General features: G+C 38.9%; 6 protein-coding genes across 8 annotated transcripts; 2 read left to right on the top strand and 4 right to left on the bottom strand.

The window, feature by feature from the left end:
* Positions 1-6,362: 6,362 nt before the first annotated feature.
* znf1035 (zinc finger protein 1035) lies at positions 6,363-28,633 on the bottom strand. 2 transcript variants are annotated; one of them, XM_028013111.1, is made up of 5 exons: positions 28,085-28,633; positions 23,498-23,504; positions 17,846-17,900; positions 15,822-15,879; positions 6,363-15,737 (listed from the first exon to the last, which is right to left on the bottom strand). In XM_028013111.1, the coding sequence occupies exon 5, from the start codon at positions 15,694-15,696 to the stop codon at positions 6,919-6,921; it is 8,778 nt and encodes a 2,925-aa protein (XP_027868912.1). In that variant the 5' UTR covers positions 15,697-15,737; positions 15,822-15,879; positions 17,846-17,900; positions 23,498-23,504; positions 28,085-28,633; the 3' UTR covers positions 6,363-6,918. The 2 variants fall into 2 exon arrangements, with proteins under 2 accessions (XP_027868912.1, XP_027868911.1); XM_028013110.1 differs by lacking the exon at positions 23,498-23,504.
* An 8,839-nt stretch (positions 28,634-37,472) lies between these two features.
* Positions 37,473-44,026, bottom strand: LOC114142236 (zinc finger protein 2). The gene is made up of 2 exons (XM_028013386.1): positions 43,873-44,026; positions 37,473-39,787 (listed from the first exon to the last, which is right to left on the bottom strand). The coding sequence occupies exon 2, from the start codon at positions 39,653-39,655 to the stop codon at positions 37,757-37,759; it is 1,899 nt and encodes a 632-aa protein (XP_027869187.1). The 5' UTR covers positions 39,656-39,787; positions 43,873-44,026; the 3' UTR covers positions 37,473-37,756.
* Positions 44,027-44,494: 468 nt separating this feature from the next.
* fpr1 (formyl peptide receptor 1) lies at positions 44,495-61,387 on the bottom strand. 2 transcript variants are annotated; one of them, XM_028012718.1, is made up of 3 exons: positions 61,261-61,321; positions 47,784-47,835; positions 44,495-46,460 (listed from the first exon to the last, which is right to left on the bottom strand). In XM_028012718.1, exon 3 carries the CDS (start codon positions 46,444-46,446, stop codon positions 45,367-45,369), a length of 1,080 nt encoding a protein of 359 aa, XP_027868519.1. In that variant the 5' UTR covers positions 46,447-46,460; positions 47,784-47,835; positions 61,261-61,321; the 3' UTR covers positions 44,495-45,366. The 2 variants fall into 2 exon arrangements, with proteins under 2 accessions (XP_027868519.1, XP_027868518.1); XM_028012717.1 differs by lacking the exons at positions 44,495-46,460; positions 47,784-47,835 and adding an exon at positions 52,690-57,892 and having other exon boundaries at positions 61,261-61,387.
* An 11,711-nt stretch (positions 61,388-73,098) lies between these two features.
* LOC114139660 (trypsin-3-like) lies at positions 73,099-75,017 on the top strand. The gene is made up of 5 exons (XM_028009701.1): positions 73,099-73,165; positions 73,530-73,683; positions 74,223-74,485; positions 74,579-74,715; positions 74,799-75,017. Exons 1-5 carry the CDS (start codon positions 73,126-73,128, stop codon positions 74,946-74,948), a joined length of 744 nt encoding a protein of 247 aa, XP_027865502.1. The 5' UTR covers positions 73,099-73,125; the 3' UTR covers positions 74,949-75,017.
* Positions 75,018-81,706: 6,689 nt separating this feature from the next.
* has1 (hyaluronan synthase 1) lies at positions 81,707-85,181 on the top strand. The gene is made up of 5 exons (XM_028009370.1): positions 81,707-81,865; positions 82,561-83,250; positions 83,382-83,607; positions 83,707-83,839; positions 83,968-85,181. The coding sequence occupies exons 2-5, from the start codon at positions 82,567-82,569 to the stop codon at positions 84,641-84,643; spliced, it is 1,719 nt and encodes a 572-aa protein (XP_027865171.1). The 5' UTR covers positions 81,707-81,865; positions 82,561-82,566; the 3' UTR covers positions 84,644-85,181.
* A 16,048-nt stretch (positions 85,182-101,229) lies between these two features.
* Positions 101,230-111,599, bottom strand: spaca6 (sperm acrosome associated 6). Its single transcript, XM_028008977.1, has 9 exons — positions 108,588-111,599; positions 108,430-108,516; positions 108,211-108,282; positions 107,980-108,003; positions 106,114-106,191; positions 105,520-105,623; positions 104,564-104,720; positions 103,180-103,360; positions 101,230-103,068 (listed from the first exon to the last, which is right to left on the bottom strand). Exons 1-9 carry the CDS (start codon positions 108,859-108,861, stop codon positions 102,975-102,977), a joined length of 1,071 nt encoding a protein of 356 aa, XP_027864778.1. The 5' UTR covers positions 108,862-111,599; the 3' UTR covers positions 101,230-102,974.
* Positions 111,600-119,696: the final 8,097 nt, after the last annotated feature.

Raw genomic sequence — 119,696 nt, 5'->3', positions numbered from 1 at the left:
CTAGAATTTCATTGAACATCTCTGGAGAAATCAGAAAACAGTTGCACATAAATCTCCCATCCAACCTATTGGAGCTCGAGAAGAACTGCAAAGAAAAATGGGTGAAACTGCCTAAAGATAGTTGAGCTAAGCAGGTTGCATCATATTCAAAAAGACTGGAGTCTGTAATTGTTGTTTAATGTGATCAACAAAGTATTAAACAAAGGCTGTGAATATTTACGTATGTGATTTCTTGTTTTTCCATTTTTTATTAATTTTCAAAAATCTCAAAACCCTTTTTCCACATTGTCATAATGAGATGTCTGTGTGTATAACTTTGAGGAAGTAGATTATTAAATACAATCTGGAATAAGTCTGTAACATAAAATGAAATAGAAAATAAAGCGCTGTAATTACTCACTGCACAACAGTCAGTAAAGCAATGTTGTACAGTGCTTTTAATATTCATTGACACCGCTAATAGCAATAATAATAATAATTAAAAAAAAACAGTTGTACACAGAAATATCAAACAATAAACAAAAAAACAGAACTACAGAGTCTGCGTTGTGAGTGACGTTAGCTGGGTTGATTAATTCAAGGAGGAGCTTCAGCAGAAGCCATTGCAGCTGGTGGGACTCTTCAAAGTCCTCAGGAACCAATCTTTTTTCTGCAATCAAGACCTCTCACACAGATACACACACGCACAGACAGAGAAAGAGAGGCAGGAAGGGAGGATAAAACAACTACATCTTCCCAGTGAGTAATCAGTGCAATCAAGGCTGGATTCATTTCGGATGTGGGTGAAATAAAAATAGATACAAGATTGAGAACTCTGATGAAGGATAGACAGGTATAGTAGACAAATAATGGAACTTGGGTATAAGAAAACTAGGTAGGTAGATAGGCTACATCTGAGTGAGATGTGAAAGAGGCAATGCCAAAGAGACAAGTGGCACTTTGGTTTGCAGGTCTGTTGTGTGATGTGTGGAAGGTTGCATTTTGAGGTCTGCACAGTAGTCAGTGATGGTGAAATACTTAGCAGTACCTTTTGCATTCATAAACAATGAGCTGTGATGATGACTGAAGAGCAATAAGAGCAGTATAAGAAATAACCTTTTATGTATTTTATCGGGGTCTGATGTGACACAAAAACACAAATAATACAATTCTGAAATGAAAGAAAATGACACATCATTTTAAATGTTTTTTTCCCCTCAAAATATCTAAAAGTATGGCAAGGATCTGTGATAAATCCGCTTTCAGTGAATATATGGTAGAACCAGCAAAACGAAGACCACAATGGAGATTTATGGATGTGGTGAAAGAGGACATGGACTTGGTTGATGTGAGGGCAGGGGATGCAGAGGATAGGACTAAATGGAAACAGACTGTGGCAACTCCTGAAGGGAAAAGCCAAAAGAGAAGTAGAAGACAGCTGGAAGTATTTTGGGGTATGTTCCTACAGGCTTTGTACATGTGGAGAGCAAATATTTTTGCTCACTCAACTTTGCAAAATAACTATATTACTGAATGGAAAGCATCTTTGAGCAACAATTTTCAAATCTCGCAACAGATTCTCCATTGCATTTATAGTTTGTACTTCTGTACTTTGACTGAGCCACACTTAGTTTGACTTGATCTAAACCAGTGTTTTCCAACCCTGGTCCTCAAGGCACACTGTCCACTGTTTTAGAGGTTTCCCTGCTTTAATGTGCCTGATTCAACTGATTGCACTTCAACAAATGCCTGTTAATTAGTCATCAATTGAAATCAGCTGGACTGAAGCAAGAAAATACCTAAAACAGGGCAGTGTGTCTTGAGGACCAGGGTTGGGATCTAAACTGATCTAAACTATTCCACAGACTGTATGTTCATCCTCAATGTCCTCCTTGGATCCATACCTCAACCCTTTGCTCCAGTCGTTAGCAGCCTCGATTTGGTTTTTCTTCCAGGGATCCCCTATGCTCATCCATGCTCATCTGTCGATGTTGAGCAGTTTCTCTGCATTTCTCATAGGGAAATACCCACACAGCATTATACGGAAGAGGATTAGGGCCACCGAAAAAAAAAAAAAAAAGCCAAGGTTCAAGCCAAGCAGAGGTCCTCAGGGGAGTCTGTCAATGGTCCCCATTTAACTTGTTGATGACAGCCGTCTTCTCTGGACTAATGAGATTTTGCTCGTCTTGGATATGGGACCCCCAGGCCTCAGCTGATGGCAGAGGTCCAATTTAGAACGGCGGTCTTTCGGAATTCTTGGGGTTATTTCCTCATACACGAAACAGCCCTCTGCAGCTCATAGATCCTCTTCACCTTGTTCTAAGGCCTTTGGTCCCTCTAGACATGAGCAAAGTAAACTGCTTGGAAGGAAAGCCCAAAGTTTCTTGTCTAGATGGTAGACTTTATGGGCTCGTTCAGCTACTGACACCCATAACCTCGTCGATCACAGCTCCGTAAAAGAAGAGAGAAATAAACTTTATTTTTGCCCAACCTGAATTAGCCATCAGGCCTGCTTTAGATGGAGTTCTCTGTCCTGCTTAAGGACGTCTTGACCTGAGGTTGATTTCTTATTGCAGTTTGCTTCTTCCATCCTCTGAGCAACTTCACTTCCCTCTATCCTATCCACACAGACTTTGTGCTTTGCTTGCAGCCAAAGGTGCATCTACTACCGAGGTTATTTTCACTCATTCCCTACTAGTGATAGAACTACATCTCTTTTTTGCAAGACTTGAAACAAAAAAAACAAAAACACTGCCAGTCAGTCTTCCAGCCATTGCTCTTCAGGAACACTAAGTAAGTTGGGTACTGGAAAATATACACCCAAAAACGTCCCCTGGACCACGTGGAGTACTTGGGAAGGTTCTGAAAGTTTGCTGTGACTAGTTAGTTGGCATGTCTTGACTTCTGTCTAGTGTTATGTGTCTTGTTTGTTGGTAAAAGCCTTAAGCAGAGCTTGTAGTCTTAATCACAAAGTGACTTGAGAATCTAAGAAAGGATCTGGTGGGGGAATTTGAGGTATGTTCCAGAAAGGTTGTTTGAGCTCAAAAACGTACAGGAAAACACAAGGAGTCTTGATTGTTGTAACCACCTTGGACAATCAGGCACCACTGAGGACTCCTGTCAGTCCCGATGCGGTAATTGCAAACAGGTGAATCATCAACACAGCATGAGGAGGCCACACTCAGAGAGAATCAGCATCATGAAAGGGGGGAAATAGCACAAGAGCTACAACCATCCTAAAATCATAAAAGAGATGCTGGTGATCTGTTCAGGTCATGCTGAAATTTGTTCAGCATTTTTAAAAATTGTAGCAGGCAGACAATCACACTACCTTAAGGATCGGGATGGAGTAGGGAGTCTCTCTTCTAAGCAGCAATCAGAAGTGGTATTTTTTTATCATGAGTTTTATCTACAAGCTCAGTTAATATTCAGTCTGTTTAAAATGTCTGAGCTGCATCCAGTTTGTTGGGACAATGCGAACAGATTGGGATGATAGGATATTTGCCACATGTCAAATGTTTGCATGTCATCCTCTTGGGCGAGTATCCCTTGACAATTGGTTGAAAAAAATCACAGGCAGTCTGGGTCTTCTTCAATTACTGGTGGCAATGAATCATACTGGAGGGTGTTTTTAGGAAGCTTAGGTGGATCAGGTGAATCTAGTTTGGGCAGTGCCTTGACAACTTTCCATTTTGGTCATCTTTTTATGCCAACAGACACCATTCTATGCAGATCTCCAACGGTCACAAAACAAGAATCAAGGTTCACCCTGGACAGGTTGCCACTGATGGGACAACACGGAGACATAGGACAAACAGCCATGCACATACACACTCACAGGGAATTTAAATAGACCAATTAACCCACTAGGCATGCATTTGTAGTTGGTGTTTGACTTTAAAAGGTCTCATTTGACTCATTTCATAACAGCGAGGGTTACATTTTTAGTATTAAAAAATAATAGCAAAAAAAGTGGTATTTGTCTGAGAAATTCCATCATTTTATAAAAATTGTCTTTGATGAAAGCTGTTGTTACAGTAAGACAAAGGGGTGGGGAAAAAGTTGATTTTAAACATTCCTATGCTGAACAATATTGCATAATACTATAACAGGACTATTAAATTTAACTGTTACACTGAAAATAAATGGGCAGTAGTTCAGTAAAATAAAAATGTTAAAATTTTACTGTGGTAATTTTGACTCCAAGCATTTAGTGAAATACTGACATAAATAAAGTAAGCAGAAATTTAAAACTTAACGATGATTTACTACCATTATTAACCCAATGGTTTTGTTTAACTGCTTGAATGTATTTTCCCTCACAATATTAGTATTTTATAATTACAATACAGTTGGCTTTTTAAACCAACTCAAGCATTTTTGTTTAATATTTTTCAAGGCTTTAAGGAAGAAAAAGTCCTATTATTATGATATTGGTCTAACTTAACCCACATATCCAGACTGTAAAAAGAAAACAGTCTTTTTCTTAGATTGTAAGGGAAACACTGACAAATAGCTTAACACTTTTTGATTTACAGTTATGATCATAATAATAGCATTGTGTTTAAAAAGGTGAGTAAACTTCACAATTTTTCAAATTGTATTTTAATAAACACAAATACATTGGGGACACTGCACATTCTATTTCAAAGCAAGACAATTGGAAAAAGTAATTGAATATAATATTTTACAGAAAGTTAAAAAATATAATGGCCAAAAAACAGCAGTGTGTCGACATCTTTCTTTACAAATTCAAAAACGTTCCATAAAGACTAAGAAATTTATGAGAATCATAAATTAATATTTAGTTGCATAACCCGTTTCTGATAACTGCTTCACATCTGTGGTACATGGACTGGTGACGTCTGGCACCGGTCAACAGGTATTGCAGCCCAGGGCAACTGTACCACATTCCACAGTTCCTCTGCAGTTCTTGGTATTGCCTCATGAACAGCATATTTATGTCAGCTCACAAGTTTTCTGTGGGATTAAGGTCAGGGAATTGTGCAGGCCACATTACTTGAATTCTGTTTTTCTGTAACCATGACTTTGCTCGCTTGCTGGTGTGTATGGGGTCACTGTCTTATTGAAACACCCATTTCAAGGGCATTTCCTCCTCAGCATACAGCAGCATGACTTCTTCCCGTATTCTGGTGTACTCAAATTGATCCATGATCCCTGCTATGCAATAAATAGGACCAACGCCATAGTACAAGAAACATCCCCATAGCATAATGCTTGCACCATCATGCTTCACCGCCTTCACTGTGTGCTGTGGATTAAATCCAGTGTTTGCAGGACATCTGACAAACTGTCTGTGGCCCTGAGACCCGAAGATAATAATCTCACTCATCAGTCCACAAAATATTATGCCGCTACCTTTAAGACATCAAAATTTGCCACTGAACACATTAACTGCTTTAGCACGTGGATTTTTTTTAAACAATGAGACTTTACAAGGGCTTCTTGCTGGTAGCTTGGCTTCATGTAGATATGGTCTGATTGTTGCAGTACTCACAGGCAATCTTAGATATTCTTTGAGCCTTCTGGAGCTGATCATTGGCTGAGCCGTTGCCATTTTGGTTATTATCCAATCCATTCAAATAGTCGTTTTTCTTCTGCACCTTTCTAGTTTTGGCTGCCATTTCAAAGTGATATTTTCTACATTTCGTTATGAGTTTCCCCTCTTTTATTAATTTCTTAAAGAGCGCTCTTCTTCTGTACGGTGTCTTGAATTACCCATTTTACTCTTGTTTTTCAAGAACAAATGCAGTCAGGATATGCATGTCAGTTACCTTGATCCTTAAATAAGGTCCACCTGTTTAACACCTATTTTTCACATAATCAATGACCTCACTAATTGAACATGCCCCTTTAGGAAATGATTCAGTTTCACAGAACTGAATCATCAGTTAAGGTTTTCTATACCTAGTGATGTGGGACTCATTATTTTTTAACTATACATATAATAAATAGGTAACTAAAGTAAACCTTTTTATGATTTACTAAACTTTGCTAGTTGTTTGAAAGTTGTATTTGTTTATATAGAATTACATTTCAGCAGATTTAGATCCCTCAAATTCCCATTTTTCTGTATAATGACTAGTTCATACGAGCCTTTACATATTTAATGATATTTTTCTGATGAGGCACATATATCATATTAGTTACCTTTAAAAAAAAATCTTTGCAGATATCAAAATATACTTTTTATTTGACCCACATCTATGTAACAACTAATAAAAACAAACTACCCACATCAGTTGTATTTTTACTTTTTCTGCACTTCCAAATGCCTCTAAGCCCCATCAGAATCCTTCAGTTACATCAAATTATTATGCTTCTTAGTAAAAACGAGGACAGACACAAACCAGACCTACAAGTGGATTTTAGAATTGAATTTACTGCATTAACTAATTTTTTTAAGAAAAAAAAAGTATCAGGTGGTGAAAATAATATTCCATTAAAGCATCTTTTCAGTGTCTGTACAAGACTTTTTCACATGATCAAAAAAGAAACAACTGGTAAAAGGCATAAAAGAAATAAACTGAACATTACAAAATTAGATTGTACAGGAATAGTAATAGCATAGAAAGGGGGATCAAAGGAATAAAATTACCAGGCTAAATCCAAATTTACATACTGTGAATCAAATATGCTAAACCTTAAAAATTCAGGTTGTGAACCCATATTGGTCGATATTTATTCTCTTAAACAATAATTCAACAATTTTAACACACATTTACAAACACTGTCTCTGAAACTAAGATGGTTAACTAAAAAGATGTTCTGACATACTGACAAAAGTCAAGTGCTTTGTGAATACGCAACAAGTAAGGTCCAAAGAGTTGGAAGAACACACAAGTAAGGCATGAAGGGGACCATAAAATACCTGGAGTTAATTAGAGAAGATAAGATGTATGTGATGACCTGGAACCATTACTCAGAGGGTGCAGCGTGAGAATGCTGATGTTCTTCCAGCAGGTGAGGAAAAGCAAAAGCTTTGTCACATTCTGTGCATTCGTATACGACCTCACCAACATGGCTTTCCTGATGCTGTCTAAGGAGCGCCCGCTTGCTGAATGACTTGTAGCACATGTCACAACGGTACTCTCCAGCTTGTTTTTCAGCGTGCAGTCTCATGTGTTTAGATAAATCCTGGGCTGTGTAGAATCTGGCTCGACACTGGACACACTTGAAAATCTTGTCCAGCTCAGCTGTCGTGGTGGCATGCTCTTTAGGACCATGTTGTCTAAGCTGGTGCTTTCTGAGATATCGTTTCTTGGCGAAGGTCTTTCCACAGGTCTCACATTTGAACTCCTTCCCATTGTTGAGGTGTTGATTGTTTTGATGCTCCAGGAGGCTGCTTTTAGAAGAGAACTGCATTGTGCACTCATGGCACTTGTATAGGTCCTCTCCAGTAACATCCACTTCCTCTTCGTCCCATGGAGCCTGATGAGCTGAACTTGCATCAGCTGGATCAGAGGTTGTGTTCTCCACTTCTTTCTGGTCTTGCAAGGCACATAGATGGTTGCAAAGAGCCTCTTTTCCCAGAAAGATTCCACTGCACAGTGAACATTCATATTCAGCAGGTGTTGTAGGCTGAAGCAGTTCTTGTCCTTCAAGCTCACCTTCAGTGGCGTCGCATTCAGCCTTTTCCATTTCAGGTGCACAATCAGGGTGCATTGGAAAATGATGGATCAGTTCTGTGGCACTGGCAAAACATTGGTGGCAAACTGGACATATGAGCCCATCTGGCGAGTCTTGTTCCTGAACATCTTCGGTTGCTGTGCCAACATGGGTTTCAAGATGACAGAGAAAGTGTTGAGATGAGGAAAAACTACTGTTGCACTGATTGCACGGATATTCTCGATCAGACCATGACTGCTGATGGGTGTTCCTGTGCTTCTTCAGGTGAGATGCATGAAGAAAATGTTTATTGCACTCTGTACAAATGTAGGGTCGCTCTGCAGCTTCCAAGCAGCCATGCTCCGAGAGTTCTTCTGGATCTCTGAAGCGCTCATTACAGATGCCACAGCGGTACCTGAAATCTGTGCTATGTCCAAATACACTTTTAGACTGTTTATGCTCTCCCTTTGAAAATGAAGGTGAGGCAACGTCACCTAACACTGAGTGGGTCTTCCGATGCTCGGCTCTGCTGCTCTTGCACTGGAAAATCTTATTGCAGATATCGCATGGAAAGCTCTCTTCACGGTGGGTGGACATATGCTCCGCTAGTTGTGTGGGTCCAGCAAAACCGAGGTCACATTTGGAACAACGGAATGGACGAGTCCTCCCATGAGAGTGTTTATGGGTCCGTAACGCAAAGAGTGTAACAAATCCTCTACCGCATGTCTGACATTGAAACTCAGACTTATGCATACGCTGATGCTGCTGAAGCTGGGATGCCTGGAAGAAACATTTACCACATTCTGCACATTCATGTGGTTTTTTGCCCAGATGACACAACTGGTGATCCTCAAGACTTTCAGATGTTGGGAATGTCTTCCCGCACACATGGCATGGGAAATAAGGGGCAGAGTCAGAGTCGCTGTCACTGTCAAGGTTTTGATCTTCATCACTGTCATTGGTACTTACATGACTGCTAGATTGCTGGTCAGCACCTCCCCTTTGCAGATTTGCACTCCTAATGTCCCCAATTTCTTTTGGATGCCATTTTTTATAGTGTCTATACAGCGACCTTTTGGATGCGTACACTTTACTGCAGCACCGGCAATGAAATATCTCATCAACATGCTCTCCACTGTAATGTTCACATAAGGCTAGCCTTGTCAAAAACCGTTGCTCACACAATTTGCAGGAAAAGGGTTTATTACTCTGATGACTTGCGTTGTGATTTTCAAGCTCAGACCTGGTGCTAAAGATCTTGGTGCAAAGGGAACAGAAGTACCTTTGGTGGGCCATATGCAGTTTCATGTGTCTTCTCAGGTTTCCTTGATTAGAGAACCTTCGTCCACACTTGGAACATTTATTCGATCTTCTTTCTTGTTCCTCCCTTCCATGGTCTTCAAGGTGACTTATGAGCAATAGGCCATCAGTGAAGCTTTTTTCGCATTCTGAACATTGGTATTGTACAGTTTTCCTTTCTGCACTGGAGTTTGTACTGCTGTCCTGATTTCCATAAGAGCTTTGTGTTGATTCATCCTCTGGCTCTTCCTTGCAGAGGACATTAGTTGGTGAAACCTTTGCTCTTGTTGTTGTTGCTACTGTTCTGAAATTATCTTTGGACTTGGAGACAAACTCATCATCAATCTCTGCTTTAACAGGAATGTCCAGGCATTGGGTAACATTTCTACATTTTCTGTTGTGATTGCGTTGTTGAGTCTTGTTCCAGAAGCCCTTGTTGCAGTATTTACAGCTGTATGGTGTTTTTGTTGCATGTGCACGCTGATGACCAATTAGTCCTGCTCTATTACTGAAACACATGTTACACTTCTGGCAGACAAACTGATCTGAGGTGCCAGACATTAGAGCTACTCCTGGTTTGGACAATACACCAGCATGAATACTGGATGCTTTTCCATAACTTTCATCCACAGGCTCTTCTTTAATTTTTGGGATATTGGACAGAAGTTGTTGCAGTGAAGCAGCTGACATGGGCTGAGCATCCGTTTCCAGCTTGTGTGTACTTAAGAAATGCTCTTGGAGTTGCGAAAACAGTAAGAATCGTGAACTGCAGTATGCACATGAAAAGCCTTTTGGGGGGCCCTGAGGGGATGCCTGCTTGCTTTTAGAAATGTCTGGTGAACTTGAGATTAGAATGCAAGTTTGTTTGTGGTGTTCAAGTTGTTTTTCAGAGAAAAATCCACCACACCTGTCACAGAGAGCACCGCCCGGCCGAGTTGCGTCCTTGCACTTGGGATAATGACGTAAAAGATAATCACTTCTAATAAATTTCTCTCCACAATGCTCGCATGAATATGGTCTCTCCCCCGTGTGTAACCGTGTGTGCACATTTAATTGCCAGCTGTTTTTGAAAGCACGGGGGCAATAGCTGCATACAAACTTCAAGTCTTTGTTAAATAAAGGATGAATTTTCACCAAAATTTCTTTCCTTATGCCATCAAGTTGTTTGGCAATATTGTCAGTTGGTTGATTACTTTCCTGCCGTGAAGTATGTGATTCATTTCTTGATTTTTTGCATCTTTTCACCCTTTGGTGCTGGTTCAGAGTTTTTTCGTGAGAAAAGGCTGAACCGCAACATGAACACTTGAATTTCTTTACAGTGTGGAACATAGTGTTGTGTCTGGACAGTTTCCTCTCAGTTGGGAAGCTTTTCAAGCAAACCTTACATTCAAAACTCTCCTGCTCACCAAGAGGCCTCAGGTAGCATTTACTTTGCCAACCTTTTCCAATATCTTCCAGGCTGATTTTGGGGATTCTCACCTCTAGCCGTGTCTTTTTACCTTTGCACAGAGCCTGGTGCACTTTAAGATGATCATATCGTGAAAAGCAGCTGTCACAGGCTTTGCAACGATACGGCTTCACCTCATTATGCGTCAGAATGTGATGCCTCAGGCTTCGTGCTTTCGCAAAGGTCTTGGTGCAGAATTTGCATTTCAACTCACAATCACTCTCTGACGGAAATTCTTCTGATGCCATAGCTGCCTCAGCATTCATTTTGAGTTTTGGCTGAGATGTTTCTGACCCACCGCCACAAAAGGCTTCGTGATTTATACACAGCGTTTGATTCTTGAACCTTTGGTTACAGTGCATACATTTGAACGGTTGTACACCGGTATGTGTAACACTGTGTCGAAGTAAAAGTGATCTGTACCTGAATCGTTTTGGGCAGTAGGCGCACTTAAGCTTGAACAGGTTCTTTGCATTGGAGTTTGAAGGTGTTTGTTGGCTTTTCTGACTCACTTGGATTGACTTTGATTCAAAACTTCCATTAGTTGATTGATCTGCAGAGGAGCTCTCTTGGGTTATGAGGCAAAGCAACTTGTGACGAGAGATCATGTTTACACCATAGTACTGACTGCATTTTGTACACTGATGGAGTGACCTATTCTTGTGGGCAATTAGATGCAGTTGTAAACGGATATTTTTCCAAAACCTCCGGGGACAAATTGTACAACAATATCGTTTTTTCATCAGATTACTAGAGTCTGCTTCCTTAGGGGGACTGTTTCTTGGAGGTGCGCAGGTCTCTGAGTGAATTTTGAGGTATATCGATTTATAAAACTGTCTTCCACAGGTGACACAGGAAAAAGGCTTGTCCCCGGTGTGCCTAACCATGTGACGTATCAGAGAATGACGACTTGTAAACTTATTCTTGCAGTATGGACACTGGTTTAAAGAAGATTTGGAAATGTGTGTGAGGGAGTGTGTTCTTAGTATTTGTGCATCATCAAATGTTTGTTTGCACAACGAACATCGGAGCAACTTGTGGCTTTTCTTCTCTTTGACAGATTCCGAGGATTGTTGTGGTTTCATAAGAGTTTCCCCTTCAGATTTCTGTATGGATTTGTCTTTATTTTTGTGTGTCTGGAGATGCCTAAACAGATATACCGGATACTGAAACTTCGCTGGGCACTCTGGGCAAGGAAGCATTCCCTTTTTCTCTTTAGGGTGGGAGCTTCGGTGCTGGATCAAATCTCCAATTGTAGGTAGAATCTTTCTGCAAACTGTACATTGTATCCTCTTCTGGTGGACAACTCTGTGACTTATCAGATGAGTAAGTTTCTTAAATCCCTTTCTACACTCCAGACAGCGGTATGGTCTTTCGCCACGATGATTGCGTTCATGTTTCTTTAGTGTTGACAGAACATGAAAATATAGTCCACAAAAGCGACAGGTCAAAGTAGGTTTTGGGGAGTCTTTTGCGATGTCTGGCTGACTGGTGCTCTCTTCGGTTGAGTCATCTGGAGAGGATGGTTTGGGCATGACAGATTTCCTATACTTGATTATTTTGCCAGTGTGCTTAAGTAACTCGTGTTTTTTCATGTGTCTATACTTTCCAGAGGGATAGGAAAAAATTGCTGGACAGTGATTGCATTTATACTGACTGGGGGACATTGCTGAACCTTGGGGTACCTGTTGTTTTGCTTCTCCCCCCTTCTCTTGTGTTAAACGTACAGATTCTTTTGAGCTTGGTCTCTGCTCATTTTCCATCCCAGACGTTTGACGTAATCGCACCCTCTCCCTGGCGAGGCGATTAATGGTTTCTCGCAGGCAGGTTAGTTTAATATGTCTATATCTGTTGGACGTTGCTGTGAAAGCAGCCTTGCACAAGGGACAGACATATTTGTCACCAACTTTCTTCTTGCCTCCATATATTGCATTTCGGATGCAGAAGCGTAAATGTCGAGCTCTGTTGTAGGAATACTTGAAAAGTCGCGGACATAGAGGACATTTATATAACGAACTAGTCTTATCTGTGTAGGACAAGGAAGCCACATTTTTCCTTTTGTGCACGTTGTAGATGTGCCTTTTGATCTTTCTCTTAGTAGAAAAACCTTTGCCACAAAAATGACAGATATTTGTTTTGGAGATGTCAAGAAGCCTGACATAACATTGGGTCATACTTTTATATGGAGCGTTTTCAGCCTGGTTTTTCGGGGTTGGTTTGGGGGTTTTTACAACATCAGGGTCTGTCTTCTTAGCTGACAGAGATTGCTTGCACCTCCCAGGAACCTTTCTGTGATGATTCAAAGCACTAGACTGTGAAAAATACACACCACACCCAACGCACCTATAAGGTGTTCGACCAGTGTGATCACGCATATGCCTGACGTAGTTAACTTTTTGGGAAAATAAGAGTCCGCACCTTCTGCACTTGTGCCGACCACAGTTTTTCTTCTTCTGTGAAATGACCTCACCACACAAATGGTCTTTGTCTTGTTCATTTTTCAACATATAAACATTACATGTCTTGCAAAATTGATAACTTGGCATTGGATGACAACAGTAGTGGTGCTCAATTAGATTATCTACACTGTTGGCTGTGTGTAGGCATTCCGCACAGTTGTAGGTGTTATTTATATCTGTTGACTCCATGTTCATCAATACAACAACGGGGTGCATGAAGGGTCTCATACGTATGGAAGAAGTCAGTTGAGGTGCTGGCAGTTTCAACTGGTCCATTGGATCCTCATCAGGTCTCTTCCCTGGTGTTTCTTGAAGTTGATATGAGGAATTGTATGTTTCAACATCGCCACATGAAGACTCCTCTCCAGAGAGAGGCTCCCCATACAATAAACTTGGTTCTGACAAGAAGAGATCCAACTTTTCAAATGAGTCCTTTGCATCTTCAGGAAAATTTAAATCATGTTCAGCTTGTTCTTGGGTTGTAAAACTGTCATTTATTGAATTGTGGGGATCTGGGAAGAAGGCTGCATTTGAATTCTCCTCTTGACTTTTTGATTTCTCTTCTGACAGTGAATTGACATCAAGTCCCGCATCGGGTTGTAAACAAGACTTTAAATCACTGAAATCACGTGCGTTACTTTCAGTTTTCAAAGGTCTGGTTATACATTCTGGATCTGTATGGGAGGTAGTTTTTGTGCTCTCAACTGGACTTGTCCATTCCTCTAAATGACTGGGAAGCAGATATGTGTTCAAGACATTAGGGTGCAAGAGCTCTGAACGATTAATGATGTCATCATTATCATTAGATGCAGTGTCATACATGGGACTGGGACTAGATTCTGGATTTGAAGGCGAATTTGGAGCTTCCTTGTCTAGTGGGTTTCTCATTGCCTCATCAGAATACAAGTCTGTGTCTGAACTATTTTCTTTTAAAGGGAATTCTGAATTTCTGACAATATCAATAGTATCAGCAGAGATAGTGTCACTTGTGACAGTGGGACTAGAACCTTGACTTGGAGAATTTGGTGCAATCTTTAATGATGGCCTTTCATTTTCAGGAACTGCATACAACCTTGTGTCCAAATCACCTTGCTTTAGTGGGGATTCTGTATGACCTTCCACACAGTAAGAGTTTTTGTCACCAAGGTCATCAGAAATGTAGTCAGTTACATTAGGGGTACAACCATCTTGGGAGAAAAATGGGGTTGTTTTTTCTGATGGGCTCTTCTTTTCCATTTCTACAGTAGGATCAACGTCAGTACATGGAGATGAAAGTTGAATGGCGGAAGCTGCATGAATAAAAATCTGTTCAGAATTACTCTGACTAGAATTCTTTAAAATGCTGTCATTGATAGCAGTGGGGCCACAACAATCTGGAACTTGGGAATTCATGGTTGACTTTGCTGTTTTTGTAGCACCTTTGTGTGTTTGGAGATGTTCATCTGTACCTGAACTATGTGATGACATTACATCACTGGCTACATCTTTCTTTTTAAGGTCAATCATCTCTTCATTAGACTGGCCCTTCGTATCACCTGACCTGCAACAATCTACATGTGGAGAAATAGCTGACTTTTCCTCCACTGCTGAATTTGAAAATTGTTCATCTTTCTGTTTCGCTTGACAAATATTTGTATCTGCATTAGAGTCACTTGAATGACCATCACTCACCCCACCAAGACTTTCACAGGATAGTGATTCAGGTAACTGCAAAATGAACTCCAAGTCAGGGTGGTTGCTACTTGAGATGCTTTCACTTTGCTCATCATCATTGACATCTAAAGAACTTGCTTCATTCAGAGTCAGCGAGTAAGATGCATCCTTCTGGATTCCTCCTTCATGTTGGTCAGTTTCTATTAGTTCATCTTCGCCATTAGTGAAAACCGGACTTAATGTTTTTTCATTAAAAAGTTCCTCATTCAATGAGTCTGATTTTTCCCAAAGGCTTTCTAAGGCCTGACTTTTTTGCAGCATATTGTCATTTACAACTGTGTCTTGACCACCAGTTGAGACAGTTAAGCTTAGAGGATCATCCTCCTTGTCCACTAGATGCTGACGATTTCCATCTCCAGAACATTTCTCGGTCATTTGGAGGTCTGAATATGCAGCTTTTGCAAGATCTCGGTCCACGTCAATCTTTTGGTTTTGATGATGATAAACATTTCCATCGCATTCATTCCCTTTTGTTCTTGCTTCAGAAGAGGTAGCAGAAGAGTGATTGTGTTCCCGGTAACCTTTGACTGAAAATGAACTTGTCTCTGACATATTAGGACACAGTCTTGCATTCTGTGAATTTCGATTTCCAGTTGGAGGGTAAAGGTATTTTGTTGAGCTTTCATTTGAAACAATTTCCGTTTTTGGCCGAGGAAAAACATTTATTTGAGTGAATTTGCATGAAGGCCTTGCTTCCCTTGCATCAGTGTCAGAGTAGTTGTTTGTAGCAGAGGAGTTCCCACGATACGACATGTTCCACATGTCTCGGTCTTGCTTAGGATGATGAAAATCTGGTGCAAATGATGAATGATAGGATCCCGATGTTGAAAACTGGTTTGAAGAATAATTGGGAAAATCTCTGTTCCTACGTCTTTGTGGGTAATCCCTTCCCATTTGCTGTCTATCAGCTTGCCATTGTCTTTCATAGTACCTATTATAGGCACAGTCTGATCTTGGAGTTTCAAAACTGTTATTTCTGCAATAGTTTGCATTGAAGTTTGTGTGTGGTACAGGGACTTCTCGTGAGCCCCCTGTACCGGAGAAGTCATGATGTCCAGTGAAGTTCCCTACATGCTGGGACAGAGGTCTACCAGAGTCCGCCGTCCTCCTTCGAGGATCTGATGAACGAGGTGGAATGTTTGGGAAGTATGAATTCCAGCCATGAGCCATTCTCTAGCGGGACCAGGAGAAATCGTTTTTTGCATCCAATCCTGAAAGAGAGACAAGAGAAAAACAAATGTTTTAATAAAATCTATGACAACCAATCTCCTACAGCAGAAAGAATATTTGTTCACCTCTATTTCGACAAAGAAGCACCATCCCAGGTTATCGGAGCCTCATCTGGTAGGAAGCCTGCATTAAAACATGTGGGAATATTTGTCAATACTCCATGTCTCTTCAAAGTCATAGAGTATGGCTGTAAAGATAAGTATTTAACACATCACCAATTTTCTAAGTAACCGTGTACTTCACATGAAAATTTCACTGGTTTTTAGTGAACACTCTTTCCAGTGCCCAAATGCTTAGAAATCAAACCGGAGATGTCAATAAATTAAACACAATAAAGTGGAAAAACTACTCAAATTTACCAGTAGTTAAAAAGCAAACCTGCTTCTTGGTACAAAATAACATCAGTGTGCCCAGTTAAACCTAGGGTTTTTTTTAAAAAGGCGTCTCATTACAACACACAGTCAGTATCTCATGACTTGCATAACCAATGAGCTTTCTCAACAACATTGCGGTCTTATTTTCAAACATACTGAGGTTGTTGGTCACAGAGGAATTTCTAAACTTCCGAGGGTTCCAGTTAGCACTGTCGGGGTCCAAGATTTCCTGAAAGAGGACTGAAAAGAATTTTCAGATCTCCTAGAACCAAAGACCCATTGTGGAAAGCTTGAGAAAGCTGGAATTAACTAGTCAACTTGTTTCATAGAAAACTAACTCATACTACATGGTTTGTTTACCTGGTCACTTGCACATTTTTAAAGTTTGCCGAACAACATTTAAACAAGAGTGTGATATTTCAACAATGTACTTTGTCCAGATGAGACCAAAATTTACATTGAACTGACATTTTGGCAGTTTGTGTTTAAGACAAATTAAGTATCTGGTCTTTTTAAGGCAATTATAACACCCAGACAGAGGATGAAATGTAACATCAATTTAGGCTTCAACCTCAACTAACAATAATAATTATTATTATTATATGGATTACTACAGCAATCCATGCAATAAAAATATTTCATGAATTTCAGAGCTTTATTTAAATTATAGGCAGGACTAGTGCACAAAGTTGTGCAGCCTGAGATTCCTTTGCCTTAATTTGTCCAGACAAAGCACTGTGTGGCCCTTTACAACACTCAGTAGCCCTCCTCAGCTCTTGTTGTTGCTACACATGATGGGATGAATATATCTTGATTACAACTCAAAATCACAACCATTCATACACTGCAAATGGAAACACACTGAAATTGGATAGAGCCGAACGAGACATTAACCAACATGACAGAAATTTGATAATGCAGAAGGGGCTCAAGTTACACCATCTCACCCCCAAGGACCCTGCAGCTGTGTGGTACTGCATGTATTACACAGGAGTGGATGAATCCCCCATCTAGAACCAGCTAGCTCTCCAAAAGGGCTAAGCCCTTTCCAGCCACTCTGCAATAGCAAAGCTCATGGCTAAGGACCCTCAAGACTTCCTTGGAAGCAGCAGTGTTGTTTCATTTTCAAGCATTGGTGCTGCTGAAGAAACTACTCGTGGTTAAAGTCTAGTTCTATTCTGTCTCTGTGCAATTCACCACAACCTGTTTAAATATTAAAGGCATGAAATCAGGCATCCAGCAAATCAAGATGGTGTTCATGGTGTTGATGCCCTTGCTGCCAAGAAGTTGGTCACAAACAACAAAAAGCAAAAAAGAAGGCAGTGGTTTAGAGCTACATCCCAACACTCAACTTGCATAGGCACTCACAATGTTTTGGTTGGCTGTTACCATGTGCTGGCTGGTGAATGAAGGTTTTATTCCTCTAGTCCAGCTACAGATTGGACTAGAGTGTTTTCAAGGCTAAGGGCAGGTTGGGTCTGGGTGGAAACACAACGAACTGCTGCTCTGTGAACACTATGACTACTGAAACTGGTTCATTACTGAAACACAATTTTATTCTTAAATAGGCCAACTTCTGTCCTTAGTTCTGCTTCTTTTTGTCTGTTTACTCAAGAGGTAATGCGTTCATTTTAACTAAACTAAATTCAAGACAATTTATGCATTAAACAAAACATATCTAGAATACAAAGGAGCAAAATATTCAAAAGTGTTACCTGATAGTAAGGCGTCTCCTGGTATGTGAATCTTGAGGAAGCTGGTCCTGACCATCTGCAAGAATAATAAAAGGATTGTTATTAGCAGACTATGCATTCATAATATCAGTAAAACTACTGTTATTTGCTTGTTTTTTTTTTTGGGAAAGTCAGCAAATGCTGTTGCTTTTGGATGTCTGTGTACTATAGTGATTAGGGGCACATCGATTGCAGTTTTCTGGTCGATTGTGGATCATTAAAAAGCCTGACCTGCAAATTCCAATTTTGGCTGCCACTTTTCTTGTTTGAAATGTTATTAAATACAGCAAGAAGGTCGAAGGTTGACTTTTGTTAATTGCAAACATGCAGACGTGACCTGGTGAGTGGGTCTATCAGTCAATCCTCTCTCACGGGTAAAGCAAAAAACAGAGGACAGTGGTTGGTTTTTAGATCTTTGCTGAGATAAATGGGACTGGTGGATAAGCTCGGTGTCACATGCAAGTACCGCCCAATCACTGATCTTCCAAAATTATATTGGTGCACCCCTAGTGGGGTACTATAATAAAACTTCCCCTCTTGTTCTGACAGAAGAAGAGAACAAACAAGGAAATTAAAATTCAGATGAGCTATGATCCAGAGAACAGCTGGTTGCTTGTGAAAAAGCCGTTTCCACCATCACTAGTCGCTCATTCTTTCCAACAGCAGTCTCAGATATCCTGCAGCAATTGCCTGTGAGAGAATTTGCCACAGCACACCATGTTTAATGTTCCACAAATCCCTACTGCACCATAGTGCAAGGTTCACAGAGTCAAGCATAGGCACATGCAATTCAAATCAATAGGTTTAAAAGTACAGTGCTTCTGGTTCTACTTTCTGTCTGTAATCAATTTTATTATAGTCAGCAAAGTTCAATAACATGATATATTAGCAATATATTGTCCAGCACTTGTGGAAGTTTCGGCTGCACAGAACAAGGCTCTTTAAGTAGCAGAAATGCCACCTGCTTGATAGGCACCAGCTTCCAGAGGATAGCAGCCATATTTGATCTACTTCACAAGGCAACATGTTTGGAAACCACAGCTGTGGCTTTAGGGGTTTATCACCAACTTACTATTAACTTCTGTTTAGGTCAGCACAAAGAAGTGCAAAGCAGGACTTAAAAATATAGAAAAGGTTGGCAAATTTCTATGAGTAAATAATTACTTCAAAGACTTTACATTTCTGGGCATGCTGAAACAAAATTTCTAACCACATTCCTTTTTTGCAGTTAAAATGACAGTCTCTTTAATTAGTACTGTAGCAAGAATATCAAAAATAATGTTATAACTCCTTAAATACAGGTGGTTAGATGAGGCAAAAAACAAAACAAAACACACAAGGCACCCGCTGACCATTTTATATGAAATGCAGTCAAAATCCTACAAGGTCACATTAACTGAACACAACCAACATAAATAAAACTAGCTCGTGTAGTTCTGACTCTACTACAAAGGTGTTTGAAACTTTATGGTTCTGTTTATGTGCTGTTCCAAACTAAGCATCCTGGAGAATTTAGAGGGTGTGATGAAGAACTGGGGCAAAATAAATAAATAAATAAACTTTACCCGAAATAGTTTTTTTCCTAAACAGGAAGTTGAGCCTCAATCATTTCAAACTCCAAATACTTCCTTAAGAAAAGCAGATTCCTTAACCTGTTTCCATACAGAAGAAACACTGCTAACTATCTTGTCTAGCATACAGACAGAAACAGAGTAGCTACAAAGTTATGTACAGGTGAACAGGAGAGACCTGTTTGATTAGTCTGTTCTAAAGCTAATTCACTATCCACCCTATGGAGCTGTTCTTGTTTTCACTCTGATAACTTAGTCATGCATGAAGCATAAATAGTTCAAGTCTCAACAATGCTCTTCCCAATTTGAAGACTTTACCTGTTTACACTGGTTTGGTTTCAGCAGAAGCAAAGTTCTACGCTTTCATGAGTGTAAAAATCAAAGACTTAGGACAATGTATTCTTGAGATCCTTGAAAAATCAGATGATTGTGAAGTTGACCTGTGACTAGTTGACTCATTATTTTGACATATAGCAAAATTGACGATTCTACCTTGTAGCCAATTACTCTGGATCCATTATGCAAAGAAGGTTGAGTCTCAGAGTACATGGCAACTTTTTAGGATTTACAGTGTCCTGGATGGTAAATGGCCCACATTTGTAAAGCGATTTATCAAGTCAGAGGTCTCCAAAGCCCTTTACACCACAATGAGTCACTCCTCCATTCATGTACATGTTGACGGTGCTAAGTAACATTGTAGCCTCAACTGCCTTAAGGAAGATCAACAAACACACATTGTCATTCAATCAGCACCACATTGACCAGGTTCAGACTCAAAGTCTACAGACATTCCTCTCAAAAACTGCAAACTATAGGAGAGCATTATTATGAGACGTTGACACATCCCTAGAATCTCTGGAGGTACTGCAGAGATTCATAGCTCAGGTGAAAAAAATTGTAGAAAGGGCAACTGTTATTTTACACTATCAATCTGGAATTCATTAAAGAGTGAAAATAGGAAAGACATTGCTGGAAAATAGGCAAAAAAGTAAGTAAATAAGGGTCAGAGCAAACATGTGGAAGAAGCATCCCTCGATAGAAGAAAGCAATACCAAGCTGTTTGGCCTACATCCAAAACGCTGTGTGCGATAAAAAGACCAGAGCCCCTTCTCCAAGGGTGTGTGGCTTTCACCTGTTCAGTCAACCCTGAGCCGGATTTGTCTTCATTAGCAAATCCTGTCAATTTTCCTCGTTTATCATGACTTGATTTGATAAGCAGACTGCATTCCTTGAGTAGCTCATGATTTACGTCACTGCTGGAGTGAAGGCTGGACTTTGCAAGCTAAATAGTTTTCATTATGTTTGGTTAGGAATAAATTTCTATAAGACAAAATGAAATATCGATTATTTGACTCAGCCATGATAACATCCAGGTGGAGGACAAGTTATAACATAATTTTAGGCTGTAATCTTAACTCCTTGACACTTATCTGTTTGTCTTTAAGATCAAATGATTTAAGTCCATCATATGCACAACCTCAAAGTTCTCCAGCTGAGTGCTGCTGCAAATGACAATATCAATGGGTCAACCACAGCTACCGCACGTTCACGGTCCACCCATGTTTTTACGTTTCTGCCCATATTATACTCTTTGCGAGAATCAAATCAGACACAAAACGGCTAGAGTGAAACTTGCAGGGGCGAAGGGGCCAATTACTCAATACTACTCTGAATATACAATGGCCCAGTCAAAGCCTAAATCTAGTTAAGAATCTCAGGAAATACTTGAAAGTTCATTGTCATAGGAACTTCAAATCTTCCTGAGCTTGAATCTTTGAGAGAAAGACTAAGAAAATAGTTTAGACGTCATATAAAGGGCTGGTTGGTGACATTATTAGCCTAGTTGCATTGCAGCAAATTCTGCTTTTATATTTTATTCCAGGGTTTTTTGTATGAAATTTGTATGTTCATTCCCCACTTACCTGGATTTTCTCCAGGTACTCTAGATTCCTTCAACACTCAAAAGGATAACATGCATACTATGTAACTGGCTGCTATGAATTCCCCTCATGTGTGTGCTGTTGATCCTGTGTGTCCTGTGTAGGGTGTAGCCTGCCTTTTGGCCACTGAACACTGGAAAGAGCTTGCAGGTCCACCACAACCCTGCAAGAATTGCAGGGTTGTGCAATGTTTGCAGGGTGCAATTTTTGCACAACCCTGACGGTTTTTACCTTCCATCAGGTAAAAACAGATGGAAGTGCAAAGCTGGTGGAGACATACCCCACAGACTTGTAGCTTTAATGACAGTGAAACTATCTACAAAGTAATATCTCAGGAGAGTCTGAACACAAATGCGTGCAAACATTTCAGATATGTTAAAGATTTTAGCATTATCCCTTTCATTATCATACCGATAGTGTTGTTGATTTATTGAATTAAGTACATTGAAAAATATGATGATATGTGATTAAATGTGGAAGGGTTAGAGGTGTGAATACTTTTGGAAGACCTTCCCCTCAAACAAAAAGCCACAACGTTGCTTGAGAAAGTAATTCACACAGTATGCCTACCACTGTCTGCTGAAGGAGGCACTTTAGATACACTCAATGCCCCTGGCAGGATAAAAAAGGAAAATAGGAAGAAAAAGAATCATCTATAGAATGTTGTGTGACTAGTGGGAATATCACAAGAACAGGTCCAAATCAGGTGGAAACAGGTGAGCAGTGATGGTTAGAATGCTTGCAAGAGAAGGCAAGAGTGAGCACAAAATCACCATGCTTTGGACTTTGTAAGCCTCGATTATTCCCAGTGGAGCTGTAGTGCTGGCGTCAGCCACCATTTTGTTGTATCCTTTTTCTGGGTAAAGTGCAATGGACTCAACGTACAAATTTCTTGTCTATGTCATTCGAGTTACTGACCAACAGTTCTGGCAGCTTACTGCAAGTGCTTAAAAAGTTTGGCAAGGGACTGACAGCGTTTCTCCTCCCCTCCCCCATCTGGTGAAAGCACATGGCTTTGGAATGTGACTCCTCCATCACATGACAGAAAAATTGTACAAAGAATTATCCTTAGGAACTGATTTGACGGACCATTTGGATGTCAGTGCTACCAACAGACTGGGTAGAACTGATGTTAGAGAACATTTGCATTTGTCAAACTATGCCTGTCTCAAAGCATAGCACACTAATTGATGCCAAAAACCCTGAGTCAGGAAGAATGCAATCCCTACCTGCTTCTCAGTAGTCTTTTTTTTTTTTTAAAGATTTTATTGGCTCTAGTGACCTTTATTTGACAGTGAATTGACAGGAAAGAGGGTAATGAGAGAAGGGGGAAGACATGCGGCAAAGGTCGCCAGGCCGGGAATCGAACCTGCGACAGCCGTGTCGAGGACTAAGGCCTCTATATGTGGGTTGTGCTTAACCCCTGCGCCACCACAGCACACCCCGCTCAGTAGTCTTTTTAGTGATTAAACTGAGTGGTAGGTTTCAACACCATCACCTACATGGCTACCTACTTCAAAGTAATCTATTAGTAACATTGCAGTAGTACTTTGACCAATCAAAAAGAGAAAACATATAAACAAAAAGGCTGTAACAGCTGCAACCACTGTATGGCCCTGTAGGTGTAGGAAAGGACAGCAGTCAAGACTTCTTTACATCATATAAAGTAGAGGCAGAGGACAAAACCTACTTTCCGATGCATCGATTAATGAGACGCCGTTTTCCCATTAGGTTAATCACCTAATTTAGACAGAAACAAATCATGGAACTCTGGAGCTCACAAGTGCCACATGTTGCCTTGAACACCAACCAGAAACACCAGAGCACGGCCGAGCAAGAAAAAACGCCCAATACACTGCACACTAAAGGAAAAGAAAAAACTGCAAATACATCATTTGCAGGCTGTGTGTAAACTTGGCTGAAACGTTTGAGGAAAAATGACAAACAAAAAGCTCTTACACTCAGGTTTACAGTGCCTCCCACTATAAACCAAAGGACAGTCAAACAACTCAGAAAATCAAACCTAATGCTCTTATGTAGATCTTATCTTAAAGAATTTGAAAACGTCAACAGTCATTGAGAATCAGGAATTTAGTAATATAGGAATCCCTGACCAATGTCACAAGATCACTAAGCTGGCAGTACAACTCTAACCTGTGATACAAGGACAACCACTGCAATAAAATCCTAGGCAACTACAACTATGCATTTTCAGATTTGTGCCTACCAATATGTGGTGCTAAGAAGGATTGAGACACTGATAAGGTGAAAGATTTTGGACTCGTTTAACCATTAGTTCAATCAGTTGTCTACGAGTTTAGTGAAGATCCCCAAACATATATTTCGGAGGTTTGGGCACAGAATTTTTTTAAGCATGTGGTTTCATTTCGATTGTTAGATTTTTTTCCCCCATTGAGCTAAACATCTTTGGTTCTTCATTATTACAAATGCATAGAAGTTGGTAGTTAAATTACCAAGTGCCTAAAGATTACCACCCTTTAATACTACATGATCATGTGATTCAGTGATCAAAGTCAGACAGTATTTCAACAAAAATATTCTGGAAACGCTTGAACATGGGGAAGATGAACCACAGAGATGGGTATGTTAATCTTACTTATTTACAGCTCAAGTTTTGTTTGGCAATTTTCTAAAGTGTCTTGCCACATGAGGAGTGGAGAAGTTGTTGTACTGGAGGAATCTGCTTCATGTTTTAGGTACTGAAATACTTTTGTTCACACCTCTGGGTAATTATTCTTGCCAAAAATACTGTACTGTGCAGGTTTCCATAGGGTATAGTGGCTTGTATGGAAACTTTGTTTAGAGTTACAGAAATATAAATTTCAGTATCATTTGTGTCCTTGTACCTACAAAATAAAATATCAGACATCTGTTGCCTTGTTACAATCTCACATAAGGGCATTGTGGATATATATTGTTCAAACACAGGGCACTACATATCCCATAGCCCAACATGCTTAAAAAAAACCTTTTCTGAACTGCTCTCCATGCCCACAATTAACTCTGAGGGGAGCATCTGACTGCTCAACACATTGCGCCCTTGATATGTTGTTGCTATGCCACAGTTCCCGTGTGATTTGTCAGTCAGAGCTTCGGCAGTCTAGATTGATCCTGAATGCCCAGATAAAGACATGCGACAACAAATTTTCTGCTTCTGCAACTGTAAAGGTGCAACCTTTTCGATTAGAAAAAAACCTTCAATATTGTACAAGACTGGAGTAATCCTCAAAGGTTGAGTACAATGGTACTCCAAGCAAAGGCAGAATAAAGTTAGCCATGTCCATTCTCCCTGCAAAGAATGGACATGGCCATACTGTGTCTTGCAGTACACAGTACTTCCAAGATTTATAATCATCAGGGACACTTAAACCGCTTCGCCTGCTATATGTGGTCAGAGATTCCTGGTAGCACCAGTGCATGGCAGCCTTGCCTCTGTAATCCTGCCCCAGGGCAGTTTTGGCTACTATCCAGTAGCTTACCACCATTGGTGTGAATGGGTGAAGCACTCTGGACTTGATAAAGCATTATATGACCATAGACCATTTACCATAAACCTAAAAGACCATGAACCTGAAACCGTAAACCAGTAATATTGTAAATCTTTCCACTCCTAAACTTTAGTATACATACTCTGTACTTCAGTCTTGCATAAAGACCAAATATCTGATGCTACAAGACTCACTACCATTTTTCAGCAGATAGATAAAGCAATCATTATTTTACATTTATATTTGTGGCTGATAAAGACTATATTTGTCATGGCAAAGGAACATAGAAGATAAGCAAGATGGTGCCTCACTAAGGCACACATTGTTGCTATGGTTGTGTAGACAGCACAAGCTTCAAACACATGACATTAAAGCTTCCTGTAAAATGAACAGCTGCAGTCACACCTCGGAGGACAGTGAGCAGGGCTCCAGGCTTGGTGAACTGGATACATTAATGGCAAGCCTTCAATTTTATTCAGCTTAGGTAAACAATGAGTTCTGACCAGTAACAAGTCTCAGAAAAAACAGTTAATTTCCTTCTGATGCTGTGTGCAAGTCAGAGCAGATCCAAAATCAAAAAGTCTTGGGAGTCATGCCAAACCTCTCTACCAACGGTTTACCAAAGACAAAGAATTCAAAATAAAAATGCTTTTTGAGCTAGTCAGATGACAAAAAAAAAAGAAAACTGCTTTGCGTATGGATACATATCTACTTTCTTTTCATATTCAGACTAACTTCAGTCCATTTTGGAGGGCGTTTTATATGGAAGACCAACAAAAAGTAGTAAATAGCTGCTTAGGAAAAAGATTTATATTCTAGTTTTATTTTTTTTTACAAATAAAAGTCTGAATAGGAAGGCACACAGTCACATATGGACATTTATTGCCGTTATACAGACCTACACATTAATTACACCATGTGTTTAATACAAAGGATTTGATATGGTGTTGGGACCAACCTTTGCAGCTAAAACAGTTTCAACTGTTCTGAAAAGGTCTTCAACGTGGTTTAGAGGTGAGTGATTGAAGGAATATGTGACCATTCTTTTAGGAGGCAATTTTGTGAAGTGAGACACCAATGCTGAATGAAAGCTTTAGCTTGCTGTCCCTGGTCTAACTCATTCCAAAGGTTTGTCTTCAGCTTGAGGTCAAAATTCTGACCAATCAAGTGTCTCTACATATTACTTGCTCATGTCTTAATGGACTTTGCCTTGTGCACTAATGTGCAGTAACATTGGAACAGGTCATCTATAAACCACAGGTGTCACAAAAGGGGTGTCGAGTTCAGAATAACGTTATGTCTTACCTTTCTTCTGAATGTGGTCTTATAGATGTTTTGGCAGGCCTGCAGTTGAACTATAGTCTGATAAAGGATGTAAATGGTGCGGAGAGACAGTCAAAGCTTGGCATAGAGCTTTCCAATCTAATTATGCTTTAAACTTCTCCACAAATTGATCCCTTAACTGTCTCATTTGCTCCCTAGTCTACAAATGATGTTTGTTCTAAAGTGCTGTTTAACTATGTAGTCAGTCACCAATCCAAGTTCCCTAAACCAGCTTTATTCTGAATGTTTTTGAAGTTTCCATGTTGCCACCTACCAAATTCAAATGAATATTATCTGACTTTTGCAGAACACAAAATGACTCAAGTGTGCTGAAGCAGAGTCAAATATAAAATGTGCAAGACAGGGGGCCAAGCTTTGGGACCACTGCCTTTTAAACTATAGGAGCAAACAGTACAGCTGTATGTGAATGTACAAATACGGGTCCACACAGCTGGACCCCACTTAGAAATCTGGTCACAACTGAAAACAACTTGTTGCACTGAATCTCATTGAAGGTAACTAGAGTAAAATGGTCCATTTATGTTCAACATTTTACATGGTTATAATGGGTTAAGCAACCTAAAGAGGTGATTATTTTCCCAAGGAACTCTTCCAAATAAAATAAACCTCAGCCGAAATTTACATATTGCCATCATCCATGGGAAAACGTATAAATCTATACTGCACAAAAAAATATATATTTTTTTTCTTAGGAGAAACAAAACAACTTGTAAGAATGACACTATGATCAGACTGGGAGTGAAAATAAATATCAATAAAAATAAAAACACATGTGAAGCCATTACTATTGTCATGGAGAAGGGGTTTCTAAAACTCAGTTAGAACAACAATACTACACTATAGCTGCATGCCAAAGTATTAAGTCATCAGAAAGAATATGAAAAAGTATCAAAAAATATGGTGTCGATATATTTTAACCACCATATATATTTGGCAGTGTTTAACTTAAGTTATTCCTTTATTATTAGATTTACAGATGCTACAATCTTAGGCATTTACATACACCTGCTGAGTATTTATGCATCCAACAATATGCTCCAGATAAAAATAGAAACAGGACATGGATACATTAAGACTAATACCTCAAAAAAATATAAAAGTTTAATGTCAGTTTGTGTTTGTAGTGAGCAAGCACTGCGTTTATCCTTGTGGAAGTGGATTGGAGTTTAAAATACTTAATTTTCTGTTTTAAGACCTTGTTCTGCAGAACTTTGAAAATTACTTCATTTGTGGGACAAATGAAGTAATTTGTCCCACAAATTAATAGGCAAATAATAAATGCCTATTTATAATTTGTGGGACAAATAATAAATAGGCATGACTTTTTGCTCCGTTTCATTTATCTCCAACGTGTCCTTATTCTGTGGCACATACATTATATCACATAACTAATAGATTTAAACAAAAATGCAGCATTTGAGATGGAGATTATTTACCAGGTAAATGTGTGTATCAGATCTGTGTCTTTGAGCTGACAATCATCCACACCTTAGTGAATTTGAATTTAAAGTAAGGCTTAATTTGTGAGGGGGAAAAAATAGCACGTAATTTCAGCGATTGTGACCGTCTTGAAGAGCTGTGGTAGCTCCTAGCTTGAATGTTATGATCAACTACTGTAGCTTTAGTCAGTCTGGTCAGAGGGCAGGTGGTCAAAATGCCACCAGTGTACTTCGGCCCGATTAATAAAACGGACAGAACCACAGCAGCAGGGAGTTTTGTGACTCCGGCCACGTGTTTGACCATTTTTCAATGATGTTTGCAGCTGCTCAGATCGAAGCTAGCTGACTGACTAGCATGCTGCTAACTAGCTAGCTGTAACACAGAGCAGCTAATGGCTTGTTTTAAAGGAGCGCTTACCGGATCGCGGTGATCTTTATCCGTGCTGCCAGGTGTCCTTTGAGGTTTGTCGGCTACAGCGCTTTGTGGTGAAACGATCACGTAACACACGTTGCACTCTTTTCTCTTTATTTGTCAGAAATAAAAGAGAAACCACTTCACATACGCCTTTCTTCCTTCTTCCTCATTAAAACAGCCAGGAAACAATTTTCAACCTCTGTGGTCTCAGAACCGATGCTGGACCTCTCAATAGGAAACCCTGTTTTTCACCTCGACGAGAGGCAACTTAACATGTAATTAGCCGGTCTGCGGAGCTAGCTCTAAACCCGCCTCCATTATCTCGATTTGCGTATTTACGAACAATGAGCACGGACGTTTGCGTACGTTACACAACCGTCTTCCAACAGCCAATAACAAGGTGCGGGGATTCCAAGAAAGCCCGCCCCCTAACGGTCTCCCGGCTCTGGGCTGGCTGCTGGGGCCGTAGCACGACTCCCTGTGGACTGGTGCACTGTGGTTCCCTCCCTGCAGAGGCACAAAGCCGCCGAAGGTTGCAGTGACAGTGGCACCTCGGATGACTGTAGCCCTCCCCTGTGCTCGTTCATAACCCTTCTGTCTGTATTGCGCAAGCAACTGCTGCCACAGGAGCCCCCAAGAGCCTCTGGTCGAGTTGTGTAGGGGTTGGGATTGAAAGGGTTAAGTTGCTTACCCCATTTTGTGTGCAAGACTTTAAAATGGCGCCTCCCCTTCTGGTGCCGTCTATCTGAAAACCCCTCTGGTGGGGTAGGTATGTGCAAGAACTGGATCACAATAGAAAAAGAGTACCTTGAAGGAAAAAATGTTCTAAGCCCAGTCCTGACTCAGATGAGCAGGGATTTATTCAGAACCACACAGTTCACATTTTTTCCCTTGTTTTCACCCCACAAGAACCAGATGCAGGTATCACAGACTAGATCATCGGACGCCTTTAAATGTCTCCTGTTGGCTTGTGCTTTCGCCTCTCTCCCTCTTTTTCTGAGCTGGGTTAATAACAGTTGTACTTGTACCAAGCAATCCATATGTTACAACCTGGAAATACAAGACTGGATCAAAATGAGTTTATATCAGAAATTCATTTGTGCAAATCATCCACAGTCCACCCCTGATGCTCTGGTAGCGCAGCTCCCCTCTGTAAGCATGCATGATGGTTCCCTCCTTGCAGAGGCACATATGCTCTGCGGCTTGCAGTGGCACAGATTCCATTTGTCAGTGAAGTCCTCATCAGAGCCTCAGCACTCCCCTGTGCACTCCCAATAACCATCCTGTCTATGGTGGCTCCCTAACTGTAGTCACAGACCAAAAGGCTGATTTGTGATAAAAAAAAAATTGGCATTTAAAGGGTTAACTGCTCACAGCCATTTTGTGTGCTGGACTCGCCATGAAATGGTGGCTCCTTACCTAGTGCCGGTCTACTTGAAAACCCCTCCAGTGGAGTAGGGTTGTGCAAGGAACGGATCACAGAAAAATTACACACTGGAAGAAAAAAAAAATCCTAAAGCTTCCTTCTGACTCCGATGAACAGAACCACACAGCTGTAAATGTTCACCCATATTTGCACATAATTTAAGCCCACAAGGATAATTGAGGTATCAACTCGAGATCAGCTGATAAATATTAAAAATTCACTTTTAAATTGAACTTTTATCTATTTTTTCCTCTTTTCTGATCAAAGCAGGCCATTTAAGCCACAGCAATTGTTCACAAAGCGGGGCAAGAAAATGGTTCAGTGACGAAGCTGACAGCTGGGTTGCTAACTTTAACGTATATCATGACTGAAAACTAGAATTTAAAATAATTAAAAAGTTTGTGTCTGTGTTAGTATTGGGTCAGTGTTCCCTTTTCATCTATGCGACCCATTTTAGGGGTATTTTGTCAGGTCGAGAAAAAAAGGACATTGAATTCCACCCCACCCCATTGATCTATGATTCTCCTGGCTGGTTTGGAAGAGCCAGTCACGTGAGCCCCTCTCACCAGTTGCCCCATAGTTTCTTCCTTGCAGAAGGCATATAGGCACTTCAGACTCTGGTGAAAGGAGTCCTTGGTTCAACAAGGTCCTTTCAAGGACTCCAGTGCTGCCCTGTACCATTTCCCAGCCATTCAATCAATATTTCTCCAGTAAGTGCAGTCACTGGATACCTGGATTAATTTGTCTGGATGTCTGGTATTTAAAGGACTAAGTTGCACACAGTAATTTTGTGCATATGACCTTCCATAAAATGGAGTCTCCTTTTCTACTGTGGGTCTTTCAGAAAACCCCTACAGTGATATCGGCATGTGAAAAAATGTGGTCACAAAAAAAAGAGAAAAAAAAAGTACAGTGAAGGAACACAATCTTAAATCTCGACTTAGATGACTAGGAAATGATAGATATGCTTAAAGTTCTGTAACCACACAGTTATAACTTTTTACCAATGTCCACATCATTGTCTTTGACCCAACAAGGGTCAAATAAGTCACTTAAATTCCACATGATCTTCATCCACCATATGCGTACTATGCACTTATACTTTTTCCTGATGAAGTGGGACCACACCAGCCGCTGTAATGTAATGTAAAAGATTCATCCAGAGAAGGAAGAAAAAGGCTCACTGAATATGAAACAGGCTTGAATAACCACCCTTTATATGCAAACCAATCCATAAAGTATTAATTTGCATCATTACAAAGTTTCCGCAATGTTACTAAATTATCAGTTAGCTGAATTGCCAGTTCGACAAGGGCTGCACAGTGGCGCAGTTGGTAGCACCGTTGCCTTGCAGCAAGAAGGTCTTGGGTTTGATTCCTGGCTTGGGGTTTTTCTGCATGGAGTTAGCATGTTCTCCCTTTGCATGTGTGGGTTCTCTCTGGGTACTCCGGCTTCCTCTTACAGTCCACAAACATGACTGTCAGGTTAATTGGTCTTTCTAAATTCTCCTTAGGTGAGAGTGCGTGTGTTGTGGATGGTTGTTTGTCCCGTCTGTCTCTGTGTTGCCCTGCGATGGACTGGCGACCTGTCCACAGTGTACCCCACCTCTTGCCCAAAATGTCTCGCTGGAGATAGGCACCGTCACCCCTCCCAACCGCACTAGGGACAAAGGTGTAAGTGGATGGATGACAGATCAACTAGATCCATTTAGGGTTTCTGAATAGAAAAAGATATTGAGGTCCAACTGTAAAAAAAAGTTTCAGAAGATCTTGGAACAGACAAATTGATAGCATTTCTCTTTTTTTTTGTTTTAAACTAAACTGGGTTCGGAAAGAAGCCCCTCCCACATTTTTAAAGTTTTGGAAATGTCCTTTCCATTACATCACTGAAAAGACCAAAGCAACTCGTCATTTACTTTTTACTTTTATAACATGCAAAAATAATTTAAAACTTCAATCTTTAACCCTTCCTTGCAGCAAGAAGATCCTGGGTTTGAATCTCAGCCTGGGGTCTTTTGTTTCTCCCCATGCACGTATGGGTTCTCTCAAGGTACTTTGATTTTCTCCTACAGATCAAAACCAAGTGTGGCCTAAAAAACCCCAATGTATGTGTGCGTGCGCAGGGTTGTTTGTTGCCCTGTGATGGATTGGTGACCTGCAGGAGGCAGGGTACACCCTGCAAGAGGCAGGGTACATCATGCAAGAGGGATGGTGAGAGAGGGACCAGCCTGCTTACAACCTTGCAAAGACAAGCAGGCATAGGCAATTGATGGTTGATAGCCTTTGATGGAATTAAAATGTAAATGACCAGTATCTGTCCAAACCAATAAAACCAATAAAATATTTAAATTTAAAGGACTAAGGACTAAGTCATATGGCCTAATCCAGGGGTGCCCAAAGTCGGTCTTGCATCCTGCATGTTTTAGTTCTCTCCCTGGTTTAACGCACCTGGATCAAATGATGGCTCGTTAGAAGGCCTAAGAAGAACACTGACATGCTGAAAAGGTTGTTGGTACTACCAGAAAGAGAACTAAAACGTGCAGGATGCTGGCCCTCGAGGACCGACTTTGGGCACCCCTGGCCTAATCTTTCCATTAGCCCATATGGCCCAGCCTATCACACTCTGGAAACCTGAGAGCTGTGGTTCCATTTGGGGCAGCCTGGCCAGATCTCTTTCAAGTGACCTGTGGATTGCTTCATTGGCCCCGGGCCGATAATGGAGATGAGTCATCATTCAGCTCTCTCAATCAGAGGTTGTACTAGATCAGGGGTCTGCAACTCCAGGTCTCAAGGTCTGGTGTTCTGCAACTATTAGATGTGTCAATGGTCCAGCACAACTGAAACAAATAGCTGAATTGCCTCCTCAGTATAAAGTTACGCTTTCCAGAGTCCTGCTAATGATCTGATTATTTGACTCAGGTGTGTTGAAACAGAGATCCATCTAAAAGTTGCCGAACGTTTGCTCAACTAACAGTACACCAATACTGTTTTGAAAAGAATGCTATGGGGAGACTTACAACGAACATTTTACTAACAATCCTAGTTATTCTTTTCCTTTACAATCTTGCTTGTACAAGATAAGGCCACTTGACATTTCTGAATTGCCAGATCAAGTTCACTAAAGACAACTTTAAGCACAAGCAGAAAGTGACCTAGCCATATTAAAAACTCTACCCTACTGATTTTATTTGTACCAATCATCCCTTATGACTAGGTAATATCAAAATATAAGGGTTCCACTGTTAAGTGGGCTCTCATTCTAGTGCAAAACCAACATATTCCATGTTCAAGCCATTTTGTAAATTCTTTTTGACTCAAAATCTTAGATGAAAAGCTAGATGCACTCAAGTTTTAAACAGCATTTTAATTGTCGTATGTCTCTTGCAACCGAGCATAGTTTTAATACTTGAAGTGGTTTGGTAGAAATCAGTTTGGTTTTAAACTACATGCAGTCTTTTAATAGCTCATTGGTCTCCAAAAGTACAGACATGGTTTTTGACAAAAGTGGTTCTTTTGGGGCACAGCAGCAGCACAGGGGCAAAGCGCGACCCATGTATGTAGGCCTTAGTCCAGATGTCACAGATTCAAGTACCAGCCTTATGACCTTTGCCGCATATCTTCCCTCTCTCACAACCCACTTTTAAAGTGGTTCTATTCTCTGCCCCAGCCAAGACACTAGTCTTTTAGAGCTACAGCCAGGCTGGTGAAGATGGAAATGTAACTGGTTTGGTAAAACCTCCCATATGGACTGTTGCATAACTACTGCTATTGCACCTGCAGTAGGGTAATGACAATAAATCACCTTAACGCACAACGCTTAACGCTTTTTAGACCCGACAACAGCAGTAAGACATTTACTGGTGTAACCTCAATAATCGTGATAGCTCAGTTCAACTCAATTCTGCGTTGTGTGAATAAGGGCCAGGAGACAGGATGAGATGAAATGGTTTTTATCTGTATGGAACAGGATAACAACTGATCAGGAATCAGGTTCATCACAGCGGGTACAGCACCTTACGAGGAATAGTATTTCATGTTAGCATCAAGCTAACATAACATTTTACCAGAGCGTTAAACTCAGTGAACCTACCTCGCTTTCATCTCTCATGAACTGGCAACGAGATATCTGTGTTCAGTATATTTAACACTGCCAACCACCAGGAGGGGGTGCTGTTTCATCCATTACACATGAACCCAAACTTGGAAGTAATGACAAGTGGAATTCTATACAACATTAACTATGTTACACTGGGCCTGCTCCAAAAATGGCAAAATATTACATTATCAACCTAATGGCTGCTTTCAGAAATTTCCAAACAACACTCAAAACATTGATCTTAAGAGGATTCCTTATTGCCTCAGTGACATTTGTGATTGGTAGCTGGTTCACATTCATTACATCTCTTGGGCGTAAAGAGATGTAGTCACAAACCAGAGTTACATAGTCAGTGTGAAGTTATGGATAGTGGAACTTAGGCCACATTTTTCCAATTATGCTGCTGTCTGTACTTCATTCTGCAATGCCAGCTCCATTGTGGAAGCACGCATCATTAAAAGATACCGTCTGCTGCAGAGATTGATATGTGAATGGCCAGACGTGGTTTGAAGAGTAGCTGGTGTCTTTATCATGCCACAGTAATGCAGGAGACATTTTCCCTACTACTGATACAAACAAACCTGAAAGAAAGAATGATCATCTTTTGAAACTTTCTTCTACAAAGGCTGCAGCAGATCATTAGGCAAATGGTTTTATAATAGTAACACAGTACTTTGTTTGGTAAAGAAGTATACTAATAAAGACATTGATCAGAGCAATTCACAACATTACCTTGGGTTACGTTTGACAGTTCCAGGTTATAACTACAAAAACATCCAACTACAGAACAGAACCTTGACGCAGACTCAGGCAAACGGAAACATTAGCAAAATATCAAAACACTCAGTGGTTTATCACCACTGAAAGAAACAAATATTTACTTTAAATATTTAGCCTGAAGACCTATAATAACCTATAGGTAATAAAAGGAGCTACTTACCCTACTGTCTTGTGGTGTGCTGCTTCTGCTTTGGATCTTACTCCAAGGACTTTTATCAAATCTTACGGGAACAAAGGTCAAAAGTCCCAGCTCTCTAAAATGGACCAGCGTAAATTATTCTTGAGGCATCCTTCCATTACAACGGGTCTTCACAGCATTATTTCGAATTTTGATTGATCCAATTTGGACTTGCGTAGTGTTTCCCCTACAATTAACCAAAGCGGATTATTTGCCCCCAAAGAATTGATCACAATCACAGTGTAGTAATTGTGACATCATACCATGTTGTGAGCAATTACTGTCTGTATGTGGTTGCTCTTCTACTTTCAGCTCTCAAGCTAGGTTCATAGCTGACACATTGAACTGGGAAAGACGATGTGGCCCTAATCAGCTGTAATTGTAGGTGTTAACTCCGAATTTTTGTCACTCGCAGATTGCTCCAAACTGCATGGTTTGGAGCGGGTTCACCAGTACCCATATTTATATAATCCCTACGAGGGCTCCTTTTTGTATAACATAGGACCAACGTGTGCATCAAATATAACAGCCGTATTGCTTGCTCAGCTCACGCGAGCTCAAGGCAAACTTTTAAAAGCAAGACTAGACTTAGCTTTTACTCTCCTCCCCCTGATACATATCACAAAGGTGAAAGTATACAAAATAGCTCAAGTGCAGAAAAATCCAGTCATCACTGAATAAAATCTTTTTGACTTAAGCTTGGCTGTATGAGGTGTAATACTCCCCCTAGCTGTACAAGACTGAACTTGATTAGGAACAACATACTAGATAGTTTGGTAGAGACAGAAACATACAGTAGATAAAGATCGAGACGGAAAGATACAAATTTTAAAAAGAAATCACGATCTTAGGCCTGTCCCGATAAACGATAAATCAATTAATTGTACGATAAATTAAAACTATCAACGTCATTTCAATTATCGGCATTATCGTCTCTTCCGCCTTTTTCTCTTTCTGTTAATGACACCGAATGAAAAAAGGCTCAACTCCGGTGCTCTCCACTGACCCTCCTTCCTCATTTCCTTAGTTTAATGCCCAGCGCACACGACACGATCTTACAGCTGTCGGCCGATTGTCGGCCCATTTTCAAAACCTGACAGACACATTAGCCGACAGAAATCCTAGGTATAACGGTTCCATCGGTTCGTTCCTGCCGTGTGGTGTCCAACAATGGGCACAAAATAATGGCTACAAGTTCAGTTAACTAATTTTAAAACCAGACATTAATCAATGCTTTACTACAATCTACATGCAATGCATGTTGCTAGTGTCAGCGTAAAGTCCTGACTGAATGAAAATCATTAGAACCTGTTTATGTCACGTTAACGAAGAACAGCTGAAAAGTTACCGGGTTTATCAACTGCGGTAGCAATTTCGCTCCAACTCCTCCCCTTGTCATTTCTATATTCTTTGCATGTTGAATAAACATTAATGTTGTTTCCACACATCATATCCAATGTCCGCTGGACTTCGGGTTGCGCCGTGTCAGCTGTTTGGGATTCCCCTCCGTAATTTCCCCTCAGAAAACACTGAGGAGAATCCGCGCTTTCTGATTGGCTACCTGTCACATTCAACAGGCTGAGTTAATATCCCAGTGGGGAAAAACCCCTGATTTGGATCGGAGCGGCAACGACGATCTACCATAACACACCACACAATCTTAGAAAGACCAACGTTTTAAGATTGTTGTATGGGGAAAAATGGGAGCAAAAAATCATGTAGTGTGAACTATTGCATCAGGTAGTCGTTGTGCCCATCTTCTCTATTTAAATCTAATTATTACTGAAGGGCAACATAATATACAGACTTCATAATCTGCAGTCTTTAGGTTGAATGCAGTATTTATTTTCACTTTGGCTTTATGCTGTTTAGTTTTTATCAAGTACATTTTTTGTTAATGGAGACTGAGAATCCATTTTGTTTTTGGTTGTTTTGTTTATTTTGTTTATCAGTTCCAGTGTTAAATATTCTTTTGAAAATAAAGTGTATCTGTCTTTGGCAGGAAATCGCATGCATTATTACATCATTTCCATTACATCAGTGTAAAAAGGTCTTCAAACAATATTATCGTTTATCGCAATAATTTTTTGAGACAATTAATCGCTCAGCAAAATTTGCTATCGTGACAGGCCTACACGATCTTTAAAAAAAGAATGACCTGCTGATTTCAAATTTGTCCAACAAATTACATTGTGCTAAATAAAGCTGCTAAGTTTTTAACAGTTTGTTTGAAGTCTTTGCTACCTTTGTGTGTACGACGTTATATTTTGAATTCCTAAAAAGTAAACTAATTAAAACTATTTCCAACTAGACATAAAACGTTGACTACATAAACAGAAGCAAATCAATCTTATTGAAAACCGTGAGCATTTTTTATAAACTCATGGCAAAAAAATGCCTTCACCAACCACTAAATTCTGAACATAAAAAGTTTGAGTTTATGGCACAAGTTCTTCAGTTTCCAATATGTGAAATTACTTTAGAACATGTTTTAAGAAAACTGCTACCAACCAATAACAGCCAGTGCACTCTGCCATTTGTAAATGATATACCATTATCCACTACACGTAAAAACCCCTGACCAAATTTTGACAAACATAAAAAAGGCTGCTTTAGCATTTTACATATAGGCTTCCAATAGCATAATGCAATTCTACCTCTAGATCTGAGCTGATCCCATGTGGGGTAAGCAGTGGCTTCCCTAGGAAGTAGTGGACATTATGGTGAAGGAATTGAGAACTTAATTTACTAGCATCTAAATAAGAATGAGCAACCCAAACTAGAGTAGATGTGCCATGAATACCTTGATTGCATATGGAATGAAAGTGGTACACTAGAAACACATTTTGGTTTTAGTTTTAGTCTGTCACTACAGAAAATAGGGACTCAAAGCAAAACGTCAAGCACTAAAGCATGTTATCTTGATCATTTTAATGACAATCTAATGTTTGACAATGCTGTATTTTAAAAGGATGAATATACGCATACACTTAAAAATATTCCAATTCCATGATGCGAGTAAAACAATGAAAGAACTCTACTGTAATGTATATCACTAAAAAATACGAGAAGCCAGCTGACCTGCAATCCAAGTTGGAGGAAGAACACTAGCGAGTTAAAAATAGTCTGCCCAACTTCTCAATATCTATTTGAAACAAAAGTATTTTGTACACTCCCCACCCATACCTTTTGTTTCTTATACAATAGCTTTCACTTCCGAGTCATGAGAAGCCTGGTGCTCAAGAAATGTGTCCAAACATGAGAATGTCTGAGTGCACTCAGTGCATTCATAAAGGGCCTCAGAAGAACTGCCTTTCTCATTTTGTTTTTGGTCCATAGCATCCTCCTCTATGTCTTCTAGATTATCTTTTTTTAGCTCCTCGTGTACAGTGTTTCCTCTGCCAGGAGATTTCTGGCCATCATCTGGTTCTTCAGGGTCCAGGTGATCTTGAAGATGAACCTCAGGGGATGAATTCTTCTTAATATCAGCTAGACTCTTGAGAGACTTAGTGGGCTCTTTCTTGTGATAGCGCAAATGTCGTTGGTACACACACAAAAGTCCAAATTTCTTTCCACACTCCTGACATTTGTAGTTAACTCTGCCAGCTTTTCCAGTTTGCTCTGTGGAAGTCTGTTCATTGTCAGAAGATCCTTTGATGTTGTCCTCGGGATTGTTGGCCTGTTTCTCATCATCAGCAGAATTAGATAAAGGCCCACTTTGTGAATTTGAGTGCAACAATTTTAAACCTTCAGTTTTGTGGTACATGATCACATGTCTTCTTAAATCACAGCGCTGTGGAAAATGTCTGCCACAAAATACACAAGTGTGCATTGTGCCTTTATGATATCTCATGTGTCGAGACAAACTACTAGAGTGATTGAAAACTCGGTGGCAATGCTTGCAAGGATGAAGTTTTCCATTTGGATTAGATCCTCTCCGGCTGGTATTTGGTGGCATAACTCGTTTTATGGGCTTTTGATATTCCTTATTCATCTCATCTATTTCCTCCTGAGTTTGATGTGTGACATGATGCTCCTTTAGAGTTGCTAACCTCTCAAAACGATCCCCGCATAGACCACATCTATACGGCGTGAATGTGGGCTGCTTATTCTTTTCAAGACTGCCATCTCTTGAGATTTTTCGTCCTCCGTTCCTCGTATCATTGGATGGACCATTGGCGTGGCAGTTTACAAGCTCCCCATCATCAGAATGCTTTGAATTCTCTTCAGTTTCAAAATCAGAGTCCAACTCCACATCAAGCTCCTGTCCCTTGCAATGATACAACGAATGTATTTGGAGGTCTGACATCCAAAAGAAAATCAGCTTGCACTTGTTGCAGGGATATGCCTTTTCTGACTTTTTGTCTTCCTTACTTTCTGGTTTACCCAAAGCCTTGGGCATGGAGTGACTCTCTTTTTGATGAGCATTGAGCGCATCAATTTTAAGGAATCGTTTACCGCAGTGACCACAACATCTGGTTTTTTCATTGAAATGGTCCTGAAGGTGTTTCTTGAGGTTGCTTTTATCTTGAAAGATCTTGCAGCACAGAGTACACCGAAAGCCCCTTTCGGAATTCCCATATTGCTGGTGACGGTGCAGAGACTGTGTCGTACTAAAAGAACGATTACATATTTCACAACGACAACGGTTCTGCTGAAACACGTCCGAGCTCAAGCCTGGTGGCTTGGGTCTTAATGAGTCTTTGTTTGAGAAGGGCTGCGAGTTCTGAGTTGTAGTAGTTGGCTTAACAGGTGACGGCAAAGGTGATGAGAGTCTTTCGGGAGGAATAGGTGCGGAAGAAGAATTTGAAGAGCTTACAGAATTCAACTGAGGCAAGCCATTTACAACAATCAGTGTACCATTTTCTTGAAGCACATATTCCTGAGGAATATCAAATCCATTAGATGAGCCATCAAAGGAAAAAGACTCCAAAGGTCCATGATTAGACATGTGGGCCAATATACTGGCGTACTGACTAAACCCATCACCACATTCCGTGCAGATGAAAGCACTGGCTTCTCCTCCCAACTGCGCTGAAGCAACAGGTGACTGTTTTTCCATGATAAAACTATTCTGTCCGTGTACTGATGGCATCACTTTTGAACCTGAATATGCTGCTAAATCTCTATACACCGATGGGCAAAGATGTCCTTGGCAATCAGTGAAGGTTCTTTGTCCAACAAAATGATGAGATGTCAGCTCCTCAAGTCTTTGACTTTGTAGCACCTGGAGAAATAAAGCAAATGTATATGAAAACCATTGATATGATTTTGGTAGTTTCACACATTGTTTAAATCTAAGTGAAGATAGCTCCATTTAAAAATCAAAACCAAAACCATATGGCTGTACAGTATTTGCTAACACAAATCCCAGACTCTCAGTATAGATGACAGAAGCTGTGACGTGGAAGCATATAGCAAACCTTTTAGTAAAACAATTGAGAAACTACAAGTGTCAACGACAGCCACCCTTGACCTTCCACAAATCAACCACTCAAGATGACCTCACAATGATGCAATTCTTACACAAACATTAATTTTATGGTGTTACAGTCTGCAGACACCATAGCATTTATTTATTGAGAGGGTGAATAGTTTTGATCAGAGGCATTTCCAATTACTTGGGGGGCCATAGCTCTTCTAGCTGGCTGGATTTTGTATTTAAATCTGGTGACAGCCAGTATGAGATTTGGCCTAATATGAGAAGAGAAGGCAGTGAAGGAGGAGGATAAAGAAAAATAAAAATCTTATTTGTCCTCCTCCTGCTCTTCTTATTCTACACTTTTAATCAACAACATCCCCCACTCTTCTACATTTCCTTTTAGGCTAAGTTCTGTGCTGGTCTTCACTGCATTTTTAGCTGAAAGTCAAATAAATCAGAAGAGTTACCAACTCTGAACTGACAAATATGTCCACTAAACACAGACAACGCAATTTTCCACAGAGTTCGTAAAGGTGGAGTGAGCGTGTTCTACTAATCACTGTGCTGCTTTCATAGGCCCTCAGACAGACGGAAAGGCCCGTCAACAGGGCAATGCACTCTCTTAGGAAGTGAATTCGGTCACGATCTATAAGTCGCGACCGAACTATGCCTGGCATGGTAGGTATTTCACTACCTACCGTGCCACCTTGCTATTCGATCTATAAATGCAATCAATAAATGCAGTGTTGTGATTCCTTTGCCTGTTTTGTTTTTGCAGGAATGTGATGCCACACGTTTGAACCTGCAATAAATGCAATCAAATTGGCACAGAATAAGTTTCCCTTTTGACAAAACGGTTCCAACGAACAGCTACAAATAGAAAGTATTCAGAGCAGCTGGACTTCAACACCGCTTATTGTCTTAGTCTTTTCAGAAAAACAGAGATGACAAGAAGGTGTCCAAGTGCTGGCTTGAAAATGTTTTGTGAACTAGGCTAGCAGTGACAGAACTACCATCAGCTATAAAAAAGCCCAACATGTGCTGTCCTCTTCTTAACGCCCACTCACCTACCCAGTTTCATGGTTTCTTCCCTTGGGAGCTCTAGGTGCAACAGTGAGAGGTTACTTTTCACTACCTACCATGCCACCTTGCTATTTTTATAAATAACACAGAGATAGGGAAAGGACATATGTAGTCTGTGTAGAATTAGTTGTTGCAGACCATGCTAGGCACTGTGGTGAATGTTTGCAAAGTGAAATAAACATGGTTTTGCTTAGCTTACTGCAATCTATATTGTCATCACATTATCCCACAATGATACTGTGTGCTACATGGTTTCCAATATTACGCAACCATAAGCAATGATGGATTAACATTTGCAAGCTTCACTTTGATCGCTGAAGAATCGGATAAAAAAAAATCTTTGATGGAGAAATGGTGGTTGATCACTCCAATAAACTCAACACCTTTTGAGTTAGAACTGGTTCTCTACTGCCCACTGGCACTGCAACTATAACCAATGTTTTATCATTATCCTATTTTTCTGTATTGAGAACCTTAGCACCAGCATTACTTCCCATTCATTGTCAGACTGACTTCTCTAAAATGTTCTGACAGTTCTGCTCAGGAATGAAATTGCCCAGTTTGGGACCAATCAAAGCTTCTGTTGTACAGGATGACCAGGGTTTCATGATATCAAGCTGAATACTTTGTGATAAACAAAGAAGCAATATATGTTTTCCTACATATATTGTAGCAATTAAACATCTGCTAGCTAAATATTAAATCAGCATGTAAAATGCAAGTTCATAACACTATGAATATGTGGACAGGTCGCCAGTTCATTAAAGGACAACACAGTGAACATACACACTCATACATTACTCAAATTAATTGAGACTAATTAATTACCCTAACAGTCACATTTTTTATATTGTGGGAAAACGCTAGAGTACCCAGAAAAACCCATGCATGTACAGAGAGAACAAAAAGTCCATCCAGACACCAGGTGGGAAAAATCAACCCAGAACTTTCTTGCGGAAAGCTAACAAAGCTAACAACTGTGCAGCCCAGCTGTACAACCTTCAAGTGTTTTTTTTAATTGAAGACATATCAATTGAAGTAACAATATGTCAGAATCACAACACTAGAATTTGAAGCAATATAATGATGTGTGCTTTTGTTTCTGATACATGTATACACCACTGAGACCTGCATCAAAAATCCAAGTGTTTCAGCTGCTTTGCTGGATATCCCAAGTTATTGGCAACTTGGGACAAGCTGCTAGTAACTTTGCCCATAAATGTCAACTCAGCTGTCTGGCAAGCTTCCTTCCCATGTTTCAGGTGTAAAAGTGAACAAGAGACTTTAAAAATAAGTGTTAGTGAAGGCCCAGACCAGGGTCCCCCCAGAAAGTTTGTTAAGCCCAGTGGTATGGACACTATGGCAGTTTACTAGCAGTCCACCATGTTTTTGTGTTAAAAAATGCTAAAAGTTACAAAAATTTGGAGATGCACAAGTCTACATCATAATTTGGAAATAATAGCATGCGAGACCAACAGGCAGGTGCAGGGACAGAGGACTCAGTTCAATGCGTCAACTATAAACCTAGCTTAATCTGACTTTACTGTCAATGTTACTTGTAAAAAAATAATTATTTAAAATAAAACACTTAGACTAGTGGTGGGCCAAGTAAAACCTGGTGGCCTGCCAGGCTTATAATACACTGGGGGAAACCCTGCCAGACAGAGAAGAGTGGGGGCTTTTTATGAAAACAATATGCACAATTCAAATTCATTAGCAAATTTACAAAAAAAAAGAAGCAACTGTCTATAACTTCTCCAACATTCTAATGATTGAGAATATCTGCCTTCCAGTTTACCCGATAGCCTGCTATTTTAACAAAGTTTTACACATCCAAATCTTTATTGGAATAAAGTTGGGCATTTAATTCTTGGAGCACTATATCATTGTAAAACCATACTGAGTTAGGCAAGTGCATATTTCTAATTCTGCTCACAATTCTTCAAACTTTATCCAACTATTGCATACAGAATCTCTTGTTATGGTATGCTGTGTGTGTGTTTTTCTATCATCAGTCTACAGCAACGAAGAGAATTTCAGATTGTAAATGATCATTCTAACTTGATGCTTTACATGTACACAAAGGAAGACCTGGTGAGCAGAATTTATGTGAGCATTTAAGTGCTTGGGATGTATGACTAAACTATGTAATTATAATCTAGAGAGTCAATGATGTGGCTAAACGTAATCTTTCCTAAACATTGCTTAATTCCTTTAAAAATATAAGATCTCAAGGCAAACCAGATTTAAAATACATAACCTCGCACCTGGCAGATGCACAAATGCATGCAGGTTTCATTGTTTAGATTTCTAAACGTGACACACAGAAGGTGACGCATATACGGTGTAAAAAAAAAAAAAAGTTCCACTATTTTAAAGCCAACCAAGCATAGACATGATTTCCAAACAGTTATTAAAAGAGAAATCTTCTTGACATTAATGTTTTTACAGTAAAAGATTGGCGCTTTCGGCATTGCTGCAGCTATAATTAACAAGGACACATTGTGCACGGTAAAGCAATCAACGTTTACTTTATTTAAGCTGGACTTAACACACAGCACAAGACGACACAATTAGCAGGCAATAATCAGCGAATGAAAGTGTAAACCCAGAAAAGTTTACGTTGCTTTAAGCCTCCCATTGGAGTGATAACTCGTGAGCTTATTGTGATCGGAAAGGCTAACTTTAGCTCCTGCTAGCTAACGCTACACCTGGAATGTGGAGACGGTCGGTGATTTTATTTATTAAGAGTTAGACAGTTAAGTTACTGAAACCTAATTCCAACTATCGGCTAAGTTATGACTTACCGTGAAATCTCGTACATCACGGAAAACGGTGACTAACAATATATAACGCCCAGCTAAAAACCGATGTGCAACGATAGCCTGTTAGCAGAATCAGGCCCCGGTGGAGCTGCGCCTCCTTCTTCTTCTTCTGTTTCCATCTTCTCACAGTGTAACCGGTCATCAGAAGCATTACCGCCGCCTTGTGTTTCTTTGGGGGTTTAGACAAACATCAGAACTGTAATCTACAGTATTTTTCGATATGCTTTTACGAAACGGTATCACTAAAACTTCACTTCTTCCGTACATATATTTTACAATTGAGATATTTATTTGTAAAATTTAAAGTTGTTCAGTTTGATGATTTTTTTTTTCCCTTAGGAAATTTAATCTTGACTATTTGTCATTATTTAACTCACTTTGTTCTCATGTTTTACAGTCAGGGTCCTTACATTTATGCTATCATAGCATTTAAATTTTTCAAATATATTTCTAAAATATGTGCAAACATGACCATGGAAATCCTTTTTTGACCATGATGAATCCATCATCTGATAGCACATCTTGGAAAGAAAATACACAGTTTCAAAGCTCAAAGTTTGAAACATCTGAAGCCAACAAGATGAAGTGTATGCCGTAAGCGTATTAAAATGATCACATTTAATGATTTTATTCAAGAGTTAGTACATGACAATATATTAAACATACCATTGAAATAAAATAGCTCAGTTATTTTTACGGGATTAGCACATGTAAAAGGTTGAACAGTCTCCTCTGAAATCAAAGAAAAATAGCAAGCAAAATCATGCAAACAAAACAGCCTCAATGACAATAATAAAATTGACAAAGTTAAGGACCAAAATCTTGCTATTTCTGACAAACAGCTTTACAATGGGGGAATTTTTCTAAAATTTCCTTCATACTTAACTTTTACACCTAAAAATGAAGTGGCATCTTTAACCTTCAATTATCTGATGGAAAAATCTGAACATAGATAAGGCTTTTCCTATTAACAGTTTCAGAACCCTGGTGTTTTCAACATAACCTTCCAGCCATACACAACTTCTGAAAGATGCCGGTTATTACTGAGGAGTTACATCACACACGTCAGTAAATGAAAGATGTGTCCACACACAGTGTTTTTGTCACTTTAATAAGTCCATCATTCTTTCTTTCTTCTTCCTTTCTTACAGGAATAAACTGACTCTCAAATATTGTACAAAAAACATTCAATAAAATTTCTTTGGCATTTACAATGAATATATGAAAATACAATGAATATATACTGTACATAAAAAATATTTATTTGATTTAATTAAGAGTTTCGTCTATTGAATATAGCATAATGCAAGTGCACATATCAAACTTACAAAATATTTATTTAAATGTTTATTTGATTTCGTCCTTCTCTGAAATAGTCATTTGTATACATCACCTAAATTCTTTTGATAATCAGAGCCAATTATAATGTAATAAAATAGGGATTTTGTAATAGCTGTCCAGTTCTTTCAGCTGTTTCTACAATTCAGCATTGTAGTCAAGTCTCTTGTTTTCACTGGTGGTGGTAGATTTTGTGTAAGTGTTGGTCTCATCTTCCTGAAATACAGTCTCCAACACCTTCAGGATGGATTTGCAGATTTTATCCCTGAAATCCTGGCCAATGAATATGTATAGCACCGGGTTCAGGCAGCTGTTAACATAAGCCAGACACGTGGCAAGTGGTAACCCGACCATGATGACATGGGCCAGTGTTTCGCTTTGGCTGTTTGGATCAAATCTTTTCAACTCAACTATCGTCATGATGTGAAAGGGAGCCCAGCATAGGAAAAACGTGATGATGATGGCAGAAATGACCCTAAAAGGACGGCCTGATCGTTTGGCCAATGTGGGGCTATTCCTGAGGCGGTGGATTATGATGGAATAACAGGAAAGCATAACACTGAAGGGGATGATGAAGCCCAGGAGAACACGAGTAATGGTCATAGATCGATGGCGAAAATGTTGCAATTGAATCACAGCTGGATTGCTATAATTATTGGAGAAAGCATAATTATTGTAGCAGATGGTAATGCTACCGTAGCTTTCAGTATCTCTAAAGACAAAGGATGGAAGGCTGAGAGATAAAGCGAATGCCCAAACACACAGACTCAGATAGGAAGCCTTCCTCACGTTCCTATGACTCTGAGCCCAGACCGGCCACACTACAGACACCAACCTGTCCACACTGATCGCCACCAGGGTGTAGACGCTGGCGTACAAATTTAGAAAGTTTACTGTGCTGTTCAACTTGCACATTAACCTCCCAAACGGCCAATGGAAATTCAAAGCCTGGTATGTGATGCTCAGGGGTAGGAAGGCCGTAAAGAGGAAGTCAGCCACAGCCAGGTTGAGAAACCAAACTGTGTTAACAGTTTTTTTCATGCTGAAGCCGGCCACCCAGATAACCAGTCCGTTTCCAAACACTCCAAGCACAGAGGCCACGGCGAAAACACAGAGAGACAAGATGTGTAGAAAATTTCTGAGTTTTGCATCGTCGCCTGAGGAGGACATGGACTCCTCCGTGTTGTTGATTTGAAAGATGGACTCATTTGTATCCATGGCTGTCCTGATACCTGCAGGACAACATGAGGGCAGAATGAGCACTAATATATTCCAAGACAGATTAGTTACTCTTAGCAATTCTCTTATGTAATGTTTTAGGTGCAGAATCCTTAGTACTAGACCCTGGGTTTAACTAAAGTATTAAACCCGTATTAATAAATACTTATTATTATGAAGTATTTATTAATACTTAATAAAAGTATTAAGCTTTTAGAAATGCGCCAATCAGAGATTTGAGACTTACAGCCATATTGAAAAAAGATATGCATTCAGAAGAGGCCTTTTTTGTTAAATTGAAAGTATTTTTTGAAAATAACCTTTGAGCAGGTATTGAACATACTTTTCAGTAGGAACCATATTTCTGTATGTTTTTAATGGTCTGATGTAATACTATAATGTTTTCATTACCTGTAAGCGGAAAATCATCATCATTAACATAAATAAAGGCTTTCAAATGTCCATGTGCCTTAGTGATGAAGTTCCTGAAATAAATGGACTTTTCTTAATTTCTTAAATGGGTCTGTATTTCCAAAGTCTGGCTTTGGCTTTTATTTAATGATGGTAGCATTAAAATGCAAACATCAGTCAGTTCCCTGGAGATTCTAGATCCCAATTCTAACTATGAGATCTAGAAATTATGTAATTATTTGGGGTTTTTTTTGGATGAAATGGAGTCCAAAAATTGCTTATGCATTTTCTTACCTCCTTGGCCAAACAGCAGCTCCTGCAAATACCAGGAGCTGCTGGTATTTGGAGATTGGTATTCTCCAAATACCAATCTGGCATTTGGATTGGTATACCAGACTGGTATACCAAGACTTGACTGTGTTTTTAAAAAAATTTATATTGTGTTTAATCTTTTATCATTCCCATGTCATATTTTTTATGTTTTTTCTTTCAATTCATGTTTAGAGTTTGCAGTTATGCGAAGCACTGTGTTTTCACTCTAGCTGTTTTAAAACTCTTTATAAATAAATCTACAGGCAGAAATAAGTTCAATTTAAATCTTAACATTTTTTTTGTGTAGAACATAAAGCACACACTCATGTTCATGGGGAGAACATGAAAACTGCACAGAAAGACCCCAGCTATACGAGGAGATGGACAACCCCACCCTGCAGGTTAAAGTATAAATGTGATCTTAAAAAATAAGATCACACTTATTTTCTTATATCTCCTGAAAAAGCTCCTCTCCTATTAGCTCATTTTGGTTAATAGAGTCACTTTTTATTTTTTTAATTTGTCCTGTTGTCCAGTTTCTAGGAATAAAGAAACAAATTTTACCTCAAAAAGGACACAAATCAGGTTTAAAATGTATTAATTAACCAACATACCTTTTTGAAAGCCTCTCTTGTCTGATCTTGTTTAGCCCGTAGTCAGGTTTGACTGATAAAACACAAACCAGTGAATGTTAGTTTATCTCTGGTTGACAATGCCTCCGCCCACATCAAGTCGGACCCAGAGGCCATGCAAAGTACGCATTTACATACTCTTTAGCCATCCTTCAGAAATATTATTAATAAAAGGTTGGAACGTTGAATATTTTTGCTGTAATCTCATTAAAAGCTAATCTGAGTCTGGATACTGTTGTTAAAGTAGGAAATAAGTTTGGGTTAATTGCTGGAGATGTCTTAAAGCTTAAGATTATAACACAAAGTAAGACAGAAAAAGAAGGATTTATTTTTATATACATGTAGCATTTCAAAGGAAGCAATGGGACATCAATTTCTTAAAGGCATTCCTAAGATATTGACACCTTAATGCACATTAATTTCCAAAAAATATATTTCTTGATAGCAAACAACAATATTCCTAAACTGTCTGCCTCTGACTTGAAAAAATTATGACTATTGTGCCTTTCTCTGACATTAGAAGCAGATTCTTGCTTGGTTTATCACTTCTGTATTACATCTGTAACACAAGTTGCAGCATATTTTACATGTACAGTAATGTTCTTAAATTTGACCACTTCCTCTCACACAACATAAACAAAAAAATGTGTATTTTACCCACAGACACAAATTGACCCAAGTTTGGTCTTTGCAATAGGTTTGACCCTTTAAAAACTTCACCATACTGAACTCTCAAAGCACAGTTTCCACAAACCCCACTTTGAAACCAGACCCTGAGCATATCAATCGCCGGGGTTTTCACTCTAGCTGTGAAAACCCCCACAAAGATAAACCGTCTGGCCATTGCTTTTCTAAGATATTATTTTCCAAGAAAAATCTCACAGAAAAAGACATTTCTAAGAACTTTAGATGAGATCGCTGTGCTTCAGCAATTTGAACGTATGGTTAGCAGTGATGACTGTGCTCTAAAACAGGAGATAACATTTCACTCCTGTAACAGTTCGTCTCTTACAGGTGGATGAACTTTACCCCAATCTTCTTTGCAGAATTGTTTCAATTGTGCCACATTGGAAGGTTTTCTTGAAGGGCCATGCAAAGATATCCCAAGTAAATTTAAGTCTGAACTGGTGTGCTTTGGATAATTTTCTTGCTGCCTAAATACAGAGAGGATCCTATCTGGTGGTAAAGCTCTTAGTGGTCTGGAAAGTTCTATCAGTGATCACGTGAAAAACCTTGACAAAGCTTTACAATTTGACAAACAAATTGTGTCTGTTGTCCAATCTGGATTTTGTCATGTACACCTTCTAACGAAGGCATAAACTTTCTTTAATCATTGTGACTTTTAGAAGGCTGTTCATGCATGTATCACTTTAAAGGCATGACCTGATGCTTTTATCAGTTGTATCAATTTTGTGGAATTGCAACACACTTCTTATCGGTGTAAGTCAGTCATCTCTGAAATGCCTTCAGCCCGTGCAGAATGCAGCAGTTCGTCTTTTAGCGAACACTTTTAGATGAGACGACATTAGGCCCGTTTTATCCTCCCTACTTTGGCTTCCCACTTTTACTATTTGTTTTATAGCCCTCAATAGAATTTATCCTCCTTACTTAGAGTTGCTGAGTAAGGAGTGACTCACTCCTTACTCAGCAACTACAAACGCAAAACATCAGTTTTGCGTTTGTAGTTCGGGATGTCGGAAAAGATGGAAGATGGAGAGGAGGTGGAGGAAGACACAGTCCTCAGGCTTTGAGATCAGATAATCAGTTCCTTCTTAGAGTTTCCCATACTAAATGCAAACATTGGGGTGATTATGCTTTCTGGGTAGTAGCATCGCGATTTTGAAATCAGCTCCCTTAGATCTCCGATCTATAAGCAAACTTAGTTCTTTTAAATCAAAAGACTTTTATTCCAACTGGCTTTTACTGCTTTAATGTGTGGTGACACTTCTGGTTTTATTTTGTTTGTTTGTTTGTTCAGTTGTTGCTTTGTTGTTTATGTTCTTTTGACTCTGTAAAGCATGTGATTGATTGTTTGAGTTATCTAAAGAACAATTACTTTTTCCACAAAAGGCCAGGTTGATTTGGGCAACTTTTTTCTCTTGAAAAAAATTATTATTATAATTTTTTTGTATTTACTCACTCAGGTTATTACTGGCTAATTAAATTTGTTTGCTCATCTTAAGTATTTGAGAGTGATAAGAAAGCAAAGACAGAAGAAATTTCCAGAGTGGGAAAAGCTTTTTACACAACACTGAATCTCTGTAATTATTCAAAGTGTAACTACAACAAGTACATGGAAACAATATGGTTTGCTTACATGTTAAAAATAGAAGTAGATGTGAGATGCATACAAACTGGCAATTGCATAAGATGATTCAAAGCTGTTTTCGCCCAACAGATGGGCGAAAACAAAAGTCAAATAAAACAGGAAGGAAACCTTAAAGTGATGCCATGATATTACACAGTGTTACATTACCCAATCCTGATTGAAAAATTTGTTCAGTGTTGTGGTAAGGTTTAAAAGAAACAAGAAGGGAGAAGTAGCCAGATAACATTCTGTGCTACATTATTACTTTTATATTAACTTGATTCATTTACGAAATATTAAAATCATTTCAGGTTTTTGAATGATATTTGTATGCTTCCAGTCCATTTTCATCAGTAACATCAGTTCAACTTATTTACACAGAACCAAATCACAACAAAGATTATATCAAAGCATTCTTCATGACAACCAGGTAAGATTCTCTTCCAATATTACAGAACCCAAAAAAGCAATCCGATCTGACTGATTCCATCACAAACCAATCATAAGCATAGATTAAGTTCTATATACAGTCCAGTTCAATCCAAAATTATGACATGAAACAATGACATTGAGTTAATTATTCAACGGCAAACACCACAGCAGATTTTATTATGATTATTATTTTTTTTACCCCTCCAGGGGGTCTTTTTGTGGGCTCTAGTGTCCCTTATATGATAGTAAGCTGACAGGAAACTGGGAAGGAGATGGGGGAAGACATGTGGCAAATATCGTCGGGTCCGAGAGTCGAACACGCGACGGCCGCGTCGAGGACTCAAGGCCTCCAAATATGGGTCGCGCTATCCACTACGCCACCACGGCACGCCCGCCACAGCAGATTTTATCATTACTCTTCTCAGTCTGCACACTTTGAAGTATTGTTTTATCCTTACCAAAGTCCTGTAATTGCTCTAAATGGTGACCAATGAACTGTTAAGTGAGACAGCGAATGCTCAAAAGCAGGCTGTGTTCTTGGTATAATCAAAAGAGAAAATCTGGATAACTCTCACCTACTTCTAAACTCAGACTGCTGAACTTATTTTTCATCACCTGATAATTCATGGTGTGTCATGACACACCAGGCATTAAAAAAAAAAGAGGACATAACAGTGTAAAATATGTAAAGAATACATGCTTTAGGTAAAGGGAAGAAAGAATCTACCTCATCTCATTCCTCTGCACCTTGGGAATACTCTAAGAAAAGGGCTCAAATGCTACTGGTCATATGAATTCTGACAGTACCTTTTCTTTTCCCCACTTATCTTAGAGCCATGATGTGGACGCACAGGAAGAAATGATGAGGAATCTGAAACGAGAAATCTTTGCTAAAAAGATGGTAGTTTAGATACTGAAGATGACAACAGATTCAAGGAGGAAGTGAATAATAATTAAGGCCTGGTGGTGAAACAGTTGCAGAAGTATAATGTAACATGGAAGCCAAATTTTCTTAGTTGTTGAAGTTTCTATTCTCTATCCGATAAAACGGTTCTCAAAAATAGGACGAATAATAACAAGAATTTTGGATACATACTTAGACTTACCACCTTGCTGACACAGAAAGTAAACAACACAAGAGAAAACCTTTTTGATTTATTTATGCCTTCAAAATCAAGCAGAAACCGCCATGGGGTCGGACGTTCTCAAATCAGTGGCCGATAAAGAAACAAAGGTGTTGAAATCAAGTCAAGCACTGTAAAATAAAAATATTTAGTTTAACAAAAGATTTCAAGTGAACATAGCTGAATTCTCATCAACTTGTTGTATGTGCTGATCTTATACAAGTGGTGTGACCGTTTGGATTAAAAAAACAAGCTTGATAAGTTAATCTATTTAAGTTGAGTCCTTGCTAAAAAGGACTCAAAGTATTTGAAAGTGGTGAAGATTTTGGATTGTAAAGGGTTAACGCTCACGCAAACCTGCAAACCAAAGAAAAAGTTTCGAACATCTGTACAACTGATTTCAGTGTTTGAAAAATAATATACGCTCTGATGACACTATGTTTGTTTAAGGGATAGCACTACGTGCTTTTCAAGCACATCAGAGATTTTAACAATGCTCTGTAAAAAAAATATATAGCTTGGGATACTGCTTTATAATTTAACTTTGCATTTTTTTTCTCCACAACGTCTTGATGGTATTTGAACTGAGAATAAAGTTCCAATCCCTACGGGTCATGACTGACAGATCTATTTTTTTTGCTGGGGTGACAGCTCTATGCTTCCTTAGAATTTCCCCAATCTCATCGAATGTCCTGTCGCTTTATCAGTTGGTTGCTTGTGGTATCATGTTTTCTCTTACAATGACACGTCAGATAGGGTTTACCATGTAATGACTTGTTTTTTCAGCTCCTTGACGTCAGGTGGTGGTTGTCACAAACATAAAAAGGTCTTAATCCTATAAAAAAAGTCCAATCACCCATAAGCAATGAGATGTACTTTAAAAACTTCTACTACCTCAAAACTGAAGCTGCACCAACCGGAATAAACAGCTAACTGACTCTGGTTGACCATCTGATCTTTAAACTTTAATTAAAATCTATAAAAGTAAAGCATCAGAAACAAAAACTTTAACAGCACAAAAAAGCCCATATGTAGCACACTTTATTGGCAGTGATGCTGTTTGATTTCATTAATGTGGTAGGAGTGCTGGTTGACCTTTAAGCTTTTATTATTATCTTTGAAGTGATAGAGGTGCAAGCAACAGAAACCAGCACAAACATTTGATAACAAGTTTTTTGGGTTAATTTTGAGGAAGTTAGGAAATATAATAATGACACCATCTCAATCACAACGCCTTTCACAACTGTTTTGTGTATGTTCATATTTTGTTTTTATACAGTTTATTTACACATACACATCCAACTTTCAAAGGCACATTGAAATTTTAAAAGATACATCAATACTCTGATGTTAAAAAAAAACTAAACAATAACAACAACAAAAAAAACATGATAATTAACGCTTCTGTTTCCTTTTCTTACCCTGACTGTTTCATCATCCCCACCTGTCAAGCTATTGCATTATCTCCAGTGTATGATTGTGACAAAGTAGTTCCTGGATTGGTGCTGCAAGTATTTGGTTTCCCAAACAGTTTTCAAAAATAGCAAAGTCCTCCTCCCATATACAACCTTTTCTGCATTTCCATGTCAAATGGGGGTACTGAAAGATATTGTGGACTTTATCAGTCACTTCATAAAATTATGCGTTCAATGAAAGTTCACACAGTTCTGTGTTTTTATTTCATTATGCTCTGATACAGTCTCTACTGCATATTCTAACATTTTCTTCAAATAAAGGATTTCTTTCTACCATTTCTTAAGTCTTTGTTGGAAAAAAAAGTTAATTTGGCTTCTACTAATTACACCATGAAAATATATGTCTTAAAATTAAGTGTTTTCATAACAACCCTTCTCTGCCAAATAGTTTGAGGCCCATCATATTGGATAGAAATTATCTGTGACCATCAGAATTGCAGGTTCTAAATTGTATTTAGACCTCGACTTTGACTGAAGCATGAAAATTTAGATTAGAGGTATCAGATTTTTTATGACCTTTTTAGAAAAAAGGGGGATTTCCAAACAGTGTTGCTCCAAACAAAGGGGTGGCAACTAGAGGGGTTCCTCTAATGCCTCTTAAAATAAAGGCATACAGTTTCTTAAATTGTTTGACTTGATTGCTTACTGCTTTTCTCCAGAAAGCATTCTTGTGGTTGAACAACAATTGGATATGTTGTACAACTGGATATAGTACCACTTTATATTCTAAAGTGCTTGGTTTATTTAGCCAGGTTTAATGTCTGCTTTTGTGTAAAAGTCTGTGAATGTTTGTGGTTCTGTTTACTATTGATTTAAAGTGAAAGCAAAATGACTGTCTAATAAGAAAAAAATACATTGTATTGTACCTAAAATGTTCTTCCTTTTCAAGAAAATTTTAATTTTTCTGCAAAAATCTTGAAATTTAAAAAACATAAAATTAACAAAGTATCTATTTACATTAAACACCTGGGCTCACAAGACAAATTTGGATAATTGTTGAACTGTGGTGAGGGGCCACACAAAATTATTCCAATGACTGTTCACGGTTTGTGGTCTGCACCCACTGATCTTGTAGCTCCAGTTGTTTGTTAAGTTTCATTTTCATGGTCATTGGTCATCCTGTTTTGCAACCTCCAGAAGGTGATTTTTTTTCTTGTTTTGTCCTGCAATTAACTCCTCCCATCTTCTAATCAACTCAGACCAGCTTCCTTGCCAGTCTCTGTTAAGAAAAAATTATGCTACCACTGCTTTTGTGGTGGGTTTTATGAGTTTAAAGTAATTTGCAGAATTAGTTTTTTTCCCCTACTCATTTGCACCAAAGTAGATTCGTTTCAGTCCCAGCTAACATAAGCCCCTTCTTCCAAATGTGTACTGTGTCCCCTACCTGGCTTGTGACAAACAGGTCTTCTGATTTCTTTCTTTCTTTCAATAATGATTTTCTTTTTGCCACTCTTCCATGAACATCATAGTGAGTACATGACTTATCACTGTCCTGTCAAAACATTGCATCTTTCCTTCTCATTAAGCTAAGAGTTAATGTGAGCTACTTGTTTACCCATCTGTTAGCTGCCTTAGGTGGATAACCATGTCTTAGTAGGTTACCAGTTGTGTCTTTCTTTTTCTATGTTTGGATGATAAATTGAACAGTGTTCCGTAAAACATATGTAACTTGGGATGTAATTTTATGACTTAACCCTGCTTTTTTCTCCACAACATATGTCTTCATGACACTGTTTATTCTCCAACAAACCTCTGAGGCCTTCATAGAACAGTTGCACTTTGATTAGATTATGCACAGGTAGTCTATATCTACTAAATATGATACAACAGACAGCAGCTGTCTATTTTTTTGTTTAAGGGTAGCAATGATGCCTTCAAACAGAAATGTCCTTGGACATGTTTTACTGTTTTCCCTGTAAATGTGTTCTCTCATACTCCAGCTTCCTCCCACAGTTAAAACCATGACTATTAGGTTGTTGTTAACTTGTGTGTGCATGGTTGCTCTGTGATGAACTGTCAAAATGTCCAGGGTGTATCGCACCTCTTGCCCAATGCCTGCTGGAGATAGGCACCGGGTCCCCTGGTACTCTGCACAGACAAGAGGATCTAGACAATGGAAGGACTGGCTATAAAATCGCATTAAAATTCCCTAAATGTTAATTTTATTAGTATTTGATTGACTGACTTATTGCTCAGTTATCTTAGATTCCAGTTCTATAAAAAAATGTCCCAACACTGACGTTGTCTTGTTTACCTCACCAGGAGAAGCTATAATAGTTTTTAGCTGACTTCCAGAAAAGAAGATAAAATGTAAGCCATTTAAACATAGAAAATTTATACAATAATATTTGTTTATTGTAAAAATAAACAACAAATTCTAAGAAGAAAAAATAATATAGAAGAAACTGAACTAGGAAACAATCTTTTAGACCTGCACTGTTTGTAATGTCACACATTCAAACGTTAACTAGCAATGTCTTGTTAGCCTACATCTATAGCAGTTATAACATTGAAATTGGGTTTTTTTTCTTTTATTTATAATGGACAAAATGTCAATGATTGCTGCTTTTAATGTTTGAGTGAGAATAGACTCCTTCGATGACTTGCTGATATAAAAAAAAATACAATAAATCAGCACCCTCTAGTGGCGTTTAAAAGCATTGAAGTTTGATGTGCGATAAGCTGCCTCATGATAAATTGTGTTTTTAGTTACAACTCAAAAATAACTATTTTTCCACTTGATGAATCGCCATCACTCATATCAGGCTACTGGTACAATTAAAACAAGTGCTGAAAAAGGTCTAAAAGTGACAATGTTGAAATACAAATCAAACTTTATGTTTAACATATTACATACCGTAACATAATCATAATCACATAATCATCAATATAGGGAAAAAAGGGCACATTTTCTAAGTTGAATAAAATCCAGAGGATTTTTATGCCTTTTCCAGCTCCTCCACCTTCAGTTAGTAGTTTATAGTCTTCAGGATAAACTGCATAGAAATTGGGGCAAAGATAATTATAATGCAGCTGGAATTTTGAGCATCATTTATCAACGTCATATTTCTTTCAAGCTTCATAGAAAAGGCAATGAAATATTTATTGAAGCATGCAGCAGACAGCAATCAGTGCCTAAGAAGGTTTTATGACAGGTGACCAATATGAATGACAGCAGCTGTCAGAAGAAACTATTTGTTGCTGACCTAAGTTGTGATAAAGACGCAGTGAAACTGCACACTCTGTTCTAGTTCACAGCTGATGTAAACCCACAGATGACCACTGTGGACAGCATCATGTGTCAAGTTCAAAGTTTCTGGTTTCCAAGTTAAAAAAGTAGAGGAAGCTGGTATAAGAACTTGCTGCAACCCAGTTTCTCTTTGACTTGGCAAAAGGTTGCATTATTTGGCCAATATATTTGGAATTCATGTTTTGTAGCTCAAAATTAAAACTAAACAGTGATTGTAGATTATATTTTGAGGCAAAACTAAGCATTCAAAGCAAAGTAGAATACATGGTTAGTAGATAAAAAATGATTTTATATTTACAGTAGCATTTACATTGTACAGCTAAAGCGTCCATGACAGTCTCACACCTCGGCATCAGAGAGTGATTTGTCTTTGCTTCGAATGGTGACCATCGAGTTTGTGTAGGTGTAAGAGCGGGACACCTCCTCCTGGAAGGCATTCTCCAGGACCTTCAGGATGGATTTGCGAACTTTATCCTTAAAGTCCTGGCCCATGAACACATACAGCAGCGGGTTCAGGCAGCTGTTGAGAAAGGCCAGGCTTGTGGCGATCGGGACTCCGATTACGATGATGTGGAGCAACATCTCATTTGAGTGATTTCCCATGTTGCTTACCATCTCCAACAAACCCATGACGTGAAAGGGAGCCCAGCAAAGGAAAAATGTGACAATAATGGCGGCAATTATCTTGAAAGAGCGGCTGGACTGGTTGGCCAGTGTGCGGTTTCGTCTAAGGCGGTGGATTATGACGGCATAGCAGGAGACGATGATGCTAAAGGGAATGACGAAGCCCAGGAGGAAGCGGGTGATGACCATGGCCTTGTGGCGGAAAAGTTGCAGCTCAAGGACAGATTGATTTTCATTGTCCTCAGACATAGCAAAATTGTTGAAGCAGTTGATGATGTTCTCATTCTCGTATGATGGCCCGGTATCCCTGAAGACAAAGTACGGAGCGCTGAGGATCAAAGCCAATGCCCAAACGCACAGACTGATGCATGAAGCCTTACGCAAATTCCTGTGATTCTGCGCCCAGACAGGCCAGACAACGGACACGCATCTGTCCACACTGATCACCACCAGAATGTAGACGCTGGCAAACATGTTCAGGAAGCTGATGGTAGTGTTCAGCTTGCACATAAACTTGCCAAATGGCCAGTGGAAGCCCATAGCTGTATATGTCACACTGAGTGGTAAGAAGGCTGTGAAGAGGAAGTCAGCAATGGCCAAGTTGAGGAACCAAATCGTGTTGACCGTTTTTTTCATCTTGAAGCCAGTCACCCAGATAACCACTCCATTCCCGAGCACGCCCAAGACAAAAGCCAGCGAGTAGACGATGAGGGACATTATGGTGAGGGACTGCCTCAGCTCAGAGTGCTCATCTTTGTTGTTGTGATCGTGATCATCCCTGTAGTAGTCGTCGTCTTCTTCATACAAGGAGTCATTGTTGATTAGACCGGTGAAATTGCTGTAATAGTAAGAAGCTTGCTCCATCATTGTTAAAGAACCTGCAAGAAATTACAAAACATTAAGTTTTAGTTTTCGAAGGGAAATTTTAAAAAATTACTAAAAACATCTAGTTGTTGTCATATACATTCAGATTCTAGGCATTTTTTTTATCTTACCAAAAATGTTTTGCCTGACTAAAGGTAAATTACTCTACATTTTTTTAAATCTTGCATTTGGATGAGTTGAAAGAACTTCTTATTCAAATAACTTTACCTTGAGTTCACTAAGATACTTTTGCAAGGTGTGAGACAGGTTTTGTTTTTGGTTAGGGATATCATCTGGTAGTACTCAAACAAAGTGATTATTACATTTTATTTAATAAGTTATCTTAAGTTTCTTTAAATTAACCCAATTACATTTTACAATCTCAAAAAGCAGCTGTGTCAATGATTAAACTCATATAGACAACATTAAGAAGGTTGTTTTTTTTAAAATTTCTTTTAAATTTTGAAGAAAGAAAGAAGGCAAAAAAGAAACCTGCAATCCTGACGACACTGATTGTCTGCTGTGTGGTTAAAGCTGCACTTGTTGGTGTTCTTTAGAGGTTTTGGACCTGGACATCTTGATGTCAAACAGTACTTAGAGCAAGCTCCGGTGACTTTAGGGAAAAATTACCAGTTGACATAAGTGATGGCATGGGCGTTGGTCAGATTTCTAAGGAGCCTCTGAGTCACATACTGGGACATAAGGACATCCTGATGAAAAGTGAGCTACTGGACAAATCATGGTGTAAAAAGTATTTGCCCCCTTAATAATTTCTTCTGTTTGTGTGTTATTTTATAATAGCCACACCCCAGTCAGATTACTCTAAAACCTGTTGAATACAAAAAAATCCCTTAAACAAGACCTGTCTGACAAAATAACCACATCATGTCACAGTTCAAAAAAGCTTTCACAACAGATGACAAACTAAATCATTTGACTCCACCATCTTGGAAAGGGTCTCTGCTAGGCTTTGGTACTCCAGAGAAACAAAGTGAGAGTCATTATCCTTAAATGGAAAAAACACGAAAATGTGGTGAACCTATCCAGGACTGAAAGCCATGCCAAAATTATTCCAAGAGCACACTGAAGACTTGTCCAAGACGTCAGAAAAGAACCAAAAACAACAGCTGAAACATGACAGACCTCACTCGGCTGTGTTACGGTCAGTGCTCAACAACATTAGTAATTAAAACGGCATCCAAACAAAGGCTCAGCCCACATTTGGTGAAAAACATCTTTATAATCTCAAGGGCTTTGGGAAAATATTATGTGGAGTACTGAGAGAAATGTTGAACTTTTTGGACAGCATGTCATGTTATGCATGTGACATAAAACTAACAGTCAAACTAAGTTGATGTGTGATGGATTGGGGCTGTTTTCTGGCTTCAGATCCTGGTTCTGTATATCTTACTCTAACTGATGACACCAGGACTTCTATCAGAAACTCTTGAAGGAAGATATCTGGTCATCAGTTCATTATATTAAGTTCAAGCATTTAAGTTGTACATTATGTCAATGACTCAAAGCACAAAGAAAAGGAGTCTCAAAAATCACCAGACTAAAAGGTGGTCATACACAAGAACTTTGCAATGAGAGCAACTCTGCAATAAATAGTGGGCCAAAATTCCTCACAAAGATGAAAAACCCTAATCACCTGATGGTAGCTGCTGCCACCAACCAATGTTGGTGAAACCAGTTATTAAGTTGCGCCAACATTGAAATGACCTTTGGAGATATTGTCATTGTGGATTAGCATTTTGTCGTCTGTAGATATGTAATCAATTCAGGTTATCAGGAAAATAAACAAACACAACCCTCAAAAGCAGTTACATCTTGAAATGTAACTACACCAGAAAGCCTGATGGAAGAGGTTATATTATAGACTGGTAAAAACCAGCCAAGGACCCCCAGGACACGCTGGGGGGACTATGGATCTTGACTGGCCTTGGAACGCCTTGCGGTTCCCCCAAAGCAGCTGCCCCAGTGGCTGAGGAGAGGGCAGTCTGGGCCTCCTTACTTAGGCTGCTGCCCCGCGACCCGACTCCAGATAAACAGAAGAAGATGGATGGATGGATGGAAAAACCAGCCCCTTGTTCTATGCTTTGCTTCGTACAGAGGGTCTGGGGTCTTAGCTATTGAGAAACAATTGCTTCCTGAAAGCGTAGACTGTGTTAAAGTTTTAAATTTTACCCAGCAGTCACCGACCTTTGTCCATGGTGTATGTAATGCACCAGTTCATTGCTGTGAAGCTTACTGGAAATTAACGTGCTCTATAAACAACCATCCTCCATTGCAAAGAGAGAAATGCCGAACTGAACAAGCGGCCGTTAATGTTAATTCAATATCTGGAAGCGTGGCCAACATAGACTGAACGGCTTCGTTCACTTCCTCCGCTGCCATTGCTAAAACTACAGGAAGGTTCAGACTACAGTTCTAAAACAGAGCAGAACATTTACGTTTTGGTTCACAACTTCTCACTCTGTGTGCTGATTGGCCCGGTAGAAATTCTACGGGAGGAATCCAAGTAAGTGGGAGAAAGACCAGACTGTGGTGCGAAGCGAGATTTGAATCAACCAGGATTGTACAGGAAGCCAATGGCCAGGCTACCTATATTATAATTACAAACAAAGTTTGACCCACTTCTAATGTTAACAACGGTAATGTTTTGAACACGGTAGAGAAAAAATTAGCCAGGTTAAATCCTGTGGAGGTCATTTGAATAAAGTAAAACCTGCAGCAGCAGAGTAAACAACCTTTAAGTTAATTTGCTTAGAATACTATGTACTTATGTTCGCCTAACTTTGTTCACATAAACCCTCACTTACATAGCTTTAAAGTGTATGAACCATTCTGACTGTGCTTTTGGGAGCTTGTTGACTCTGTAACCAAATAAACATATCTAGATAAACAAACATTCTCCAAAAAAAAAAAAAAAAAAAAAAAAAAATCCCCCCCGCAACAGGGGTAAATTAAAAGGTTTATAACCTCTGAGTAAGCGTACATAAAGCAAAGCATCAATTTCTACGCTACGTGAAAATGTGAGATCAAAGCGAGAGTAAAAGTGGAACCGAGTTTGATGAGCAGAAGCTTTTTGTTCTCCGTGGAAACCACACCAAAACCATCGCAGCACAGCCATAAAACTCATCTCACAAAGTGCGGCTTAATTAACATTCTCAGGTTATTCCCCCCCGCAATTAACTGAAAGCTTTTAAAGCTGCATAACAGCAAAACCCAGATTCACTCAAGAATCGTTGTTTTTCCCATACAAAAAAAAAAAAAAATCATTTCACCCATTCAATCTCAATCTCACATTTTTAAATGGATTTTAATTTATCTCCATATTTAATCTCTTGATAAAATGCCAGTTTTTTAATCGTCCTACCTTGTCTCGTCCGGATGAGTCAAATGCGTTCAGCCTCACGGGCAGCTCTATCTGCTTTGGGGGAAAATGTGGAGCTCAGATCCTTGACACCCCTAATTGTTTGACATCACAGCTGGGCGGGACGAGCTCGCAGCCTCCTCATCTGGCAAGCAGGGAACTGTTGCGCTACTTAGATGTAAATGCTTATGTTTTGGACAATATATTCCCACAGACGTCGGTGCAGTTTCTTTTCTTTTCTTTTCTTTTTTAGAAGCACAGAAGCCCAATACACGAACTCTTTTGTCATGTCTGATTACCCAACACATTGTCTATTTTCCCTTTCCCTTCATTGAGTGTATATAGCAGTCCTTGTTTTAATATCATTGTTATCCAAAATTTGTATTTAACCCCACGAAGGACAGCTGGGAACAATCAAGGGGAAGACAGACGGGGACTAATAAACACACATAGAAATCCTCACATTGAGAGGAACGTGAAGAAAAGCTAATTCAAGGATTTGCAGGTGATTCATGAAGTGTGGGCAGCAGCACACACTTCCTGAATCAAACTTTTTAAAAATATTTTAAATACTTTTTAAAAAGGCCACCGGCCACAAATTTCACACTCCTTATTTTAAGTATGACAATTTTAGTGCTGCGGTGGCGTAGGGGATAGCGGGACCCATGTTTGGAGGGCTTGAGTCCTCATCGCGGGTTCGATTCCCGGATTTGCCGCATGTCTTTCCCCCTTTTCTGTCAGACTACTTTCATATAAGGGACACTAGAGCCCTCAAAAGACCCCCTGGAGGGGAGAAAAAAAAGTATGACAATTTTACCAAGTATTTTGTTAAGATTGGCATACAGAAAACCAAGAGCCTCATCTTTGAGGAACTGATCCTGTTTCTACTTCTCCTTATGATTGGCCCTGTTTTGGAGAAGATTCTCTCTGAGGGGACATATGTTTTTGCAATACAGAGACTAATTGCATCACATGTGAAGGAAGTGGATAGACTCAACATTTGGTTTGCCACTAGCTCAGTGGGTCTGTGTCTCTCTGTGAAAGAGTCTCCTCAAGATTTAATCCCACCCCCACCATGGAGTTTCACCAGTCGCTCGTTCTTCAAAGAACCTCCAAACAGCCGATGCGTGCAGTTCCTCTTCTAGGCACTCTGCTGCCTCTTCTTCCTCTTGGCCCTGTGACTAGCTGGATCTTGTTGAAATTATTATCTGAGGAGCTTCATCAGCTGCTCTGGTTTCACTGAATCGTGGGTCAAGATTTCTGGTGGTTTCTGATAGAACAGGGTTGCACTCCATCCTGTGGAATTTAATTTCCATGTATGGACAGAGCTTCCACTAACTCCTTCACTTTCTCCATGGTTATTCTGGTCTAGTGCTCAACTGTCTGTTAACTCTTGCAGAACATGAACATTTTAGAGGTTATAACATAACTGGAAATGAGCAAACAGTTATGTGTTGAACTCTACGATATACCCAGTCATGCCTAATCTGCTTGTCATAATAATAATAATACCATGACTAAATGTGATAGCTGGGAAATAATAACATCATAGCATGATATGTAGACTGTACCAGTCTCTTACAAGGAAGTAATTGTTTGTGCAAGGCATGGGTGGTGGATCCCATTTCAGGGTTTTAATTACATTTGCTATGTTAGCTGCATTCCCTCTAACACTGCACACTACTTTGCTTTCCTCGTCTCTTTCTTGTGCCACTTTGAGCGGCTCTGTTGCTAATTTCACAGAATTATGTCTGTCACAGAACACAGAACAAACCAGTAGGCAGAACACCAGTTTGTAATTTTCAACAAAATGGCATGTAGAATGTGGTGGTTCAGGATTTCCAGCAGTCTGTTGTTATTCATGCTTTTTTTTTTTTTTAACCCTTTCTAGGAGCAAAGCACGTTCTCTGTCACATAAGCCTGGGGTGATTTTTTTGTTGGGGTGGGGGGGTTCTGCTTGGAAGTTTATAAGTTGGACCGAGAGCATCAGAATACTTTCTGAATCCTTTGTCTTCCACGACTGAAAATGACTGAAAATCTTATAAAATCATTTTAGCCAGTTCCTCATTTTTTTTGTTTTTATGGGGTCATAGCCTTTTGGGAAAAAAACAACTGACCTTAAAAAGCATGCCCACACCATTACATATTTTCCAATGGTGTGGGTGATGTTGTAGACATTGTAGGAGGAGAAGCAGCTACAGCAGACATCCATCCATCCATCCATTTTCTGTGCACCCTTGTCCCTAATGGGGTCGGGAGGGTTGCTGGTGCCCATCTCCAGCTACGTTCCAGGCGGGAGGCGGGGTACACCCTGGACAGGTCGCCAGTCTGTCGCAGGGCAACACAAAGACAGACAGGACAAACAACCATTCACACACAAACACACACCTAGGGAGAATTTAGATAGACCAATTAACCTAACAGTCATGTTTTTGGACTGTGGGAGGAAGCCGGAGTACCCGGAGAGAACCCACGCATGCACAGGGAGAACATGCAAACTCCATGCAGAAAGACCCCGGCCGGGAATCGAACCCAGGACCTTCTTGCTGCAAGGCAACAGTGCTACCAACTGCGCCACTGTGCAGCCCTACAGCAGACACATTGACATTTTAATTATTAATAGATATTTCCTTTGCTTGTCTTTGTTCTTGAAGCTGCACTGACGGATGAACAGTTCCCATATGCCTGTGCAGGTTGTTGGTGAAGCCTGCTCGATGCGAAATGTTAACTTTGCACAGGCTGATCTCTGCCTTTGAACTGCGTGTCACGTCAAAATGTATCCAAATATTTTCTTTCATTCGTAATTACTCTTTGTAGCCTCTGTCTAAAGCTCACTTTTCTCTCCCTCTTCTTGTCTCCACCTTGCTGGAATCTCCATCTCCCTCTTTCGCTTTTGTGTGCTGTGCTCTCAAGAATCTCTAAACAGCTGTATTATTCATGTTTAAGTGTAAGTCTTTTCCTCATGTGCCCTCACATGCTCCACATCAGTCCTTTGGGAAACTCCAAAACAGAGCGTAAGTAAACGGCTTCAGTAAATGCATAAATTGAGGGTTACTGAGATGACTACTGGGGGGAGAGAAGATCTGATTTCTCATCCACCCACCGATGATCCTGTATTGTAATGTTTGCCACTCTGTGGCCTGAGTTCATGTTTTGCTGCAGGTTAAGTGTTCAGTAATTGCTGCATGCTGACTTTTCACCTGAGCGCAAACATTTTAATGTCTCCCTTCTTTTCACCTTTGACGTCATTGTTTCGCTGAGCTTGCTGAACTCGCTGGGATTTTGGCACACACAGGTTTCCTGCAACAAAGCAGATGCTTGCAGTGAATTCATGCTTCAATAGGGACAAAACTTGGAAGTAACATCTATCAGATTCAGCACATTTTAAAGCCTGATATTATATTATGTTTAATAATTCATGACAGCTTATTAGAAAGTTTTATAGCAGTGGATGAATACTGAACATATAGGCTTGTATATGATCAGACTTTTCGCAAGTCTTGTTAACATTACCCTTGAGGCTGTTTTTTTAAAATGATTTTTCCTCTAGTGACCCTTATTCAACAGTGAATCAACACAGGAAAGTGGGTTGTGAGAGAAGGGGAAGACATGCAGAAAAGGTCAACAGGTTGGGAATCAAACCTGTGACGGACGCATTGAGGACAAAGGTCTGCATTCAAGGGGTTGTGCGCCCAACCCGTAGATAGAGCTTAAGATGAAGCAGTACTTTTGACTTGTTGAAACAGCAAAGAAAAATATTGCTCCTCGGAGACAAAGTTGGATATGAATTCCTTTCTACAGTCTGGATATTTCTGGCGGCTTTATCACTCATAAAATCATTACAGAAACAAGCCAAAAACAAAGAGGTATTCATCCCCTGAAGCAAATCTGAGCAGTAATTCTTCCAAGTAGCAATTTTCTATTTTTTTTCACCCTAGTCTGGTAAATTCCTGCACTTGTTTCAGGTGTTATAATTGTTGATTACATAAAAAAAACAACCTACCAGTGATGCTGTGTAATGACATCAAGCTGAATGTGGGGGAGTGGGAGCTGAAGACTCTGCAAATCTGGCTGATGTCTCCAGAGTGAAGCTTTACCTTTCAGGGATCAAATGCTTCATTTGAGTTTGTCTTTCTGCTTGAATTTCCTCCCACATGGTCACTCTTGTGCTTTTCTTCCAAACCACCCACTTATTCATTGGGTGATTGTAAGCTTGAGTTTTATGTCCTTTGCTGTTGTGAACTTCTGCTTTTATGTCTTTGTATAGATTTATTTTTTTCATTATCTCTCCCCCTATTCCAGCTTTATCCCTTCGTTTGTTCAGTTATTATTGGAGTTTTGGATTTGTTTCGCATTTTCTTCTTGTTCTAGTTTATTCCTTCTGTAAGTTTGGTTTCTCGTTTTTAGGTATTGGTTTTATTTAGTTTGAGTATTTATTTTTGTCTAGGTTCTCTTCTAGTTTCATATTTTTGTCTTTGCCTGTCTCCACTAGAAGGCCTTGTACTGGTTCTGCCTCAGTGCGCGCCGGCCACTCAGAGCCGCACTGGCTCTGTGTGGATGTTAACAGTTTTTAAAGGGACAGACAGTATTATGTAAAATTGACTTTTTTTTAGCTTTACATTATGTTATAATGTTATTACCTCACCAAAACCGTACGTGGAGTGTTGCCTTTATTCTTTCATGCATGAGAAATCCTTGAATTTCCATGGCAACCATTCTGCTGTACAAAACGCCTGGGTGGACCTAGCCCCGCCTTCAAGATGCAGCTCCTCCTCATAGCTGTAGTTTCCGAGCTTCTGCCTCACAGAGAAGCCCTCCCCACATGTCGCCCCTACTCAGCTCCTCCAGAATAGCAATTAGCTATTGCTATTGCAGGTGTTGGCTATTGTTCCACCAGGCAACACCTGGTGGAACAGCGAAACTGCTGCGCTCATTATAGGAGCTGCTTATCAGGGCAACACTTGTAAAAAACATTGTTAAAGGGTTAATAGAGGAGTTGTCATGAAATGCGGTGGTGAGGCAGATGCAGCAGACCCAGGATGCAGTGAGAAATGATGGTTTTAATGAAGAAAAGAAGTCAAAACAGTCCAAAAACACAGGCAGCACGACTGAGCGGAAGCCAGGGCTCAACGCCGGTAGCAACTGGTTTACAAGTGGACACACTTAGGACTGGGAGCACGTTAGACGAGGACCCGACAAAGACACAGACACACAGGTGACACTAAATACACAGGGGGTAATTACGGGGACGAGAAACACCTGGGGGCAATCAAGGGGAAGACAGGACAACATGGAAACTCAGAAACACAGAAACTCGAAATAAATACACAGGAAAAACATGGAACATGACAGGAGTGATGTTGTGATGACTTTCTGCTTGGAAAACAAATAATATTGCCCCTTCAAATCACTTTGCCATTTAACCCCTTTTCCCCAGCTGCTAGTCATTTTTTTGTCTACTCTCACTCGCTCTCTTCCCAGCTGCAGTCAGTTACATCTAATTAGTTCCTTGTCCTCTCCACTCCCCGTTCACTTCTTGTTCCTGCTTGCCTGTTTTTGCTAGTTTTGCTTTTTATCATTAAACTATGACTTTCTCCTGTCTGCATTTTGGTCCAAGTTAGAACACACCAAACATGATATGATATGATGAGTGGGCCAAAGCCAAACACTTCGCACAGACCTAAATTTTGGCAGACGGACGACTCTCTGTGAACAAAATGACACAATTTGCATCCACGTCAATGAGAACTAATTTTGGCACTTTGCATGAAGTATATCGGGGGCTTTACAGTCATGGTCTAGGTCCGCAGTATCATGAGTGGGCTTATGGCAGAGGACTGCACCCCTCCCGACTTCTGATTATCTCCCCCTTGTGACCCTTCACGCCAGATGATGGCAACATGAACCGGTCATTCCTTTACACCCACATAGTGAAAGAAGAAGAAGAAGAAAAAAATAAATGTGAGGGGTATGGAGAAAAAAAAATGTATAAAACTAGCTTTCTATGCATCACAAATTTGAACAAACTTCTAGAAAACTACAAAACAGCTGAAACACTGAGTTCCTTTAAATCCAGGGTAGAACCCACCTGTTTAGTGTTGCCTTTGACCCATGATAACTGGAACATTGACCAACATATTTGATGTATTCATGATTTTAACAATGGGGCTCGACAAAATTTAACATTAATTTGTGGTTTCACAATTTGTGACTGTATGATATGTTTAGGATGGTTTTATGTTTTCATGATGTAGAAAGTTTTGAACTACATTGTTGCTTAAACATGCAAGACAAATAAACTTGACTGATTGATTGATTGGTTGATAAAGCTACAAAATCTCACGGGACTGAAAAATCAAACCTAAGTTCTTAAAATCGACCAGTTCCACAGAGTGTGAGATGCTGGTTGCAACCTACTCCCTATCCCCAGCTTATTTACACACACCCCTCACAGGAAATAAGCCCTGCCAGCAAACCAGATGTGAGGGGGTGGAAGAAAAAAAGGGGATGAACACGGGAGAGAATAAGTGAAAGAAACTCCCCATGTCTATTTGCACGCCCCCAGTTCCTGCATACGCTCAGACCAACACCCGTTCTGTGTAGGTGGACTAATTTCTCTGTTGTCTGTTGGCTCAGGCTTTAAGAATCCAGGGAAAAGAAAGCTTCCTCTGGATTTATTTTGCAATAGGTCTCAAAGCAATACGTTCAATTTATAGAAAACAGTTCTTCCTAAACTATAGCTCCATTTGCGGCACAGACTACCAATCCTGTTATTATTGATGTGATCACATACATCCAACACTGTGCACCCTTTTCAAATGTTGCTCCGGATCCTGAAGGCAGACCGAGTTTTTTTCTTCTTCTTCTTTTGCTAGAGTCTGCAGGGGATATTAATAGTCATCTCAAGGCTATAGTTTGAGGGAAGCCTTCAGAGCCCAAGGCTTGCCAGTGTTCTTGATTTACCAACTAAACGTACAATTATGTGCGTACCACACAAATACCAATTTGGGTGTGTTGAACAACCAGCAGAGGTTTTATAGGAGAATTTCAGCTTTAGCAGAATCCAATATGCAATGGTTAGAAGTTTGGGGGTTTTAATGGTTTGAGGCAACAGCTGTGAGGAACCTGAGAGATAAAATGCAACTGAATGTGTGGACTTTTTGTGTCTGTGTGTGTTTTTGTGTGTGGGAATCTAAAATAGTAATGACACGGTGCTTTTCCTTGCATCACTCTAACACGCCCTGTATTTGTCATTGAAGTTTTATGCAAACATCTCCATTTTGCAGCTCTACAGAAATCTAAAATGTGTATAAATCTACTTTGACCTTTTGGAGAGTAGGTTACATATAAAGATGTTGTGTTGAAATTTCTAGTTCAGGACCAACTGGGAATCTTCTCTAACCTGAAACCCCCAAAAGTTTGTTTATCCTGTTGCGGCGTTCCGAATGGAAATCAGACCCCAGTCTCCCTGCTGTGGAGAACCCAGGAATTTTGTTTTTCTGAGTCAAAACCAGTTTCAACAGCTTTCATTTACATGGCTTAGTAATCTTTTCTTGTGTGCATGTGTGTGTATGTGTGCCTGAAGTTCACCACACAGAGGGAAAAAAGCTGAACCTCAATAACCTAAACCACTTCCTTACATACGTCTCTGCTTTTGACCGCAACGTCTGGTTGCCCCTCAACAGATATATGCATAATCAGTCTGGACTCTATGACAGAAAACAAGCCTGACGCTACATAGCCGCACATATTTACAACACAGTGGTCTCTCTGTTCGTCCAAAGTTATTTGGAGCAATGACATTAAGGAATCGGATGATGCCAAGCATGGGGCAGCAGAGGATTGAATATGAGGAGGTTTTTAATTTTTATGCACATTAAAACAAACAGGAAGTGTAAAATAAGACAGGATATGGAAGATTTAGGTCACAGAAGAGTTTGTTGGTATTTTTATTGTCTAATTTAGTCATCCAGCAATCATGTCCTGATTGCTCTTCAGATCCAAAGAGGCATTTGGGTGCCATATGTGACGCTAAAAGACTTGTCCAAATGCACTGCTGGCTCACTGGCTGTTTATGTTTGTTGCACATTTTTAATGACATTGTTTGCTAATAAACGCATGTGTCCCGTTCTGGAATGCGAAAGCGACCTCAGACTTTCTGGACTAGGATGTATTGAAAATTTACCTACAGCCTTGGTGAAATCTGAAATTTAAACAGTAAAATAAAGACAACCAGTGGCGGCTGATTCTTTGCAGGTTATGACAAAATAAACCTATCAGGCTGGTGGAGATATTTGTAGGGTAGTCAACAGATAAATACAGATATATTAAAATGATGCATATTGTATTCCAGCAACAGAAGCATCTAATTTGAAATAAAGAAATCTTGCTATAAATTGACATTATATTCTTTTTCAGTTCAAAGACAACCGTAAAACAAACAACCACCAAAACATACGAAAAACCAAGCTTACACAGAGCCTCTGTGAGGTAAGTTGAGCCAACTTAATTCCCAGGCATTGAGTGTCTGAACTATAATTATTTCAGATTTCAGATTCAGCTTTGAATAACTGCATTTCACTCCTTGACACAATCACAGTCATGAAAAAAAATACAAATAAATAAAACAAGACATACAATATATTTTAAAATGAGGTCTACCTATTGAGTAATGATTGTTTCCTGGATGTGTGGATTGTGTTTAGCTTTTAAATTTGACCAAATTGCTAACATTGGCCATAATGTATGTAATGTTCCAATTCAACGTTATGAAGCTTCCTGGAAATTGCCTGTCCTGTAAACAACCATCCTCTGCTGTGAAGAGAGAAGTGCCGATCCAAACGAAGTGGGTGTTAATATTAATTCAATATTTAGAAGCCAACATGGACTGAATGGCTTCGTTCACGTCTTTGGCTGCCATTGCTAAAACTACAGGCAAACTACAAATCTGAAATAGCGAAGAAAATCAACGTCATCGTTCACGACTTCATTTGCTGATTGACCTGGTAGAAAATGTACCAGAGACAATCCAAGTGAAGGGAAGAAAGTGCAGACCGTGCAATAAGCAATATTTTATTTGTGATTGCACAGGAAGCCAATGGCTCCCTTCACAAAAAAAAAATTAAAAAAGGTTTTCCTTTTGCTGCATTTGATCTGTCCACCAAGACATTAAGGAAAACAGGTGAGAAATTACTTAGTCTTGCTTGCTATCATACCTAGTCATTATTTATCAAGCCACACCTACTTACAATTGTGCACGAGACACGTTATTGTTCGTCCATCCTCATTGGCTAAAGCATGTGACTGACCCTGGCCTGACCAAAATTAGCCCCAATAACTGAGGCTAGACGTCTGTCAAAATTCATAAAGCTGTGCAATTTCCTGCATTTTACAAGAGTTTGCATCAGAATGTAGACTGCACTTTGTTTAGTTTATTTATGGTTAGTTAAGCAATTTGTTTTCATGGTTAATTGAGAATAGCAAGCTTCTTTACTTGTTTTTACTCATGGACATGTCTCTGGGAGGCTTTGGTACTCGTTGAGCTGTGGGTGCATGTCCTTTGTGCGGTGAACACGCATCCAAAATAAAATGGAATTGTTCCTCCATTTTGTGGTGCAATTTCTTTCAGTTACAGTCAGAAGAGGAACCAAGAGGAAAGTGGGTGGAAGAATAGAAATTTAAAGCAACTATACTCAGTTGCTTGTTCCTTTTATTTATGTCAGCAAAAACCCCATGAAAATTTTTTTACCACACATTGAGGCTAAACTTTGATCAACCACCAAAGCAGAAGCATAGAGAAAATGATAAACAACACTGCAAAGACAAAAGTATTTTTTTTAATGAGTAACGTAGCTACAATAATTTATGATCTGTAATAACTATTTGGACTTTGACATCTTTCCATCCCTGATTACCTGACCTATAAATGATGACTACCAACTAAAAATAGCCATTTACACAACTAATAAGCTCTAATGAGACCAAAATGCATAGAAAACTTCAGATCAATATTGAAATGAATTATAGTTTTGCATTTAAAATTGCTACAGTGGAAGCTGTCAGATTGTTTTGCTCTCGCCACGCAAATGAGCAATTCGATGTCTTTGTTTCTCCTGATAATGGCACCAGATCACAGGCCGGGTGATGAGAGCAAAGATACAACAGTGAAAATATTACCCTATGTAAGGTGTAAATGTTATCTATGTCTGCATTTGTTGACATGTGAAAATGCTAACATACAGGTAAGTGGAAAATGACATTTTGTGGAAAAAAAAATAAATCTGTCAGTGTCAAAACCTTTGGCCATAACTGGAGGAAACCACAAGGGCTTGGTTGGTCCTGGGGGGAAAAAACATTCAGCTTGAAAGGTTTATCCATCCTAAAGTAAAAAAAATTTCTAGCAACAATAACAACAAAAACAGAAGCACATTTTGACCTGAGCAGCTGATCATCTCCATGTGACTTTCCATGCCTGACGACTTGGATTTTAATGCCATGTTTCAGCTTTTTTGTATTTTAAATGTAATTAAACATATTTAAAACAAGTGAGTCAAATAATCTGAGTGCTACTCAGTAATGAAAGGGATGAGAACCTGCCTGTGCTGGATGGGAATGTGTTATGCTTGGCGCTTAAGTGTTTAATCATATGGTTTGGGCAACAAAACACCCTTAAATAATTCCCTGTCTGGTGTTGATAAACAGCTATGCTCATACGTGAGTAATGGAGCATTATACCTGTCACTTCATCTTCATGCTGAAGCTCTGAGTCAGTCGTGATTTGGCATCGCTCTGATGTCACATGCTGATTTTCTTCACACTATATATTAAAATCACAGAGTTTGCAGGAGTCAAACCAATTAGTAGAGCGCTTCAGGCAAATGTAATGTAGTTTCAGCTTCGACATTTTGAATAATTATAGTAAAAGCATGTAAAACCAAAAAACTTTTGTGCATTTGGAGCATCCAATTAAATATTAAGAAAATATTGTCTGGTAAGATGAGACAAGCATACACATCCTGTTTGGAGGAGAACTGGATCCGATCAATGCCCCCAAAATACTGTACCACCAGGAACATTTGGAGGTGAGAACATCTTGGTGTGTAAATGTTTTTTGACATATGTGGCAGAATTTTTAGAATTGCAAGAAGGATGAATGGAGAAGCGAATTGAGACATTCATGATAAAAGCTTGACGATAAAACAAACAAAATCTCAGTTGGCTCCAAAGCATTAAAAATAAATCAGTTAGATTGGTCCAGTCAATCGGCAAACCTCAATCCAACCAACAATCTATGAGATTTCTGGGATGTTTTTCTGAAGTAGGGAAGAAAAAACATTTTTAAGAAGGTTAAAACTCAATCCTTTGAAGGTGAGAACTTAAACCCATTTATTCATATAACTTGTTCAATACAACTAAGTATACAATTTGTAGCCTCCTGTTTTCCCAGAAAGCTAATCTTTGACCTACGTGTGCAGGCTGGACATAAAAACTGTGAGCATTATTAAAAACAGGACATTTAGACCTCTGTGCTTCAGAACATTTCAGCTTATGGATGTCAATGTCCTTACTTTACAAGCACATCACATAAAATATAATAAGGACATTAAGGCAAAAGGTTTGACTGAAAGTACAAAAATGAGAAAATTAGACAAGGTTTATACATTTTCTGAGCGATTTTTCCTGCACATATACATTTTTTAAAAACTTTATTTTGGATCGTATTCCTTAGGTTTACTTTAGATTCAGCATGCCTAGGGAAATGTAACATATGTTTGAGGTGATAAAGGAGCTTAAAAGGAGAAGATAAGAGGACTAAAATACCTAACTTAAAGAGAACAAGGACACATTAGTTACAAACCAGAAAGAGGCATGGAGCTTTTTCTTTTCCTGATCTTCTTAGGCGTTGCAGGTATATTTTATATTCATTTATATGGGAAAAATGGGTGGCAATAGAACTTGTAATTATAATTGACACCAGCAAATACATTTTCTATATCATGAAATGTGAAAAGGAAAATGTAATTTTACTTCTGGGAGCCAGTGGCTCAGAAAGAAGAGATTTATCCTGAAACCTTCGGATGTTAAGTTCGAACCCCTGCTCTGTCTGAAACTGGCAAGATTTTTCTAAATAGTAGCCTTGTTTCTGTCTGACTGCCCTTGGGTAGCAGAGGCTACAATGTGTGTATTAACTGCAAAGTTCTTTGGAGTCCGTTGACTCGATAAAGCTCATTACAACTGGAGGCAATTTACCATTTCCTATTTGTAACGTGCAGCTGGCCTGGAAGATGATGAAAAGATTGTTGGAGGATATGAATGCCCGAGAAACTCTGTGCCCTATCAAGTGTCGCTCTTCACTGGGTACAACTACTGTGGCGGCGTTCTGCTGTCTGATCAGTGGGTGCTCTCGGCTGCACACTGCAAACCAAGGTGCAACATGATAATGAACATCTTTCAATTTATTGCATACACAGAGCTGTGCAAAATTGTTCACACAGCTTGAAGTTTTTCATAATTTTTCACATTACAATTCACAAATTTTGTGTATTTGTTTTGTGTTTTATATGACCGACCAAAGCCAACTCATAATTGTGATTGAGGGGGAAACAAACCCATCATTTACACTTTTTTTTTTTTTTTTCAAATCAATATCTGAAAACTGTGCTCTTAAATCAATACTTTGTAGAATCATATTTGAATGCAGCCTTCTGGGATCTTTTGCCCATTTCCTTCTGTAAAATAGCCCAAACTCAGTCAGCTTTGTTTACATTTCTTAATGAGGGATTGACTGTCAGTGCTCCACAAAATATTCAAATGTTGGAATGTTGTTTTATAGTGTAATCCTGCTTAAACTTTGCTATCCCTAATTGAAAATATAATTTAAAACCTAAGCAGTTTCCTTGTGATTTTAATCAAGTGCAGCAGTGCTGGGGAAGCTAAACTGGCTTTCTGAAATGTTCCTTTTTCAGCTCAAATTTAGAAGTTCGACTGGGAGAGCATGACATCTGGGAACCCGACCATACCGAACAGCACATCATGTCTGCCGCGTTCATTCGCCACCCTGATTACAATCCCCGCACGCAGGACAGTGACATCATGCTGATCAAGCTGAGTCAGCCTGCTATTCTGAATAACTATGTGCGTCCTGCAGTGCTTCCATCAGACTGCGGCAGTGCTGGAACGATGTGCCAGATATCTGGATGGGGGAACATTCGCCCCAGTGACGAGGGCTGTGAGTTAAACTTTGTATGCTGTGCAATTTCCAATAAATGAGAAGAGATAAGAAAATGAGATGGAGAAGTAGCTGACTTCGGTGTGTTTACAGCAAGGTACCCAGACAAGCTGCAGTGCCTGGAAGTCCCTCTGCTGAGTGATGACACCTGCTTCAATGCATATCCCTTTCAGATAACTGAAAACATGATATGCGCTGGATACCTTGAGGGAGGGAAAGATTCCTGTCAGGTAACATCACTATTGCACATCAACAGATGTTTTTTTTATCTTGCTGCAAAATATGACATCCTGTAATCTCTTTTAAACTTCAGGGTGACTCTGGGGGTCCTATGGTGTGTGAGGGACAGCTCCAGGGAGTTGTGTCCTGGGGCCACGGCTGTGCTCAGAGAAACAAGCCTGGAGTGTACACAAAAGTTTGCAATTATGTCTCCTGGATCAAGACAACAATGGCTTCTGGCTGAGGTGTAAAGCTAAAGGCTTCAGATGTACAGGAGAAAAATGAGTAAAATGAGTAAAGTCAAACAATTTGACATATTTGTGTAAAATGTAGTTTTTACTGGTCCGTAAGATAAAATGAGGGTGGATTATTTTTCATATAAGTAAAGGGAATACTTCACATTAAGTAAAAAAAAAAACTTTAAAATGCTGACTTCTCTCAATGTGACTTTGAAAGAAAGAGTAGCTGTTGAGGAAGTCCCATCAGGTCAAGTGTGAATTAAACTTGATTCTTATTCAAAGAAAGACAACCCATCCAAAGAAAGACAGAAAACAAACAAAAACAAGGAAAACAGGTGCCTGGAGCTGTAGCCGTGGTGGGAGGAGCTGCTCTTTCCATTAGACTTAGATGAAATGGCAACATCAGGTAGAATGAGGGAAAAAATCATACCCCTTACTGAGTCCAAGTGGGCTCAGTGGGGGGTTGCAAAGAAACCTCTGCATATATAAAGCAACATAAATGCAACATAAGGGTGGAGGCCAGCAAAGGCAGTGAGTTCAGGGAGGATGAGTTCATAGCCATGGAATATGGCTGTGTATATTACTGCATGGATATCCATGCAGACTACATGTATATCCATGCAGTCTGCATGGATATAGATGCAAAGACAGTGAACTTTGCCACACAGCTCTCCCAGCCAGCAGTCTTTAATATGGTGGAAAGGTTTATCATCGTGGCCTTTCAGAGCCTGCCACAGAACCACAGATGTCTCCGGGGAAGCATGGTGGGTAAGAGCATCTTGTTTACATATCATCCCAGAGAGTTAAGAAAGACAGCCAGCCTAAGCCAACACAGGGAAGCCAGTTCAGATAGAAACCGTTGCTTTATAGTTCGGGCAGACGGTGTTCATTTTTCCATTCTGCTGTAAGTATTCACCGGTACATCTCTGTGGTGATTCCAATCCTCCAAATTATTATTGTAGCCATTCCCACTGGACCAAACTAGCAACTTCTCCAAAGTCAATTCTATCTTGCCAGTGAGCTCCAGGGTCTGCAAATCTCTGCTTGAATCGCATCCAGCTTGCGCCACTGTTCCCACAGCATGTTAGCCTGAGCGTCTGCTAGTTGGCATAATCTTTCACACTAGACAGGCAGCTTGACAAGGGCCGAAACAGCTGCCGACAGCTTCTGAATTTTCCAATATGCCAGGTCTTTACTCTCGTAATTTTATTTATTTATTATATGTTTCTTAGCTTGGCCCTACTACTCCGTCACGCAGTGTAACCCCAATTGTCTATGCAGAATAAATCCAGCCTGTAGTGTTATAAAACAATATGCAAACATCCAAAATGTAACTTTTTATATACACATGGATACAGGCACATGTTTAAGCCTTTCACATGTTGACCAATCATAACAATAGACTGAGCTGAAATAATGTTTTATCTTGCAGCTGATTACATCTAACATGTCCAAATGCCTTGTGTATGAATCCTAGGCTGTTCTGAACATAATTAGATGCATGTCAACACATATAAGACTAATCTTTTTCTGCTAGTTAAGAAATTAAGCTTCTGAATTGAGTGCATTCCCATCTTTTCCCCAGTAGAGAACTGATCAGCTCATTCTGAGTTTTATCTCACTAGGAACACTCTCTTTGTAAAAATGCAAACAAGGGTTTTTTGTTTTGCTTTGTTTTTTGAAAGTAGCTTATATTTCCTAACATAGCAAAAACAAGAGTTTGAGTCAAGCTCTCACTTCCTGGCTGAGAGAAAAGCCAAGAAGTGAATAAAGAGAGACAAGCAGAACCAAAAGAGTGTTCAATTGGATTAATCAAGTGGATCACTTTATTCCTCTGGGTTAATATTTGGATGCATATTTGGCTTTTTAACATCTTATTTTTAAAGTTTATACACTTGTGGTAGAAACGAGCAAGCTTATCTGAAAATGTCTTTTTGTAGTGTGTCTCAATTTTCTGATATAGCAAAGAGACTCGAGTATCTCAGCTATATCCAGAGATCAGTGCCAGAGGACAAACCACCAGACTAACTGGCCACAACAGATGTGTGTGTTGATATTAGCCATAGTCAGAGCCAGGGACACACCTAGGTTAGGTGAATGACTCCTCTTATCCTCCAGCTAATGAGCCTCAATGGTGTGCAGGTCCATCTAATTACACCTGTCGTCCATCCTCCAATGGAAGACTGCCACTCCATGGCTCCCTCTGGTGGAAAACTGTCTGCAAGGAATGAAAGAATAGCAGCCACACACAACCCAAACCCCAGCGCCTAGCAAGGAAACAGTGGACTCCACATTCTCGGTTTCTGTAACAGCATTATTCAGCAGTTTTGCACTTTCTGTAAACATGTTGCCGCAGTAACTACACCTGGAGTAAATGTGTTCCTCATTTCTGGCTAAGCACATCTCATGTTGATATTGTTTATCACAACACATGCACAGGAAATCTGGCACGAATACCAGCATCTTCCAGAAACAGGAAGACATCTGTCCGACATACAATGACACGTTGAAGATGGAAAAGAAGTGGGCAGTAACAATACAATTGTACAAATGTTGTATAATTAATGTCGAATATTTTTTTTTTCTATAAGCAAACCTTTTGTGTTCTTTAGATTAAAATTTACAAAATCTTCTCAGAAGGAAGAATCTTATTTTAGACAATCATTAGTTTTGGACTTTACAAATCTGGCATTTATTATATAGTGACAAGACAAAACCCATTGTAGAAAAAACAAAAGAAGAGCAGTTTGCACCAGCCATGTAGGAGGCACAATATACATGTGACAGAAGATATTCTGGTGATTTCATGCAAATGCTGTGCATAAAATAAACTAAGACTGTTTGAGGATGCCATGTTTTCCATGCCATACCCATGGAAACCATGGGGGAGGCAGCATCATGCTGTGGGGTACTCTCCTTCATCAGCTGTAAGGAAACTGGTCATGACAACATCAGAAGGAAAACCTGCTTGAGCCTGGAAGTGACATTTCATGGCAAATCCTTGGTTTGGAAAAGGCAAGTGAAAAGTACACACCTAACAGTGAGGAACAGTTGCCTTTCCAGATGGTCTCCATCCACCCTGAGATAGAGATATTAGCAAAGCTTACATAGTTGGGATTAACAAGATACAAGTGTTTTCCTTAGAGCAGGGATCTGCAATTCCAGTCATTCTTCTAGATATGTCAATGCTTCAACACACTTGAGTCAAATAATTTGGTCATTACCAGGCATCTGGAGAACTTTACTGGAAACCTTTAATCCACGGACAGAAATTCCCCAAATTTTCTGTTGGGGTGAGTAATTGTTGGATCTGGGCTTTAAGAGTATGCAATGTTTTTTCTTTTCCCCATTTACTGACAGCTAAAGAACAGGTCTATGTGCGAGATGTCAATTCAAGTTATCATTTAAGCAACAATTATCTTTACTAGAAATGCAAAATGCTCTTCACATCTCTCCACTTTGTCAAACTGACAAGATATCACCAAACAATTGTCAAAGAAAACTGTGTCATACTGATTATAAGTGTTTCAAAAGCCACATGGGCATAACTCATCGCCGTAAGCATGTAAAGCTGTAAATCTAAATGCAAATGGTTGGGAACGTAATATTGGGCATAACAGATCAAGCTGCCTTACATGTGGTCAGAACATTTGCAGCAACAAGCTCAGACTCAGATGAACTTGACAATGAATGGGTAGAAAAGATTGCCTCCGTAGCCGAGGAATAAAACTGTCACTTAGAACCAGCCAGCTGTAAATCATGGCAAAGTGTGCTGCAGCATGGCTCTTTGTGGGGGAAAAACTGTAAAGGATGCACACCACTCTGGCATGAGCTTACTGGCAATAGAGCAAACGGCAATGTTCGACTGATCTTCCTTTAAGTGTTTCAACCTAAGTAAGGTTATAAAATGATTTTGGTGACATCATGCATGGCAAAGAAGACCAACTGCAGTTAAGAAACTTATTCTCTCAGATGGTCTAACTATTTTAGTGAACCTCAGAAATGATTTAAGTGAATTTGGTTTCTTGGGCGTAGCACAGAGTTTATGAGTGAGTCACCGGGCCCTTGCCTGACCTCCAGATAAAGACTGCCAACCTGGGAAGGTTTATGAAGGCCTGTATGCAAAAATATTTTGTTTTCTTTAAGGGACATTTACCTTAACAGGAGACTGTTTATAGCACAACACATTTGTTTATTGGTTTATTTGGAATTTCGCAAGAAAGGATATAACTTCTTCAGAAGCCAAGACATGTAGACGTTGGTCAAGTAAAAATATCAAGGAATGTAACGATGATTCAGTTATATGACAGAGCAGCACAACAATTCAACCTGTTCCTCTTAAAAAGATAATAAAAAATGGCATATATTCAGATTAATTCTCGTGCTTATTGAGCATTAACTGCATTTTAATGGTACTGCAGAGGTTCCTCAGTAAATAAAACTCACATGAGCGGGATTTTAATGAACAAAACAAAAAAATAACAAGATTCAACTGTGGAATCCGGGAATTTCGGATAAACCTAGAGTTAAAGTTAGAGAACAAAAAACAGCTTTATTTCGCTTGCAAGCGGAGGGAGCCCTGATCAGTAACACGGTCAGAGGAACTCTGATTACAGCACACAGAACGTCACTTTTTATACACATCTTAAGACGCCCAGGTGGCGCTAAACAGTTACTGGAAGTCAGACAAAAAACACCTCTTAGAAGAAATGTCATGACAAATTGACCTATGCGCGAGGAAAACTTGTGGTTTACAATAACTGCTTCACTCACTTCGTACCCCTGAGAGTTCAATAGTTGAGACAACAGGTGCAAATGCTATTTTGGTGTCTCTTTATGAATGAGTTGCTGGGCAGAAATATATAAAAAAATCAGACAGTTTAGACACCTCGAGTTGGTGTAACAGAACAGAACAGGCAGGTGTTTCCTGATAAAAGAACATTCAGTTATTTGGGGAGAAATCCTTTAACTGAATAAAAAAATGCTTTCTGACTTATATGAGTAAAATGAGTAAAACACTTATGGTAAATGAATAAACTGATCTATAACAGTATGAATAATTATTTCATTCCACACAACAATCGCTGTGCATTTGCACACGTTGGACTCTCTCGCTTCACCAAAACCGTTGTTTTTCAAATGTATTAAAGGATCAATATCACATTAAAATGTGAAAAAGTTTAATAGTAATAATGAGGTCCATCATCATCTAGGTCATGAACACACCTGAAAACAATCTTTTGTTTTTCACTAAAGATTGTACACTTATATGGGCTGCACAGTGGCGCAGTTGGTAGCACTGTTGCCTTGCAGCAAGAGGGTCCTGGGTTCGATTCCCGGCCGGGGTCTTTCTGCATGGAGTTTGCATGTTCTCCCTGTGCATGCGTGGGTTCTCTCCGGGTACTCCGGCTTCCTCCCACAGTCCAAAGACATGACTGTTAGGTTAATTGGTCTATCTAAATTCTCCCTAGGGGTGTGTGTTGTGTGTGAATGGTTGTTTGTCCTGTATGTCTCTGTGTTGCCCTGCGACAGACTGGCGACCTGTCCAGGGTGTACCCCGCCTCCCGCCTGGAACGTAGCTGGAGATAGGCACCAGCAACCCTCCCGACCCCATTAGGGACAAGGGTGAACAGACAATGGATGGATGGATTGTACACTTTTGAGAGCCTCTGTATGAATCAAGTACCATGCCAGACAACTGCATGCAGATACAGCTTTACGCTGCTAGGAAAACACAGGAGTTTCAACATGCAAACAAACCTGGATGTTGACTGAATAAGAGGCCCAAATGGTTATTGCTAAAATAATAACTCCTAGGGATAACCAACACATCAAGTTACTGTTTCTGTGCATATAATCTCCCTATATGACATCAGTTTCTCTGTAACTTCTATCTGTGTCCGACATGAAGCGTGTTTATGCTTCATGCCAGCTGCCCGTGGCTAAGGGTGTGGATACTCGTGAGTGGTCAACAGATTTGTGAAGAACCTCCCCAGGGATGTGATCATGGGTAGGTCAGGACATTGAGAGCCTGACTAAAATAACAACAGCAAAAAAAAAAAAAAAAAAAAGCAACGATAAAACAACATATGGAACAGTTTATTTTTTATATATAAATCTTTTCACTTGAACACACCCACATTTCCATTCATATCATATTACATTATGAAAATAAGATAAAAACAATTTTTTTTCCTGCAGTTTTAGATGATAACCGCCAGGGGGAAACATCTAACTACTGAACAACCCTGTTGAAGCCTCGCCCGTTATAATGCCTCTTTTGGGGACGTCGTGACGTCATAACTAGAAGTTGCAAGTACTGTGTCAGATTGGGGAGCAGAGCAAGTACCGACAAAAAAAATCTTCAACTAGTCCAAAACAAACAACAACAAAAAAACCATTAAAAATAAGATAATAGGAATAAACATGCGTGTTTATAAGCGTCTGATATATTCATTTTCTGTACTTCGTACTTGTTTCTTATAAAAATAAAGATCACTGGTTAGTAGATAGATAGATAGATAGATAGATAGATAGATAGATAGATAGATAGATAGATAGATAGATAGATAGATAGATAGATAGATAGATAGATAGATAGATAGATAGAAACTTTGCAAGAAGCTGTTTGCAGCTGTTTAAGGCGTAATCCATCATTTTTTCAGTGTATAAGAGATCTCCATGGTTAAGACAAAAACAAAGCAAAGGTTTGCTCCGCGCGCCCTTTCCCTCTTGACGCAGGACTGAGTCAGCCTCGGTGCCCTTAATTAACCATTCACAAGGCATAAAACCAGCACGTAGCCCCATCCCAAACCTAAAAACTTATAAAGGCAGCAAACTTCAGACCAAAAGCATTCAGACTGAGAACAACAGGGGGTGGGCGAACTGAAATTCTGAAGCCAAGGGAGCCGCACATCATCAGGTAAGGTACAAAAGAAAAAAAAAAAAGAAAGAAAAAAAGGGGGGGGGGGGAAACGTAATGTTTTAATTATATATTTTTTAAAGGTTACTTACCTGATAAAAGGAGGGGAACATCATGTAACTGGAGTTTCCATTAATTTATTATGATTTTATTTAATATTCTACTTTAATCCAAGAAAAATAAAAAGTAAATATTACAATAAAATAAAATGTAGTTGTAATACAGCAGTAAAAATATTTATTATGATAAAATCTTAGATATTGTGAGATATTAGATCTCTAACTAACTAATGATTTAAACAGATTCCAGATTTTTTCACTATTATAATGATTTTATTTGGTCAGTTCTGCAAAGCTCTTTGATGTTATTAGTATTATAAAATGTAAAGAAAAATAGGCATAGGCACGCAGGTAAAAAATATTAAAATATTGTTTCTGAGTTGCAATATTGTGCTGTCTTTCGGAAAATCAGAAAATCTAAATGATAGTGCTTACAAAGTGTGTGTCTAGTCATGTATGTGATTTATGTCTTTTGACTCATATACTCATAGTATTTATCATTCATTCTGACTTAAAGCTGTCAACTTGTCAAACTTTATCAGAGAACTTTGCCAGGTTGCTCATCTGGAAATATTTGAAGTTTCTTAAGTCTCTTTTGAATGAGTTAACCAACCTGTCGTGTCTTTTGGTCTGCAGAGCAAAATGAAGCTGAAACATTCATTAAAGAAGCTTTGGACAATCCTTCGAGCCATTTTTACGTTCCTCTTTGCTCTGCTGGTTCTGGGAATCATGGTTTGGGCCTATGTGCAAGGCTTCCAGCTGGTGACATCCATGTATGGGATCATTTCCTTTGGCTTTTACGGACTCCTGCTCTCGCTCCATGTTCTGGTTCAAAGCCTGTTCGCCTTTATTGAGCACCGGCGAATGAAAACTCACACGAAGCCGTGCAGCTACACTAAAACAATTGGATTCACTATTTCTGCCTACCAGGAGGATCCCAGCTATCTTAAAGAGTGCCTCAACTCTGTCAAGAGCTTGCAGTATCCCTCGGAGCTGTTGCGCATCATCATGGTGATAGACGGGAACTCAGATGATGACAGGTACATGATGGACATGTTTAGGAAAGTGTTTGCAGACCAAGATCCAGGTTTCTTTGTGTGGAAGAACAACTATCACTCTTGGGATCCCACAAAGCCTCAGCAAGATGAAGAAATGGGAACAGAAAGCAGCGCTGACTATGTCATTGGAGAGGATCCTCAGAAAAAAGACTTGGAGCATCTGATCCAGACCAAAAGGTGTGTGTGCGTCATGCAGAAGTGGGGAGGCAAGCGGGAGGTGATGTACACTGCGTTTAAGGCTTTGGGATCATCAGTTGACTACATTCAGGTATTTACTTTTCTTCATTTGTTGAAAATCTCAAAAAGTCTTATTCAATATCTTGTAAAAAAAAAAAACCCAAAAGAAACAACTTGTGGCGTTGCAAGTTTTCAGTGATGTTTAATATTCTGACTCCTCAGGTGTGTGATTCTGATACCAAGCTGGACCCTTTAGCTACTGTGGAACTGTGCAAGGTATTAGAGAGCAACCCCAGGTATGGTGCTGTGGGAGGAGATGTGATGATTCTCAACCTGAAAGATTCATACATCAGCTTCATGAGCAGCCTTCGGTACTGGATGGCTTTCAACATCGAGCGGTCCTGCCAGTCCTTCTTCAACTGTGTGTCCTGCATCAGCGGTCCTCTGGGTAAGGAAAATAATTGTCACTGATGTCAAAGGAGGATAATTTTTAAATAAGCTCCCCATTGTTGAAAGATCTCACTAGATACATATTTTTGTCATGCAGGTTTGTACAGGAATGACATCCTCCAGCAGTTTCTGGAGTCCTGGTACAACCAGAAGTTTCTGGGAAGTCACTGCACATTTGGCGATGACAGACATCTCACCAATCGAATGCTGAGCATGGGCTACGCCACAAAGTACATACCCTTTTGCTATTCCTATTACAAAACCCCAAACTAAATAAACTACTCATTATTCATCATGTTTTTGAGATGCTAAATATGAAGATTTCTATAAATGTTTTTTGTCTGTTGTGTTTTTGTAGATACACAGCTCGTTCCAAGTGCTACACAGAAACACCCGCCCAGTTTCTTCGCTGGCTCAACCAGCAAACGCGATGGACCAAATCCTACTTTCGCGAGTGGCTCTACAACTCGATGTGGTGGCACAAGCATCATCTCTGGATGACCTACGAGTCCATCGTCTCTGGTATTTTTCCTTTCTTTGTCACAGCCACGATCATCCAGTTGTTCTGGATGGGTTCACTGTGGGACATCCTCTGGGTTCTCTGCTGCATCCAGCTCATCGGGCTGGTGAAAGCAGCCTACGCCTGCCTCCTTCGCCATAACATCGTGATGGTTTTTATGTCGCTCTACTCCTCGTTGTACATGACCAGTTTGCTGCCTGCAAAGTATTTTGCCATTCTCACAATGAACAAAAGCAGCTGGGGGACGTCTGGTAGGCGTAAGATTGTTGGTAACTACATCCCTCTGCTTCCGTTGTCAGTGTGGGCTGCTATTCTCTTAGGTGGGTTTGGATACACAATCTACAGAGAGACTCAACAAGATTGGTCAAGTCCAGCCAAGATTATGGAAACTCGGTTCCTTGTTTTTGGTTGTGTGGCTTACTTATGTTACTGGCTGGTCATGATGATCCTCTACTGGGGATGGTTCCGCAGGTTATGCAGAAGGCGCTCCCAAAGCTACACCCTTAGCGTTTAGATTTAAAGACTGAATTCAATTTTAATGATTATCTCTTTATTTATTGTATTTATTTTGTCAGTACAAACTAAGGGATTAAGTATTGTTTTTATCAATTAGAAGGGCAACATTGACTATTTCACTCATATGGAGATGTTTTTACATATTTAAAAACATACGAGCTGAAGTTTTTGGTGCTATTGCAATACTCAAATTTTTCTGGATTAGATGACAAGAAAGCAGACTGTCTGTTATAAGATATTCATTTATGATATTTAAATCTGGGAAAAAGTGATTGGTTATTTCTAGAAAGACTAACTCTACTGATGCCACTACTGTCCATGGATGTAGTTGTGTACACTTATGAAAAGGAAGTTGTCTCTGCACTGAATGATGCACTGCATCTCATGCTGTTATGCATATTTACTTGAAACTTGCACACTGTATGTAGACTACGCCACACTGTGAAACATCAACAAGCAGAAAAGACATCTCTGACCAATGCCTGAAGTTATTGCAACATTTTATCATACATACGTCATACATTATTTTTTGGCAAGAAAGCTTACACACCCCACTGCAATCAAATCTATCTAACAGTATAAATAAAAATGATTGATTTATTGTTACAGTTGGCATACTCATCTTGTGTGAAGTACAGTACAAATGCACTTTTATGGAATTTGATACATTGATACGTCTATATGTTTGTTCTCTATGTTTTTTGTCTGACTGTAAATATTTCGAAATGTAAAAATGTTATTTTATTTCTGTCAAATAAAATATTTATAATAAAATATTTGGAGAAAATGTACATTATTTGCTATATTTATCCTAAAAAACTGTAAACATATATTTTAAAAAAGTGAGCTCCCTTATGTTTCCTGCTAAGATTAGCTTCCCAAGTATTCAATTATAGAAGAAACTCACACCCTCACCTGCCCTAAAATGAGCAAGTGATTGTGCTGACAAGAAAAATAATAATTAAAAAAAACCTTTTATTTTTATGTATCTGACCAAAAGCAATATAGCTTAATAAACTGAAGTCACAAAGTTTGGTTCAAAGTACCAGAATAGCTAGATCAGACATATTTATAATCTGTATATTACATCTGTATACATTACCAATATTGTAGCTGAACTTTATGTACTGCATGTAGTTGGAGGTGAAAACGGCATCATACACCTGCTTCAACAAACCCACTGCTTGCAGAACAGGCAGCACAGTGAGGATCACGTTCTTTGGTTTTTCAGAGCATTTAACAAAACTCTGTCGTATTTACTGTGTCCAAAACTTGTGGGTCAAAAACTCCACAAGTTTTGTCTGGAGTCCTCGACAACTGCCTAAATAAAAGAGCAGCTAAACACAACTTGTAAGACTGAAGGTTTGTGTGTCTAATCAGGTAGTCAGCAGCACAGGAGCACCACAGGGACCTGTACTCTCACCATTCCTATTCACACCTCAGGATTCAATGTCCTGTCATGGTAAAAAATACTCAGATGTCAGAAATCAGTTTCCAGTATCTTAGTGGTTAGTAAGATATTAAGCAGTCAGTATCTTGCCTTCATGCAGTAGAACCCCAATGATCTACATTTGCATCTTAATTAATTGTGACCCCAAAAATGCTTACATGTTAGTGAATGGGTCCTCATGACAGTGAAAGGGGTTAAAAACTAGTACATTTTCAAAAAGTTAATCCTATGAACTAAATTCAAAACGTGAAACGAAAGTATAATTACGGATTTAATGCGTAATGTATGACATTTCAAACGTCTTAGGTCTGTAAATTTTACTACTAGTTTACTAGTAGTAAACTAGATTTACTACTAGTTTTTCAGACCTTAGGTTAATACATAAAGATTAATTATAGGTACGACTGTTGATGTAAAAACACCATGGCAGATTGTTTTGGTCTATAATCATACCCATAAGGATGATTATAGCCCATAATCAGGCATTGTAGCATACACTCGTCAATGCATATGACTATGTTCAGTTCAGTTCAGTTTCACTTTTGTTTGGCAAATTATCAACATTAAACACAGAAAACAAAAACAATACTACTTTACAAACCCAAAAAGGCTGAAGCCAAATCTTATGCTTGCCTACTCTGTTCATCCACTTAACAGATATATATATATATATATATATATATATATATATATATATATATATACATATATATATATAGTATATAACAGAATAACAGATATATTCTGTCCATATGCTTACATACAAAAGTACACACACACATTTGTATTTAAAAATGCATGAATATACACATACATTACTTACATACATGATTTCATGCATGTAAGTACATGTATAACAGTAGATGTATACTGTTATACATCTACATAACAGTATAAAATTCTACCATTTTACATTTTAAGGCTCTTTTAAAGGACATCATTTGAGATCAGAGTCATTCATTTAATTCCACAGTTTCATGCCCGTAACTGAAAAACATCTAGACTTGATCTGGCTTTTCTCTTTACCACTGCAGCATCCTAAAAATTTCTAAGTGAATGTTGTTATAAATGCTGCTTAAACTACTGGTGCTCTAAAAAGCAAAGACTGTAGCGAAAGGTTTGGTTTTATCTTCTCTTCATTCTGCACCCTCTGTAAGAGGAGCTGGCCTGCCTTCACCAGTTTTGTTTATATGCGACAGTCACCACTCACCACTCTCATATTATGGTTATGTAAGCATGCAGGAGTATGAATATGAGCAGATGAAAGTGATAGAAGAAATACACAGAAACATATACCCATAACAGCAGAATGCCTAGACAGTAAGGGCAGCAAGTAGAAAACTTTATGAGTTTTATGACTTGCAACTAGAACACACCCCAGAACTCTAATTTTTGCAATGGTTGCACTTGTGCGCCTAATTTGTGTCCCTCAGTGCACCAGCACAAAAGTTAGGTGGATGCAAATTTTGGATCCCATGGCATTATTTAACACTGCAGTTTTACAAAAGCAGTCAAATTGAAATCTGCCTTAAAAATCCTTTGTGGACCTTGCTGGAGTTTGTCCCAACTTCTTTCAGCCGCCCAGTTAAAATCTCCAACTGGGACGATGTAATTTCCAACTTCCAACTTAGGGAGAATACAAGTGTTACTGAGACTTTATTTATGTTTTTAAAAAATTTTTTACATTTTTTTTTTTACCTTGAACAACTGGTAAAAGAATATAAAAAAATATTTGAGCCCAAATTAATTGCACTATACACTATAAAACATTTGAAGGTGGTTTAACTTGAAAATGAAAATCCACCTGCTGCCTTGAAAGTGCAATTTAAATCAACAAGAAAATTGTTTTGGTTTTATCTAAAAAATTTAAGCTCATGAAGTTGATTTAACAACAAGAGACAAGTTGTCTAAACATTGTTTTTAAGTTCATTAGTCTTGAATTGAGAGTTTTAACTTAATGCTGCAATTTAAACCAAATAATTATTTCACAATATGCAAGAAAAAACAGTCCTCACCTAAAAAGCACACATTTCTCTACTATTCTAAGTTACAATATCAAGTGGATAATAATAATTTAACTTCTTCAAATTGCATGAACAAAATTTCTGACCTGATACTAAATTTTATTAAATATCAAAATGAATTCTGCTCAAAAACATTTAGTGTGAACAGGACACTATCCTCAAGTTTTCCAAGCTTAAAACAAACATTTGACTTAATAATACAGAAAAGTCAGATCAATGTAACACACATCCATCTCACTCACAGTGCAACACAGGATACAAAAACATGCTGCTGAGCACACTGGGAAATAGTTCCCACTCCTTTGCTAAAAATTCTAATTTATTCAACACTTGGAGGTTTGACAAAATTAATAAAAAGTCAACACAACTAACTGGTGTAAGTTTATCTTTCACAAGCTCACACATTTAGGTTCAAAATCTAAAACTCGTTAAATTTGTTTGACTTACACAGCAGAAGATTTTGGACACAACTAAATATGCTGGTGGATATTAGCTTTGGTTGTTTATTTATTTTTTTTAATGAAGACCGTGCAGCAGACAGAAATCAATAACCTAATCATATAAGATTACTTTGGTTGATTTTTCGATTGTAACTAGAATCAGCTTCAGTACCTGACAAATATTAATATATTACACTTTGCATTTGTGCTTCCACTACTTGATGAAATTCCTAAACTTGAGTTGTTTAAGGTTTTTGGTTTTTAAAGGATTCCCCCTTTTTAAATAGTCATTAATTAAAACTAGCAGATCTCCTCAAAAAGCACAAGAGGAAAATTTTGCTGGTCCTTTGCTGGATTATTTAGATTAAATAATTAATTCATATATATATATATATATATATATATATATATATATATTTTTTTTTTTTAATCAATATTCTGTTCAGATAAGGAGAAAACACAAGGATTCCCTGGTCACATCTTCCTGGTTAGCTGAGTTGGGTGGACTGGTAGCTTTTTAAAATTACTTTCAAATGACACATATGGATGGAATGATTTTCCTTAACAGCTGGGTGGAGACTGTGTTCAGAGTCTTAATTACAGCAGTAAAAGAATAGGAATGAATGTCTGTTTCTAATGGACACAAACAATTGTCACTTCACTGTAGAGAGGAGGAGTAATGTAAATTACATATTGAGAATTTACATGAAAGTGAACGATGGAAAAAAGCTTCTCCACAGGCTATGCTATCGCACAGATAATGTTTGCTGTGCTCTCATCAAAATGGCACTTGGCCATATCTACATGCAGTGTAGATACAGTCATTGAACAGCAAACATACATACGTATAAAGAATGATGGACTGTCATATACTCTGAATTTGGGTGTGGAAAAAGAATAACACACAAGAAAAATGTTTTTATTTGCAGCAGAATGGCATATTTTTATGTAAGAAAATGCAGTTTAATTTTAGATTTTCACCTAAATGTTTCAACAAGCCACTAATTATGTCAAACATACTCCTGTGTAATAGTTTGTGATTTAATAAAAACGGCAAAAAGATTTAAAATTAGCCTGTCACCTATTGTTATTTCTAGAAAAAAGATTATAATTTAAAGGATATGCAAGGCTGTACATGGGCACTTTTTCACAAGTCACCTTTATGTTTGTGTTGTTTCACATTTTATAAAGTAATCACATTTTCTTTGCTTCAAAAGTTTCAATAATTATGTTAATGAAAAATATTTTGACAGAGTTCAACTGAAAAATAGGCCAAATTTATAAATTAATTAATATTCCAATGTTTTTTTTATACATTCTATAAATATGTTAGTAATTAAGAGTAATAAAATATATTTCCATTATGGAAGTAAAGAAATATTCCAAGGATTGTCTAGTACAATGATGAAACTCTTTAGTAAGGCCTGCAGCAGATTGCAGGGAAATGCCAGCTTCCTCCCTCACCATCTTGACTCATTCATAAGTCAGTTTATAACACGTTTTTCTTATTTTCCACTTTGTCTTGTGTTAAAAAAAACTAGAGATGTTTTACTGTCTTAAAAGCTAATTGATTTCCTTGTAAAGACTTGTAATTTTACAGTGTTATAAGAAGTTGCTACACTGTGTCCAGCCAGGCCTTTCCCACAAGACATATTGATCTGATACACAATGGTACCTGGACTCAAAAGGTATTATCACATAAGTAGGGAACATCGGTTTTACTGTTATTTACTGTGAAGAATAGAAAACTGGCACATTGGCAGATTACTAAGGAAAACCCTCTTTTTTTTAAAAAAAATCTAACTTTTATGTTATCTAATTCTTCAGTCTTTTACATTACAGTTGATTCTGTTTTATGCGTCAATCTTGAGATTCTGTACTTGTTTTTTTACATTTCCGCTCACCTCCCTCTTTATTAGGAAACATAAAAAAACATGTGTTTCTTTCCACCGGACTAATGGCAATGAAGTAATTCTTACTCCAAACAAACTGCAGCGGACCCCCGCCCATTCGCGGTGCAGTATTCGTGGTTTTTATTTTTACTTTTCGGCTGCAAATAATTTGCGGAGAATTTTCCTGCTTGCAGATCTTTTAGGCATATTTAAAGTATTGGACTTTGCATTATGGGAAACTAAAATGCCATAGGCACAATGTTACTTGACGCACTTCTGACTGGTGTTTGCTAAGTAGCCATTTATTTTCCTTGGTGTGGATCAGCTGTAAGCCCATGACTGGAGGAAAGGAAGATCGTAGTTGTTTGCTTCTGTGGTAGTGTTAAAACGGTTTCACGGTGCTTATTAATGGATATTGAGGTAGATTTTGTGTTTAAACTATTAAAATTGTCAGCAATGTAAAATTTTTATAGCTAGTCTCAAGTATTTGAGGATTTCAGCTATTTGTTGGCAGTAGTGGACAGATGATCCGTGTGGAAGAAAGTCAGCAGTAAAAGTAACATCAGATGTATAGGTTCATAGTGTTCCAGAAGTGTTAAAAATGTATAAAAACATCTAGTAATAATAATATACTGTACAAGATTATAATATAAAGATATTGTGCAAATGTTAGAAATAACGTGCTCACGATTCAAGGGATGTGCAACGGAGTAGGATGAAAATGTAATGTCCACAAACTAAAACCCATGAATCCAAAATAACATAGCACAAGAGAAACAGTGAAGCACACAGTGCTCCTACTGCTAACATAATGTTAGCATAATGTTAGCAGTGGGATCTGCCGCCTGAGCGATAATTGTTTGACGCAGCACTGAAGTCTCTTAACTGTTGATGTGGGAAAATCAGCAGTGATTTTGCTTTTCAATTTGTCTGCTATCATTGACTCTGTGGCTCAGACAAACTGGTTTGCAAGCCAGTTTGCAGCAGCCATTATATTAATAAAAAGTGCACTCAACGAAAAAATAGTTTATAAAAGGCAAACTGAACAAAACTCAGAACAAAACCTTTTGGTGTAAAAATGATTAGCGCACTTTGTGTTTTTCTTCTTTTGAGTTCACAAACACAACTGTAATCATAGCTATACCAATGTCAGGGCTGTTAGATGAGTTTTGTAACTTATGTTCAACTGTTCATTGAGGATGGCTGACTTTTTCCCGACTGTCAGAGTGTGGGATCACCATGAAATTTCTGTAACCACATTTTAATTACTGAACCAACAGTTCACATCTATTTTAAGGAACAACAGACACATAGAGCTTTGGAGTTGGAGTGAGAATCTTTGAGAAACGTTTTGGACACCCTTTATTAATTAATGCAAAAAAAAAAAAACATACACAGTTGGGAAGACAGACACAGGTCCAATTTGGCAATAGCAAGGTGCACCCAAAAGCCCCCTGTGAATGCATCTATAGACACATATCAGTGGGTACGGCCAGGCCTTACTAAACTTGAGGATCACCATAAACCTCAAAGACACAATATAACTTTCCAAGAAGACATTTGTGCCTCTTTGCATCTCTCCCATTCCCACCAGCTTAGAAATGAATTTCAAACATAAACAAACAAAAAAACCTAGAATGACTCAGACACAAAGTTTCATTTGTTCAGAACAAAAGGTTTACTTTAGAGAGCCCAGTGTGGCCAAACATGCAAAAGATCATATGACAATGTTCTATCTGAGGCTCATACAAATCTAATCCACATCGTTATGGGTCAAGCAAAAATGGCTTCAGAAAACTGGATGATGCTTACTTGCATAATCTACAAAACATTTGAAACAAAGCTTTCCCAACATTACATTTTGAATCAGTATACGGAAGGAATCACTATGAACAATTCAGATTGCTGTATTTACTTACAGACAGACGTAAAGGGGCAATAAAAGTAAAGTATTAATTTGAATGTTTCTACTTGTAGTTTGAAATAAGAAATAATTACATAAGAAACTGTCTTGAACCACCAAAGGATTTTTCAAGTCGGGAAAAAAAAAACACCCCAGGGTTTTGCTTTGTGTGTCTGACACTCGATGTGGTTTCTGTGAAAAATGAGGTGATCTCCCAAATGAGGCAAACTCCACAAAAATCATTCCCAGTTTCTTTGACTCAAAGCAGATTGTTAAATGACGACTAAAGGATGAACATTACAATAAAAATCACCTACTAAGAAAGTCTAAATTATTATTAGAACATTATATGGGAACAGTGAAGCTAGGTCAGCAGCCTGGAGGTTAAAGTGCAAATTGGTCTTATTAGTAGATACTGGCCTTAAATATACCGCCAAAGTGGTTATAAAATGGTTTAAAAACAAAGTAAATGCTTTTTCACGAGGATCAAAAAAGCCCCAATCTCAACGGAGAATTTGTCGATTGATCTGAAAAAGAGAGCGTGAGCGAAGCGGCTTATAAACCTGACTCGGTTATGCCAGATCTGTCGGGACGAATGGACGAGCACTGCAGCAAACTATTGTGAGAAGCTTGTGGAAGGAAACCCAAAAGGTCAGACCCCTGCCATACTGTCAATACTACAGAGGAAAGTTATGTAAACTTCTGATTTTGAAGAACTAAATAGATAAATTTCTACTCTCATATTTTTTCCTCATTATTGTGGCATGTAGCAACTCTAAATAATTTTGGAAATTCTAACTAACCTAAAACAATAGATAGATAGATAAGATTTATTTGTCATTGTCATCAACAGATTACAACGAGATTGAGATTTGCTCGACTCGAGTTAAAATGCAGGCCATGTGTATATACATAATATACAATCTACATATAAATACAAGTTAGTTCTGATTTAACTTCAGAAAGCGAGGAAAAAAAGTGTCTTGTTATTCCATGTATGTAAACCAATGGTTTTAACTGTATGTATGGATCTTTATACGTCTGGAAATGGTTGCAAGAAATTAGAAAACTGCCTCAATTTGCACCCACTTAAAAGGCTTAGAACAACTGGAATAAAAGCGATAAAAGTTTAAACTTGCATCATGCACTCTGAGGAAGACTTTAACGAGAACCTCCATAAAATCTGTACTGTCATTTCAGGACAGAAACGACAGAACAGATTTTACTTACCGTCAAACTTTCAACACATGTAAGTTTGGTACTTTCTTAATTACCAAAATATATTAGGTAATTGGTACCACGGGAGACCAGTGGAGGACTTCTGATAAATCTGCTTATCGTGACTCGTGACCTCTGATAGAACTTATACTAACTTTTTGGTCAGCTAGATTATTTTTTTTTCCCAAATGAGAAGTTTTGTTTTTTTCTCAACTTTAGCAAGAACATTACTCATCAGATTTCACAAGAGCAGTTGGAGTTTGGTGTCTGTTTACCATCTTTTAGTCCAACTGGATTTCGAAGCTCTCAGACGTTATGTACATTTAAACCCATTATGAGTAATGAAAAGTAGAAAGGGAGGAGAAGTTTGGAGCAAACTAATTACATGACAAAGCAAAGAATCACTTCCCGTCTTCTGTTTGAAGTTAGCTTGGTCTTTCCCACCCTGTCTGGGGCTCCCTACGTCAGCTGCCTAGTCTGACGCAAAACCTCAACAACCATGTGGGGTTATCTGGATTTTTATCTATCCCTTTCCATTAGAACTGTTCAGCTGCTTGCCCTGGCCTTTCCTCCTTCAATCTGCGAGAGCTGTGAGAACCCCTTGGATCATTTCTGAGGATGACAACACTCTCCACAAACATGTTTGCTACAGTCACTTTATAATCCCTTCCAGATGCTGTTATACGGCCTGACACCATAAGATGGTGTGCACAAAAGAAGAAAGAAGCACTTCTGGTAGATCTGGCGACTTCACTTTCTTACAGCAAGACTGTAAAATAACGTTTTCTGGGTGTGGCATTTGTCTATTATTTCCAAAAGAGTATTTTCCACATAAATTTTTTTGCTCTGCGTTTTATGTGTTTTTTTACCTTCCCAGCATTATATAAAAGTAAAATGTACCTAAAGTAGGATGGAAAAGAAACTTGAGATTAGAGGAGCTGAGAGAAAGTTTGAGACATTCATTCAGTGCGTAAGAAGTGAATGAATCAAGAAATCTGAACCCTGTGAGATCACTCTGTGATTTTTGGCTTGCAGCCTGTCGTTGAACTATGGAGTATAATCTACTGGCACAGTCAGTGTGGTTCGACTGCAGTATGAACAGTCATACTAGTGAAGCAGGAATCGTTTACTGGAAACTATGTAAAAGACATACTGTAGTTTAAAGAAACAGACCAGCTTTATTCAGGGGGCGCAGCTGTTCCCAAACAGCATGAAGTCACTGCAAGGATTCTCAGAGGAAAAAGTTGTGGAGTTGTGGAATGTCACTACAATTAGAGATTCATTAGGGCATCTGCTAGGGATTATTAAAGGGTTTCATTTTATGTTCATTCTTTGGAAACTGCAATAATGAGCGAAATTAACACCTTTGAGGATCAGCGTGGAAATATATATATATATGTACAGTATATATATATATATATATATATATATATATATATATATATACTGTATATCCATCCATCCATTTTCTGTACACGCTTGTCCCTAGTGGGGCCAGGTGCTGGTGTCTATCTCCAGCTAACATTCCAGGCGAGAGGCGGGGGTCACCCTGGACAGGTCGCCAGTCTGTCGCAGGGCAACACAGAAACAGACAGGACACACAACCATGCACACACACACTCACACCTAGGGAGAATTTAGAGAGACCAATTAACCTAATAGTTATGCTTTTGGACTGTGGGAGGAAGCCGGAGTGCCTGGAGAGAACCCACGCATGCACAGGGAGACTCTATGTGTGACTGTGGGCAAGAAGGCCACATTGCCCTTACAAAGAACCACTTCTGCTGACAGTGACAGTGGCTGCTGATTTTCAGGTTTATGAAAATAAACCATCATCATGTTTATGATCACGCGACAATAAATGAAGCAGGAAAAAACAGCATTGCTAATTAAGAATATTTCACATTTTATTGCAAAGATCTGCCGTATATTTCTGCCCACTTGCCAGAATAGGCCTGACCCGACAAATCAGGGACTCCAATAGATCCTGAAAGGCGAGCTGAGTTATCTGGAGTGCAGCAGATCCTTTAAGTTTCCAGGTGGCCCCTCCCAGTATTGGGCGTATTTGACTGCTGAAAGAGGTAACAACCCACATTTTCTCTCAAAGATAAAACATTATATGTTTAATTATTTATTTATATTAGGGCTGTGAAATGCAAGAAAAGACTAACTAATTTTACAGTGTTGTATGTGAAGAAGGTCTGGTGGAGTTAAAGAGAAAAAGTATTTCAGAAGATAAAAAAACACCCTATTTATTTACACCCTTATTAATGTGGTGAACATTATTAAGAGCTTTTTAACGTCAGCCTTATGTGCAAATCTGAAGATAAACAAAACTCTCAAGCAGCTTAGGAAAACAACACGTCTTATATCAATAGAATATTTTTAAAGAAAACAGAGATTTATGGCTGTATCAACAATGAGACAGTTTAGAGAAGCTTTTTTGACACAAAAGCTCAGGGGTGGGCAAGGACCATAAAGGTGGAAGAGGGAACTGCTTCGAAATCCCCAGGAAAGAAATCCTCAATATTCTGACATAAAAAATATATAAACTAAATAAGCATTCATCCACCATGACTAATATAACATGTGGGGAAGAAAAACCACACCCACACTGCCTATATTTCCGGTCTGTTTTGTCACAAGGATCAGTTGCCCTGGCAAGCAGACGGTCCAATGGAAACTCTACAACTTTCTGCTTGGTAAATGAAAAGCTTTGAGTCATGTCTGACTATTTTTAGGATCTCCGCGAGAGCTTTATAAGGCTCCCCAGATCCTACTCTGTGCTCACATCGTGTGTGTTTTCCACCAAGAAGACATTCATACTCACTTCAGACAACTGCAAGAAGCGGTGTGAGCGTGTTAATTTTTATCTAGCATTTAGGACAATCCGCACATACAAGCAGCACAAATTTAAAATAAGCTTTAGTCTTAAGCTCTGAAAAAGCAAAAACAGAAAGCTGAGCCTTTTCTAAGGTTTTTCAAATGTTCTGCTATACAGTACAGACCAAAAATTTGGACACACAGTTGTGTCCAAACTTTTGGTCTGTACTGTACCTGCATATCTTTCTCCAGGTACTCCAGTTACATACCTTAGGTCCTTTAGATTGACTTTATCATTGCGAATGCAGGCGTGGCTGTGCTGTATGTCTATGTTTGCCCTGTGACAAACCAGTCCATTGCATGAGGAGTTCCAGGCGTGCTGTCCACGCAGGATTTATATTGCAATCATAAATCTAATGCTATCAGGCCTCTCAACAAGCAAGATTGATTGAGCTTCTGTATTCTCATGCTTCATTTAAATATCAAATAATGCTGATAGGTTGAGGCTGCACAGTTGCTAGGACTGTTGCTTTGCAGAAAGAAAGAAAGAAAGTTCTGGGTTCTTTAGGAAAATACAGGACGTGATGTGTCCATCTATCCTGTGTAAACAGTCATCACTCCTGCTGCAGATATTATTTTTACACTGCTTGAGAAAGAGCATTTTAATGGCAAATGTAGCCTCTTAAAAACCTTAATCTACTTTCATAAGGTTAAAATGTATTTAGATTTTTGACAATGTAGCCTATGCATATTAGCTAAAATACTTTACTGTACATAGTTGTTACAAAATGAAACACTTTAGTAAACTGACATTTGTCATCATATCTTTATTTGATCAGATAATTTAACAGTAGGTGCGGTCATATTGTATCATAATCCTCATAATTAACAGATTTAAAGGCTTGAAAACATTAGTCTGGGTGTAATTGATCTGTCAACTTTAACGTGTTTCACTTAGTGAACTGAGTTACTTCAGTAAATTCTCGTTTTGTTGGCGCTTTTAATCAACTTTTATACCATTTGATGATTTAGATTCTATATTGAAGACCTGAAGAACAGGAGTTTCTGTTACAACATGTGACTGCACATCATGCTGTTGCTGCACACTTATCAATAATACGGCTTTTTACTACAGTGAGCCTCAGTAACTGAGAAATTTTAAACGTTCTGTTTTTAGAGACTTCCTGGTGCTTTTCTATTTGATCTGCGTCTTGTGAATGGGTGAAACACAATGTTATTCTACAGCATGTGGAAATGGGTTTTGTCAAGAATTTACTCCACCTGTTGTGTTCAGGACTAAAAATCTTTTTGTCATAATACATGATTTAAAAAGGAAAAAAAATCAAGTCCTTGAAGAATCAACCAGGGGCAGGAGTGCCTCCCCAGATACTTATAAAAACGTATCGCTTGCTTGTCCAGAAGCCTTCTACTTCATTGGAATTAAATATTAATTTAGCAAGGATAATTATTAATATAATCCTAAGTCCCTAAAAAGTTTAGTTACGGCCTTGCAGACACCGTCTCCCTCACCGGTATGTCACAGGAACATTCACCTGGCAGGCAGGCAGTCTTCCTCCAGGGAGAGTTGAACCACTGAGCCGCCAAACTTTCTCTAGGTAAAGTTTTAACAATCAAAGTCAAAGGCCGATTACAAATGAATTAGATGTTTCCAGAAGGTGCAGGTCGCGACATACAACTTCATTAACCTGCCAAAATCTCTCACTCGCAATTGATTTGTAAGAGCATTAGCATATTTCCTTAGTTCTAACAATAAACACAGACAGTTTATGAATTGTTAAAATATGAGAAATGTTCGGGGCTTGCTTTTTCAGGGGGTTGAAGTTTCACCAATGGCTCTGTATAAGATAATAAGATCAATATTGCAGCATAACAGGCTAGAAAGTAGAATTAAAAAAGAGGTTTCACTTTAGCTAAATTGTTGTGTCTGGTGCCTTTTTGCTTCAAACGGGATTGTTCTTCATTCAGTAAAGTGACTCAAAGAGGATAAATTATTCAGAAATTCATAACTCAAGCAAGTAGCGAAACTTAATAATATTACTCAAGAAAAAGTTTTGAAAAAAGTATGGTGCAGCAAAATAACTCCTAACAGCACTTAATTTTTTTAATTGGTACTCAAATAAATGTTAGTAACCACCAGTGTTGTATAGTGACGAAGTAAAAACACTTCACTACTTTACTTAAGTATATTTTGGAGTACTTCATACTTTCCTCGAGTATGAAAATTTTTGATGACTTTCACTTTTACTTCACTATATTTCCGAACTTAAGTAATACTTTTACTCCGATACATTTTCAATGTGTGGTTTAGTTACTCGTTACAAAAAAGCGAGAGAGAGAAACGCAAGTGTTTTGACCCCACCTACTGATTGACTGCAACAAAGTCGGTAGCCTACTTGCCTGGGCTGGTTCATCACCTCCAATAGGATACACCTGTTTCGCTTCTCCCATTAAACACAAAGCAAGTCTCACAATCAGCAGCAGCTACATGGAGGAGGAGACGGAGACCACAACACGGCTCCAGGGGAACCACCAGCTGGTGATGAGAGCCCATGGCCTTATTTAAACACAATATACTCTTTCGTGGGTGTTAAAGATTCGTCGTACCACATGCAGTTTATGTTATTCCTGCCCGAAGATGTGGAAATTCTATCTTACAAAAACTCCCCGTCCAACTTGAAGAAACACATCGAGGTAACGTCTTATGAAATGGTTATAATCCTCCTGTTTCAGTAACTATGGCTTGGTCACTAGGCACTACTGAGAAATCTTGAGCATAAATGAACTTTGTTTGGCATTGTTTCAGTTCCATACGTGGTGTATTTAGCTGAGGCCTAATGTTGACTGTAGCAGGCTACCTAGACTCCTCTGTTCAAGGGGGGACAGAAGCCATAGCGATAGCAATTTAGACTAAATTTAACGAATATAGGAAAAGCATGCAAGTTCAAAACCACAAACCATTAACATGTGCTACTCTTTAAAACTGGAACAATCTATTAGCAGGTTTAATTTTGCCTGCACTTGGTTGGGTACATTATTTTAAGTGTATTTGACAAGTTTACCAAAATATGAAAAATGTCATTCAAACTGCATTTGCCTTGTTTTACTCATACTTATACTTTTCATTACATGAGTACATCCATTTTTACAGCAATTTCCATACTTAAGTACAAGACGTTTCAGATACTTTGAGACTTTAACTGAAGTAACATTTCAGTCAGTGACTTGGACTTTTACCAAAGTCATATTTTGGAGAAGTACTTATACTTTTACTTGACTCTGAGATTTCACTGGTAACCACCTCTGCAGACAACATGTGAATGCTATGACAGCATAAAGTACTAAAGTATGGCTATGAAAAATACATCTGCACTTAAAATAAAGGGAGATTTTAATAACAGCTATTAAAAAGCAGAATGACATTAAAACTGTCTGAAATGCTGCTTTTGACAGCCTCCCTAAGCATTTCTCAACAAATAACATTTTGAAACAGAAACTTCACAAACCAAGGTAATTTTCTTGAGATCTTAGTTCTTATGAGGAAAATCGGTGCCTGAAAAATACACCATCAAAGGCACTCAAAATGACGTTCAGCGATGTTTGCTGAAATGAGGAGAGAGGGCATTTTCAAAGAGGTTAAAGAAAGTGACGTTTTTTTATTTTATTTTGGCAGATGAAACAAACAACATAGTTACTTAAAAATTGTCTGTTTTCTTGGAAGATACAATGATATGGTAAATACTTTTTAAGTGTTATAGGGTTATTTTGTTTAGATGCTCACATATTATAGATAGGAGGTCCATCAATACCACCCTACAGATCTCTTGCAGGGTGGCATTTTCCTGCGTTCACATGTTTATATAATATTTTCTTTTTTTGAGGATTGGTCCCTGGCCTTCCCCTCTTATCCAGTGACCCAGCCCTACTGTAAATATCACTCAAAATAACGCCCTCGCCTAACCGCATGACGTAAACTATACTGATACTGTTTCAAGCACCTGATGGCTGTGACTCCATTGTAAATCGAGGAGCCACAACTCACAAAAAATAAATTGTGTTTTTATGACACATGGTAGAAATCGGAACCTTTTTGCCCAAAATGAGAAAGATTCAAGTGTAAGGACTTTAACCAGTTGAATAATTTTGTACAATTTATTTCTTATTGTTTCCTGGAAAAAATGCAGAGTCACTAAGGAAAACACCTTTTATTCAGAATTGATATTTGATTCTGTTCAGGCTGATCTCACACACACATCCATCTCATCAACCTCTGACAAGGTCTCGAGACACAGAACCTGCGCTTCAGCAGTTCTGTGCTGAGTAGTTTTCAGTGATTAATTGTTGCAGAAAATGTTTAAGCAAATGACTGAATTGTCACATTTGTCACAAGTTTTGCATTTGAAGTGCTTCCCCTTTTACAGTTTTGTTTTAAGAGTGTTGCCTTTAGCAACCAGATCATCTCAGGGTCACATTCTTGATGTGACGCAAAACTAATGTCATCATCACAAAGTTCAAATATGAATTCAAGGTAAGTGTAGAAAGCTCCAAAATGTGTGATTTATTGAGTAGACAATAAGACAAGCTGTATTTTGCTGCCCCCTGGTGGTCTTTAGGCTACAGTATCAAATCGTTCTTTTACTGGTGAAACACGTAAAATACCTTATCATTTTAGCACAGAACGTATCCAGAAGCAATCCAGGCCACACAGTTCAGAACAGCACACTTCACTGAGTGAATGAAATTTGTTTCTCCCTTTTCAATTAAAATTTCTGCCTGATTATGAAGTCGTTCCTTGACAACAGCTTTCAACAATTACTTTTACTTCTATCTCTGTAACTTTTTTATGCATTTTGTCGCTGCACTTTATCTAGTAGGATCTTGTCTTTATCACACGCTCTCATGTATGTTATCACATATCATTCAGTGCCTCTGTCTGTTGTGGCTCCTTGACTTACATTGGTGATATGACTGATCTGATAAGTAAAACAATGAAAACAACATTTTAGGATAGCAAATACAAACGTCATGGCCGAACAAACATGCACAACCAATAAGTAACAAATAGGAAAACATACCGGGCCTTGCAAAAATATTAACAGCTCCTGAAACGTTCAGATTTTGTTACATTGCAACAGCAGACTTCAGTAGTGGCACTTAATTATAAGATGGATGAAAAGTGATATACATTTGAAAAATGTTTTCTTTTTAACAAATATATACCTAATACCTTGCAGCTTGTATTTGTATTCAGTCTGTATGATTGAATACTTTGTCAATACCTTTTAAAGACACCTTTCACTGGAATTACAGCTGAAAGTCTTTTGGAACATGTCTGCCAGTTGTGCTCATCAAGAGATTGAAGGTTTTCTCTATTCTTCTTTGCAAAACAACTTCGGCTCAGTCAAATCAGATTAGAAATGTCTGCAAACATCAAGGCCATTCCAACCCACGAACGTGCTACTCTGATTTAAACCTTTCCACTATATATCTAGCTGTATATTTAGTGGATGTTTATTACTAGAAGGTGACTGACTTAGTATTATATCATTAGTAGCCTTTAGCACACTGTTTTCCAGGACTGGCCAGTATTTAACTCCATACATTTTCCTATCAACTCTGATGAGCCGAACTATCTTTGGTAAAGGAAAATATATCATATATATATTAATGTTTTGCTGTCTGCTGGCCAAGGTGGATGGCCAAGTCTTGGTAGGTTTGCAGTCATGCCATTACATTTTGGTGGATAATGGATTGAAGTGTGCAATATTGAAACGTAGGATATTGTTGGATTTTATAACCCTAATCTATTCTTCTCCCCAACTTTCTTTCTGATAGTCTCTTTGTTCCTCATGATGCTCTTTGTCCTACATTCGCTAAAAAAAAAACTTCCAAGGCTTTCACAAAATGTCTGGCTTTATCCTGAAATTTAATTACACACAGGTAATGTGTGTAATTACATTACCTGTGACCTGAATAAGCAAAGAGGAAAAGGAAGTTGAATCCGAATGGCCTCTATACTTTTTGAATGAGCTTAAAACTTATGTACCATGTTCCTTCTATTCCACAAGTTTGTTCTGCTTTGTTTTCTTTCACATGAATTGCAATAAAGCTTATTATAGTTGGAATATGTCAAAATAGGGGAAAAATGAAATGAACAGAAATAAACAAGGCTATTAAAGACGTAATCAACCAGATTTTTACACTGGTGTGTCACTGCACATGATAGGGGAGCAAGCAAAAGTTTCAAGATTTAATCCAGGTAAACCTACCATTTTGTCAATATTTTAATTATGTAAGTAGATTTAAATATGCATAAACTGAGCTATACTTTCACAAAGACACATCTCATGTTATACTCTAAAATTTGTTGTACTTTGATTAAAACAACTTGTTTTAATGCTGTATGCATACAGAAAGTCATTGTCAATTATTCTAATAAAAATGTGTATCCTGACCTCTAGTGGTGAGAAGAGTTACACACACATTTACATCCAAGTATGACATAATGTCTCACAGAATATCCAGTACTTTATGTACATTTTTAATACAAGTTGCTCTTTTTCATACTGCTAACAATGAAACACCAAAATAATCTTCTTCATCCGAATCTGCTACAGGATGGTCTACCTCCGATACCGACAACCAGTACAGGAACCTGAAACAGCCAATGACAAAGATGCAATATAACTAATAAATGCATGCTCACAGGACCAGGTGTCGATTGTTGCCAATGTCTCATATTGACAAATAATAGCTTTGTCTTCACCCCAGGGAGATGAACAGCAGCAGCAGTGAAGAGGCTAAACAGGTGGTGAGAAGAAGCAGGAGGAGGTGGAGGAAGAAGTGAGGAGCAGCACCAGGCGCGGTGAGTAACTGCCCTCTTGGGAGCAGAGACAGGTCAAATATCCCCTGCAGCGCTGTGTGGCCTGCCACAGGCCGGGGGGTCACTTAAAGACACAGAGACGCAGAAAGATATCCAAAAACATCGATGGGAGTATTAGTGTAAGTTTTGATCTTTTTTCAATCTGTGCGCCTTGCAAAGTGTATTCACACTTTCACAGCAATCACAAAGGTCCAATCAACACAAAGTAGAAAATAAAAGTGAAGGGGAAGAAAAATTGCAGTCTTTTATAACAAATAAAAATCTGCAAAGTGGAATGAATTTTTAGTTTGCCCTTGTTTCTGACACCCTGAAACAAAAATTAGACCAATTTATTTTTAAAAATCACCGAACAAATAAACACTATAATTAGGTGGAGAATTATTAGACAGGACAACTATCAGCGCTGTGCAACACAAACATGGCCTCTGGGGAAGAGTGGCATGAAGAAGATGTCAGACCTCATGTCTTAGACTGGTCCAGTCAAAGTCCAGAACAAAATCCGATGCATAAGTTTCAGCAACTAAAATCCCAGTAAATACTTTGATTTTTGTGTTTGTGTTGGAACAAAATGTGAAAAACCTCATAGTGTGTGTTTAGTTTTGCAAGGCACTGTATGTATAAAATATTAAGTTTTGGATTTTCAATTTTAAAGTTGTAGATAAAATCAACATTTTGGATCTAAGGAGCCAGGCTTTCCAATAATTTGTGAAAATGTTCCTACTGTTTATGTCTGTAGACTTTCTGAAGGTGGATAAAACATTTTCTTTTAATCTCAATTAATTATTTCCAGGTGAGTGTATTTTAGCTCGAGGGGAAGTGATATTTAAGCAGCAAGAAGTGATTGCCAAAGCACTTTTAGCACAAATTTTAGCCCATCCAAGATGATTCTGGTTCTGTCATATCTGTCTTAGATTCTTTCTCATTTCATAAAGAGATAACTATACATCCCATTCATCTGCTGTAGAGTTGTTCTTCTTTTGTCCTCCGTTTGAGCACTTTGCATTTAAAATGAATAAACAGACAATTGATGATAATATTAAGTCCAACTACTGATCAGGATAACTTTATTAGAAAAGTATTTCAAACTTCAGCAAAATGCCGTGTGTAATATTCTGCAGTAATATTTATTTATTATTATACATGACCAAAACAGAGATGAAATCTATATTAATCTACATAACTTTCCTTTAAACAGTCACATGACACCCATTTAACATAAAAGCCTCGGTTTCTATTTTGTCACTTAACATCTGGCACGTCCTGTTACCTGTGATGTAGAAGTAAAGCCTGACAATGGATCGAGTGCCTGAGAAAATCTCACACTGGTAGGTGCCCTCATGCTGAGAGCTGGTTGATGAAATGGAGTAAAGCCTGTCGGGTCCTGCAGTCACCTCCTTAAACTGCTCCATTTCCTGCGTCCTGAACTGTGGAGGAAGATGCAGTTGTTTATCTGAAGGAGTTGATTCAGATTGCAGAAAGATCTTCAGTTAAAAGTTTTGTAACATTTGTAGGCTGAGGTCAACACTCTGCTTCAGACATAATTCAAGTAAACTGACAAAATGGAAATGCCATCCAGTTCTGAAGCTAAATCTGTTTTAGCTGGAGATCCATACGCAAAACGACATGAAAGTGAAATTACTTCTATTATCGGTGGCAGCAGACGCCCACCCACCTTGTAGTTTTATTAAAGATCAACTATGTTTCTCAGTAAAAAAATAATAATTTTGCAAAAGTTTTTTTTTTTGTTTCATCTGTGCTTATTTGTTATTTTTTCAAAATTTGTATTTTGCCTTCCAGTTATATTTTGGTGAGGTTCTCCTTCAATTAGTTTTTATATCTCTTCTTGATTATTTTAATACTCATATGTCTATGAGTGCGTCTTGTGAACAATTTTGCAACTTCTTATTATAATTAAGCATGTTTTTAAAGTTATGTTCTGTATAAATTGGCCCTTTTGATTTATTTTATCTACTTAAGTAGATACGAATGCCAGATCTTTGCAAAAATGTGCAATTATTATTTTGAGTCGGAAGAAATATGTTGTTAAAATTTTAATATTAAATTAAACGTTACTTTTAATGAATAATTTTGGGCTTCACTGTGTTTACAAAAACCTGTTCCTAGAAGTAGCTACTTATAATTGTACTTAATGATCACATAGAAGATGTTGAGCTAATCCTTTGAGAGTCTGGACATACACAGATCACTGTATTTTGAGCATACCTCCTCCGCAAACCTCCAGATCACCTCAATATCAGTTGGTACGTCAAATGGCACGTTGCACTGCATTTGGATTCCTCCATTCTCCATTACTTCAATTTCTTCAACTGAAATAAACATATAGCCGCCCACAAGCACACAGACAGAGACACACACACGCACATAGATAACATTCACAGAGGGCAGCGCTTGCAGTCTGAGCCTTCCTTAATGATAATACTTAAGCCTAGTCTCAGAGGAGTGCAGCAAAAGTGATGATATGCTAAACATTGGCTGAGCTGTACAGGGGTGATACGAACACCGCCGTGTGTGGGAGTCGGCTGTCACCCCGCATAAAGAAGTCATCGACTTAAAGAGAACCTCGAGGGCTCTGTGCGAAAAGATATAATGTGTGGAAATAAAACCTTTCCACTGTCTCATTTTCCAATCCTGACTTTTTAGCTAAGAGCATTTGAAGGATCAAACACAGAGCATTTCAGGGATCAGGATTTATGAAGGGGAAAATATAGTTATTTAAGGATCTGTCAAGTCTGGATTAGCACATCTTCTTTAGCTGTGATGTAACAAAATCTATCGGGCAGTGAATCACGTTCTCACCTGGACAGTCAAGTGGGAATAAGCAGGAGTCGTACTGGCAGGTGTCGCAGTTGTACGCCGCATCTATATTCTGAAAACCTGGAAGCATGGAGCTAGCGTTAAAGGATGCCATTTTAAAGCAAAATTAATAGGTTATAAGCAGGTAATATCTTAAACCTGCGGGAGATAAGTCACTTGACGTCTATATTTTGGATAAATCCAAATTCCCTGAAGCTAATGTATGAGAGAGGTCAGGAAGAAAAGTGAACTTCCATCCTCTTAAAATGCCTCAAATCTCAGAAACATGGAAGAGGTTTATGCAAATCACAAAAAAGAGTTATGACCTTATAATCACTGCAATGAACGGTTATTTACACTAAATTAATTATAATTTACAGAGGAAATGGAAGAAGGAAGCCATGTGCCACCAGAGATCTTCCTGTTTGATATTCAAAGAATACAATATGTCAAATAATTTTTCAATCAAACTAAATCTTTGATATGATGGTAAAGCGAAAATACTATTGTTGTCTAGGTAATTGCAGTATCATTATTTTTTACACTGCCCTATATTTTTCCTTTACTAAGGAAGATCATTGGTCAGACACCGATTCCTATCACAACCACTTAAATTTAAAGGTTCATCCGATAATATCCACATGAACCCCTAAAACACCTTTACGAGTGGAGTTAGTTTCAGAGGGTAGATGTCTACTTTTGGTCTTGGTCTCTCCCTGATTGGCTGTTAGCTTCATCCTACAGAACAAAATAAACTGGTCGACAACAACTGATTAAAAAAAACCCTCAACTTGTCACTGCCACTTCAAAAATCCATTATGTGTCAGCATTTTGGGTTAAATTTGAACGTGTGAGAAGGAGAAGACCTGACATATACTACACAACTGACCCAGATAATTCACCTGTGTGTGGCTTTTGTCAAGAACAATATCTGGACTATTAAACAAAATGCAGCATGGGGAGCTGAAATACCTGGGCTGGACACGCTATTGGCTGCAGTTTGCAAAGCAGTCAATCTTGTATCTTGAGTGGAGATAAGGAGGACCAGGGATGTTAGCTTCTGAGATAGTTTCAAGACAGTTTCCACTCTCCATATTAATGAATAGAGTGTTTGAATTATTGAAACAGGTAGTTGTAAGTGTTTTTAGTACGGAGTTATTTGTTGTGATCCCTAACGTTTTATGATAGATCGACTCAAAATAGTGTGTAATTATAAAGTGGGAGGAAAATGGTTGATGCTTTTCATTTTTTTATTAAAAATATAAACCTGGAAAGTGTGCCATGCATTTGTATCCGCCCCCATGTTTCACAGAGGAGGTGCTGAGCTCAGGCTGTTAGTTTTTACATTTCATCTGACCAAAGCAGATTCTTCTGCATGTTTGCTTGTTGCACACTGCAGAGGGGGGGAAATGTTTAGCCTTTTCGTTTAACAAATCAACTGTCTTGCTACTCTTTCAGAGTTGAAAATTAATAGTTGAACTGTAAAGAAATGTGAAACTTTGCATCTCTGCTGCTCCTCCAGTTACCATGAGGCTCTTGGTTACTTCACTTTGTAATGCTCTCCTGTTAGCCAAGCTGGACGACCATGTTTTGTTTACTGTTGTGCAATTATTTTTCCATTTTCAAATGATGGAAGAGAAAGTGTGCAGTGAGACCTGCAAAGCTTGGGATATTTTTAAAACCTAAACATCCGATGTGCTCCTTGTTCTTCTGGATGCTATCGACACAAAATTAATGAATCCACGTACTTTCGCTGCACTACTTTGTGCTGGTTTGTAGTTGTCGCATGAGAAAATTGTATGTAGTTTGAAATTCACTGTCATTTTGCATTCCATTTTAAGGATTTTGTATAAACAGGTTGGCACTCACCACATGGAGGTATACACTTATCATCTGTGGAAAAAAAATTAAAGATTTTCTTCATCACATGATTTGATTTATTGCACATGCAATTTGGCTTCCACAGTGTTTGAAAGGCTGCATCAACATAACTAGATTATCACAGAGAGATTAAAGAGATCAGAGGGAGTGGTGATAATTCAATATGTGCCTTAGTTTAGATGAAAAGATGAAGGAAAAGTGTAAGAGCCCATGTCTCACCTCTAGGCAGTTTGGAGGCAGCTGCAATGAAATTGTCTGCTGCTTTCTGCAACCTGCTTTCATACACAGTGTCTGGAAGACGGAGGAGAAGGAAGACAGGAGATATTTGGCTCAAAACATCTAGAATCCAATGCCTCAGGGCATCATTTTGAAAACGTCTAATTTCCGGACCTCACTTAACAACTCATTGCTCTCTACTGGAGGAGGTGTTTCAGTTACCCATAATCCGCTTTGCCTGAAACTCTGTCACTATGGGTAAGATCTCTGCTTCTAGGATCTCCTTCAGCTTGCCTTCTGAACCTCCAGCTGGAGAGGGGAAACACATCACATCTTTGCTTTGCTGGAATTAAAAGACAAATAGACTGCTTGCCCCCTACCCGCTCTTCCAGCCTCTGTCACTTTCTTATTCGTATTGAATATGCGGTCCAGCATCCTGAAGCATTCGTCCACGCTGTTGACGTTAGTTTCTCCCACAACGTAACCCGAGCACAGCCGAGCGCTGACTTGCGGCTTGATAAAGCAGATATAGCAGCTCAGAGAGGGGCAAATCAGCAAACTAACACTTGCAAGCCACAAAACAGCCATGCATATTTTTAGCAAGAGCTCCAAACTGAGCAATTTTTTTTGTTTTTCTTCGAATCCAGCTTCCATGGTGACAGCATGTGAAGAAATTCTAATTCTTCAGGTTGCAAGAACAACTTGAGAGCCTTAAAGATATATTTGACATACATCCAAATGTCTATGAGCTTGTGGGGTTTGTGTTTGGGTCTGCGAGCAGACAGTATCTTCTGTATTTCCTCCATTCTATTGTCTCTATTCCCCATTTCCTGCTGCCTCAATGCACCAGTTTTACTGCAGAGCACAGAGATGGCGTGAGCCGAGGAGGGAGGTGGCGCAGATGAGGGGGAGAGGGGCAGATAAAAGGGGAGTTAAACGCCTAGGTATGTGTCAGGACAAAGCAAAAAGGAATGTTGGCAAGAAAATTCAAGTAAAATTAGAATTTTATTTAGTTTTCAATAAACGAGACAGCTGTGGAAATTGACAGATGGCGAGTCGGGAGCCAGTCAGAGGGGGAAATGAAGAACAAAAGAGGAACAAAATTAATTGATGGGGTGTAAATTGAATGTTTTCCCTGATAAAGTTCACATAGTTTTTTCAAGCGAAAAGAAACTGAAGTCATGAGACAAAGGGAGAGGAGGGGATGGAGGTAAGAGCGGACGCTCGAGTGACAGACAGAAATAAACGAAGAGGGAGTAGGACTACAAATCAACTCAACTGCCTCATCGCATCCTGTATCCCCCACTCGCCTCCTCGTCCCTCCACTCCCCCATCCTTCTTCTCCCCGATCCCGCGCTCCTGGTGCATCTCCATGGCAACCAGACAGGGTGCCTAATACATGAACTTAATATATTTCCAGTGGCAGGGTGAGCTGGGTACTAATGCATTCATCTGTCTCAGCGCAGACAGGCCAATCAATATCAGGCTAGAGTGTTCTCCAGGACCGCCAAAGTCCGATTGTTAGTCAGACGGCTGAACACGGAAAATCCCAAATAAACTGGAGTGTGTGTGCGTCTTTCTGGTCGTGCCTGTAGGCTTGTGTCTGGCATGTGGCTCGTTCTCATTATTATGAGTTTTCTAAAAAAGATTAAAAAAAAGAAGATTTCTAGTTTTCTAGTTGCAATGCATCAATGGGAATGAATGGGAAAAAAATAGATTTTTCAGAATCGCAATCAGAGCCAAAAACTGTAAATTTCATGTCTGGTTTTACTCTGGAGGTGGAAACGTTCTCCATGTGTCTGAACTCAGAAGTTTTATTGTAAAATTATAAATAAAACTTGTAAAGAAGACATCCAAACTTGCTAAAAGCTTCTGATGGTTGAATGAAACCAGCATTAAAGTTTGAGCCACAATATCAAAAGTTAAATTTGACGAAAAAAACATGAGAACATTATCAAAAGAACACAATGGCTACAATAAAACATATTGGAGGCAGAACTGTGATCTGGAGTTACTTTTCTTCAGATGGAGCTAACATTTTTGAAAATGTTAGCTCCATTTCACTCATGTGAAATTACCATGAGTTTATACCTAAAATCTTAAAATGTCTTAGTAAGCTTTAGTCTTTCAGCATTACAGACTCCAAATAGAGGTCAAAATAAACAGAAAATAAAATTTTTGGATGGACTTAGCCAAAGTTTAAAACCAAATCTGACAGAAAATGTAAGGATTTATTAAAAAAGTCTGTGGATCTGATAAAGTTGGGTGATTTTTGACAGGGAGAGTGGCAAAACATTGTCAAGATGTAGCATGCTGATAGTCTGAAAGATACAATTACAACAAAAAATGCTTAAAGTTTTTAGCTTATCAGCTAGCAACTTCTGCAACCAAGTTTTGTCAACTTTTTATTTTATTTCCTTCTAATGGATTCGTTTCATTTTCAGTTTAATTGTAGAGAAAACGTCAATACATTTGGAAAATATATAGTGCAATGATTTGTCATAGTTTGCATTTCAACAGGGGTGTGTACCTCTCACACACCACCAAGGTGCCAGCACGGCTTCCTTTGATGGATTTAATGAAAAGGGAAGAAAATTTAATTTTACCTGCTGATCACAGAGGGAAATCTCTACATGTGGTAAATTTCAAAGTTTGTATTAGTTTCCCTTGACAATATGGAATGTTGTGTAAATAACTCATAGGCACAAAGGTAAAACCTTTAGTTGATGTTTTATTAAAACACAAAGAAAAAAAGAATATTTTTCTTCTCCAGCTTGAAGAGAAATTTAAACTTCATCTCCAGAGTTGACATATATGACGGGGTCACAACCCTCGGCTGTCTTCTTATTGGCCCCAGATCAGAGGCGATAACACAAAGGCAGCCAATAGGGTTGGCCCCCTAGAGGGCTGCAGGAGATAGTTGTCCTCTTCTTGCACCAACCAAAAAGTCTTGATTGTACCATGACAGGCGTTAAACAGTCTGAGCAGTCTTGCAGCTTTGATGTAATATTACACAAGCTGTGATGCTGCAATGTCTGACACTTCCTTTGGGCTGAACCAGATGACTCTTCATGGAGCAGAGGAAATGCGATTAAAGTGTCAGGTATTTTGAAATTTCGCAAAACGTTGAAACTGAATGCAGCCCTGTTCCCGAGGACCTCACCTGTGACCTGCTTTGACCTCACAGGTTAAGGGTCTCAGGGACAGAGGGGCATACTGTAAAATGAAAACACACCGCGAGGTTTAGAAAGACAGCAGCTTATTGCGCAGAAAAGCCCGGCGGCGAAATCAAACGTGTTAATGGAAACCGCAGAGCTGCAGCGCCGAGACAAAGACATGACCTCATCTGACATTTGGATTCTGCTGCGGCACCGGCCCGGTCTCCTGCTCTGCTGCAGATCAGAAATGAGCCCAAATGGTTCAATTAAAGCACAACTGCTGCATGAACACTGACATTAACTCTGCCACGCTAATCATTTGCTTTGCATTGCAGCAAAAGCAGATGTGAAGCCCATTTTTCAAAGCAGGGGACAAATAATCTCTGTAATGAATCAATTAAATCCATTGCAAAGGAATTAATTAAAGAGAAACAATTAACTTTAAAGTGTTGGTAAATGTCATGGGCATCTGGAGCATGATTTATTGATTAAACTCAACTGTCTATTTGGTTTTGTGAGCTCAGGAAGTTGTTTAAAATGTACGAAACATAATCAAATGAAGTACAGGTTAAGACAACAAAAAAAAAAAAAATTATTCATCATAACTACAGCACGTTCATGTTTAAGAAATTAATCAAATTTTAAACTTTACATGTGTTGACTGTTATGCGACTTTGGAAACTTGAGAGCTGCATTTTTAATAAATAAGTTTAAAGACATAGGGTCTATATGCATGCATCCCAAGATGCTTTGAATGATTTTTATTGTGTCTTCACGCAGATGAATCTCTAAAACAAAGAACCATCAGTTCATATAAAACCACAGCTGCATAAAATAGGCCCAGTCAATGTCGGATATTCCCCTGTAAAAACAGACAACAAAAAATGAGTATCATAGTGGCTTCTTATGCCGTCTGAAAATTATTGCGTCAGTTTTCATTGATGAAAGAAAGACAGTTCATGGCGTAGAAACATTTGAAGGTGATGCCACCCACTGGCAGACAGACAGAACCACATGCTGAAGACAGCATATGTTCAAACGTGGGGAAAGAAAAGCCAGTGAAATCTGCGCTATTTGTGGCAAATCTGTCATGCATCCAAGACTTTTTTTTTTATTTCTGCATTTGTTTTTGCATTTTACACAAACACACGCAAAGAGAAGTTGAACCTAGCAGCACCATATTCGGCATCAAATCAAGCTGCTGTACATGACAACTATGCTTTATTAAACAGTTTTACCTCACAAGCATGCAGGCCAAGATTTGGGAATGCAAAGATGTGATTTCGCATGCTGCCTTTGTTAACGTTGCATGTGAGTAATACGGCAGCTGCATGTCAGACCACCGTGGACAGAAGACATTTGTCTCAACTGCAATGCTGTTGCTTTTTGGTGATTCATTTCATCAAAGGAAACGGAAAGCACAAACATTAACATGCAGAAGCTCAAAGTTTCTGCAATGACTGCATGCACACCTTTTACGCTCTGAACAGTGACAGCTGCCATTTTTACAGTATTAAAAGTACCTTGAGAAAGGTGCAAAGTAAGCTTATAACAGACATGACCCCGCCGCCAGCAGCATGGACGCGCCGCAATTACTCACAAAGGCTGTATATTGCAAACAAACCCCACATGCATCCACTTGCAAGCGTGAAGATAATCATGCATTGTCAATAACATGACTTATTTAATTACTGTCAGTGGCTTTATATGCATGAGTTGTGAAATAAGTTGCAGATGAAATGAATGAATCTGCATTAACTTGCTGGGTGGGAATGTATAAAGCAAATAAAACAGGTATTCACCTCAGAGTCAGCCTCTTCTTTTCCTTTCTCTCCCAGCCAGAGTGATTCTGTTTCTCCTCTCAGCTCCCTCCCTCTCTCCCTGTCTCCCTGTCTCCCTCCCTCTCCCCTTGATGGTCTCTGCCGGGGCCAGACAGGGAGCCCAGCAGCAGGTAGGTTACAGACAATAGTATTGATTCCAGTGTTCTGCTTCCTACCTACCTGACAACATCTACGCAGCGCTTCACCCTTTGTCTCTGCAGGGCTGTTGTCACTGAACGCGCCTGGCTGCAAACCGGGGAAAAAATTTAAAAGAGAGAGAACGAGGGTGGAGGGGAGCCTGCTCAGTTGTGTGCTCGTGAAAACACACATGTGCCTTCCTTTCTTTCTCCCTCTTCCTCACTCTCTCTAGTCACCATCCTTCCAACTCCTCTCACGTCTCTGCAGCCCTCCACCCCCCCGGCCCTCCGCCCCCCCTGAAGCCCCAGAAAGCACACACGGCGAGCCAGACACACTCCAGTCTTTGAGCTGTGTTTGTAAAAGTGCGAGAGATGGAAAGAGAGAGTGCATCGAGTCCATGTGTGTGCGCTTGCATGTGTGTGACTACGAAAGAGGGGAACAGTGTGTGTGTGGAGGAGAGGGGGAAGATGGGGGTAGTGGGGTAGTGGGGATGAGCGGAGAAGCTACAGCACAGAGTGAGAATGGAGGGGGAGGGTCAGACTCTCTAATAGGATGTGAATTGGGAGAAAATATGAAGCCCGGGAGTCTCATGAACCTGAGAGGCTGACATTACTGCCTCCTTTCCATGTGTACACCAATCACACCGTCATCAAATTGATTACGGGATTTATGGTACAGCTCCAGTGCCGCGGCAAATTGCTGCTGGAGTGACATCAAACACATTAAATAAACCCATCACTGGAAGGTCTGCCAATTAGAAAATGTGTCTTAATCACACCGCTTGTCATCAGAGGGGAGACGAAATACAATAAATCCTGTTCAAGAAGGCCTGTGACTTTTTACCAAGCCCTGTGCACGCAGCATCCCTTTGTGTTGCATTCACCCACAAAGAAATTGCAACACTTTTTTTTTTTTTGGTGAATATTTAATGTTTCTAATACTCGCTGCTCAATCTGAGCACATGTCCAAAGGCGGTTTGATTCCAATATTGGCGCGGACGGAGAGCTTGCTGTTGTGCTTGTTGGATAACAGAATCATACATCCCCGAGGGGGGATTCAGAAATGAAAGTAAAACTAATTTAGAGTCACTGATTGGCTGTCTGTTGGGCGAGTTGGAGCGTAAACACTACAGCTGATGGGTAAGCATCATTAATGACCCTAAAGTGTTCTGACCGTGTTGTATGATGGAGCGCATTGCCGATGTCTTGCACATTCAGAGCGAATTAGGTGGAGCTGGTCAAGGCTTTGTCTCAAAACGGGGAAAGGCATGACCTCTGACTCGATGGAGCATTGGTAACACTCAAGCTAATGAAGGCGATTAAAAATGGTATGATTTTAATTTGTTCAGATAAATGTGTTTAATAATGTTACTCCTTCATATATATCAGAAATATATAGAACTATGTGCAATGCCTTGGAAACGTGTTCCTCTCCTTATAGTTTTACTTGTTCTGTTGCAACCATAATCTTCCATCTATTTTATTGATTTATGTGCAGTGGGCTTAAACAAAATACAACATAATTGTGAAGTGGAAGGAAAAAGATTTATGCAAGTGTTTGCACCTAAAAAACTGAAATGGAGTTGCCTGGTTCTGCTTTCACATCTTTTATCTTTAATAAAAGAGAATCCTAGAAGATCTGCAACACATTTTAGGCCAGAATAGAATAAAATCCAGCAGACCAGCTGTCTCTGGACGTCACTGAGGTAGCAAATATAAGCCAGCCACCTGTGCATAATTTAACATCAGCACACACACACACCAGTGAACACAAGTGAACACAAGTGAACAAATAACATAATAGAGATCAAAGAACACAGAAGGGCCAAGGATGCAGTTGCTTAAAGGAGGGCTAGCTTATAAAACGTTCAAGCTTTGAACATCTCATAGAGCACTGTTCAACCCATCATCTGAAATTGGAAAGAGTAGACAAAAAAAATGCACTATTTGGACATAGACCTATCGGCAGGATGGACAAGTGAGAGTGTAAATCAGAGATTGTAGAGATCACGTGGCTTTAGTTAGAGTTCATAGAAAGCCATGAGAACTCAAGTTTGCCATAAAACACATACAGGACACAGCAAACGTGGACAAAGGTTCTCTTGTCAAATGATAAGTGGGGAGGAAGAACACCCTGTCCGGACTGTGAAACACGACAGAAGTAGCATCATGCTGTGGGAGCTGCTGTTCCTCAAAAGGCAAAGAAGATTCTAGAAATATGGATCAATAAAAGAGAATCCTAGAAGAAGATCTGCAACACATTTTAGGCCAGAATAGACGAAAATTACAGTACACATTCATCCAGAGCTATGCTTAAATAAAATCCAAGCATGTCAATGTGCTAGAATGTCCCAGTCAAAATCTAGACCTGAATACAGTTTGCAATATATGGAAAAACTTATAACACTGATATCTGAAATCTGGTAGAGACATAACTCAAAAGGCTTGCAGCCAAAACCGATTGTAAAGTTGGTTTGACAAAGTTTTAACTCAAGGCACTGAATGCAAACACGCCACATGTATCATTTTTCCTTCTACTTCATAATTATCAGCTAAAATACCAGCGAAACAAAGTTTTTTTTTTTTTTTGTTTTTTTTTTTATTTATTTATTTCGAACAGACTTTAAAACAATCAAAAATAAAATAAAATAAATAAATGGAATGAAACAACTTAAGAAATAAAATATGAAACAAATTATTATGCCCATGTGACATGCAAAATTTTTCTGTTCGAAAAGGAGCAGGTAGAAGATACATCTTATAATGTCCTGCCCCTTTCCTACTTGTCAATGTATTTACAATGAACTGTCATAACATCAAAAAGAAATTTTTTTCCATTTTTCCATCATGTATAACTATACAAAATTATTTTAAGTACTATTTATATCATCAATTACATTATAGCCTATTGGATATTAAACATCTTATACAGCATAGTTTGAAATGAGCTCTGCTTTAATCAGCTTTTTAAATTGGTTTACATTTGTAATTTGTTTTAACTCATCATTCAATCCATTCCAGACATTTACTCCACACACAGATAAACAAAAACTCTTCCTTGTTGTTCTAATATGTTGTTTTTTAAAATATCCTTCACCTCTTAGATAATACCCACCCTCTCTGTCAGCAAACATTTCCTGTATACTGTGTGGAAGTTTTTGATGTCTGACCTTAAACATGAATTGTGTCGTTTTAAATGTTACCAGGTCCCAGAATTTCAGTATATTTGATTTAATAAATAACTGGTTTGTGTGTTCCCAGTATCCCACTTTATGTAATATTCGGATGGATTGTTTTTGTAAGAGGTATAATTGCTGTAAATTTGTTTTGTATGTATTCCCCCAGACTTCCACACAATATGTCAGGTGTGGTGCAATGAGTGTATTATATAGAATAAACAAAGATTTATAGTCTAGTACGAAGTTAATTCTTCTTATAACAGCAACACTCTTGGCTATTTTAGATTTTACTTGTCCGATGTGTGGTTTCCAGCTGAATTTATTATCTAATGTGACACCCAAGAATTTTATTTCATGTACTTCTTCTAAATTAACACTGTCAATTGATATTTTAATTGGATTATTTTCCTGTTTTTTATTGTTTCCGAATATCATAAATTTGGTTTTATCTAAATTTACAAATAATTTATTGTTTTTGAGCCAATGCTGTAATTTTTCTATTTCTGTGTTGATCACTTTAGAGAGTTGTTGAATGTTTTCTCCGGTACAGAAGATACTTGTATCATCTGCAAATATAATATATTTTATAAGATTTGATATTTTAACTATGTCATTTATATACAAAATGAACAATTTGGGTCCCAAAACTGATCCCTGCGGAACTCCACAGGTTATGTTGAGTACATCTGATTTCTGACCATCTAATTCTACAAATTGTTTCCTATCTCCAATGTAGCTCCTAATCCAGTTTAATGGCACCCCTCTAATGCCATACCTTTCCAGTTTTTTTAATAACATGTCATGATTAATGGTATCAAAAGCTTTTTTGAGATCCAGAAATACACCAATTGCACATTTCTTTTTATCCATATTGTCTATAATTTCTTCTGTTAATGCCATCAGTGCCATCGAAGTTGATCTTTTTTCTCTAAAACCATACTGACAATCAGTCAGAATGTTTTGCTTTTCAATGAAATTATCCAACCTTTTACTAAAAACTTTTTCTAGTATTTTTGAAAATTGACAGAGAAGTGACACTGGTCTATAGTTGCTAATTATATTCTTATCTCCAGATTTAAATAGAGGAATAACCTTCGCTATTTTCATTGCATTTGGAAATGTTCCAGAAATGAATGACAAGTTGCAGATGTAAGTTAGAGGATCTGCCACATCATCAATTATCTGTTTTATAAGTGACATGTTAATGTCCTTCCAGTCCATTGATTTTTTATTGTTACATTGATTAACTATTTCCTTAATTTCAATTTTGTCTACTGGTTTCAGGTACATAGATGATGTATTTTGCTTAATACATATTTCCGATGAATCCCCATCCAGTGGGTTTGATTTATTTATTTGTTCTGCTAACGTAGACCCTACATTTACAAAATATTCATTAAATCCATTTACTATCCCAACTTTTTCATTCAGGGTTTTATCATTATAAATAATATATTTAGGGTGAGTAGTATTAGAAGAATTTTTTCTTATCAAGCTATGTAAAGTTTTCCAAATTCCTTTAATGTTTAGTTTATTATTTTCTAATATTTTAGAATAATAATCTGTTTTGCATTTTCTCATAATAATAGTTAATTTATTTTTATAAGATTTATATTTTTGTTCTGCTTCAACCGTTTTATATTTTATAAATTGTTTATATAGATTATTCTTTTTCTTACATGCCTTATGTATGCCTTTTGTAATCCAAGGCTTATGTTTGTTTATTTGCCTGTAATTACAAGTTACGATTGGAGTTTGTGGTTGTCATTTGAATAACTTTGGAAGAGATCCGCCCTGTCAACGTGATAGAATAAGAACAGCTCCTCCCTGCTGTACCGACTGAATAATTATAATTCTTCCTGGCCTGTATGTTAGTACTTGCTACTTCTGCAGTACTTCCTGCTTTAATCCTGCTGTGAACAGTTGTCTTATTCACCGCTCTGATGCAATAAAAACCCTTTGAAGAGCATTTTTAATCTCTGCAGTCGTACTGTAAAAGCCATTGCACTTAAATTTGCATAGAAACAACAGTCTGAATGTGTTTACAGTATCTGCCACGGTGTGTGTTTTCTCTGCATGTGCTCCCGATGCACATATCCTCTTATTTGCTCCCTGCTTTATTGCCACAAGACAAACTCCTGTATATTTACAGCACATACAGGCGATCTGTTTTGTTTGTAGACTGGAGTGCGCAGGTGTTGCTGGTCCTCCTGGTCACAATGGAGCACCTCTCTCCAAGACGCAGGGCTGTCTGGGGCGCCATTTTGCTGCAAGGCTGAAGGTAAGCAGCCCTGTTTGGCTCAAGCAGCCATCGAACCTGAGTGACAAAAGCCGAATGTCACAGACAGGTGTGTGCGTGCGCCTGCGGCTGTACTCTGCAGTGCCACTGAGACACAAAGCACTGGGAATGCTCCACAGGGATGACATCACCAGTCTGGGATGGTGTCTGCCTCATCTGTCTCAGGACTGGGATGCTCCAGTTCGCTGTTGCGTCCCGAGAGGTTTTTGCACGCCGCTTATTATTGCCATGCTGCTGCTGCTTATCTCACAACTGTTCCCGTTGACTGGAATTGCAGGAATTTCCGAGTGCGAGGTTTTGCATGTGCAGGTGCTTCAAGAAACTTTGTGGCGGCTTATATTAAAAAGCCTCTGGCGTTTAATTTGGGAGAATGACTGCATGAAATCTGCTCACACATATGCACAGTGTGCACGATCTGTGAAAAAAACAAGCCGAGCGGATCTGGCAGCGGGTAGAAAACAATAAGATGTAGCTTTCCAGCCCAACACCTTGCACTCGCCTGATGTTCTGCTGTCTGTTCTGGCAGGAGAACAGCCTTGTATGCTGGCTATAAAGAATGCTACAACTAGCCATGCAGACTCAGCACATTTTAGATATATGCCCTCGTTTTTTTACCCTTCCAGGCAGGGAGGAGAGTCGGCTGTAACGCACTGCAGATGGCTGCTGTTTCGAAGCACCAGTCTGAGATGCTGAGGGGAGGCGGCGGAGTAATAAAAAGATAATAGAGCAATGGTGTGGATGTGATAACATTATAGTAGCAGTAACTTGTGTTTAATGTAAGACAAACAGAACTTCTCCGATAGTTGTGGTGTACAGTAGCACACTGATAACAGGAAGTCCTGCAGCGCACAGACAGATGGTTTACGACCTTTAATTTTCAGCTATGTTTTCTGGCT

This window comes from Xiphophorus couchianus, chromosome 3 (genome assembly GCF_001444195.1).
Source record: "Xiphophorus couchianus chromosome 3, X_couchianus-1.0, whole genome shotgun sequence".
Classification (NCBI taxonomy): Eukaryota; Metazoa; Chordata; class Actinopteri; order Cyprinodontiformes; family Poeciliidae; genus Xiphophorus; species Xiphophorus couchianus.
This window is presented reverse-complemented; position numbering and strand designations above follow the sequence as displayed.

Bases quoted from the DNA above. Each gene is read 5' to 3' on its own strand.
- LOC114139660 (XM_028009701.1), top strand. From the start codon at position 73,126: ATGGAGCTTTTTCTTTTCCTGATCTTCTTAGGCGTTGCAG. The intron at 73,166-73,529 runs GTATATTTTATA...TGTAACGTGCAG, and splicing joins GATCTTCTTAGGCGTTGCAG to CTGGCCTGGAAGATGATGAA. The intron at 73,684-74,222 runs GTGCAACATGAT...TTCCTTTTTCAG, and splicing joins GCTGCACACTGCAAACCAAG to CTCAAATTTAGAAGTTCGAC.
- has1 (XM_028009370.1), top strand. From the start codon at position 82,567: ATGAAGCTGAAACATTCATTAAAGAAGCTTTGGACAATCCTTCGAGCC. The intron at 83,251-83,381 runs GTATTTACTTTT...CTGACTCCTCAG, and splicing joins CATCAGTTGACTACATTCAG to GTGTGTGATTCTGATACCAA. The intron at 83,608-83,706 runs GTAAGGAAAATA...TTTGTCATGCAG, and splicing joins CTGCATCAGCGGTCCTCTGG to GTTTGTACAGGAATGACATC.
- LOC114142236 (XM_028013386.1), bottom strand. From the start codon at position 39,655: ATGCCATCAGTACACGGACAGAATAGTTTTATCATGGAAAAACAGTCA.
- spaca6 (XM_028008977.1), bottom strand. From the start codon at position 108,861: ATGGAAGCTGGATTCGAAGAAAAACAAAAAAAATTGCTCAGTTTGGAG. The intron at 103,361-104,563 runs GTAACAGGACGT...TGTGTCTTTAAG, and splicing joins GCTTTACTTCTACATCACAG to TGACCCCCCGGCCTGTGGCA. The intron at 103,069-103,179 runs GTGAAGACAAAG...TGGCTGTTTCAG, and splicing joins CTGCTGTTCATCTCCCTGGG to GTTCCTGTACTGGTTGTCGG.
- znf1035 (XM_028013111.1), bottom strand. From the start codon at position 15,696: ATGGCTCATGGCTGGAATTCATACTTCCCAAACATTCCACCTCGTTCA.
- fpr1 (XM_028012717.1), bottom strand. From the start codon at position 57,881: ATGATGGAGCAAGCTTCTTACTATTACAGCAATTTCACCGGTCTAATC.